Source organism: Oncorhynchus nerka, linkage group LG10 (genome assembly GCF_034236695.1).
Source record: "Oncorhynchus nerka isolate Pitt River linkage group LG10, Oner_Uvic_2.0, whole genome shotgun sequence".
In the NCBI taxonomy this organism is placed as follows: Eukaryota; Metazoa; Chordata; class Actinopteri; order Salmoniformes; family Salmonidae; genus Oncorhynchus; species Oncorhynchus nerka.
Window position 1 is genome coordinate 61,404,572 of NC_088405.1, and position 121,286 is coordinate 61,525,857.

Genomic DNA, 121,286 nt, shown 5'->3' on the forward strand with positions numbered 1-121,286 from the left:
TCACACCTACAAGGTTATGCTATAAGGCCTACACTGTGTTTCTCCCAGCCTGTTGAGTTAATAGTGTGTTAGGAGGTTGGGTACTGTGACAGTAAATATACACATTTTTGTTGTACAAAGGATTAATACAATTTAATTCAAGGTAACTTAAACATAAAATAATATGAATGATGTTGAATAAATGAGTTGTGATGGTTGTTACGATTGATACTGCAACATTCATAAAAGTGGTATGACTGGTATCATAAAGGTGTTATGTACTATATTCCCCCTTCATATAAAGTGTTACCGATTTTATATTTCGTAAAGATTTTGCCTGGAGAGATCTCTTTATGCTGCAGAAAATAGTGTCCTAAATATATGTTGCCCTATTTGGTTTGATGTGAGAATACTTTAGATGCATGATGTATATGGCCACTCCTGGAAGAAAAGGAGGTCGCACTTAATTAATACAAAACATTATATTGAGCTGAACCATAAGTCAACAAGTCATCTGTCCAAGTGTTAAACCAGGATTTGATTTAGGGGTTTAACATATTCTGGTAGCCTACATGCACACAAGAGAAGACTTTTCTGAGATTCCACAGCGTGCTGAGAATTAAACACTTTCTGAAGTTTTGAATACAATTCTTGGTCAACCAAGGACCTCTAGTGTCCCTGCAGGATGTTGCATTCCTTGAAGTATATTGCATCTACACTGAACAAAAATAAAATATAAATTGAACATGTAAAGTGTTGGTCCCATGTTTCATGAGCTGAAATAATAATAATAATAAATGTTCCATAAGCACAAAAAGCTTATTTCTCTCAAATGTTGAGTACAAATTTGTTTTCGTCCTTGTTAGTGAACATTTCTCCTTTGCCAAGATAATCCATCCACCTGACAGGTGTGGCATATCAAGAAGCTGATTAAACCGTATGATCATTACACAGGTGCACCTTGTGCTGGGGGCCACGCTTAAATGTGCAGTTTTGTCACACAAAACAATGCCACAGATGTCTCAAATTTTGAGGAAGCGTGCAAATTGGTATGCTGACTGCAGCAATGTCCACCAGAGCTGTTGCCAGATTATTTAATTTCTCTACCATAAACTGTCTCCAATTTTGTTTTCGAGAATTTGACAGTACATCCAACCAGCCTCACAACTGCAGACCACGTGTATGGTGTTGTGTAGACGAGCGGTTTGCTGATGTCAAAGTTGTGAACAGAGAGCCCCATGGTGGCAGTGGGGTTATGGTATGGCATAAACTACGGACAACGAACACAATTGCATTTTATCAATGACAATTTGAATGCACAAAAATACCGCAATGAGATCCTGAGGCCCATTGTGAGGTCATTTCTTTTAAGGTATCTGTGACCATCAGATACACATCTGTATTCCCAGTCATGTGAAATCCATAGATTAAGGCCTAATTAATTTACTTAAATTGACAGATTTCCTCATATGAACTGTAACTCTACTATATTTTCGTTCAGTTTATTCCAAGGGCATTCTTACATGCAGGCCAAAATGAAAGCAGACAGGAACGGACTGGGACCAGAAATCGGTCCAGACACTTCTAAGGGCATTTTCACACATAGTTTGGAGCTATAATTCAAATCAGAGTTCGATAATATGTTACATTGTATTGGTTTCACATTGCCATTGATTCAACCAAAACCCCAACTCCATGCTACTTAAACACACAGGTAGTAATGCTACTGACACATAACATAGGCAGTACACTATAGTACAGCGTTTATCAACTTTTACTGTACCAGGGACCGGTGAAACATAGTCCTCCTCCTTTTTACATTTTTGACCAGCACCTGTTTTAAGACAAATACAACAGGTACAAACACAGCTGGAGATACAACTCACAACTATAACTGTGTCTCTGTTGCCTCCCTGTAGTGTAGTCTGTCTCTGCATCTTCTCTGCAGTCACTCTGTCTCTATCTGTCTGTGCTTCTCCTTGTGCTCTTCTGTTGTCACTCTTTGACACTGTGTCATACTGTCTGTCTCACTCTGTCTGTCACTCCTAAGTGTTCATTGCTATTACATATAGAGCCAACATTTTAAGGAACTAGCAGTACATCTGTGTCTATGTTTTTTCCTACACTCTTAGAAAAAAAGGGTTTAAAAAAGGTTCTTCAGCTGTCCCCATAGGAGAACTCGTTTTCTGGTTCCAGATAGAACCCCCCATGGAAAGGTTCTACATGGAACCCAAAAGGGTTCTACCTAGAACCAAAAATGGTTCTTCAAAGGGTTATCCTATGGGGACAGCCAAATAACCCTTTTAGGTTCTAGATAGCACCTTGCTTTCTAAGAGTGTGGCCACACTGCACTCATCTCTGAGCTAAGCCTAACATCTTTTCCCACAGAACTGGTGCCAGGAGACCAGGGGCCACAAGGTGTCGAAAGCGTTCCACAGGGATGCTGGTCCGTTTTCACTCCATGTCTCCAGTTGTGTCAAGTTGGCCAGATGTCCATTTGGTGGTGGACTGTTCTTGATATACACGGGAAACTGTTGATCGTGAAAAACCCAGCAACGTTGCAGTTCTTGACACAAACCGGTGGCACCTACTACCATACCAGGTTGAAAGGCACTCAAATCTTTTGTCTTGTCCATTCACTTATTCTTTTACGAGGTACTGCAGGAATGGCTACCAATGGCATGCACATCTTTTTGAGAGAAATTACACTGGTCAATCAAAACATTTATAAAATATAAAAAGCACTCACTTTAGATTAAGGACTGCAAAAATACTTTACTAATCATTAGTAAATGGTTTATTAATGTGGGAGTAATAATTAATAAATGATGAACACACAATTTATAAATGCCTTATGAATGGTTTATAACGTAGCCTTAAAATAAAGTATTACCCATCCTAGTATAAAATATTACCAATCCTAATATAAAGTATTACCCATCCTAGTTGTGAATGAATAAACACATAGAAGAAAGCAGAACATCACTGAAGAAATGACTAATAGATTATTACTTGTCGTGTGTATGTACTGAATGTGTAACTGATAGATGCACACACATACACTACATGTTAATGTTTTTAAATGTATGTAAATTGTAAAGTATTTTGTCTGTATTGTATTTTTCGTTATGTCGGACCCCAGTAAGACTAGCTGTCGCCATTGGCGTCGGCTAATCGGGGTCCTAATAAATAAAAAATATATTAAAATCACAGGCCACTTACAGTGCATTTGGAAAATATTCAGACCCCTTGACTTTTTCCACATTTGTTACGTTACAGTCTTATTCTAAAATGTATCAAATAATTGTTTTCCATCATGAATCTCCACACAGTACAACATAATGACAAAGCGAAAACAGGTTTTTAGAAATGTTGACACATTTATTCAAAATACAAAACAGAAATACCTTATTTACGTAAGTATTCAGACCCTTTGCTATGAGACTCGAAATAGAGATCAGGTGCCTCCTGTTTCCATTGATCATCCTTGAGATGTTTCTACAACTTATTTGCAGTTCACCTGTGGTAAGTGCAATTGATTGGACATGATTTGGAAAGGCACACACCTGTCTATATAAGGCCCCACAGTTGACACTGCATGTCAGAGCAAAAACCAAGTCATGAGGTCAAAGGAATTGTTTGTAGAGCTCCGAGACAGGATTGTGATTGGGAAGAGTACCTACAAAAATATCTGCAACATTGAAGGTCCGCAAGAACACAGTGGCCTCCATCATTCTTAAATGGAAGAAGTTTGGAACCACCAAGACTCTTCCTAGAGCTGGCCGCCGGCCAAACTGAGGAATCGGAGGACAAGGGCCTTAGTCAGGGAGGTGACCAGTAACCCAATGGTCACTTTGACAGAGCTCCGGAGTTCCTCTGAGGAGATGGGAGAGCCTTCCAGAAGGACACCCATTTCTGCAGCACTCCACCTATCAGGCCTTATGCTAGAGTGGCCAAACAGAAGCCACTCCTCAGTAAAAGGCACATGACAGCCCACTTGGAGTTTGCCAAAAGGCACCTAAAGGACTCTCAGACCATGAGAAACAACATTCTCTGGTCTGATGAAACCAAGAATGAACTATTTGACCTGAATGCCAAGCGTCACGTCTGGAGGAAACCTGGCACCATCCCTACGGTGAAGCATGATGGAGGCAGCATCATGCTGTGAGAATGTTTGTCAGTGGCAGGGACTGGGAGACTAGACAGGATCGAGGGAAAGATGAATGGAGGAGCAAAGTACAGAGAGATCCTTGATGAAAACCTGCACCAGGGCGCTCAGGACCTCAGAATGGGGCGAGGGTTCACCTTCCAACAGGACACCGACCCAAAGCACATAGCCAAGACAACACAGGAGAGGCTTTGGGACAAGTCTCTAAATATACTTGAGTGGCCAGCCAGAGCCTGGACTTGAACCCAATCGAACATCTCTGGAGAGACCTGAAAATAACTGTGCAGTGACGCTCCCCATCCAACCTGACAGAGCTTGAGAGGATCTGCAGAGAAAAATGGGAGAAACTCCCCAAATACAGGTGTACCAAGCTTGAAGCGTCATACCCAAGAAGACTCGAGGCTGTAATTGCTGCCAAAGGTGCTTCAACAAAGTACTGAAAAAAGGGTCTGATACTTATGTAAATGTGATATTTCAGTGTTTTATTTTTAATACATTTGCTAAAATTCCTAAAAAGCTGATTTTGCTTTGTCATTATGGAGTATTGTGTGTAGATTGATGAGAGAGAAAAAACGGTTTAATACATTTTAGAATAAGGCTGTAACGTAATAAAATGTGTGAAAATCAAGGAGTCTGAATACTTTCCGAATGCACTGTACTTCCATGGCATAAGGGAATGATGAGCGGATAAGAGGTGTGTAGCCCTTTTGAAATGTACAGCGAAAGAATTCAGAACATGGGCCGTTCTTACAGTATTCTCCATCTACACCAAGTCAGAACCGTAGGATGAATAAAAGAGTCATGTAAGCAGACAATAAAAGCTCTCAATGATTACATTTCTCTGAAACAGGCTATAGACTACATGTGCACCACCAAGTCAGAACAGTAGGCTAAGGTAAGAGGGGGAAAGGGAACAAATGATTAGCACATGGGCTACTAACAGCTTACTACACAACATACACTTAGTATTACTTTCTTAGCTAATGTATACATATCTCCCTGGCATATTACATAATTTATGCAGCAGAATACAATATATTTTTGGACTCACCTTGTTGTGCTGTGCTCACTTGAATAGGAAGGTGGTGCGGCAGTCCTTTGTGCACAAACTTTGTCTTCAAAGTCTAACATTCTCAAGATTTATGGTGCTTTCAAGACAACTGGGAACTATGAAAAAACAAGGTCAAATCATGACGTCAGTGATCTTCAGGTCTGAGTTCTAGAAAGAGGCCCAAGTTCACGACTTGGAATTCTAAGCTGGATGACCGTTCAAAACGTATTTTCCCAGTTGTCTTGAGCTAACTGAAGTCAGAGATTTCGCAGTTCCGAATTTTCAGTTGTTTTGAACGCTGCAGAAGTCATCCTGGATTGACAGCATGCCCAATGTATTCAACCTTTTCTGACCCAAGGCGTTGCATGGGAATGTTAGTTAATCCTTTTAAACTTGGAAAATCAGACTTGGACCACACACCCACTCCACTGAATAGCAGGCTAGTGATTGCTTTGCCCCGCTTGCAGTTAGCCACTGATTCCTTCCAAACCACTCATTGCTGAATTTGCGATTTCCAACTTGTTGTGTAATGTTTATGTCCAACGGCCGATGAGCACTGATACATTGTATCTGTAATTTCACGTCATATGACAAGGATTGAAAAGGATTTGACAGTAGATTGTCAATTTGATTCATGGTAATGACTGCTTGTCTTGCTGGCTAGCTAAGGTTTTGAAAGTATGATGTTGACATGATCAGTCCAATCAAAGCTATGGTAGATGTAACGTGATTTGACATCATTTTATCTGTGGCCAATGACCTTGAGCCTTCTTGTATGGGAATTTCTAATGTAAATCTATGGCAGCAGCCAAGGGAGGTGAATTCTTTACCTATCCCCATAAATGCAGTGTCCCCATGAGTGACAGAACACTGACCTAATCACGGCACAACTAGAAAACATTACCAACCCTTACGCTCCGTATTTTCCACGGACTGCCCCACCACCACAGAAAGCACTGAGCTAGGCTGAAACACCTGCATTTCGGAGCTGCTTTACTCAAGAAAGCAAAAAAGAGACCATGTTTGTATTCGGCTTTATTAACTACTTTTTTTAACATTGTTTGCAAACTGATATGTGAAATGTATGAATGCCAAAATAACATGCAAAACAGGCAAAAAAACTAAACAAAAACAGGCCCTGTCCTGAATGATGGGTTGCCACTGCTTGTATTTAATAAAAAGCAGTTGCACCGTATATAATGTATAAAAGATGGCTATTGGCTTATGTGTTATAAAAGTATATCTAACAACTTTTACGCTATTGCAAATTAGTGTCTGTCATATGTGTTCTCCCAAATCCCCTGTTCCCTAATTAGGCCTACGTGTTAATTAGTATACTATTTCATACAATATACAGCAAAAATATCAACTGGCAGCAGTAGGCTTAATCTGTGTCAGTGTGTGTCTTTCTGTTTTTTCCCTACCTCAACTGCACGGTCTTATGCAGCAGCCGCTGATCTGTCACTGCTAAACCTAACATAATTTCTCAGCACAGAGACAGTCACAGCACTTGGACCAGCAGAATCTTTTGATACGGTAGACCATTCCATTCTTGTGGGCCGGCTAATGAGTATTGGTGCCTCTGAGGGGTCTTTGGCCTGAATTGCTAACAACCTCTCTCAAAGAGTGCAGTGTATAAAGTCAGAACATCTACTGTCTCAGCCACTGCCTGCACCAAGGGAGTACCCGAAGACTCGATCCTAGGCACCACACTCTTCTCAATTTACATCAACAACACAGCTCAGGCAATAGGACGCGCTCTAATCCATTTATATGCAGTTGATACAGTCTTATACTCAGCTGGCCCCTCCCCAGATTTTGTGTTTAACACTCTACAGCAAATCTTTCTTAGTGTCCAACAAGTTTTCTCTGCCCTTAACCTTGTTCTGAACACCTCCAAAACAAAGATCATATGGTTTGGTAAGAAGAATCCCCCTCTCCCCACAAGTGTGATTACTACCTCTGAGGGTTTAGAGCTTGAGGTAGTCACCTCAAGTACTTGGGAATGTGGCTAGATTCTCTCAGCATATATCAAAGCTGCAGGCTAAAGGTTAAATCTAGACTTGGTTTCCTCTATCTTAATCGCTCCTCTTTCACCCCAGCTGCCAAACTAACCCTGATTCAGATGACCATCCTACCCATGTTAGATTACGGAGATGTAATTTATAGATCGGCAGGTAAGGATGCTCTCGAGGGCTAGATGTTCTTTACCATTCTGCCATCAGATTTGCCACCAATGCTCCTTGTAGGACACATCACGGCACTCTACTCCTCTGCAAACTGGTCATACGTGGTCTTACGCCTCTCTTTATGTAGTGTTGTGGTGTCTCTCTTATCGTGAAGCAACCTCGAAAGTTGACATACAAACTATTTTTCTTTTCATCGAGGCCCCAATTATCAACCAAATAATGATACATCTGCACAAAAACACATATTTGGACATTCCCACTTGGCTAAAGATGGACCAGCCCATCAGGCATTTGCCCAAAATTCCTGTTTCTGAGATCATACAAAAAAATAAGGAAAAGGGAAAACATAACACATAAAACGGTAGTTTCTGCTTTTAATGACAGTTGAAATGAAGACTCGCAGCAAATGTCTGCTGAAGACAAAGCACTGCCTTGTACTGTAACATCCTTGTTTTGATTCTGGCTGGTGGCTTCCAGTCATGCATATAATTGAATTGACAAAAGGCTAGCGGGACACTTAAGACATCTGCATACTAGGTTCGGTTTGCTCCTAGCCAAACTAGGTTCGGTTTGCTCCTAGCCAAACTCAGCTAGGCGAAGTGAATGTCTGTGCCTCGCATACTCCCTTATAAGACCTTCGCTTGAAAAATGAATGAGAAAGTAGCGGCAATATGGGCGCGTGGCATGTGGGCACGTTCCTATATGACGTTGAGTCGCAAGCTAGCGCGAGTACGCGCTCTTTGAAATGGGGGAGTAGAGTAACGACCCTGAGGTTATAACGTAATGAAACAGGCAGGGAGCAGGTCTCGAGCGCTCGACCTTCTAGCCCGAAGTCCAGCGCGCTATCGACTGTGCGGCAAAAGCATGCTCAAGCGGCAGAGTCGATATCCGCTCTTGTAAACCCAGGGTCGTTACTACTCTTTGTCCCTCTTGAGGCGCCGTAGCCAGTGTACACATCCTCAAAATAATCTGAATTAATCTAAAATAAGGTGTTAGTGGCGCAATTTTATATCTAAGATGTTTGTTGTAGTATTTCTCAAGTGATTTTTGCATGAAAACGAGTTGTCTCACGCTGACTGACAACAAACACTTGATTGAAGAATCCCTACTGTTGACCAATGATGAAGGCGCATAGACTTCAATTACCGAATTTCAATTTACCTCAAGAAACTACAATTGTGTGCACGAACAGCCAAAAAAAACAACATTACAGAAGACCAAAACGTCATAATATATACACAAACTATTTTGAACTGTTTCGGATGGGAAGCATGCAGACAACTTTACATTTCATAAGACATCCATCTTTTTACACATCATAACCTGTTTTATTGAAAAATCCAAATCACAAAATAAATCCTTCAAGACAGGCCTTAGAATCATATTTCTAAAAATTCCATATAATAAAATACTTAGCAAAGGATTGATATACAAAAACAAACCCCTAATCATGGTAGCTACTAGTGTGCATGGCTATATGTCATAGCAAATACACTTGGTCTATAAAGAGTCATTCATAAGTATGTGTCTCTCTGAAAATGGAAAACGTGGTATTCCAGCGCTTATTTCATATGGACTTAATAAAATCTTATGTAAAAGTAATACTGTTGAGAGTTTCCAAACAAAGATGTCCTTCTCTTAGAAAGACAACAATCTCTTTAAATGCCTAAAATTAGAATATAATAAAAAACTACAATCTAATTACAATCTAATTACAGTTTGATGTTTTCTCTTAATTTGTGGAAAATGCTTACAGTAATAAGTCTACTTCAAAACAAACAAATCTGCTCTGAAATAATGACACCTAAAATGTGGCCAACCATAACGTAATTGCAGCTGTCCTGCATTGTGTTGTTTTGTTAATTTTTAGTTTAAAACAGTGTGAGAGATGAATCACTTAAAAAAACTAAATTATAATCAATAAAAACACCCTCCATCTATAACCCAAATTCAAACGCTGGAAAAATGTATTATCAAATTTTATTCACTTTAAACCATTCTTCTATAAAAAAAATTCCCTGATGCATCCACTTATTTCATAATTCTGAATAACATTACTTGTAATGTGATTTGTGCACCATTATTCATATACATTTTTGCTGTACTTTTGTTTTGCTTTTTGATATGTATTCTGGTCTTGTTTGGGTAAAAGGCACTGTAGCTTGTGTGAGGCAGGTCTGCAGTCTAGAATGAATGGACCAAGTATGGCACCGCTGTGGGGGTTATAGTAGTTGCAAACAAGATACATCACATACATTCAAACTCGTCTATACGCTGCTTGGTGTTGCCCGACCGAATCTGCCGGAGGGTCTTGTACTTGTCCCGTCCAGCTTTCACATTATCCGCATGGATGATGTCATTTGCGGTTTTCTTGGTCTCATCTCGAGCGATGGCCAACTCCGAGCTCAAAGCCTGGTAGAGGAAAGATAACATTACTGCCAAGTCTCACTACGGCTCACACAACAACACAGGCATACCAGGACATGTTTATAGGCCCCATTCTTGTAATCTCTACAATATCATAAAGAGTGATGCAACCCCTATAAACAGCTGTGTCTCTAGTCCTGGAGGTGTTTGATGTGGACAGCAGCCACAGTCGGTCACTCACCAGTAGGTGTTGCTGCACGCGCTCGTTCTTCTCGGCTTCGGTCATACGCTCCTCCTCGCTGCGGTCTTTGTAGGAGATGCCGCCCGTGAACTCGGCACTGGCCTGGTCGCTGGTCTCGTCGTTCTCGTCATGCTCGTTCTCGGCCTGCATAGGCTCCTGTATGTGTGATGCCATGATTTTGCTGTTCAGCTCCTCTTTGGTCTTCTCCAGGTCCTCCTGCACCATGCACGCCTAAGGGGGGCAGCCACTAATGTTAATGACTCATGGTATGAACTGATTCAGGAGAAGGAATATCAATCAATAGGTTATGTGATAAAAACAAACATAGGGGTGAACTTCAGGTGAACTACAGTGTTAGCTAATGGTTTAGCCGAGTCCAGTATAATCTAATATATCAATAAAGGATTTTGTGTCACTACAGCACAGTATTAGCCAATCTTTCACCTGTCTGAATCTGTTCAAATAAAATCAAATGTTATTGGTCAAATACACTTGGTTTGCAGATGTGACTGCGAGTGTAGCGAAATGCTTGTGCTTCTAGTTCCGACAGTGCAGTAATATCTAACAGTATTATAACAATTCCACAACAACTGCCTAATACACACAAATCTAAGTAAAGGGATGGAATAAGAATATATACATATAAATATAAGGATGAGCGATGACCGAGCGGCATAGACAAGATGCAATAGATGGTATAAAATAGATATGTAAACATTATTAAAGTGTCATTATTAAAGTGACTAGTGATCCATTTATTAAAGTCGCCAATGATTTCCAGTCTGTATGTAGGCAGCAGCCTCTCTGTGTTAGTGATGGCTGTTTAACAGTCTGATGGCCTTGAGATAGAAGCTGTTTTTCAGTCTCTCAGTATCAGCTTTGATGCACCTGTACTGACCTCACCTTCTGGATGGTAGCGGGGTGAACAGGCAGTGGCTCGGGTGGTTGTTGTTGATGATCTTTTTAGCCTTCCTGTGACATCGGGTGCTGTGGGTGTTCTGGAGGGCAGGTAGTTTGCCCCCGGTGATGCGTTGCGTAGACCGCACCACCCTCTGGAGAGCCTTGCGTTTGTGGGTGGTGCAGTTGCCGTACCAGGCGGTGATACAGCCCGACAGGATGCTCTCAATTGTGCATCTGTAAAAGTCTGTGAGGGTTTTAGCTGACAAGCCAAATATCTTCAGCCTCCTGAGGTTGAAGAGACGCTGTTGCGCCGCCTTCACCATACTGCCTGTGTGGGTGGACCATTTCAGTTTGTCCGTGATGTATTTGCCGAGGAACTTAAAACTTTCCTCCTTCTCCACTGCTGTTCTGTCGTTGTGGATAGTGGGGTGCTCCCTCTGCTGTTTCCTGAAGTCCACGATCATCTCCTTTGTTTTGTTGACGTTGAGTGAGAGGTTGTTTTCCTGACACCACACTCCAAGTGTGTGTCTCGTCGTTCTTGGTAATCAAGCTCACTACTGATGTGTTGTCTGCAAACTTGATGATTGAGTTGGAGGCGTGCATGGCCACGCAGTCATGGGTGAACAGGGAGTACAGGAGGGGGCTGAGCACGCACCCTTGTGGGGCCCCAGTGTTGAGGATCAGCGAAGTGGAGATGTTGCTTACTACCTTCACCACCTGGGGGTGGCCCGTCAGGAAGTCCAGGACCCAATTGCACACGGCGAGGTTGAGACCCAGGGCCTCAAGCTTAACCTCTTGGAACACTAGGGGCAGTATTTCATTTTTGGATGAAAAAACGTTCCCGTTTTAAACAAGATATTTTGTCACGAAAACATGCTCGACTATGCATATAATGGACAGCTTTGGAAAGAAAACACTCTGACATTTCCAAAACTGCAAAGATATTATCTGTGAGTGCCACAGAACTGATGCTACAGGCGAAACCAAGATGAAACTTCAAACAGGAAATGAGCAAAATTTTTGAGGCGCTGTTTTCCATTGTCTCCTTATATGGCTGTGAATGCGCCCTGAACGAGCCTACACATTCTGCCGTTTCCCCAAGGTGTCTGCAGCATTGTGACGTGTTTGTAGGCATATCATTGGAAGATTGGCCATAAGAGACTACATTTACCAGGTGTCTGCCCGGTGTCCTTTGTCGAAATTGGTGTGTAATCTTCAGCTGCACGCATTCATCCATATGATTCAGAGGAGAGAGGAGACTTCCACGAACGATATATCATCGAAGAGATATGTGAAAAACACATTGAGGCTTGATTCTAAACAACGTTTACCATGTTTCAGTCGATATTATGGAGTTAATTTGGAAAAAAGTTTGGCGTTTTGATGACTGAATTTTCGTTTTTTTTTTGGTAGCCAAACGTGACGAACAAAACGGAGCGATTTCTCCTACACAAAGAATCTTTCAGGAAAAACGGAACATTTGCTATCTAACTGAGAGTCTCCTCATTGAAAACATCCGAAGTTCTTCAAAGGTAAATTATTTTATTTGAATGCTTTTCTTGTTTTTGTGAAAATTTTGCCCGCTGAATGCTAACGCTAAATGCTACGCTAGCTATCAATACTGTTACACAAATGCTTGTTTTGCTATGGTTGAAAAGCATATTTTGAAAATCTGAGATGACAGTGTTGTTAACAAAAGGCTAAGCTTGAGAGCTAATATATTTATTTCATTTCATTTGCGATTTTCATGAATAGTTAACGTTGTGTTATGCTAATGAGCTTGCGGGATAATTACACTCCTGGATACAGGTTTTTTTCGTAGCTAAACGTGATGAACAAAACGGAGCGATTTGTCCTAAACAAATAATATTTTTGGAAAAACTGAACATTTGCTATCTAACTGAGAGTCTCCTCATTGAAAACATCCGAAGTTCTTCAAAGGTAAATTATTTTATTTGAATGCTTTTCTTGTTTTTGTGAAAATGTTGCCCGCTGAATGCTAACGCTAAATGCTAGCTATCAATACTGTTACACAAATGCTTGTTTTGCTATGGTTGAAAAGCATATTTTGAAAATCTGAGACGACAGTGTTGTTAACAAAAGGCTAAGCTTGAGAGCTAGCATATTTATTTCATTTCATTTGCGATTTTCATGAATAGTTAACATTGCGTTATGGTAATGAGCTTGAGGCTGTATTCACGATCCCGGATCCGGGATGGCTAGAATCAAGAGGTTAATGATAAGCTTGGAGGGTACTATGGTGTTGAATAGAGGTCGACCGATTAATGGGAATGGTCGATTAATTAGGGCAGATTTCAAGTTTTCATAACAATCGGAAATCGCTATTTTTGGGCGCCGATTTTTTTATTTTATTATTATTATTTTATACCTTTATTTAACTAGGCAAGTCGGTTAAGAACACATTATTATTTTCAATGACGGCCTAGGAACGGTGAGTTAACTGCCTCGTTTAGGGGCTGAACGACAGATTTTCACCTTGTCGGCTCGGGGGATCCAATCTTGCAACCTTACAGTTAACTCGTCCAGCGCAATAACGACCTGCCTCTCTCTCGTTGCACTCACAAGGAGACTGACTGCCTGTTACGCGAATGCAGTAAGCCAAGGTAAGTTGCTAGCTAGCATTAAACTTATCTTATAAAGAACAATCAATCATAATCACTAGTTAACTACACATGGTTGATGATATTACTAGATATTATCTAGTGTGTCCTGCGTTGCATATAATCTAACTGAGCATACAAGTATCTAAGTATCTGACTAAGCGGTGGTAGGCAGAAGCAGGCGCATATACATTCATTCAAACAGCACTTTCGTTGGTTTTGCCAGCAGCTCTTCGTTGTGCGTCAAGCATTGCGCTGTTTATGACTTCAAGCTTATTAACTCCCGAGATGAGGCTGGTGTAACCAAAGTGAAATGGCTAGCTAGTTAGCGCGCGCTAATAGCTTTTCCAACTTCACTCGCTCTGAGCCTTGGGGTGGTTGTTTCCCTTGCTCTGCATGGGTAACGCTGCTTCAATGGTGGCTGTTGTCGTTGTGTTGCTGGTTCGAGCCCAGGGAGGAGCGAGGAGAGGGACGGAAGCTATACTGTTAAACTGGCAATACTAAAGTGCCTATAAGAACATCCAATAGTCAAAGGTTAATGAAATACAAATGGTATAGAGAGAAATAGTCCTATAATTCCTATAATAACTACAACCTAAAACTTCTTACCTAGGAATATTGAAGACTCATGTTAAAAGGAACCACCAGCTTTCATATGTTCTCATGTTCTGAGCTAGGAACTGAAACGTCAGCTTTCTTACATAGCACATATTGCACTTTTACTTTCTTCTCTAACACTTTGTTTTTGCATTATTTAAACCAAATTGAACATGTTTCATTATTTACTTGAGGCTAAATTGATTTTATTGATGTATTATATTAAGTTAAAATAAGTGTTTATTCAGTATTGTTGTAATTGTCATTATTACAAATATATATATTTTTTAATCGGACGATTTAATCGGTATCAGCATTTTTGGTCCTCCAATAATCGGCATCGGCGCTGAAAAATCATAATCGGTCGACCTCTAGTGTTGAATGCTGAGCTGTAGTCAATGAACAACATTCTTACATAGGTATTCCTCTTGTTCAGATTGGATAGGGCAGCGTTATGTGATGATGGCGATTTCATCTCATGTGGACATATTGGGGCGGTATGCAAATTGTAGTGGGTCTAGGGTGGCAGGTAAGGTGGAGGTGATATGATCCTTGACTAGTCTCTCAAAGCACTTCATGATGGGGGAAGTGAGTGCTACAGCACGATAGTCATTTAGTGCAGTTACCTTTGCCTTCTTTGGTACAGAAACAATGGTGGTCATCTTGAAGCATATGGGGACAGCAGATTGGGATAGGGAGAGATTGAATAAGTCCGTAAACACACCAGCCAGCTGGTCTGCACATGCTCTGAGGACACGGATAGGGATGCCGTCTGGGCCGGAATTCTTGCTAGGTTTAGCACTTTTAAATGTCTTACTCATGTCGCCCATGGAGAAGGAGAGCCCACAGTCCTTGGTAGTGGGCCGCATTGGTGGCACTGTATTATCCTCAAAGCTGGCAAAGGTGTTTAGTTTGTCTAGAAGCAAGACGTCAGTGTCCGTGACGTGGATGGTTTTCTTTTCGTAGTCCGTGACTGCCTGTAGACCCTGCCACATACTTCTCGTGTCTGAGCCGTTGAATTGCAACTCCACTTTGTCCCTATACTGACATTTCACTTGTTTGATTGCCTTTTGGAGGGAATAACTGCACTGTTTGTATTCAGCCATATTCCCGGTCATCTTTCCATGGTTAAATGCGGTGGTTCGCGCTTTCAGATTTGCGAGAATGGTAGGTTTTAATAGTCACTGTGGGTACAACATCTACAATGCTTTACCTTATAAACTCACTCACCGAATCAGTGTATAAATCAATGTTATTCTCTGAGGCTGCCTGGCACATTTCCCAGTCTGTGTGGTCAAAACAATCTTGTAGCGTGGATCCCGATTGGTCAGGCCAGCATTGTCACGGGTACATCCTGTTTGAGTTTCTGCTTATAGGACAGGAGGAGCAAAATGGAGTTGTGGTCAGATTTGCCGAAGGGATGGCGGGGGAGGGCCTTGTATGCGCAGCGGAAGTTAAAGTAGCAGTGATCCAGTGTATTTCCCGCATGAGTGCGAGAATCAATATGCAGGTAGAATTTAGGTAGCCTTGTTCTCAAATTTGCTTTGTTAAAATCCCCAGATACAATAAATGCAGCCTCAGGATGATGGTTTAGAGTCCAGTGAAGTTCCTTGAGGGCCGTCGTGGTATCGGCTTGAGGGGGGATATACACAGCTGTGACAATAACCGACGAGAATTCTCTTGGGAGATAATATGGTCGGCATTTGATTGTGAGGAATTCTAGGTTAGGTGAACAAAAGGACTTGAGTTCATGTATGTTGTTATGATTACACCATGAGTCGTTAATCATGAAGCATACACCCCCACCATTCTTCCCAGAGAGATCTTTATTTCTGTCGGTGCGACACAAAGAATCCCGGTGACTGTGGTGGGTGGAGTGCACACCTCCGAAGTCTGACCAGGAGGCCACTCTGTTTACCTCTTCTGTGGCCATGTTGTTTTGGGTCAGCCTCTGGGATCACATCAAATACCCTGGGTGGTGGTGCGAACAAAGGATCCGCTTCGGGATAGTCATATTCCTGGTCGTAATGTTGGTAAGTTGACGTCGCTTTGATTTCAAATAGTTCTTCGGGGCTGTATGTAATAAAACTTAACATTTTCTGGGCTAACGATGTATGAAATAATACATTAAAAAACAAAATACTGCATAGTTTCGTAAGGACTAGAAGCGAGGCGACCCTCTCTGTTGGTGCCATCTTGCTGTTGCCCCCTGGCAGAAGAAATATGACGTCTACAAGATTCTACAGTCCTAATGGACCCAAAATATACATTTATTCCCTGGGTGACAGGTGCACCAATCAGTGACAGTCTAAGCTCATAAATCCATCGTATGAAAATGGGTTTGTTCTAGACAGCACAATCACAGGACATTTGGGACCTGCCATTTAGATTTGCTTTCTTTCAAATGATAAAATAGGGAAAAAAGCACAATGGGGTGAAAGATATCCTCCCAGGCAAACAGGATTTCCCTAACGTAAAGACAGAGAACCCTCCCCTTACAGCCAGGCCCACACCACAGCATGAGTCACCATGCCCACAGGGAGGAGAGGAGGGGCCCTTCCTATGGAGCAATGCCCTGCACCAGAGGGAGTCTAAGTATGGTATCTTAAAACAAACAGTGCCCAACTGCTATAACTTCAGAACAGCAAATCAGGGCTAAGCTTGAATGCTAGGCTATGGTTCATCCTAATTTTTTAATTTTTTCTAATGGATAAATTACTGTAACATTGACTATAGTTTAATGACACATGGGACTAAACCATTTGAGAAGGTGGGGGAGGTCAGAGTGAATGAAGAGAGCAGTAGCTGAGACCACACCTTCTGTTGCCACTGCGTTGCCTCATCCTCCTTTTTCTGCTTGGCGTCCTCCAGTAGGGAGATCTTTGAGGTCAGCTCAGCCAGTTCCGTGGCCTGTGGAAACAATTTTTCCATGAATTTGGATTTGAAAGTTTCAACAGATGTTTGCTTATTTTCCTTTCCAAACCATGTGAAGACTACCACAGTTAGAAAACTAGAAGTTAAACAATGATTTTCATACATTTCACAATTTCTAGAATAATAATATAAACTATCATGATAATACATGTTCCTATACAATTCAAATAATAATTGATGTGTTATATTCCAATGAATGAACTACAGTAATTCATAATCATCCCTTTACTCAGCTCATCACTCTGTAGCACAATGCTACGTGCTGACACTGCGTGTGCTGTTCATTAATGTGTGTGTAACTCACCAAGTGTTCCTGGTTCTTCATCTGGTTCTCAGACTGCTGGAGCAGGGCGGTCTTGGCCTCCTCAGCCATCCTGCGTTCCTTCTCCAGACGCTCCGCCTCCTCCTGAGCACGCTTCCTCTCCTGCTCCAACTCCAGGGCCCTCCGTGTCTGCTCCTCCAACTCTGCACACACAGTAATGATGATAATAGACAGAATTAATTATGTGTACTGTAGCTTGGGCTTCATTAATCTCTCTTGCAAAATATGTTTTACCTCAACAAGACTAACTTGCATAAATAAAGGATAAATTAGGCCTTACAGTGCTTTACATTGTATGGAGTGAACACACAACTTGTGTATTTAGACAACAATCAATAAAAAGCTATGACCAACCACACTTATAAGACTCCCGGCTTTAAGAGTAAAGAAAATAGTTTGTTTATACTACAGAAATAGGGTGTTTCCAACCTTGCTGAGCTTTTTTTGTCTGTTCCTCAATCTGTTTCAGTCTCTCCATAAGCTCCTCCTTCTCCTTTTCAATCTTTTCCTTTTCTTTTTCAGCAAGTTCTCTCTTCTTCTTTTCGTTCTCCAGCAGTGCCCTGGTGGACAGAGGCCGTAGAGTAAACAGGGATATAGAAGGGAGGGAACATGGATAACTTCCTAACATTGTCAAGCCTTCTTTATCAGACAATAGGCCAACGTAAACATTAGCTAAATAGATCTGTCATTGTTCTGATGGCTACTGAAGTTAGAGGGAATTTCTTAAGAAAAATCCACTCATAACAAAGACCCTCATGTGTGGCCACCAGTTGACACCCACAATAGTGGGTGTCAACTGGAAACTATCAATTGATGCACAGATGCCCTTCATGTTCAGCTTTATTTTTGAGCATTGCTGTTGGGATTGTACAAGGATGACACAGAGGCAGGAGTAACCAAAGGTCTGATGTCTTGAAATAGACTCATGTTAGCAGTAGCTTGAGTGTGTGTGGTGGTGGTGACACTGACCTCTCCATCTTCTTGTGGTTCTTCTCCTCTCTGGCCTGGGCCTTCATCTGCTGTACCTCGATGGTGTCTGGTTTGCGGCGACGCATATACAGCTCATGGTTGCCCATGCAAAGTGCCAGGATGCGCTTGTTGATACGCAGTCGTGGAGCATAGAATACAAAGTCCTAAAAGAGAAAGCATGTTTGACTATCCAACGTGGTCTCAGAGCATTTCGTATTATTTTCTACATAAATCTCAGACACTCCATTTAGTTTGAATTGTTACGTTTCGTATAGTATGTATTAAATTGTGGATGTCCATCATCCATTTTGTATAATATGTAATGAATTGCAATTCGTACAATATGTTACGAATTTCCAAAATGTACAATATGTTACAAATTTGCAAAATGTATATGTTAAGAATTCCAATTTGTTGTGACCAATGTTAGCTAGGTGGCTAATGCTAACATTAGCTAGCTCTAGGGGTAGGAGTTAGGTTAAGGTTAGGGTAAGGTTTAGCTAAAATGGTTAAGATTAGGGGAATGGTTAGCTAACATGCTAAGTAGCTAAAAGGTAGTAGCTAAGTAGCTCAAGTTGTCTTTGATGAGATTCAAACATGCAACCTTTGGGTTGCTAGACATTTGTTTTTGTCTCAAGTAACTTATGTAACCATACCAAATGTAACATACTAATTACAGTGTCCGAGATGTATATTTACTATGTTATGTCTGTGTCCATACCAGTAATCTTTCTAAAAATAATTATGGCAACAATAATGATTTTTTTGTACCTAGGAGATACTGTATAATACTGTATAACCTTATAAACTATGGATGAGTATAGAGAGGGTGGTTACATACTGGTGCTTTCTTGTCAATGGGTTTGATGACAAACTTCTTGTCGTTGAAGGAAATATTCCTGATTTCACTCCATGGGAATCCAATTTTAGGTGTCATCCTGTTGAGGCAAAAATAACATATAAACAGTGATATTTGCACTATTTTGCACATAGTCATAATCAGAAAACAACCATTGTACCTAAGTTTGTACAGCATATGTTTAACATATTTCAGTCCCATACTTGTGAGTACCCCTGTTGTGTATATTTCGACATGAGTCACTCACTTATCATTTTGTTCGTAAATGTTGAGTCCCAGGGCGTCTACTCCTAACCACAACTCTGATCCTTTCTTGTTCTTGATGCTGAAGTAGTTGACACCGTACATCTCCAGGTCCTGGGCGATCTTCAGGTACTCCATCATTGAATCCTCTCTGTGGAAGTATTACAAATTACATTAAATCTTTTTTTCTTTTCTTTCAATGACTGGTGCAATGTTCACAAGTATGTGGTACATTTTCACAACTGTAAGCACAAAAATCAAAACACATGTTTCAAAAACTAAGTACATTTTCAATTGATTGAGTACAAAAAAACAAAGTCAAAGTAATTTGTTCACTGCACCAAATCACTCTTTCAATTTGCATACATATTCAATCTAGGCATCTGCTTTTCAAAATGTAATATTCACATTACTTTTGATATAATTTGCTTGTCATTTGTTAACAATACCTTTAACTATCAGTTAATCAAACTGCTCAAAACGGATAACTACTGAACCAAAATTATGTAGTGCCTAGTTTACGTACATGTATATAGTTTAATAACTGCTGAACACTGTAAAATAAATGTATCAATTTGATATCAATTTATGTTGGAAGGTAAAACCAAATCATATATGTATGTGTCTGTAAATACTACATCATAATTCTCCATCAGCCAGTGTGTTTCCATAGGACAAAGTGGAATGAGTCACTGTATGTGCTACCATTTAGAATTATAGTGTAGTGTACAATGCACTGCTGAACTAAATGGTTGTATATAGCAATATATTCCACTCATCTGAATTTCATTGATGAATCAATTAGAGAGAAAGGCGATACTATATCAGTTGTCAAGTCATGTAGAGAAGGTGATCTTGTATAATGTTGCATGGGGCAGAAATGGCATTCAACACCATGCTACACCAACATACATCTTTAAAATCACTTATTTAATTTTTTTTTACAATCATAATAGGCTAGTTCATATATATACAATTTAGCTTTCACATCAATACATGCGTTCATAATTACATTACATGGTTTACAGATTTAATAGTGTCCATGGAAGTTTCTGTAGGCCAGCTTCTTTTTAGTTTACATTTACATCATTTAGCAGAGGCTCTTATCCAGAGCAATTTACAGGAGCAATTAGGGTTAAGTTCCTTGCTCAACGGGACATCGACAGATGTCGGCTCAGGGATTCAAACCAGCAACTTTACGGTTACTGGCCCAACGCTCTTGACCGCTAGGCTACCTGCAGCCCTAGTTCTGTTATGATTTGTTTAAAAATAGAGTTTGAGGGGACAAAAATGAGTTTTATAGTCAATGCATCTTGTCTTTCAAATCTTATTGTTCACAATACATATTATTGTCCACCATCATTCTTTAGTATTGTCATCTATATGAGTATCGAAGACACCTACATCAAAATCAAAACTTCATCAGATCCCATATTTCTTTAGTTCTGTAGCAGTTGCATAAAAAGTGTTCTAAACGCTCTTCATCAAGGCAATTAGGCATAAGACAAAATGTACTTTTAGCAAAACAGCTCCACTTTACTACAGCACGCACTGGTAGACGTCGTACAGAAATCAACCATGCAGTATCTCTGTCAATTGTGTACTGAGTAGATTTTGAATGCACTCTTCACTTTCTGCAGGGATCAGGGTTTCGGTATGCAGCTTCACCACCATACATTTAATCAGATATCACTTTAAAAATAGTTTTGTTCGTAAGAGTCTATTGATGCACCCGTGTCACGGGACTTGTCTGAAGGTAAACGGTACCAGTTTTTAAAAATGTATGGACGTACAGTGCCTTTGGAAAGTATTCAGACCCCTTGACTTTTCAAAATGTTGTTACATTACAGTCTATTCTACAAAAAAAGTGTTTATCCTCATTAATCTATACACAATACTCCATAATGACAAAGCGAAAACAGGTTTTTAGAAATGTTTGCACATTTATATAAAAAAACAAAACAGAAATACCTTATTTATATACAGTGAGAAGAAAAATAATGTGAACCCTTTGGAATGACCTGAATTTCTCCATAAATTGGTCATCAAATTTGATCTGAAGTTCATTTATTTTTAATTGAACCTTTAACTAGGCAAGCCAGTTAAGAACAAATTCTTATTTACAAACCCGGACGATGCTGGGCCAATTGTGTGCCGCCCTATGGGACTCCCAATCACGACTGGATGTGATGCAGCCTGGATTCAGCACTGTTGCTACTCTCCCTAGGAGTGGCCGTCCTGCAAAGATGACTGCAAGAGCACAGCGCAGAATGCTCAAAGAGGTTAAGAAGAATCCTAGAGTGTTAGCTAAAGACTTACAGAAATCTCTGGAACATGCTAACATCTCTGTTGACGAGTCTACGATATGTAAAACACTAAACAAGAATGGTGTTCATGGGAGGACACCACGGAAGAAGCCACTGCTGTCCCCAAAAACTATTGTTGCACGTCTGAAGTTTGCAAAAGTGCACCTGGATGTTCCACAGCGCTACTGGCAAAACATTCTGTGGACAGACGAAACTACAGTTCAGTTATTTGGAAGGAACACACAACACTATGTGTGGATAAAAAATGTCACAACACACCAAAATCAAAACCTTATCCCAACTGTAAAGTATGATGGAGGGAGCGGCATGGTGTGGGGCTGCTTTGCTGCCTCAAGGCCTGGACAACTTGCTATCATCGACGGAAAAATGAATTCGATAAAGACATGAACACTTATAATTGTTTGTGTGTTGTTAGTTTAAGCAGACTGTGTGTGTCTATTGTTGTGACCTAGATGAAGATCAGATCAAATCTTATGACCAATTTACGCAGAAATCCAGGTATTTCCAAAGGATTCACATACCTTTTTTTGCTTCTGTAGGTATTCAGACCCTTTGCTATGAGACTTGAAATTGAGCTCAGGTGCATCCTGTTTTCATTGATCATCCTTGAAATGTTTCTACAACTTGATTAGAGTCCAACTGTGGTAAATTCAATTGATTGGAAATTATTTGGATAGGCACACACCTGTCTATATGAGGTCTCACAGTTGACAGTGCATGTCAGAACAAAAACCAAGCCATGAGGTCAAAGGAATTATCCGTAGAGCTCTGAGACAGGATTGGGTCTAGGAACAGACCTGGGGAAGAACACAGTGGCAGAGGTTTGGAACAACCAAGACTCTTCCTAAAGCTGGCCACCTGGCCAAACTGAGCAATCGGGGGAGAAGGGCCTTGGTCAGGGAGGTGACCAAGAACCCGATGGTCACTCTGACAGAGCTCAAGAGTTCCTCTGTGGAGATGGCAGAACCTTCCAGAAGGACAACCATCTCTGCAGCACTCCACCAATCAGGCCTTGATAGAAGAATGGCCAGACAGAAGCAACTCCTCAGTAAAAGGCACATGACAGCCCGCTTGGAGTTTGCCAAAAGGCACCTGAAGGATTCTCAGACCATGAGAAACAAGATTATCTGGTCTGATGAAACCAAGAATAAACTCTTTGGCCTGAATGCCAAGCGTCGCATCTGGAGGAAACCTGGCACCATCGCTACGGTGAAGCATGGTGGAGTCAGCATCATGCTGTGGGTATGTTTTTTCAGGGGCAGGGACTGGGAGACTGGGACTGGGACTAGGACTGGGAGGCTTTGGGACAAGTTTCTGAATATAGTTGAGTGGCCCAGCCAGAGCCTGGACTTAAACCAGATCAATCATCTCTGGAGAGATGTGAAAATACCTGTGCAACAACGCTCCCCATCCAACCTTAGAGCTTGAGAGGATCTGCTGTGAAGAATGTGAGAAACACCTAAATACAGTTGTGCCAAGCTTGTATCGTCATACCCAAAAAGACTCAAGGCTGTAATCGTTGACAGAGTAAAGGGTCTGAATAGTTATGTAAATGTAATATTTCCGCTAAAAAAAAAGAATTTAAAAAAATCACTAAAACAGTTTTTCTTTTGTCATTATGGGGTATTGTGTGTAGATTGAGGGGGGAAAATACATTTTAATCAATTTTACAATCAGGCTGTAACCTAACAAAATGTGGAAAAAGTCAAGGGGTCTGAATACTTTCCGAGGGCATTGTATATAGATCCCTAGTAATTTAATTTCATATTTAATTTCTATATGGCTGGGAGGTTTAGAAAGCTCATCAGCCATAGCCAACTACTTAACAATACCCCTAGTAGGATAATGAAACTGTATTTCTCATCATGCTCACAACATGCCATTGGATTAAAATGATAAAAATTCTGGTTTGCAAACAAATAAATGTGCATGTCAAGTTATGGTAAAATGCTCTCACGGTATTTCACAAAAGATTCACGAAAAACCTAGATTTTGCATGAATGACTCAGGGGTGAAAGATGTGCACAACTCCAATGAATACACAATCAAATGTTCTGAACATAACATAGGGGGCATTACAAGTGTTATCAGTTTAGAGTAGTGATTGAATGATTGATACCAGAGCTCCGACGCTCCGATGCAGTTTTCAAAGCACTACTGATTGGACACAATGTAACGATGCTTGTATCAAAGTAACAATACCATGTGATGATGACATTTGAAGCTTGGACGTCACACTACTGATTTATTACTCGTTTTGAAGCATATACCAATGACGGATAGTTTCAAAGTAACATTACCACATGATCAATGGCGTCTGAAGCTTCGGTTGATCACATGCTTTTTCAAAATGGGTGTTGCAAAATGCGAGATCCCACTGATTTCACCGGGGTGCTTTCTTTGATACAAAGTTGCTTTCAAACACCAACCTCTGCTGGACACCTTATTTACCAATTTACTTCATGTTTTTCAGTTTATAGCACCTAAACGGTAGCTCAGCAGGTAGGGATGGAGATTTGGGATAAGACACCAGCATAGGCACAAGATTGAATCTTGGCTATAGTTTAAAAATTTTTTTACTGTGAACCCATCTTCCCACTGGTGTTCAAATAATTTGTTTTATTTAGTGTAGCCTATGATCATCTTTTGTCTTCAGCATCCTAAATAATACCATGGATGCACAGTTTTAGAAAACATAGCGAACCTGGAGGCAAAAAGGGTAAGTAGAATGTGGGATGCAAACCCCATATTCTAACTAAATTTAGTTTACCAACACTCACACCTATCCATTGCACCACAAAGTTCTGATCGATGCAATGGGAAAACAAGTCTAAATAAACATTTTGAAAAATGTTATTATTATTCCTGTTCAGCAGATGTCAATAATGTGTTAAAAGACCAGTGTAATAAAATGTAAAAATGGCACCACAATTTGGTGAAAGCCCCAAAAGGGTTTAGAAAGCCTTGGTTTCCCATCACTAGATTAGAGTTTTTAAAGGTCCAATGCAGAAGTTTTTATCTCAATATCAAATGATTTCCGGGTAACAATTACGTGCCTTACTGTGATTCATTTCAATTAAAATGGTAAAAATAATTTACAAAATCTGACAGTGGTCTAAGTGGGGAGGGAAAAACTGAAATCTAGCTGTTATTGGCAAAGAGATTTGGAACACTCTTTCTTCTTTCTGTTGGTCTATTAACTAATTTACCACCTAGTGATGACACCAGGCAGGAAAAAAAATCCATCCCACCAAAACAGGCTGAAATTTCAGCCGGTCTTGTCAAACAGCTCTTACACTAAAAGGGCATTATCATAACCTCATAGTGTGGAAATAGGCCAGGGACAACAGAGCTAGGAGGGGTGAGTAAGTAATGTGTGTGTGTGATTCAGTACCTGAGCATGCCCTTGTGTTCCTCATGCCACACCTGGATTCTCTCCTCCCACTGCTCCTTGTTGAGCTTGTGCTGGTCCAGGACCCTAAAAACACAAAGACAAAATTATATGACACCATAAAAACATGAGAGTACGAAGGTGCAATCAAAAGGTGTTATGTAGACTCCAAAGATGGTGGAGGCCTCACCTCTGAGGCAGCAGTTTTTCACTGGACAGGTATCCTGGCAAGTGAATCTCCTTGTTGTAATCGGCGTACTTGGCCTGCACGGCGTAGGAGGCCAGCAGCACAGCCGTCTCCGGGGGGCAGTAGATGTCATCGTTGAGGATCCCTTCCTTTACCTGCAGGAAGAACAGCCTCTGGGTGGCCTCCTGGATCAGCTCCTCTGACACATCCTCAGGGAAGAACTTGGCCCGGAACTTGAACAGCAGTGGGCTCTCCTTCCTTACATCCTGGGCTGTCACCTAGTGTCAGGGGTCATAAAGATGAGTGGAGGCGCAAGGAGCAGTTTCTCTTTCTCTTACTTAAGGTGGCATGGAAGCCTTGTTCACTATATCCTTGTTTAAATGGAGGCGCTCACCTTCTTATTGAGCTTGAGCCAGGTCGAGAAACCTTTTGTATCCTGGTACTGCAGACCAAAGAACCACACCTCCCGCAGTCCGATTGTCTTCACAACCTTAGGGCACACAATTAAAAAAAAATGTAACCCAACTCTTAACAGGGGTTAACTGTGTTAAATTGTTTGTAAAAACAGTGTTACATGACATTCTTGTTTCAGGTCAGGTTTTAACTTAGGTAATGGTGCATGATGGTTGAGTCATTCATTTAAAAGAATCTGAAGATTTAATCCTCTCAAGTCTTTCTATACAGTTATATGAAATTATACTGAGGAAATGAATACAGAAACATCTTAGCTTAGTCCTTAGACATTCAACTTATCTTTAAAATGAATACCGTTTTTTTCAGATAAAAAAACCCAGAATCAAATACCCATTTCAAAGCTAAACCTATTGACAATGCTAAAATAGTAAGCTAACTACTTTAATTTTTAAACACACTGAACTCATTCACAAAATTGGATATAAATGAATAAATGCTGGCCTGAGGGATAATGCAGTTGCCAGCCATTTCCTAAGAGTAATTGCTTGGACCTACGTGGTGAACAGCAGTTTAAGCTCAACACAACTCCTCATGTTTCTACCCTAGACATTGGTCATCTTTTTTTGTTATATCAGTAGATCATCTCTCTCTCACACAAACACAAACAAACAGGAGATTTGAATCCATTAGGCTAACTAGTGAAAGACACCCATTGTATGTACTATCAAAACTAGATTGAAATAAGAATTGAGTCACACGTTAAACTTTGTGCTACAGCATTTCTGCCCCTTACAGCCCGCTGACTGATAGACCGAGTAAAAATACAGTGGAAACTCTTATCTAATGGCTGTGGAGGGAGTCATCTAGTCCTCTGCCCAGATTGCCCACTACACCAACTGCCACTTACAGGGAGGGGTCTGTGGGCCGTCCTGACACAGATATGCCAGGACCGCAAAGTCCACACTTCATTTAAAAATCTATAATAATAAATATAAGAGAAACAAAAAAATCTATGTGATTATAATCATGAAGTGAAATAGGGATGACACAACAGCCATAATAACATTGGTGATGGATGCCTTGGGAGTGATTCAAGAGTCTGGCCCTTCTGCTAAAACAATACAGACATTCTCTGAGGCCAGGCTGGCCTGCCATACAGCCATGACATATTTCTGTCTGAGAGAGCCACTGTAAAACTAGTGGGACCAAAACCTCTCCTCTCCTCACACAAACAGGCATGGCAGAAAAGTTTGAGACGGTTAGGGACTGATAACCACTCATGCATTAAATTCCTTGGAGAAAGGAAAGGGGGATACCTAGTCAGTTTTACAACTGAATGCCTTCAAGAAACATCTGCTGTGTTTACATTTGCTGTGTCAACAGCCTGGTAGGGGTGTTTCCCATTAAGAAGACAATGTTTATACACACCACCACTGCCTGCACATCACACCATCACTAAACCTCAGTCAAGGCAGTTTAGAATCACGATGTACAATATATATACTAAAGTATATGGACACCACTTCAAATTATTGGATTTGGCAATTTCAGCCACATCCGTTGCTGGAAGGTTTATAAAATTGAGCACAAAGCCATGCAATCTCCATAGACAACCATTGGCAGAAGAATGGCCTTACTGAAGAGCTTGGTGACTTTCAAGTTACTCCGCCCACTTGGAAAGCAAGTGCCGCAACTGGTCCTTGTTTGGGAACACACACACCAAAGCACACAACAGGCTGACCAATACAAGGGCTGAAAAATTGAGGGCCATCCAGGCAAATTTGAGGCTTTTTGAGCCTGACAACGAGCCATCCTTAGCAAGGTTGGAAAGTGACATTGAACATGAGGCCTCAGAGTCTGGTGTTCAAGAGGTGGACATTGAAGAGGTCCACCTCTTGGGAGAAGACATGAGAGGAAGACAACTAAAGCTTTAGTTTCTAGACTATCATTTAACAGATTTTTTACAATGTTTTTGGGAGATACAATGGATCATTGGGGATCATTCAATATTCTCTTTCTTTTGTTGTTCAGTGAAATCATCCCACGTGAAGAGTCAACTCACTTTCAAGTTTAATTCTTTAGTTTTTAAACATTTATATTGGAAGGATTTCATAATTTGCCATTATGTCTACTTATGATAAGGTAAAAGGTTTATGTTTCTGTCTCCATATGATATGGTAAATATATCCAATGCAAAAAACATCTAAATTTAAATAGTATTGATATTCATTTGCATATATTCCCATATATTCCCGTTACTTCCCATATATTCCCATTAATTCCCACGGAAAGTTCCCACCTCTGAATATTCCCCAAAATGTGCAACCCTAGGCGTGACACTAATTCTCGTGGCTGAATGGAAGCAAGTCCCTGCAGCAATGTTCCAACATCTAGTGGAAAGCCTTCCCAAAAGAGTGGAGGCTGTTACAGCTGCAAAGGGTGTACTGTAATGTAAAATAAGAATTTGTTCTTAACTGACTTGCCAAGTTAAAGGTTAAATAAAAAACACATTAAATAAAATAGGGGACCATATTAATGCCCATGGTTTTGGAATGAGATGTTGGACGAGCAGGTGTCCACATACTTCTGGTCATGTAGTGTATTTCTAATGGTGTAATTTCAATGAGCGAGCACATGTTCACCAGGGGAAATTATTCCGCCCACTTGGAAAGCAAGTGCAAATGAAAAGTTAACAGGACAAAGCGTGCCTTTATTGTCTTGGAAATGGAGGTCCTTTGTGCTGCCAGTGGATTCTATGACTAACATTCTGTCTGCAGCTGAAGAGAGACTAGAGCCTACGCCATAGAGCACAGCTTGACTTAATAAAAGGAACAGTGAGAGATCCTCTTAAAATAGACCCTCCACTCCAGTCCCACAACTGGGCTTCCATTCCCCTGCTTGCAATTTACACTGATTGGCAATGAATGAAAGCACAACAAGAACATGTAATTTGCCTTGTTTCAGTAGAGCAAGCAATTTTCTTACCTGGTCAAAGAGTTGCTTTCCCGTTGTGTTGGCCTGGATGGCAAACTCCAACTCTGCATCCATTGTGGTAACTCGCACACTAATCTGTTGAGGAAACCAAAATAATTGAGTTAGTACGCTATGACTGACAACCAATGAATTCTGTCAAAATAAAAAAAAATTTTTTTTTTTTTTACATGTGATGGTTTAACTGATTTACAACAAATTTGCTTATAAATGTGATGCCTCCGATTGAGAATTTGAGATTGATGAGAATCAATCTACATTATAGAGATTGTTATAGAGTTCCTTACAGTGATTTATGCAAATACAAAAGTAATTTTTTGATTGATCAATGGGGAATGGGCCTTATAGGCATTAGCATGAACCATCATCTGCCTATGACCCCAGGCATTAGGCTTTTCACAGCAGGTCAGGAGTGGACCTACATGACAATACAGGGCCAGGAAAATAAGCACACTAACTTCACAAAAACTATTTTTGATTAAACATTTTGACAGAGTAACATAACATCTCTTGAAGATTTACAGTTATAGCAGGGTGGATACACATCGTTTCAGAATAAATGGTGTCCAAAATATCACAGTGGAACAGATTAATGAGCAGGCAGCTAATGCATCATAGTACATCAGTTAGGTTACAAATACTACTTTGACGGCGGTAACCAAAAGCCATAATACAACCATAATACATAATACAGATATCCCTCTAGTGGTGTGGGGGCTGTGCTTTGGCAAAGTGGGTGGGGTTATATTCTGCCTGTTTTGCCCTGTCCGGGTGTATCGTCGGATGGGGCCACAGTGGGGGGCCACAGTGGCCCTGTTGGTCATCTATGAACATTTGAACATTTTGGCCATGTTCTGTTATAATCTCCACACGGCACAGCCAGAAGAGGACTGGCCACCCCTCATAGCCTGGTTCCTCTCTAGGTTTCTTCCTAGGTTCTGGCCTTTCTAGGGATTTTTTTCTAGCCACCGTGCTTCTACACCTGCATTGCTTGCTGTTTGGGGTTTTAGGCTGGGTTTCTGTACAGCACTTTGAGATATCAGCTGATGTAAGAAGGGCTTTATAAATTGATTTGATTTGATGCAAGGATTTAGGCTGATATTCAACCACAACTTTTATCAAAGCAGTGTGAAACATTTTTGTCTTTAATTCGAGATACTTTTTGCATGTTCATACTATTCCATTAAATACTCTTTGCATGTTAATTTACACTCCCTTACTCACTAGAGAGGGGAGGGTGGGGCAGACAATAACAATGTTTCAAAGGCATGAGAGAGAGGCGATTGCACTTGGGGACTAAAATTATTGATCAGCCTCAAACCCCCCCAAAATGTTATAATAATAATGTCAGGAAACCTACTGAGGGAGGTATTATCAGCTTATTTTAGAAAAAGAGGCACACTGACTCCACAGAAACCAAAGGGAAAATATATCAGTCTTCTCTTAATGATGCATTAAAACTTGTCCACTAACAGAAATTTGATAACAGAACACTGAACAGAATTTATTGGGAGAAGATTTTACACAGAAGATAAAACAATCTCTATATAGCTTCTATACTGGCACTGTGTCAAATGAAAGTTTAGCCACTGAGTATACCTCTCTGAATGAGTAGCTGCAGCAGAAAAACGTTTTTGGTTTTAGCGTACTAAGGGGACATGTTTTCCCCCAGCTCTCTTTCTCTACTAAGCTGCTCCACTACAGGAAGTAACCACATCCTCTGGTAGCTGGGCCTCGCAAGGCGAGGGAGAGCCACCCAACATGCAGCTCACTGAGACTGCATCCTGTAATTCATCACATTTCTGCTTGCCTGCCTGCCTCTCAGAGATCACTTGTGCTCAGTGATCACACCAGCACAATTTCTCTTTTAGATTTTTTAACACCCACACACACGTACATGCATGCAAAGAGGATAGCTCTCTAGCTCACGGTTCTGCCCTCTTTCGACATTTACTGTAGGCTAATATGTGATTATGATAAAACGTTGCTCTAATACCTGTGCAGTAACACAGTAATAATATGATTTTTTTTGTAACAGCAAGCTCTACCATTTTTGTAATTACACAAGTGTTATAAGGAATAGTAGCCTATTTAAAGACTTGGTTTTTACCTCTGGAATGTTGAAACACATGATGAAAGACTATCTACAGATTCATATAAATGAGCAAAGTAACTGCTCATGTACAGAAAAACACTTGCATATACTAGCTTTGGGTTATTCAACACATATACTAGTATTGGGTTATCTTAATCATGATACCAAAACTGGAATTTTAAAAATGAACAAATTGATTGAAGAATGATTCATATAACAGCAGGTATACAAAACCTGATGAGTTAGCCATCAATGATACCTCAGTCCAGACAATTACAGTGCATTTGGAAAGTATGCAGAAATTTGGACTTTTTCAAAATGTTGTTAAAAATATATTTTATATTTGAGGATTTTCAAAGTTGCCACCCTTTGCCTTGATGACAGCTTTGCACACACTTGGCATTCTCTCAACCAACTTTTTTTAAACCTTAATTTATCTAGGCAAGTCAGTTAAATTAAGAACAAATTATTATTTACAATGACGGCCTACCCCGGCCAAACCCAGACGACGCAGGGCCAATTTTGCACCGCCCTACGGGACTCTCAATCACGGCCGGATGTGATACAGCCTGGAATCCAACAAGGGACTATAGTGACGCCTCTTGCACCTCTTGCCTTAGAACACTGCGCCACTCAGGAGTACTGAGGTTCATGAGGTAGTCACCTGGAATGCATTTCAATTAACAGGTGTGGTTTGTTAAAAGTTAATTTGTGGAATTTCTTTCCTTCTTAATGCTTTAGAGCCAATCACTTGTGTTCTGACAAGGTAGGGGTGGTATACAGAAGATAGCCCTATTTGGTAAAAGACCAAGTCAATATTAAGGCAAGAACAGCTCAAATAAGCAAAGAGAAACGACAGTCCATCATTACTTTAAGACATGAATGTCAGTCAATACGGAACATTTCAGGAACTTTGACAGTTTCTTCAAGTGCAGTCGCAAAAACCATCAAGCGCTATGATGAAACTGCCGCTCATGAGGACAGCCACAAGAAAGGAAGACCCAGAGTTACCTCTGCTGCAGAGGACAACATTAGAGCTAACTGCACCTCAGATTGCGAGTAGTGTGGTGTGGTTCCCACGTGAAGCATGGAGGAGGTGTGATGGTGTAGGGTGCCTTGCTGGTGTAGGGTGCCTTGCTGTGATTTATTTAGAATTCAAGGCACACTTAACCAGCATGGCGACCACAGCATTCTGCAGTGATACACCATCCCACCTGGTTTGTGCATAGTGGGACTATCATTTGTTTTTCAACAGGACAATGACCCAAAACACAACTCCAGGCTGTGTAAGGGTTATTTGACCAATAAGGAGAGTGATGGAGTGCTGCATCAGATGACCTGGCCTCCACAATCACCCAACCTAAACTTAATTTAGATGGTTTGGGATGAGTTGGACCGCAGAGTGAAGGAAAAGCAGCCAACAAGTGCTCAGCATATGTGGCAACTCCTTCAAGACTGTTGGAAAATAATTCCTCATGAAGCTGGTTGAGAGAATGCCAAGAGTGTGCAAAGCTGTCATCAAGGGAAAGGGTGGCTACTTTGAAGAATCTCAAAAATAAATATATTTTGATTTGTTACACTTGTGTTGGTTAATAAATGATTCCATTTGTGTTATTTCATAGTTTTGATGTCTTCAATATTATTCTATTGTAGAAAATAGTATGAATAAAGAAAAACCCTTGAATGAGTAGGTGTGTCCAAACTTTTGACTGGTACTGTAAGTATTTCAACCCTTTACTCAGTACTTTGTAGCACCTTTGACAGCGATTACAGCCTCGAGTCTTCTTGGGTATGACACTACAAACTTGGCACACCTGTATTTTTGGAGTTCCTCCCATTATTCTCTGCAGATCCTCTCAAGCTCTGTCAGGTTGGATGGGGAGTGTCGCAGCACAGCTATTTTCAGGTCTCTCCAGAGATTTTCGATCGGGTTCAAGTACATTCACTCAAGTACATTCAGAGACTTGCCCCGAAGCCACTCCTGTCTTGCCACTCCTGTTGTCTTGGATGTGTGCTTAGGGTCATTGTCCTGTTGGAAGGTGAACCTTTGCCACAGTCGGAGGTCCTGAGCGCTCTGGATCAAGTTTTCATCAAGGATCTCTCTGTACTTTGCCCCGTTGATCTTCCCTCGATTCTGACTAGTCTCCCAGTCACTGCCACTGAAAAACATCCCCACAGCATGATGCTGCCACCACCATGCTTCACCGTAGGGATGGTGCCAGGTTCTCTCTAGATGTGACGCTTGGCATTCAGGCCAAAAAGTTAATTCTTGGTTTCATCAGACCAGAGAATATTGTTTCTCATGGTCTGAGAATCCTTTAGGTGCCTTTTGGCAAACTCCAAGCGGGCTGTCATGTGCTTTTTAATGAGGAGTGGCTTCGGTCTGGCCACTCTACCATGAAGGCCTGATTGGTGGAGTGCTGCAGAGATGGTTGTCATTCTGGAAGGTTCTCCCATCTCCTCAGAGGAACTCTGGAGCTCTGTCAGAGTGACCATCAGGTTCTTGGTCACCTCCCTGACCAAGGCCCTTCTCCCCCGATTGCTCAGTTTGGTCGGGCGGCCAGCTCTAGGAAGAGTCTTGGTTGTTCCAAGCTTCTTCAATTTAAGAATGATGGAGACCAGTGTTCTTGGGGACCTTCAATGCTGTAGACATTTATTGATACCCCTTCCCCAAGATCTGTGCCTTGACACAATCCTGTCTCGGAAGCTCTACAGACAATTCCTTCGACCTCATGGCTTGGTTTTTGGTCTGACATGCACTGTCAACTGTGGGACCTTATATAGACAGGTTGGTGCCTTTCCAAGTCATGACCAATCAATTGAATTTACCACAGGTGGACTCCAATCAAGTTGTAGAAACATCTCAATGATGATCAATGGAAACAGGATGCACCGGAGCTCAATTTCGAGTCTCATAGCATAAGACGTTTTTTATTTGTAATACATTATCAAAAATTTCTAAAAACCTGTTTTTGCTTTGACATTATGGGGTACTGTGTGTAAATGTACGAGGATTATTTTGAATCCACTTTAGAATAAGGCTGTAACGTAACAAAAGGTGGAAAAAGTAAAGGGGTCTGAATACTTTCCGAATGCACTGTACATCATGGCACAACACTCACAGCAGACTTATAGCCAGTATGCCCATAAAAGGAATGCAAAAAAAGTGTGTAAGCTGCCTGTCTTATGTCTCTTTTATGGTATACAAGCTTTCTCCTGCTGTGTACCCTAAACGTATTTCCTATGCTGTGAGAGTGATTAATACAGCTATATTGACAAGGCTCCATGTTCTCTTTCCTCTCAAAAATGTAAATGCACAATCAGCCAGCCTGTATTTCAGTGTGTGTGTGTGGTGGGGGGGGGGGGGCAGTACGCCTGAGCTGAGCCACAACAACATGCCTTATTTTCCAGTTGTGTGGCTGATTAGGGCTGCGTTCTTTCCCCTCTGTGTCAGCAGGCCCTGATTTGCTGGTCAGGCCACTTGTCACCCTGCCACTTCCTGTCATCACCGGCGGGCCCGGTGGGATAGAGCAGGGAGCTGGAGAGGGTAAAGCTTTGGCTGGAATGAGGCCTGGCGGCGTCACACAGACAAAAGGGCTGTATAGTAGAGCTGTGACTGGGCCAAGGTCTGTATGAGAAGGAATTAACTAGGACCCAGACACATTCAGCCATCTACAAGTGAATAGCACAAACCCTTGACATGGTTTGTTTTCAGGGATATATTTCACCATGATTAAGATACAAGGCTATTCCATGAGTGATAATTTATATTTATAAACAAGTTAGGGCCTAAAACTATCTATTACCATAGCCATTTCTTTTACGGTATAAACTATGAACTGAGTCACACCACAAATGTGAGTTGAATCTAACTTCAGTGATTCTTTGAACTGTCTTAATTGCCCTACAAGATCCAGTAAAACATTGATGAAAGTAGATTGCATGTAAGGCCTACATTGTGTCTCTGTCACTATGTTAAAAATGGATTTGTATTAATGATATGATGAATCACCTAAATCATACACTATACTGTCTATTTTCCCAGCCAACTAGACAGACTGCTTAACATGACATAGCCTACTGATTAGACATCATTTCATTGTGGAGTTCAGGCCAACAGGTTCTTGGCTGCCAGTCATTGTTAAGAAGTGACTTTTCTGGGTAAAAATAGCTCATCTCTCACATGAAAAAGGAACTAAGAATGTGCAGTTCTGCCCGGTAAGGGTGGGTCTCGTATGGCCAGAGTTCAGAAAACTTCTCACACACTATTATTAGAACAGCAGCAAAACATCATTCATCGTAACAGGACCAAGGATACATGTTAATGTTTCCTTTCTGCCCTTCGGAACATTCAATGCCTTTTCTGTCTTGTAAAGGGAGTTTGATCATACTGAGTAGAAAACAAAGCTATAACAAACCTTAGCTATAGACTGTATTTCAGTAAAGTATGCACACGTTATGACAGCAAATTATTATAAACTGGGACACCAATCACCAGAAGAAAAAACTATATATATTTCCAACATTTCGGAATGCCTCCTCCTTTAACTGTCTCCTCGAGACATCTGTCTTTTTCAATTCGGCAAAGCCAAAAAGCCAAATATTTAATTGATATGATGATTGAAATACAAACAAATTAACTTCAAAGAAGATTTTAAAAATCCTAAATACGTGGAAATCAGGAACTGATGGATAATCCCTATACAATACTATGTGGTTAGATTCTTGGTAACATATACTTTTATCTGTTTGGGGGTGCATTTTAACCATTCACAAAGTAGCAGCTAAAAGCTCACTCTAATTCCACGAAATTCTGAGATTTAGGTTAGCCTCAAACTATTACCTCTCTTCTCCATAGAGCAAACATGTTCTAAACTACCACTAAAGTCAATTTTACAGAATCAATACATTTTCCATTATGTAGATATTTTTCAGGTTGAATGTGTGAGTCTATTAGATTCAAGTTAGTTAAACTCACTGTACTATGACTTATCCTTTTTTCAAAACAGGTTCATGAATCACAGATAATGCCATCTCCTGTGTATTCAAACAACTTAAAAGCAACTACTTCAGCACATATTGATAAGGTCATTATCAGAATCATTATTGTTCACTTACTAAGAAATACTGGAGTGCTTTATGCTAACCGAGGGTGAGATCCTATGTAAAACATGAGGTTTGTTAGAAACAAAACTACATCTAAATCAACAAAAAAACACAAAACAAACAACAAAAGACAACTCACTGGTTGGATTTCTGCAGCCAGGGAGAGACGTTTCAGACCTGCCACACAGTTACTCTCCATTTACGGGCTAAAGCCCCCAAAGGTTTGCATAATTTCTGCCTTTCACACACTCAACCGCCTGTGGCTTAGTTTATTACAAATTGTTAATCTCAACTCTGCTATGTGCATTTACAGAGCTGCTTAATCCCTTTCTTACATAGCACTGGTCTTTCCACTTCATTTGTTTCTGTTGTTTGTTGTTTATGAAGAACTAACACTTTTCAGCTAACACAATTATAATCAAGTCAATATAGTAGTTCACTTCATGGACAGTAAGAAGTAGAAATGGCTGTTGATTAGAATATCATATTTCTGAAGGAAAGCAACCTCATAGAATACCAACACATTTCTTAGTGATGTGTAGAGTTATAGAGTCTAAAGGTACATCAAAAGGAAAGTTAACCAGAGTGCAAGTAACTTTTTATTGATGAAAGGGTCTTGTGAATGTAATAAGATGTTTTATTTAATGTAAAATAGCATATTATAACATATGTACTATAACATTATCTGGGTAATCTGTTAACGAGACAGGAATCAATTTGGTTTCTGACATGGGGTGACCTGTAGAAGTGCTTAAAAACATCAAGGGTCATTCCACATCAAAAAGCACAAGAAAGAGGCTTGACACCAACCATTTCAGATTGTGCTGAAATTGTTTCTGTAGTTAGAGACAAATAAGATTAGCATTTTATTAAAATATAATTTGATCTCTGAGAAATTAAGATAATTGATTTGAACCTAGGGATACACGGTATATCAGTGAACATATCGGAATCGGACGGTATTAGCTAAAAATGCCAACATCGGTATCGGCTGATGTCTAGTTTAACACCCTAATGTGCAAAACAGATGTCATGACGTGCTTACCTATATAACTTAGGTACATGACGTAATGACGCCACGTAAAATGTTGCGCTATACGTGCAACACAGCATTCCTAAACTAGCCCACAATGTCTGCTCAGTGGATCGAGCAGTCATTTGAAAGAGTAACAAAATTTCAGCGAGACAACTCAAAGGCGAAACCCATTAAAGCCAAGATATTGCCCTTGACAATCAACCTTTCTCTGTCGTGGGCGATGTTGGCTTTTGCCGACTGGTCGAGCACCGGTACACACTACCAAGTGCACTATTTTTCAGATGTTGCCCTACCGGAGATACACAGTAATGGCATCACTGCTATTAGCTTCACGACATACACACTACGGAATGCCGTTTGGGTCTTTGTGTGTCAAAAAAGATACTGTAGCACTGTCAAAGCTGTACAAAAAAAGTCTGTAAACAAGCAAATACAGGCCACGATGTGTTTAGAATACCCTGTTGGTAATAAAGAATAGTTTGTTCAACCGCAACTAGCTTGGTACCTAGCTAACACCAATACAACCAGCCTGAAAACAATGACCAGTAGAACCTGCAGTCATTTTCATTATTTTTAGCAACTATTTAGGAATCCTTGTGAGTAAGTATTAGTTAGGTTCCCACTTTTTGTTAGCCTATTGAAATTGAACTTCAGTTCATGAAAATAAATAGCTAGTCAGCAACTTAAGTCTGTTTCCCAAAGCTAACGTTATAAGCAGCCAGTTAGCTTCATCTGGCTAGTGAGGCTCGACTGCACCAGGTTATGTGTTGTGAAGCTAGCCACAGTTAGGATTAGGCACAATAGTGGAATTTGCGGTTTGCCTTCCAAGTAAAAGTGTCATTGACAGTAATGCAAATGAATACAAATAGTAGAATTATGCCATACTTTTATTTTGAAGTCCACTATTGTGTCTAATCCTTATTGTGGCTAGCTTCACAGATGGGTCCGACCACCATTAATCAAATAAGAATTGTCTTATAAACTAGGGTTATTTTAGATGATGTCACCTAGCTAAATAGTTAGCTAGATAACTATAGCCACTGAAACAGATGTTGCGTTATTTGACACGTCAAATTGTGTTATTTGACGTGTATCTTTTTTGACATGCAATGACCCAAATGGCATTCCATAGAAATCCTGGTTGAGAATGAAACAACTGAACAAATGAACAACGAAGTGAAAGAAATAGGTTTTGATTATGTTTTACTGGTAATGGGGACATACGTAAATGCCAACAAAATAACTTTTTGGTCAGTGTGGTGGGTGTGTGTAAACTTTATTTAACTAGGCAAGTCAGTTAAGAACAAATTCTTACTTACAATGACGGCCCGGACAACGCTGGGCCAATTGTGCGCCGCACTATGGGACTCCCAATCACGGCCGGATGTGATACAACCTGGATTCGAACCAGGGACTGTAGTGACGCGTCTTGCACAGAGATGCAGTGCCTTAGGCCGCTGTGTCCATGTGTGTGTGTGTTAACTATTTAACTGTACTAGAATGCTTAAATGGCTGCTAAAATTGTAAATTTCGGTTATCGGCATCATTTTTTTGTCAAGGAAAATATTGGATATCGGCCAAAATTTAAATATCAGTGCACCTCTATTTGCACTCAAATTGTCCTTTTAATTTATAGGATGCTTAAGTAATCTTAAATAAATATAGTACCTAACATCTGATTCTCAACTATGAATAAGACTTGAAGAAGCCAATAAAATGATCAAAAACCAACCCCGGACACACCACACCACATGCCAAACCCACCACAACAACCAGTATACAGTATCAGTTCGCTATGTCTAACAAATAGTATACAGCTGCGTCTTGAAGGATTGGTCTTCATCTTATGTAATGTATTCCCTGTGAATCTGGTGATGGTTTCATGGAGGAACTAAAATGTTTTCATGGAGAACTGGCTTGACTTGTGAGGATGACTACACAATTTATTTGTATCATTAGCAAAAGCTATTTGTTTTCTACCCAAAGTCGCAAAGAAAATGTTGTGTTCCATTTAATAAACACAAAAGACCAGCAACATTGATAAAATGATGTAGCGGTAGCAGGAACAGCGGCACCTAGTGGGCAAAAAACGGGTACTTTCACACTAATGCGAATACAATGGCTAATCTCTCTTAACAGGAGAGAGAAAGAAATCAAACAGATTCAAAGGAAATACATCACATAGGATGAAGTAGCAATACTCCAAGCTGCAGCTCCATACTACTTGTCAGACATAGAGACCTACTATACTGTATACTGGTTGTTGGGGTGGGATAGGAGTGGGTGTGGGGGGTCCACTGGTGGCCATTTTATTGTTTTCCTCGTGTTACTCAATAGCAGGAAGAAGTTTGATCCAAATCGGATGTTGGGTAGTATAATTCTTAAATATTATGGGAATCCTATAAATTAACCCAATGATTCCCACTGTTGTGCGGGTGTGATTTAAGACGTTTAACCACTTTTAAACATTGTGTGTTTGAGCTACAGACTTATTGGTTGTACAATTGGATTCGTCTTTTTCTTCTGTATCCATTGGGGGCTGAGATAGAGAGGTGTTTGTGAGACAAGGGCTGATCCCGAAGGGGCCCGGGGCGGGGTCTTTTTTTACAAAAATGTCTGTTGAGTCTGAGCTAAAAACTATTACGCTATCTATGAAAAGCTGAGACTCTCACGAACACGCACGTGTAACATGTTTGCTCTATGACGCTCACAAGCTACACAATAATTATTACAAGGAAAGGGGTTCTTCTACATAGAACTCCATAGGAAATCTCAGGACAGTGTCATATTACTGTAATAAGCTCACATAGTTGCTGTCAAACTCCACACAGTTGTCACTGACTAGTTGGATATTCATTTCCCACTGAGCAAACAAGTTCTGTACTTACAGCATTCATATTAAGGTATTTTTATCAGGTTTTTGCTTTGGCAGACCATGACCCCAACTGCTAATGTCAAATTGCTTTGCGTTCTACTAGTAACCCAATCTTATCTCAATCTCTTAATTCAAAGACTCAATCATGGACACTCTTACTGACAGTTGTGGCTGCTTTGCGTGATGTATTGTTGTCTCTACCTTCTTGCACTTTGTGCTGTTGTCTGTGCCTAACAATGTTTGTTCCCTGTTTTGTGCTGCTACCATGTTGTGCTGCTGCCATGTTGTGTTGTCATCTTAGGTCTCTCTTTATGTAGTGTTGTGTTGTCTCTTGTCATGATGTGTGTTTTGTCCCATATTTTAATTGTATTTATTTGTATCTTTAATCCCAGCCCCCTTCCCAGCAGGAGGCCTTTCGCATTTTGGTAGGCTGTCATTCTAAATAAAGAATTTGTTCTTAACTGACTTGCCTAGTTAAATAATGGTTAAATAAAATATAAAAATATAAAAAACCTGACTGTCCTATAAAGAAAATGGTAAAACACTTCATTGTGAGGCTAAATATAAGGGCTGCAGATAAATGAAAAGCCTGGGTTTTGCTGGGGTATCGGGACTGATATGGTTAAAAGGGCCAATTCGGGGACAATAAACTACCTTAAAGTTATGGTAAATAATGCAATAAATAATGTTTCAGGAATGCCAATCTTATCAGTTTCTAACTACAGAAGCAATTTCAGAACAATCTGAGATGGTGGGCGTCATGGTTTGCTGAAATTACATGGAACGACTCAAGTGCTGAGGATGATGGCTGAGGAACCATGCAGTTGCAGTTGTGCAGGGCGGAGAAGGGGGAGTCTGTGCTGTGAAACACCAAATAAGGCTTTCAGTGGCAGTCAAGAGACTGCAGGCCAGGAAATAGCAAAAAAGGAACTGACGTAATCTCAGAAACCTTGAGTCACTAGATTACAGTTCCTTGGGAAACTGTAACAATGCCAAAAGAAGCAAAGCCTACACTAATGGTAGGGGGATACATGAATGACTGGTGTGAAAAGACATGTTAATACAAATACAAAGATAAACAATTTATAAAACTATAATCTTCTCATGAGTTAAAAGTCTTAAAAGGTAAATGTCACAACACTGCACTTTATTTTACTGTCATTACCTGAGGTGCATTTGATCGCAGTGATTTAAAAAAAAATCCTGATGTTTTACTTTTCTGTCTTGTGAATCATGTAGTAGGCCTATGCTATGATGCTACACAGAATGGCATATTCAGTGTTCCTAATTTGATGTAAATACTTGGTTAAAGATAATGTAGAAATTATATAAATTACAGATGCAGTGCAATGTAACATCAATAGAACTGATTCAGTGGATTCTACATTGAACTACATTTCCCTGGGCTGGGCTATGTAGGAAAAACCTAATACACAGGCCTGGTAAACTTAACAAAGGTTTGCCATAGATCAAACTTGAAGTACTTTTAGATTCTGTATAGACTACATTTTGATAGAGCAGATTGCATGTGACCTGACCTGCATCATTCAATAGCAATCCTATAGGACAGACTACCATAGGAGTTCACTGTTGAAGAGTGCATCTGTCAGGCTAGATGTTGTACTACTGGGTACCACAAAGACAAACAACGTCAACGAACGGGAACCTCCGGTAAACCCACAGCAAACAAAACCCAAACTAATTGGCCGCGTTGATATGAATAATAACGTACAAAATGTCTAACATAATTGTTTACAAACAGGGATAGAGTTGATATGAATACAAAGAAGCGCCATTCAACTTCTTTTAAAGTTCATTCGGAAGCCAATCACGTTCCATGAAGGGGGGTTGTCGATAGCGCATAGTTTGACACAAAATAACGGTTAATAGAATTGACACAAACATAGGTCAACAAAAAATAACTTTGGGCAACATTATAAGCTATCAATTCATTGAAATCGTTAATAAAAAAAAGTTTTGGAGAATCTGCAGGAAAAATATAGGTAACAGCGATATAGACAATAAACGTTTCATTCATTTGATGCGCGCGAAACCTTTTCGGACCTATAGCCCTAGGCTACTTTAGGATACAAAGTCAGACAAATTCAGTATCCTCACTTAGTTTATTGCGTCGAATAGATGCTTATGAAAACATATAGTGTAGTCAATCCAAACATTTGACCTTGTATCATGGGCTAAATAATCTTTCTCGATTTAACAAGACCGGAATACATTTTGACCAGAGTGGCGTTTTAAATAACGTCTATGTATATGTGAACGTTGGAAATAAACTGTTCACAAACACTAAAAAAAAAATACTCACAGTCTTTGGCATTTTTGCAGTTCTCGGTCTTTAGTCACTGATGTCAGGAATTGGATGATGGCAACAATGGAGTCAACTAAAACGTGTGTCCATTAGATAAGGTGCGCAATCTGAAATAGCGTCAGTCACGTTCAGTTTATCTTTGATTTCAAAATTTTCCCACAACCTAAAGAAGGCTACTCGTATTTGACTATTTCTTTGTTTCGCCTCAAAGTCGTGGTCCAGAGCTTGATTTCCTGCTAATAGCACTGTGACTGAAAAACCACACCCAACGCAATGAAGACATACTAAAAGTAGTTTTCAGCAGACTCCGCCTGTATTCTCATGACCCGTTATGCCTTTGTAAAACTCCAGTTAAACGTAAACAGTTTATCTATACTGAACAAAAATATAAGCGCAACTTGCAACAATTTCAACGATTTTACTGAGTTACAGTTCATATAAGGAAATCGGTCAATTGAAATAAATAAAGTATGGATCTATGGATTACGGATTAAATAAAGGTTCAATAAAATAACAAATATATAATAATATATGGATTTCACATAACTGGCAGTGGTGTAAAGTACTTACGTACTTATTTTTTACAACTTTTACTTTACTACATTCCTAAATGAAATAATGTACTTTTTACTCCATACATTTCCCCTGACACATAAAAGTACTTGTTACATTTTGAATGCTTAGCATTGCAGGAAAATGGTCTAATTCACACACTTCTCAAGAGAACATCCCTGGTCATCTACTGCCTCTGATCTGGCGGACTCACAAAACACACATGCTTTGTAAATTATGTCTGAGTGTTAGCGTGTGCCCCTGGCTATCCGTCAATGCAAAAAAGAAAATGGTGCCATCTGGTTTGCTTAATATCAAAGCAAATCAACGTTTATTTGTCACGTGCCCCGAATACAACAGGTGTAGTAGACCTTACAATGAAATGCTTACTTACAGGCTCTAACCAATGGTGCAAAAAAGGTATGTGTGTGTGAGTGTGTAGGTTGGTAGGTAAAGAAATAAAACAACAGTAAAAGGACATTTGAAGAAAGAGTAGCAAGGCTATATACAGACACCTGTTAGTCAGGCTTATTGAGGTAGTATGTACATGTAGGTATCATTAAATTGACTATGCATATATGATGAACAGAGAGTAGCAGCAGTGTAAAAGAGGGGTGGGGGGGGGGGGGTTCACACAATGCAAATAGTCCGGGTAGCCATTTGGTTACCTGTTCAGGAGTCTTATGGCTTGGGGGTAAAAACTGTTGAGAAGCCTTTTTGTCCTAGACTTGGCACTCCGGAACCGCTTGCCATGCGGTAGTAGAGAGAACAGTCTACCACTGGGGTGGCTGGGGTCTTTGACAATTTTTAGGGCCTTCCTCTGACACCGCCTGGTGTAGAGGTACTGGATGGCAGGCAGCTTTGCCCCAATGATGTACTGGGCCGTACGCACTACCCTCTGAAGTGCCTTGCTGTCGGAGGCCAAGCAATTGCCGTAACAGGCAGTGATGCAACCGGTCAGGATGCTCTCGATGTTGCAGCTGTAGAACCTTTTGAGGATCTCAGGACCCATGCCAAATCTTTTTAGTTTCCTGAGGGGGAATAAGCTTTGTCGTGCCCTCTTCACAACTGTCTTGGTGTGTTTGGACCAATCTAGTTTGTTGTTGATGTTTACACCAAGGAATTTGAAGCTCTCAACTTGTTCCACTACAGCCCCGTCGATGAGAATGGGGACGTGCTCGGTGCCCCTTTTCCTGTAGTCCACAATCATCTCCTTAATCTTGGTTACGTTGAGGGATAGGTTGTTTTTCTGGCACCACCCGGCCAGGTCTCTGACATCCTCCCTATAGGCTGTCTCGTCGATGTCGGTGAGCAGGCCTATAACTGTTGTGTCGTCAGCAAACTTAATGATGGTGTTGGAGTCATGCCTGGCCATGCAGTCGTGGGTGAACAGGGAGTACAGGAGGGGACTGAGCACGCACACCTGGGGAGCTCCAGTGTTGAGGATCAGCGTGGCAGATGTGTTGCTACCTACCCTCACCACCTGGGGGCGGCCTGTCAGGAAGTCCAGGATCCAGTTGCAGAGGGAGGTGTTTAGTCCCAGGATCCTTAGCTTGGTGATGAGCTTTGAGGGTACTATGGTGTTGAATGCTGAGCTGTAGTCAATGAACAGCATTCTCACATAGGTGTTCATTTTGTCCATGTGGGAAAGGACAGTGTGGAGTGCAATAGAGATTGCATCATCTGTGGATCTGTTTGGGCGGTATGCAAATTGGAGTGGGTCTAGGGTTTTGAAATGATTTATACTTTTACTTTTGATACTTAAGTACATTTTATCAATTACATTTACTTTTGAAACTTAAGTATATCTAAAACCAAATACTTTTAGACTTTTACTCGAGTAGTATTTTACAGGGTGATTTTCACTTTTACTTGAGTCATTTTATAATAACATATGTTAACTTTTACTCAAGTATGACAATTGGGTCCTTTTCCCCCCACTGATAACTGGGCAGGAGCACAGAAATACTCCTCAGTTTCATCAGCTGTCCGGGTGGCTGGTCTCAGATGATCGTGAAGGTGAAGAAGCCGGATGTGGAGGTCCTGGGCTGGCGTGGTTACACATGGTCGGTTGTGCGACCGATTGGACATACTGCCAAATTCTCTAAAATGATGTTTGAGGTGGCATATGGTAGAGAAATGAACCTTCAAATATTTTGCAACAATTCTGGTGGACATTGCTGCAGTCAGCATCCCACACACCCTAAAACTAGGCAGCTAGGCTACTAGTAGCCATTTAATTTTACTCCAGTTTATCAAGGTATAATAATGCGATTTTTAAAGTCACCTAAGCGACATTGTTTCTGGGATAGGCACACCCGATAGTTTATTTGATAACTGCCATTGCCTTTTGCCTATTCTTTTCAACAAACACCTAGAGCTCAATTTCTATAATGGTTTGAATATAAAGAACAGTTTTACAAAAATGATTCAACCTCAGAGGAGTTTTGTCTTGTGACACATAGTCAGGCCTGAACATGTGTACCACCCATATGAAAAACAGGCCTATTGAAGTCGACTTTCAAGCAATACAATCATTTAAATTTAATATGAAGTACATTTTTGTGTATGCAAATATCTCATTGCATCCAGCCTCATTCCACTTCCCCTGACCCATGGACAAATATGGACACCTATTGAAATAATTACAGAAATAGGATAGGCCAAGGCCTAATATAAAGGCCTGTAACCACTCATACAAATATGGGCCAGATGTCGATACCAGTAAGATAGACTGTACAAAGCTATAATAATAGTAGCCTACAATATATTTGATTTCCTGTATAGGCCTATAATCCACAACAGCCAGCAGGCATATGAGAATAAATTACACCTCATCACTGTATGATTGAATAGCAGACTAGACATTACATGTTATATTTGCTTAATATTTCTGGGGTTTTATTCAAATTTCAAGAAATATTAGAATTGTGGAATACATAGTGGACTACATTTTGTAGACTTTACCCTTTGCAAAAGTATTTTTTTTAAATGGCGTTTAGTAGGCATTCCCTAATGGAAATATGTAAACGTAAATATATCTGGCCCGCCAGATAGCTAGTTCCTGCCGTCCGGCCGGCCAGACACCTAATTCTGACCAGATAGCTAGGTCCGTCCGGCCGGCTGGCCAGGTAGCTAGGTCCTGCCGGCCGGCATGCCGGAAAGCTAGGTCCGGCTGGCCGGCTAGATAGCTAGGTCTGGCTAGGTAAGGGATACACATATTTGATCTTCAGATAATGTTATCCTGTTGCAAAATGACTATATTTTTAGATTCTAAGTGAATTGCTCTGTTAACTTGTTTCAATATTCAAATGTTACATTATGTCACATGACAGGTTGGCAGCTGTATTGTTTGCAATCATTGTTACAAATAATACTCACACAACAATTTAGGGTGATTGCAGGGCCGGAGGCAGAATGAATCAGCTGAATGGGCATTTGATTTCCATAGGGGGAAAGTTTTTTTCACGGGGCCTCTTATTTGTACACTGCACAATAAAAAATTAAAATAAACTAAAACCGCCCCTTCAAGCTAATTCTAATAGTGTAATTAATACATGTGATATTTGCTAAAGCAAAAGTAACAATTTGGTTGTGTTTATGAAGGTCTTAGGTAACAGTAGAATACGATTTTTTACGCAAATAACACAAAATCATTTTTATTAGTTTACGTTACTGTAAGATATGTAAAAACAAAAACACAAATTCAAGTGTTCAATATATTTTAGTGCCTTTGTTACAACTATCAAACAGAAAGCATATGTGTTGAAACACCAACCACCAAGACGTATGGTCAGCAAGATGCTCGGTCAAATGATGAAAACATCAGTAGCCTAAACATCATTACAGTATAAGCGCCAAGTGTGCTTGATTAACAGTGAAAATCATCACAAATGTAATAATGGCATTAGAATGAATATAAGTGTCAATATGACAAGACAGAAGTTATTGTCAGATTGTGTCTTCACGCAATGGTATCAGTTGGAGCATGTGCATGTCACAAACAACAAAATCTGGTGAGTGCATTGCTGATGTTGCTTTTTTGCTTTATATGTAGGGCCTGCTCTCTCTTTTGAATAAAAGTGTGTGCTAAATGGCGTATATTATCCAGTGATGACATTTTGTGTTTATAATCCTGATAATCCAAACGTTGTCACAGTTTAATTTGTTGGTGTCACAGGCAGTGCGCCTCGGAGGTGTATTGTTTTTAATATTTTAAAAAAAAATGTAACCTTTATTTAACTAGGCAAGTCAATTAAGAAAAATTATTATTTACAATGATGGCCTACCCCGGCCAAATCACGTCCGGATGTGATACAGCCTGGATAGGTTCAGGCTGAGGCTCAGAATCAGAAATATAATCATCAGAAATATGATTATTAAGTATTCAGACCCCTTCCCTTTTTCCACATTTTGTTACGTTACAGCTTTATTCGAAAATTGATTTTTTTTAAATGAATCATCAATCTACACACAATACCCCATAATGACAAAGCGAAAACAGATTTTTTGAATTTTTGCAAATATATTAAAAAACAAAAAAACAGATACCTTATTTACATACTGTAAGTATTGAGACTTGATGGAAACCTGTTCCAGAGCGCTCAGGACCTCAGACTGGGGCAGAGGTTCACCTTCCAACAGGACAATGACCCTAAGTACACATCCAAGACAACGCAGGAGTGGCTTCGGGACAAGTCTCTGAATGTACTTGAGTGGCCCATCCAAAGCTGGACTTGAACCCGATCGAAAATCTCTGGAGAGACCTGAAAATAGCTGTGCTGCGACACTCCCCATCCAACCTGACAGAGCTTGAGAGGATCTGCAGAGAAAAATGGGAGAAACTCCACAAATACATGTGTGCCAAGCTTATAGCGTCATACCCAAGAAGACTCGAGGCTGTAATCGCTGCCAAAGGTGCTTCAGCAAAGTATTGAGTAAAGAGATTGAATACTTAAGTAAATGTGATTTTTTAAAACCTGTTTTTCCTTTGTCGTTATGGGGTATTGTGTGTATACAGTGCCTTGTGAAAGTATTCGGCCCCCTTGAACTTTGCGACCTTTTGCCACATTTCAGGCTTCAAACATAAAGATATAAAACTGTATTTTTTTGTGAAGAATCAACAACAAGTGGGACACAATCATGAAGTGGAACGACATTTATTGGATATTTCAAACTTTTTTAACAAATCAAAAACTGAAAAATTGGGCGTGCAAAATTATTCAGCCCCCTTAAGTTAATACTTTGTAGCGCCACCTTTTGCTGCGATTACAGCTGTAAGTCGCTTGGGGTATGTCTCTATCAGTTTTGCACATCGAGAGACTGACATTTTTTCCCATTCCTCCTTGCAAAACAGCTCGAGCTCAGTGAGGTTGGATGGAGAGCATTTGTGGACAGCAGTTTTCAGTTCTTTCCACAGATTCTCAATTGGATTCAGGTCTGGACTTTGACTTGGCCATTCTAACACCTGGATATGTTTATTTTTGAACCATTCCATTGTAGATTTTGCTTTATGTTTTGGATCATTGTCTTGTTGGAAGACAAATCTCCGTCCCAGTCTCAGGTCTTTTGCAGACTCCATCAGGTTTTCTTCCAGAATGGTCCTGTATTTGGCTCCATCCATCTTCCCATCAATTTTAACCATCTTCCCTGTCCCTGCTGAAGAAAAGCAGGCCCAAACCATGATGCTGCCACCACCATGTTCGACAGTGGGGATGGTGTGTTCAGGGTGATGAGCTGTGTTGCTTTTACGCCAAACATAAGGTTTTGCATTGTTGCCAAAAAGTTCCATTTTGGTTTCATCTGACCAGAGCACCTTCTTCCACATGTTTGGTGTGTCTCCCAGGTGGCTTGTGGCAAACTTTAAACAACACTTTTTATGGATATCTTTAAGAAATGGCTTTCTTCTTGCCACTCTTCCATAAAGGCCAGATTTGTGCAATATATGACTGATTGTTGTCCTATGGACAGAGTCTCCCACCTCAGCTGTAGATCTCTGCAGTTCATCCAGAGTGATCATGGGCCTCTTGGCTGCATCTCTGATCAGTCTTCTCCTTGTATGAGCTGAAAGTTTAGAGGGACGGCCAGTTCTTGGTAGATTTGCAGTGGTCTGATACTCCTTCCATTTCAATATTATCGCTTGCACAGTGCTCCTTGGGATGTTTAAAGCTTGGGAAATATTTTTGTATCCAAATCCGGCTTTAAACTTCTTCACAACAGTATCTCGGACCTGCCTGGTGTGTTCCTTGTTCTTCATGATGCTCTCTGCGCTTTTAACGGACCTCTGAGGCTATCACAGTGCAGGTGCATTTATATGGAGACTTGATTACACACAGGTGGATTGTATTTATCATCATTAGTCATTTAGGTCAAAATTGGATCATTCAGAGATCCTCACTGAACTTCTGGAGAGAGTTTGCTGCACTGAAAGTAAAGGGGCTGAATAATTTTGCACACCCAATTTTTCAGTTTTTGATTTGTTAAAAAGGTTTGAAATATCCAATAAATGTCGTTCCACTTCATGATTGTGTCCCACTTGTTGTTGATTCTTCACAAAAAAATACAGTTTTATATCTTTATGTTTGAAGCCTGAAATGTGGCAAAAGGTCGCAAAGTTCAAGGGGGCCGAATACTTTCGCAAGGCACTGTATCTGTAAGGTCCCTCAATTGAATAGTGTATTTTAAGCACAGATTCAACCACAATGACAAGGAAGGTTTTTGATAGAACATTTAAAAATAAATGCTGAATATCCCTTTGAGCATGGTGAAGTTATTAATTAGTCTTGGTATGGTGTATCAATACACCCAGTTACTAAAAAGGTACAGGCATCCTTCCTAACTCAGTTGTCGGAAAGGAAGGAAACTGCTAAGGGATTTCACCATGAGGTCAGTGGGGATTTTAAAACAGTTACAGAGTTTAATAGTTGCGATATGATAACTGAGGATGGATCAACAACATTGTTGTTACTCCACAATACTAACCTAAATGACAGAGGGGAAAGGAAGCCTTTACAGAATGAAAATATTCCAAAACATGCATCCTGTTTGCAACAAGGCACTTGAGTAATACTGCAAAAAAATGTGGCAAAGAAATTAACTTTTTGTCCTGAATACAAAGCGTTATGTTTGGGGCAAATCCAACACAACACATCACTGAGTACCACTTCATATTTTCAAGCATAGTGGTGGCTACATCATGTTATGGGTAGGCTTGTCATCAGTAAGGACTAGGGAGTTTTTTCGGATAAAAATAAACGGAATACAGCTATAAGCACAGGCAAAATCCTAGAGGAAAACCTGTTTGTCTGCTTTTCAACAGACACAAATTCACCTTTCAGCGGGATAATAACCTAAAACACAAGGCCAAATCTACACTGCAGTTGCTTACCAAGAAGACATTGAATGTTCTAGTTACAGTTTTGACTTAAATCAGCTAGAAAATCTATGACAATTCAGGTGTGCAAAGCTCTTAGAGACTTATCCAAAAAGACACTGATATAATCACCATCAAAGGTGCTTCTACAAAGTATTGCTTCAATGGTGTGAATACTTTTGCAAATTAGATATATCATTTACAATACATTTGCTAACATTTCTAAAAACATGTTTTCACTTTGTCATTATAGGGTATTGTGTGTAGATGGGTGAGAAACAATCTATTTAATCAATTTTAAATTCAGGCTGTACACAGAAAATGTGGAATAAGTCAAGGGGTACGAATACTTTCTGAAGGCACACTATATTTACATTCCATATTCTGACATTTCTCATTCTAATATTTCTGTATTTCTTTATTCCTTTCTTTTTATTTTTGGGATTTGTATGTATTTTTTTAAATATATTTTTTTATTTAACTAAGGCAAGTCAGTTAAGAACAAATTCTTATTTACAATGACGGCCTACCCCAGCTAAACCCGGACGACGCTGGGCCAATTGTGCGCCACCCTATGGGACTCCCAATCACAGCCGGATGTGATTCAGCCTGGTATTACTGTACCGTAGGAGCTAAGAACTTAAGCATTTCACTACACCCATGATAACATCTGCAAAATACGTGTACGTGACCAATAGAATTTCATTCAATTATAACCACATCATAACACTTTTCCTATGATTTGTGAGACTTGTGCAATCAACTCAATATACTATATTAATAGAGGGTCAAGACGTTCTGTCTGTTCTCTAGTCGTCACATCATCTCCTCTACCCCATCTATACACAAGGGCCTCTCAAGAGAGACATTTTGTTATTACTGTAGAGTAATTTTATAGCATATGGTTGTGTACTCATCCCAGCCTTTCACTGTGATGCCATTAAGTTGTGTTGAGGGGTAGGGTGGGTGCAATAAACAGGTGGCATGTGTGTTTTTCGGTTGTGACGCAATAGGGCTCAAAGCAATCAAAGACTATACTTCTCTTTTCAATTCTATGATCTATACATTCGGTCCCAGAACATGAATTGTGAGTTTGGTCATCATTGCTATGTTCTTTTGTTGTGTAGACGTTTGAAGGATTTCGAGAGGAAGACAAACCAAAGAGCTTATGGCCAGCACCCTCTGCAGACATGAGCTGGATCCTTGCCCAGATCAAGCACTTTGCTTGAGTCTGGGTCAGTTAACACATCCATTGGTATTGTAATGGTTATGTCAACTCGACAAACTGCATCAGAATGTATTTAACAAATAGTAATTGTATTGAAATGGAAAAGCTCCAGGCCCTCATTGATCTTTTTCCCACATAGTGAAATACTAATATATGCATTGATGGAGGATGGAGTCATGGTTCCAACCATTGTACAGCTGGAGTCACTTGGTGTTGACCCCTCAGGTAAGACTGGGATTAGGTTGTTTTCCCCCAATAAAGTTCTTAAAATAAATCTGTGTAAATTCTATGATTAATTTATTGATGAATGGATGTTGTAGTAATACTGGGGTCATGTCAAAAATAGTGTAAGCCATACACACTTACCTTACTAAGAGAAGAATGCCTTCGTTTTTTAAGAAAATACCTACCCCACTGCTCCCGGCCTTCCTCGAGTCGTCCTGCATTTCTGGCTGCCCAGCTCTTTATTCACCTCCTCCTGGAGAAACTGTTTGTGGAGCTGCAGCAGCTCTCTGAAGAAGCCCAGAAACACAGACCCTTCTATATTGCTGGGTGGATCTCTGAGGTCATCCTCTGCAACGCCAACTGTACAATCATGTTCTACCCCAATAATAAACTCCATTTAAAGATAAAACAGTGCCAGATTTACCTGATAACATTATGAATCAAAAAGCCAAAGGAATGCCAGACTGGAGGACAAGATCTTCATGAATCGTATCCAGCTGAGGTGGCAGCAACTCCTTGCAGCATGTCTGAACGCTCCGTGTGGCAATGCCTCACCTGCTCCAGCAGCAACTGACTTAATTATGTACACACATCACTTATTGTATTCTCTATTGCTCTGTACCAGCTTATGAAAAATATTTTCTGCCATTATGTTTGAAAATTACTTACTGTTTGAACTTTTGGTATCCTGGTGGACATGGAGCACCGGGTCTGACCCATGCAAGGCCCAGCCAGAAGATGGAGGACGTCCAAGAGTACCTGAGCCCATTTGTCCGGGCCGCGGAACTCAGGGGTTCTCCCTGGCAACTTTGCACAGGTCAGTTCAGTTGTCATGCCAATTTGCAGAACATGAATGTGATTGGATATTCTGATTCCATGTTATTTCATTATATCTAAACAGGATTGTATTGATAAGCAATAATCAACTTACAATGCATTTTGTGTTCTCGCCTCTTTAGACAAAGTCCAGTGAAAGAACACTTGGGAAAGTCCCAGGCGGAGGACTCTTCCTGCCTGATGGTGAATAACCTCTCTACCATGACCGTGTTTGACCATCAGGTGGAGATGGAGATTACCAGTCAGCACGATGCACATGCAGGCTAAGAAACAACAAAACAATATCAGTTACACTCTAAATCATTTGGCTTCCATAGAAATATAACTAGAAATATAGACGGGTTGGTTGTTTAACAACAAAAACATTGCGTGTGCAACCATGGGGCAAAACAGATTAGGTTGGCTCGCTTACATTGTTGACAACATGTTAGCTATATTTCGTCTCCACCGTTTATTGAAAACAAATACATTTGCACAATGACCACTTGTCTCTCAAATACATCGTTACGGTTGTTGGTTCGCTAGCTGGCGAATTTTAACATTGACATGAAGTCCCTCAAAACAAGACATGGTAATAATAAGATGAAACGAGTCACTTACGATTGCACACATTGCCGTTTTTTTTTAATCAATCTGACCAGTCAAATCACAACCAGCCTACCTCTGCCCCATGGAAGCACGCACATCGTTTGTGACGTTTTCAGCCAACCCATCTATGAGTAAGCAATAGATCAATGCAAACATAAGGTTCCCCTCATCGCTTTTATGCCACTAATATGTATCAGAATGACAAATTCTTATGAATTATATTCAGTCAGAATACTTTCAAAAAAAATCCAGTGGCATATAAATCAAAGTTAATTTGTCATAAGCACAGGATACAGAGTAGTGTACACAGTACACTACTTTGCAGACATGAGCTGGATACTTGCAAGCTCTCCTCAGTGACTGTACAATGGTGACTATTTTCAGCAGCCATCCTGCACCCCTCTGCTGGCCCTTGGATGGGGGAGCGCTGTAGAATATCAAAATGCTGTTAAAAAATGTGACATCTGAAATGCTTGACAAGATGAAATGCTTGATAGGGCCAACAAAATAACACCGTATAAACATAGTTTTGCTTTATTTGAGGAAACAAACACACTTGGTCATAGAGACTTACATTATGTTTGAGCCAACAGACCCAAAGAGTTCAGTGTTTTTGTCTTTTTGTAATTGTTTTCTTACTTAAAACAATTTAAAAGCAATGCGTTTCATTCAACATAGAATAGAACAAACTACTGCAGCTCATAACACATGACCTAGTTGTCAACTCACTCTTATAACCCTTTTACATTGCAAAACCACAATACAAGACAGTTCAATTTAGCTTTAGGACATGAGACCTGAACTAATTCACAAATCTGACTTTGTAAGCGCATTTATCATTTATAGTAATAGCACACATCAATAATATTGTTTCTGAAGTAATTTGTAGTAAATCTCATAGTACCTGAGAATTGCTATTGTGGTGTATAAGATAATTTACAATGTCAGGTGAGCTGGTCTATTTAGAACATTGATTCAAGGTTAATCTACACATTGACAATTATTTGTAGCATTTCAACCCTCTATCTGCTGTGTTCAATTCAAACAATAAAATCAACCGCAAGCCTAGTTGCTGAGACCACCAATATGAAGATAAAGAGTGAAATCAGTCATCACAAACATAGGCCTATCTTTTAAATTCAAATGTAATTACAAATGCTCAGGGCTAAAATAACATTTCTCATTTGAAACATATTATAACTAAAAACCAATATAATCTCACATGCTTTAAAATACTTAAGGCTAGATCAAGTGCCATTTGTGAGTGACAAATTTACCAAAGTAAACTATAAATCAATAAAGATATAATCTTGTTACCAAATAAAAGAGGGTTATTCATCAAATCCCTTTCCACACGTTTTACCCTTGTCCAATCAGAGGTAATACAGATTACTTGTCTCAAATACTCACTTAATCATACTGACACACAGTCACTTGACTTTATTGTGTCATTAGACTATGAGTTGAATATATTATTATCTGGGTAAAATCCTTTTTTCTTTATAGAATTTAACAAATAACCCCCGAAGTTTCGTAACCCAAGCAATTATGACTGGCATTTCAATCTATTCAGTTTTCTGTGAAGCAACTAAAATGTTTTTCAATGTCTACATGTCAATACATTTAAATACGGATGGTATCAATGCAGGAAAAAGAGCAGAAAATATTTATTTTTTTATCAAGCTGCTTGGGTTACAACACAGCAAAAAACTTTAATGCAACAAGTTTAAAAGCACATTAAAACGGTACATTGAGTGGTAATTTTCGTATACACAGAGAGAGAGAGGAGCGAGAGAGAGAGAGAGAGAGAGAGGACACTATGCTTACAGCTACACACAGGGTATCTGTGCACTTCTATGTAGCACGTAAGTGTCCCTGTAAATAAACTACTGTGCCCAGTAAGAAATAATACATACCAATGGGCTACTCCCAGTGACACATAGTGTCACAAACATTATGGCATTGTATTTTTTTCTTCTTAAATAAAACAGTTTTTTATAATATACATTTCATAAATATATTTTACAATCAAGAAATAGATACAATTTGTATCAACAAACAAATGTCATTTCTAGACATTTTAGGCTTTGTCGTTTGCGGCACTTCAAAAGGCGAGGGTGGGGGGGCTTTCTGCTATCATCAAAAGTATGAAACATGCACATGCCATGTCAAAATAAACTAAATACTAATGTGCATTGGATATGGCCCAAGACCTTGATTTCAGATCATGATATTTTACTCACTGAGAAAAGAAACATGATTCCGTGACAGATTACATTATAACCAACAAATTTCACATTTCAGTAGTCTATTGCCACTTATATGTCACTTAGTGTAAGTGTGTGTGTGGGGGGGGGGGGGTCTTTATTACTTTACCATTATGAAGCCTTTCAAACTTGAGGGAAAATAGTGAGGGGAAAGATAGGCACGCAAACTGTAAGCCAAATGCCAGAAACAACCCTGACGGCAGCCTCGCTTTCTGAGTGTTTCACAGGAAGAAACATTTAGGCAGTGTGTCACACCTTCTCATGAAGAGACAAGAGGCCCAACATGGCCTGCTCTTAGTTCATGAAAAAACAAACTCAACAAAGCCCGAAAAATATTTTGGGCAAATAACATTCAGAGATGTTTTCATTTTCTTTACATGTGTTCATTTACATGGCTTGTCTCTCAGCATAAATAAGGAAATGGATGCTTTGCTTTAAAGCATTTTGCAGATGAGACTTCACCAGTTCCTTAGTAATTACAAATATAAGTCACGTTAAACACTGGATGTGCCATCAAGTCACATGCCAGGTCCCAAGGTGCAAGACAAGGATATATACATGCCCAAAAATGTTCCCAATCATTTCCATGTAACAGTTACATTAAGGTAACTAATCAACACAGCCAGCCATACAATACATCAACGGTTAAGTCGTACAACACTGATGTGATGTTACACTACTACCCAATCAATTGTCTGCATCAAAACTACGATCGCTTTATAATGACAAGGTTCATTCTCAAAATTTTTGGCATTATTTCAGCAGCTTTGAAATGTCTTTTAAATGGCTTTCATGTGTTTTATATGTGCACAGATGTTTTAAGTATAATCTTTCCCAGTTGTAGTTTGGCTTGCTTATGTACGTGCACTCGCAAGCTCTACCAAAATAGTAGCTTTGTAAAGTGAGATTGAGAAAATATATATAATTCTAAATACTTAGTGCTTAACATTTAAAACGCAAAGGAGACTGAACTCAACTACATTAGGATATTAATTGAAACCCGTTAAACAATGACTGGAGCAGTGAGGTCATTCAGATATAAGGCCATTAAACGTGAAAGTTCATGCTCTGAGGTATGCTTGCACTCACTTCCCTCTGTCTTTTACCCCAAAATAATAATTGCACAATAAACAAAAAAGTCACGTAGTATTTACAGCAATGTCAGATATGCACAATATGATCTACGTATAGTGAAATAATTCTGCTCTGTATTAAAATGGACGACTTCGTTCAAATTCAATATCTTACCATCAGTCAAAGTTGGATGACAATCAAATAATTTACATCAAATGTAGAGTACTAATACTATTCAGACAATTGTAGATTCAAAAATAAAATAAAAATACTCAATGGCAAGACCTCAGCTTCGTGACAATGACGGCAGCGAGTTGTTGTGGGTCCGTCAGATGAGGGTTTTTCTCCATGACAGAGTGCACCACGAAAGATGGGAAGATGTTGCAGAGGTTGCGGTATGTTTGGTACAGGTGCTCTGGGATGACATGGCGCTCCTGGTGCTCGACTTGAGGCGGGTTCTCCCACGGAGACCTCCAAATCTGCTCCATCTTGTCAGGCATGCTGCGGACCATCACCCGCTCACAACACGGCTGCATCAGGCTGTTACTCAAGGGGTACGAATGGTATCCATAGGACTCACTGCCGCAGGGCAGCGGGTCCCAGCTGGCATGCTGCTCGCGGCACAGTGGGGGTCTGCGCTGCCTCATGGGGTTACTCTCGTACAGCCTGGAGTCTGAGATGCTGTCCATACGTGTCATGCCCAGGGAGCGTCCCGGCTGCGAGGACTGTGACGGGAGGACATTCTGAGGTAAGGGGTAGTCCCCTGGGCAGCTGGACCGGGCCCCAACAACAGGGTGCTGGACATGCGGTGCCAGGTGGGATATGGACTGCTTCCTGCATGGACCTTGCTTGGGCTCCTCATGGCCATAGCTCTGCACCCGGGTCAGGGCCTCGTGGTGGAACCCCCCATGGGAGGAGGCCTGGAGTCTGCTCTGTGCTGGAGACTGCTGTCCCTTCATGCTCTCATCCAGGCTACTGTCCACTGAGCTCATGTATAATTCCCCATAAGAGGAAAAGGAGTCACTGTTAGAGTGGTTGAGGCAGGGCTCAGGGCAATGCTGGCTGGGATTTCTCAGATAAACCCCGTGTTCATGCTCCATGCTACAGAAGCTGTCCACGTTGTGCATGCTGCTCATGCTCATGTTAGAAAAATCACTAAGCATAGAGTAGTATCCGTGGTCCGTGCTCACAGAATCGTACTTAGGAAACTGTTCACTGTAAGTGACAGAAGCGCCATGGCTGTTGGTGACTAGGATGGGTGGATGTGGGTACTGTACACTAGACATGTGCTCCAGAGAGCTGTGGGTGAACTGGAGGGAGCCGGGTACTGGGCTGCTGGCTGATCGTGTGTTCAAGGCACCAGCCGCATGGCTCTTTGCAGGCTGCATGGTGGGCACGCTGAGGGCAGACACAAGGGAAGGCACAGAATTTGCCTCAGGCTTACGGACAGCGGACAGTCTCTCCTCTGGCTCGCAGGCGACTGAGCGGATGCTGGGGTCGGACTGGCGCTTCGGTGTCACTCGTTTAGCCTCAGAGCCACTCTCCCCCTTAGCTGTGGCGAGTCCAGTGCAACACTTGGCCAGGGCCCCCTCGCTCATTGTCTTCACAGCAGACAACTTGGCAAATGCCCTCAGTTCATCAGCCACTGACCGTTGGGGCTGGTTTGCACGCTCTGGATGGTAGTACTTGCACTTATGTCCATAAGTGCATTTTTTCCCTGTTTAAGGTGATATAAAAGAGAGCACAAATTAAACAATATATACATCAGCAGTTAAACCACAAAAATAGAATATAATTATTTGTTGAGACAACCTACCATATGGACAGGGTTGCTTTTTGTGCTCTGGAACAACAGGACGCTTGCGGAGAAAATTCTCTAAACTTGGACCGTGTCTTCCCAAAGGGTCATCAGGTGGCATGAATCTAAAACATAAAATGGGAATATACTTAGTTATTGTGTAGTTAATTACACTCATTGCCCAAGTAACTAAGGCCTTTGATGACTTACTTATCATTGACAAACGAGTACATCAGCAGCCGCTCCTCTATGAACTTCTTCCACTCTGGCTTCTCATTCTGTAAGTCCCTGTAGTTGTCATTTGACACAATTATGCCATCAGAGTCACAGGCCAGTTTCACTATAAAGCGATCATCATAGCACACCACTCTCCTCCCTTGGACTCTTCTAGATGGGGTGAACACTAGGACCTTTTCTTTCTCCAGCTTCCGCAAAATGTCTTGGTCTGTGAAATGAAAGTTAAAAACATCAGTCAAGAACAGCAGTGTACAAATTGTTACACAGAACTCTGTAGGCCTATGTACCTGTGGTTTGCGTGATTACACATTGAGATTTTCATATGCATTACATTTGTAAACAAACAAATTAATTGCAGTCCAACATAATCCAAACTCAAATAATTGTTAGATCATCTTAAATTATTTAAAATGGTAACAATAATTTCTCACTGTAGGTGCTTTTTTTGCACTGGAAAATTGAGCTCAATGTTCACACACGTCGATAAAACACACACACCCACCCTCCCCCCAAAACATAGACAAACTTTTTAGAAAATATCTTGGGCTTGTACGTCTAAATGTGGCTAATTGAAGTAGAGTTTTAGTACCTGTAATGGGGGCGTCAGGTCTCGACTGCTCTTTCCTCCAGGCAGGAACAAACACTGTGATGTCTTTGTGCCCTTTCTCCACAAACCAATCAACAGCCAATTGGATACCAAGGCAAGAGAAAACCTCTTTGTTTCCATGGCTACAAAACAAAACAACCACATAGTAAAAAAGTCTGCTTGTAAAGGTAATTCAAGTACAGTCTTTCAAAAACAGATGGCTCAGAACACATTTTGCACGAGGTAAGGTACAAAATGAGACTTACCTCATTGCCACATTCGATCCATCAATGACAATAGGCCTGAGATTATCATAAGGATCCACGGAATCATCTTCAAGTGACACCTCCGGACTGACAGCCTCTTTGACACAGGGGCCTCCACGGGAGACCAACGTGCCTGTGTTACTGCTGGCTTGAACTTCCAGTTCACCTTTATTACCAAGCCTCACAAGCTCAGCCAGAATATCATTGATGAGGGCAGCAGCCCCTAACTTGTTCAGCACTGTCTCCACCTGTTCACCTGAGTATCCCAGCTTCAAGGCAAACTCCATCTTGGTTTGGTACACCTTGTCACTGGCCTGTTTGAGGACTGCGGCGGCCTTGGTGTCGTCAGGGCGGAGCTCTGGTAGAGTACTGCTCTGGGAGAAGCTAGGCCGGTCCAGGCATGGAGAGCGACAGAGCTGACGGTGAGGCTTGGTGGCACTGAAGAGCTCCGTCCTCTTACAGCTGCCGCTGTTCACTTGCAGCTGATGCTCTGACTCACTCTCTGAGCTGTTCCCCTCCTCCGACTCCCCACTGGGCTGCTGGGCCTCAGTCAGCTCAGAGGCCTCTTCCCTGCAAGGGTGTTTCTCCATTTTGATCTTCTCCACCATCGACCATGCCGTCATCACGTTCCTCTCGCCACCGGAGATGTCCACCACATGCTCCCTCACCTCCACCACAGCCTGAGAGTCATACTCGATGACTGGCTTCAGCACAACCAGCTGTTTGTGTTGAGCCAACGTTAGATGCTCTCTCTTTCGGTGAGCTGGCGAAGTTAAGGAAACGATGTAATCCTGGAAAAAAACAAAGGGTGATTGTCGATAAAAACGCCAAACTGGCCAAATGTCATCCCTGCCTACAAGTAAAAAAGTTCAATGCATGTCTAATAGGGCTGGGAATTGCCAGGGACCTCATAATATGATATTATCACTATACTTAGGTGCCGATGCGATATGTATTGCGATTCTATATGCATTGCGATTCCGTCCTGTGATTTGAATTTCAAAACATATTGCTCACTATATGTCTGCTGCAGAGACAAGAGAGAGCAGTATAGTTTATCAGTCATGGAAATAAGTGTTGAAAACATGATGGCTCACCATTTAAAAAGAAGGTCGAGACAAGATATAGAATGACAAATATAATAGTTTTGTCCCAGGTACAGCTGACTAGCGCTAGCTAACATTACCTAGCCAAAATGTGGAGTCAAAGTATCGAAACAATATCATCCAAAATAATATTGTGATATGTAATCGCATTGATTTTTCCCCCATCACTAATGTCTAATGCATGTGTAAATGTTAAGAGCTGGGATGATAAAACGAAAAATTGACATCGCCTTCCTCTTTACCAAAGCATATATTGCGCAGGTAGGTCATTTTCGGTGATTAGGCTACACAACGTTCCTGCAGATTTTTGGGTTCTAAAACCCTTATCTGGTGAACAGTAATGTCTATTATCCTGATTCTTGCAATGAAAGTATCTGCAAAGTAGGGCTACCTGTTTTACTGCCAGCACTCACTCCCTCTCTCCACTGTGAGTTTAGGACTGAACAGAGACACAGGAGAAGTTGTAGAACTGTATACATGTATTAATGAGCATCATTACATGTCCTCCTTTTTGTAAAGACAGATTTAAATCAAGACACTTTTTAGGAACTCGAGATAAAAATGTTTTTACAGGGCAGATACATTGGGCTCCCGAGTGGCGCAGCGGTCTAAGGCATTTCATCTCAGTGCTAGAGGCATCACTACAGACACAGCCTGGATTTTGAACCAGGGTATCACAACCGGCCATGATTGGGAGTCCCATAGGACGGGGCACAATTGGCCCAGAGTCGTCCGGGTTTGGCCGGTGTAGGCCATCATTGTAAATAAGAATGTGTTCTTAACTGACTTGCCTAGTTGAATAAAAGGTTCAATTAAAAAATTAAGGTGCAATATGCAGAAATCACTCCACCATTTCTTGGTTGCTAAAATTCTAATATTTTGACTCATTTCATTTTGTGACAAAACAAGCAAGTACCACTGTGAAATATATTTTCAATAACCAAAAATATTGTATTTTCAACTGTTTGAAGCTGGTGTACAAAACCCAAAGTAAAAGATGCAAAAACTAAACTTAATGGAAGCATAGAAATAGCGCACATAAAACAGATCTACCACTTCTCAAACTCACTTTCAATGAGAATGACATGTGAGTTATAGATATTTCTATGTGAATTTGGTCAGGTCGCCCAAAAAGTTACATATATTGCAGCTTTAACCAATTTATTTTTCCAGGAGCTCTTTTCTTTTCAGAAGCCAGGGTAGACTACCTGAAACTCTGTGGTAGGGGGTTATTCTGGCCCTCGTGTCTCTATAAATTAATCCTCAAAGGAGGTCTTATGATGCAACCAGAACTTGTGGTCGTTTGGTAGGACGCTCTGTGGGATAACATGTAGCTGAGACCTATTTCTTCTCAGGCTGCCTGTTAGCATTGCGATGTTGTAGGATTTTAGAGTCTGCCGAGCTGCTGACCATGCCAATGCTGGGGACGTTCTTGATACAGACTGGTTGGAACAAGGTTTGGTGGTTCCTGCGCTCTCCGTCGTCTGTTGAACCAGGCGGCTTGTTTGTCCTTCATATCCCTATCCTTCCTCTCAAAAGGACTTGAGGTCTGGCCACTCAGGTTTGAGTTGAGATGGGACTGGCAAAAGAGTTCTGATGTTGCGCCACATCAGCAGCTGAGCAGGGGACGCACCATGAGCCAGAGGGGTGGCATGGTACACCATGATCTGACAGCTCATGATCCATTATGCCTACTACCAGTCTGCCTCTGATCATCGCCTCTTGTAGTATCCCCCCATACTGGCAGTGCTCTGCTAGTTTATGAACTGCAGTGATAAATGTCTCAGCTGACACACCTGGCTCGACGCCATGTGTTGAATCTAGCCTCTCATAGATTGTGTTTGCACACAAAATTATTCTCAAAAGCGTCTCTGACTTTCATGAAGATCTTTTTGTCTTTACTAGTTAAGGCTAACGTTGAGAGAACCTTTTTTCAGGTGAACTTTTTCAGTTGCTAGCTTAGCTGTTATTGTCAGCTGCTCCCAGGGGAGAATGACTGCCCCCCTCTCATTGACGCCATTGAAGTTCAAGGCTGGCCGTGTTACTGCAGGCATTGTTTGTAGAAAACAGTATCCCAGTTACAGTGAATAGAAAAATTGCATTATTTGTGGTCAATCTTCATGTCAAAACACATTTTTGAAGACAATCCTGGTACCAATAATTGCTTTAAATACACCAGATGTAGGTCCTTGAACCAATTATATTAAAAATACACAGGGAAAACATTAAGGATAATTTAGTTGCTAATGGCAGTAACCCGGTCAGCCTTCAACTTGAGTTACTCAATGCGAGGGGGCAGCACTGAGCCAGCCTGCAACGTTACTTCCTGGAGTAGCTCAAACTGCGCACGTTAGGTCACCATGAGACGCCATCTTAACCAACTTAATTTGCACTATTGAGTCTTCGCATATTTATATATATGAATGGTACCACATGATCGATGGCTTTGTTAATTAATTCATACATACACACAGTACCAGTCAAACGTTTGGACACCTACTCATTCAAGGATTTATCTAGATTTTTTAAAACTATTTTCTACATTGTAGAATAATAGTAGAGACATCAAAACTATGAAACAACACATATGTAACCATGTACTAACCCCAAAAAACTGTTAAGCAAATCAAAATATATTTTAGATTCTTCAAAGTAGCCACACTTTGCCTTGATGACAGCTTTGCACACTCTTGGCATTCTCTCAACCAGCTTAATCTGGAATGCTTTTCCAACGGTCTTGAAGGAGTTCCCACATACGCTGAGCACTGTTGGCTGCTTTTCCTTCACTCTGTAGTCCAACTCATCCCAAAAATCTCAAATTCAGACTGAAGGACAGACTTCCACCAGTCTAATGGCCATTGCTTGTGTTTCTTGGCCCAAGCAAGTCTTCTTATTGGTGTCCTTTAGTAGTGGTTTCTTTGCAGCAATTCAACCATGAAGGCCTGATTCACACAGTCTCCTCTGAACAGTTCCTGTTGAGATGTGTTTGTTAATTGAACTCTGAAGCATTTATTTGGGCTGCAATTTCTGAGACTGGTAACTCTAATGAATTTATCATCTGTAGCAGAGGTAACCCTGTGGTGGTCCTCATGAGAGCCAGTTTAATCATAGCGCATGATGGTTTTTGCAACGTACTTGAAGAAACTTTAAAAGTTCTTGAAAATGTTTTGCATTGCCTGGCCAAGTCTTAAAGTAATGGACTGTCATTTCTCTTTGCTTATTTGAGCGGTTCTTGACATAAAATTGACCTTTACCAAATAGGGCTATCTTCTGCATACCACAACTGATTGGCTCAAATGCTTTAAGGAAAGAAATATCACAAATTAACTTTTAACAAGGCACACCTGTTAATTGAATCAAATCAAAAACGGTATCTGTCATATGCGCCAAATACAACAGATAGACCTTACAGTGAAATGCTTACTTACATCCCTTAACCAACAATGCAGTTTTAAGAAAAATATGTGTCAAGTAAAAAACAGACAAGTAAAAATGTTTAATTAACAAATAGTTAGAGAGCATAAGTAAAATAACAGTAGCGAGGCTATATACAGGGGGTACTGGTACAGAGTCAATGTGCAGGGGCATAAGTTAGACGAGGTAATATGTACATGTATGTAGAATAAAGTGACTATGCATAGATAATAACCAGAGAATAGCAATGCAAACAGTCCATTTGATTAGCCGTTCAAGCTTGGAGGTAGAAACTGTTAAGAAGTTTTTTGGACCTAGACTTTGCACTCCGGTACCGCTTGCTGTGCGGTAGCAGAAAGAACAGTCTATGACTAGGGTGGCTGGAGTCTTTGACAATTTTTAGGGCCTTCCTCTGACACTGCCTGGTATAGAGGTCCTTGATGGCAGGAAGCTTGGCCCCAGTGATGTACTGGGCCGTACGCCCTACCCTCTGTAGTGCCTTGCGGTCGGAGGCCGAGCAGTTGCCATACCAGGTAATAAATGCATTCCAGGTGACTACCTCATGAAGCTGGTTGAGAGAATGCCAAGAGTGTGCAAAGCTGTCATCAAGGCAAAGGATGGTTACTTTGAAGAATCTCAAATATAATAACATATTTTGATTTGTTTAACACTTATGGTTATTACATGATTACATGTGTTATTTCATAGTTTTGATGTCTTCAATAGTATTCTACAATGTAGAAACTATTAAAAATAAAGACAAACCTGAAAAAACCTGAATGACTAGATGTGCCCAAACTTTTGACTAGTACTGTACGTACATTGATGACGACTTCAAAATGCACATCAGAATGAAAAGGGGCGCCTTCCAAACCCTCTGCAAGGAAACAGCTAGGCAGTCTGGCAGTCTGTTTGCCATTCAATCTAGCAGACAAGCAGCTCATGATCGTGCTGTGGTTACTAGGAAATCAGGACTCATTCAGGTGAATATTGTTGTGCCATTTTAAAATAATCATGAATGTGGCAGAGGCTCCCGAGTGGCGCAGCTGTCTAAGGCACTGCATCTCAGTGCTAAAAGTGTCACTACAGACCCTGGTTCGATCCCGGGCTGTATCACAAGGCGCACAATTGGCCCAGTGTCGTCCAGGTTAGGGGAGGGTTTGGCCAGGGTAGGCAGTCATTGTAAAATAAGAACTTGTTCTTAACTGACTTGCCTAGTTAAATAAAAGGTTCAATATAAAAAGGTACAGAACTTGACAAAGTTGTCAATCTATAGTACCACACCATTGATAAGTAACATCATAACTAGCCAATTCCATCCCAGCTAGTCACTGTAGTCCATACACGTGCACAGACCAACAGACAGAGCTGGTGTAACTGAGTCAGGTTTGTAGGCCTCCTTGCTTGCACACGCTTTTTCAGTTCTGCACACAAATGTTCAATATGATTGAGGTCAGGGCTTTGATGGCCACTCCAATACCTTGACTTTGATGTCCTTAAGCCATTTTGCCACAACTTTGAAAATATGCTTGGGGTCATTATCCATTTGGAAGACCCATTTGCGACCAAGCTTTAACTTCCTGACTGATGTCTTGAGATGTTGCATAATTTTCCTCCCGCATGATACCATCCATTTTGTGAAGTGCACCAGTCCATCCTGCAGCAAAGCATCCTCACAACATGACGCTGCCACCCCCGTGCTTCACGGTTGGGAGGGTGTTCTTCGGCTTGCAAGCATACCCCTTTTTCCTCCAAACATAACGATGATCATTATGGCCAAACAGTTCTATTTTTGTTTAATCAGACCAGAGAACATTTCTCCAAAAAGTACAATTTTTGTCCCCATGTGCAGTTGCAAATCGTAGTCTGGCTTTTTTATGCGGTTTTGGAGCAGTGGCTTCTTCTTTACTGAGCAGCCTTTCAGGGTATGTCGATATAGGACTCATTTTACTGTGGCTATACATACTTTTGTATCCGTTTCCTCCAGCGTCTTCACAAGGTCCTTTGCTGTTGTTCTGGGATTGATTTGCACTTTTCGCACCAAAGTACGTTCATCTCTAGGAGACAGAATACGTCTCCTTCCTGAGCGGAATGACAGCTGCGTGGTACCATGGTATTTATACTTACATACAATTGTTTGTACAGATGAACGTGGTACCTTCAGGCGTTTGGAAATTACTCCCAAGGATGAACCAGAGTTGTGGAGGTCTACAATTTTTTTTCTGAAGTCTTGGCTGATTTATTTTGATTTTCCCATGATGTCAAGCAAAGAGGCACTGAGTTTGAAGGTAGGCCTTGAAATACATCCACAGGTACACCTCCAATTGACTCAAATTATGTAAATTAGCCTATCAGAAGCTTCTAAAGCCATGACATCATTTTCTGGAATTTTCCAAGCTGTTTAAAGGCACAGAAAACTTAGTGTATGTAACCTTCTGACCCACTGGAATTGTGATACAGTGAATTTTTTGTGAACTAATCGGTCTGTAAAAAATTGTTGGAAAAATGACTTGTGTCATGCACAAAGTATATGTCCTAATTGACTTGCCAAAACTATAGTTTGTTAACAAGAAATTTGTGGAGTGGTTGTAAAACGAGTTTTAATGACTCCAACCTAAGTGAATGTAAACTTCCGACTTCAACTGTAGATACTTCAAACACTTTAATAAAGTTGTCATAATGCTCAGACAACAGGTTAACAGGGCCAGACTGTCACTCAATCAAGCGATCTGCAATAAAACTCACCAGAAATTCATCCTGCTAAATGGTCGATTGGTCTTGTTTACATTATATTGACATGACCTTTCAACTGTCATTAAAAGGCACATGGTAGCTCTGACGCCTTGTGGTGGTAATGATGAACTGCATGTTACTTCAGCATCATTTGGATTTGATCTCAAATCATGACTGATAGGCCTAGTTGGCAAGGATTGAATTGTTTCAGCGTTATATTATTATAACAGTTACATCATAATGTATATAATATCATAATATACATTATATTCCTTTGTGCAGGGGAATCGGCATCAGGTTTGATGTCTCTAAATCTACGGTCGAAGCCTGCTTCCAAAGGGTGATCGTAGCTGTATCTCATCTCTCAAGGGCCAGAGCACGAGAAGTCATCAGTGGCATCACAAAGGCAGCTAAGTTCCCTGGAGTGATCTGAGCCATTGAGGAACACACATTGCCATCAAGGCCACCCTAGAATACAGAGACAAACTGCATGTCGACTGAAAGTCGTTCCATTCTATGCACCTCCAGGCTGTATGCGACGACAAAATGCTTTTCACCAGTGTATTTAGTGCCTACCCCAGCACAGTGCATGATGCAAGGGTCTACCGGAACTCAGAACTGCACCAGATGATTACCACCAACCCTCAGTCTGTTGCCCAATGCAACTCTAGAGGAAATCTAAAGCTCCTGAACTCCCCCTGAAAAGTATAAACTGAAATATAAATACTCAAATAAAATTGTCACATGCGCCAAATAAACAGTCAAATAGTTACTTACAAGCCCTTAACCAACAATGCAGTTAAGAAAAATAACTTAAAAAAAATGAAATAAAAGTAACAAAAAAATGCAATATCAGCAGTAAAATAACAATAGCGAGGCTATATAACGGGGGCACTGGTTAGTTGAGGTAATATGCACATGTAAGTAGAGTTATTAAAGTGACTTATGCATAGATAATAACAGAGAGTAGCAGCAGCGTAAAAGAGGGGGGGCAATGCAAATAGTCTGGGTGCGTCTTTCTTTTTCCCAACGCAGTTAAGCCAAAACCACGCCCCGTTATTCAGAGGTGCGTTCTACTACGCTCCCATTGGCTAGCTAGCGTTGTCTCACTCATAGGCGATCAGCACAGAGACAGTGACCTAACAAGGTAAGGATGGAAAGTGTCATTTAACAATTAGCTGCCTACCGTAATGCATCCCTATTATTATCATGTTTGGTAACATTTGCCCATGTATTTATTTTCAGAGTTTCAATGAGTTGTAAAAATGTCTCAGAACTCTTCTGGATCAGTGCAAGCTAATGCATGATGGTGCCCATGTTGTAATTGTATAAAATAAAAGATTGAAATGTATATATATATTTTTTTAACTAGGCAAGTCAGTTAAGAACAAATTCTTATTTACAATGACGGCCTAGGAACAGTGGGTTAACTGCCTTGTTTGTTCAGGGGCAGAACAACAGATTTTTACCTTGTCAGCTCGGGAATTCGATCTTGCAAACTTACGGTTACTAGTCCAACACTCTAACCACTAAGCTACCTGCCTCACCATATAAAAATACGGCCTGCACTGGCCAAACCCTAACCAGGACAATGCTGGGCCAATTGTGTGCGCCCTTTGGGACTCCCTATTACAGCCCGGGATCGAACCAGGGTTTGTTGTGACGCCTCTAGCACTGTGTTGCAGTGCCTCAGACTGCTGCGCCACTCGAAAGCCCCGAAATAAAATAATGAATAGCTCAATCTTATCCATTGTAAATCGACAGAATGTAAAGGATGAAATGCATTTGAGACTACATGTGCATTTAAAAACCTTTATTAATTTGTATCCAAATATGCATACAGATCCAAGTGCTTTAAAAAAAAAATGGACACCAAATGCATGTGCTACTGAAAGCAGTACTTCCCCAGGTCTTGCAGATAGTAGATAGCTACTTCCATTCCTGCTTCAAGAGGCTCAGCCCATGACATGGGTTGCCTAGCAACGCAGCCCTGTCATCAGCTAACTGCTTTTTAGCAGTCACGACTAACAAAACAGAGCCCATCTTTCTCTAGGCAGCCTGGCAAACACGATTAACGTAGCGTGCCTAAAAATATGAGAATTACAATGTTAAACAGGGGTAATAAGTTGCACAAGAAACAAACAATTCAGTTCATAGCTACATCATTCCCCCAGTTTTGTACAGATTGCATCATCCTATTATCAGATTTAACCTCCACATTGTGAATAGGCATTTGATAACCACTTAACAGGAAATTTCCATCTCTAGTAGTCTTTCTACTACGATTTAGTAATATAATGAGCCTTATGCAGCTAATGTCCTAATGAACATGTGCACAACAGCTTAAAACCTTGGATAGCCTAAATAATACTTATTTAGATAGCCTACTTATTTCCCCACCTCTTATTATAGAAAGTGAGTCAGGACACTACACAAAACCTAAGATAATGGAGTAGATCTGGCTTGAGAAAATTGAATGAATGAAACTACTGTACTTCATCCTAAGGACAAAGTAGTTTATTTCCATAAGAATAACTAGGCTATATATATTATATAAAAAGACAACATATTGGGAAGAGGCTAACCCATTCTATTACAAAAGTGGCAGATATTGTATAGGTGTCCTCACAAAGTCAACACAGACATTTATGTATTTGCAGGAAACCCGATAGCTACCTCACAACAATACTGATGTGTTGGAATTTCCTGGAACAAAATGACATAACTGTCGAGGAGCAGAGCAGCATGAAACAACAAAGAAGCCCCATCTTTTTTTTCTCCACCTCCACATCACAGGCTGAGACACAGCAAGGCCACTCAAGCACTGCACATGCACAGGCTTGTGCAGCCCTGTATCATAGCAACAAGTGGAGCATGTGCATTCAGAAGGACTAAGATGCTTGGCCAAGCTGAGGCCCCACAGCGAGGATGCAAAGTACAGATATGCTGCAGTAATGGAGGTACACACCTGAATATTGTTCTGAAGCACAAAACATTAACGGTTCAACACCATGAGTAGCCTAAGTCCTGGAAGTCAAACCCCATAAAAGGTCAAATAAGGAGTATTTTGAAGTAGGTATTAGGTGTACAGAATGTTAGAAGTGTTCATAGTTCAGATTACATAGACACCAACGATTAATAATACAATTAGATAACTACCGTAGCTAACTATCTAGCTAACGTTAGATTCGAATAGTTTATTTTGCATAAGCTATGTTTCAGCAACATTTCTGCAAAAGGTAGCTAGGCTAACGTTAACTCACAATCATAGTTTACCATACAACACAAATCTACCTAGTTAAACAGTACACACGTTAATTATTCCTTCTGGTTACATTGGCTAGTAGCTGAGACATGTAAAGACTAGCTTAGCCAGAAACATTATTTCAGCTATGTAAAAAATGTAATTTATATACATAAAAAAAACTCAAACACGTTAACTTAGCTAGCACTTGTTAGAGCACAAAACAGTTAATATTGCGCCTCATGAAAATGACGTTAGCTAAGAATGTTGTTGGCAGTAACGTTAGTTAAATTACTAGCTAGTTACCTACCAGAAAACAATAACTAACGTTAACGTACATGTAAACATGAAGCTCTAGTCATACATGACCGAATCCACCACACGCGAGATTAACGTTAGTTTAATATTAGCCTAGCGAATATAGTAGGGAGCTAGCTAGTTAACAGCAAACACTAGCCTGCAGTGAAATCTAACTACACCAGTCCAGAGTAGATCAACTAACGTTAGCTAGCAGACTTATCTAGCTAACTAGTTGACCGCTTCTATGCGGCTAACGCGTTACCGGTAGCTAGCTAAAAGACACGAAGCAAACATTAACAGTAGCGTTACAGCAAAGTTATCTTACTTGTGCCTTGGTGCAGTCATCTTCCTTGCCCTCCGCGACACGAACTATTATGATATTGCTGGTGCTGACATTTGCGCTGTCGCAGCTTGACTCCGCGGATCCGTAGCTGACCCTCACCCGGAAAATACGCTCAATGTGCGGGATGGAGCGGTGAAGCAAAGGGCCTGCATTTGCGGGCACTGCCAGCTCCAAAACCATTTATTTATGGTAAATCAACGACCCACAAATATAATGCACTCAGCCGTCAAACGAATTTATTAACCTTAGCTATGATGTCTTGTTCAGAAAGTTCAAAATTGAGCTTGCTATTAAAGTCTATCTACGAACATTATAGCAAATAATAAACACAGCTAGCAAGCTACTATAGCTAAATATCATTCATCAACCCCTCCCTTCATCATTTTTTGTCTGCCTCCCACAGACTGTATCTTAGCAACAAGTCCTACACCAGGGCAGGCCAGTGAAACGGAAAAGAAAGAATGTGGTGCCGTTCCAGGTCGTCTTTTTACTATCCCACTGTGCAGACGATCAGATTTAACAATGCCTCGAGAATTAATTGATCATCACTACCGCCTCATATAGCCAGGTTACTTTGATCAACAGAGACAGTTTCAACTGCATATTCAAGTTGGTTATTTATGTATTTATTTATTTTCAGCTAAATATATATATATTTTTTAAAGTAAGCTATGAGTTGGCTGACTCATGTGTGGCATCAAAGTATATTACAATAACTGAGTTTGGTGGGCATTGTATCTAAAGACTGTTCTCAGTTGAGATGTGCATGCTGAACTGAAATGTTTTTCCATGTCTCACATAACAGAAATAATGTGAAAACTAAATACTACCCCCACCCATTATATAGGCTATACGCCTACTGTATCACAACTACAGTCCTATGTAAAAAGTTTTTTAGTCTCAACAACACTAATGACTGTGCATCCTCTTAGTCCCCAGCTGTGCCCTCTTATGCTATTTACTTATCCCTCACTTCCCCAAACTAATTTTCAAGAGACAAGGCCTACCAATCTATTAGTAGGCTAAGATACTTGCCTAGATAAATAAAGGTTAAATAAAAAAAAAAAAAAAATGTTTTAAAAATCCTCTGTGTGAAGAGATTGTCCTTCCCTCCCACTGTTTTCCCCCCACACACCAGCAAGGACACTATTTAAAAAACTTATAGGATAGTATACATCACAAAATCCTTCTACTCCAAATCTCCTGGCTATCCTGAAGATATAGCTTGTTTGCAGCCCAAAACATTGGAAGGCTATTGTTCTAGCATTCTACCATGACATTCATTTTACAATGCCATGAGTCATTTTGTCAATAAAGGCCTATGGGATGATTGTCACACTATGTATTAGTCACCTTTATTACGGTGGGATTTTAGACAGTTTGGAATCATTATTATAGGATCAGTTAGGACAAAATTGCTGAATTTTTTTTTATTTACACACAAATATGCACTGAAATCAGTGGATAATAAACATGTTACCAAAATGTACTGTATGTACTCTCTCCATAGATAACTCTTAGTTCAACAAGTGGGTACTCACAAATGACTGTACGATGCAAAGTGTCCACCAATATGATCAACTATGTTTGTTTTCCAAATACCATTTTAGTCCTGCTCGTTTCTGTGTCATGTGGCAAAAAAAAAGTATCTATAGAGGTGTAATCGCATCACACCTGTGTACAACTGTTCTGTGTGCATTGGAGACTGCGGGATGGAATGGACCAGTTGGTGTCTGTACATGTAGAGGTTATCTAAGACTGTTGGACCATTAGCATTGTGTGCTCTGGAGGCATCAAATAGTTCACATATGGCTGATAGAATGGACCAGGTGGCTGCGTGAGGCACATAATGGTTAGATTGTGTACATTTTTTATTATTGAATTTAGGCAAATTAGCTGGCTAACTCGTTGAACCTGCTTTGTAGAATACCCCTCTCCATTCAGTGCAAACAAAACTTGTGAGGAGGAGTTTAGGGAGGATGTGTTTAATGCTACAATGTAGACTTTCTTTCTTTCAATCTGCGATTGTTACATCCATTTTGTTACTTTTAAATTAATTATATGTACCCATTGATTCTTGAAGAATACAACTTATTAATGCTTCACGAGCTGAGTTCAACTGTCTTACATCATCAAAACACAAAATATAACCTTGTTTTACTCTGTTCTTGCATCCAGAGATGCAAGAGTGGTTACATTTCTCCAGCTCCATCCCTCAACTGTTTACTAAAAATACTATATTATTCACTGTAGTGTTTTTGCAGAATTCACTTTAGTATTCACTGAAGTGTTTTTAAGGGCTAAAGTCAGCAAAAACACTACAATGAATAGTGTAGTATTTACTGTAGTACTGTAATTAATGTTGTGTTTTTTGCGGATTGCAGTATGCTTTGGTATTTACGGTAGTGCTTTTGGACTGTAGTATACTGTAGTGTTTTGTGGACTGTAGTATACTGTAGTATTTATGAAGAAAATACTATTTACCATAGTGTTTTAGTTGTATTATCATTTACATACAAGTGGAGGCTTTCTACTTGAGGAAACCTACTGGGTAAATACTAAAATATCAAATTTTCATAGCCTATAGGTTGGTAGGACTGGGGTCTAAATGGATGGCTCAGAGCTTTTGCTCTTTTCTATAACCTGTAGGGAACAAAATATATGGTCTATACTTGGCATTTAGGTTTCACACTTATGGGTGGCACAAATTGGCATACGGGGAGGGGAATGGGCAGATAAAAACAATTTAGTGTTTTTGCGGACATAACTGTAGTATTTACTACATTGTTTTTTGCAGATAATACTGTAGTATTAGTATTTTACAGTATACTACAACATTTTATAGTAAGTACTACACATGATCAAGTGATACTACAGTGTGTAGTATAGTATTCTACAGTTTACTACAGAATGCTATATTAAGTACTGTAGTATATTTTTACATTTACATTTACATTTAAGTCATTTAGCAGACGCTCTTATCCAGAGCGACTTACAAATTGGTGCGTTCACCTTAAGACATCCAGTGGAACAGCCACTTTACAATAGTGCATCTAAATCTTTTAAGGGGGGTGAGAAGGATTACTTTATCCTATCCTAGGTATTCCTGAAAGAGGTGGGGTTTCAGGTGTCTCCGGAAGGTGGTGATTGACTCCGCTGTCCTGGCGTCGTGAGGGAGTTTGTTCCACCATTGGGGGCCAGAGCAGCGAACAGTTTTGACTGGGGCGGGAACTGTACTTCCTCAGTGGTAGGGAGGCGAGCAGGCCAGAGGTGGATGAACGCAGTGCCCTTGTTTGGGTGTAGGGCCTGATCAGAGCCTGGAGGTACTGAGGTGCCGTTCCCCTCACAGCTCCGTAGGCAAGCACCATGGTCTTGTAGCGGATGCGAGCTTCAACTGGAAGCCAGTGGAGAGAGCGGAGGAGCGGGGTGACGTGAGAGAACTTGGGAAGGTTGAACACCAGACGGGCTGCGGCGTTCTGGATGAGTTGTAGGGGTTTAATGGCACAGGCAGGGAGCCCAGCCAACAGCGAGTTGCAGTAATCCAGACGGGAGATGACAAGTGCCTGGATTAGGACCTGCGCTGCTTCCTGTGTGAGGCAGGGTCGTACTCTGCGGATGTTGTAGAGCATGAACCTACAAGAACGGGCCACCGCCTTGATGTTAGTTGAGAACGACAGGGTGTTGTCCAGGATCACGCCAAGGTTCTTAGCGCTCTGGGAGGAGGACACAATGGAGTTGTCAACCGTGATGGCGAGATCATGGAACGGGCAGTCCTTCCCCGGGAGGAAGAGCAGCTCCGTCTTGCCGAGGTTCAGCTTGAGGTGGTGATCCGTCATCCACACTGATATGTCTGCCAGACATGCAGAGATGCGATTCGCCACCTGGTCATCAGAAGGGGGAAAGGAGAAGATTAATTGTGTGTCGTCTGCATAGCAATGATAGGAGAGACCATGTGAGGTTATGACAGAGCCAAGTGACTTGGTGTATAGCGAGAATAGGAGAGGGCCTAGAACAGAGCCCTGGGGGACGCCAGTGGTGAGAGCGCGTGGTGAGGAGACAGATTCTCGCCACGCCACCTGGTAGGAGCGACCTGTCAGGTAGGACGCAATCCAAGCGTGGGCCGCGCCGGAGATGCCCAACTCGGAGAGGGTGGAGAGGAGGATCTGATGGTTCACAGTATCGAAGGCAGCCGATAGGTCTAGAAGGATGAGAGCAGAGGAGAGAGAGTTAGCTTTAGCAGTGCGGAGGGCCTCCGTGATACAGAGAAGAGCAGTCTCAGTTGAATGACTAGTCTTGAAACCTGACTGATTTGGATCAAGAAGGTCATTCTGAGAGAGATAGCGGGAGAGCTGGCCAAGGACGGCACGTTCAAGAGTTTTGGAGAGAAAAGAAAGAAGGGATACTGGTCTGTAGTTGTTGACATCGGAGGGATCGAGTGTAGGTTTTTTCAGAAGGGGTGCAACTCTCGCTCTCTTGAAGACAGAAGGGACGTAGCCAGCGGTCAGGGATGAGTTGATGAGCGAGGTGAGGTAAGGGAGAAGGTCTCCGGAAATGGTCTGGAGAAGAGAGGAGGGAATAGGGTCAAGCGGGCAGGTTGTTGGGCGGCCGGCCGTCACAAGACGCGAGATTTCATCTGGAGAGAGAGGGAGAAAGAGGTCAGAGCACAGGGTAGGGCAGTGTGAGCAGAACCAGCGGTGTCGTTTGACTTAGCAAACGAGGATCGGATGTCGTCGACCTTCTTTTCAAAATGGTTGACGAAGTCATCTGCAGAGAGGGAGGAGGGGGGGAGGAGGATTCAGGAGGGAGGAGAAGGTGGCAAAGAGCTTCCTAGGGTTAGAGGCAGATGCTTGGACTTTAGAGTGGTAGAAAGTGGCTTTAGCAGCAGAGACAGAAGAGGAAAATGTAGAGAGGAGGGAGTGAAAGGATGCCAGGTCCGCAGGGAGGCGAGTTTTCCTCCATTTCCGCTCGGCTGCCCGGAGCCCTGTTCTGTGAGCTCGCAATGAGTCGTCGAGCCACGGAGCAGGAGGGGAGGACCGAGCCGGCCTGGAGGATAGGGGACATAGAGAATCAAGGGATGCAGAAAGGGAGGAGAGGAGGGTTGAGGAGGCAGAATCAGGAGATAGGTTGGAGAAGGTTTGAGCAGAGAGATTTTCATGTGGGATGAGCTGAAGGAAAGTGACATTGTTTTGTGTATGCTTTCTATATCATAAACACCTAACTAACCTAATCAAATGTTGTTGCTGTATTGTAATAATAGTGTTTCAGAGAGATTTCTTCTTAATAGCAGTCAAGATACAATATATTTTCTATGCCCTTATAGGATCACTACTATGGAAATAAGAATGATTAGAATGGGCTTGGAACCTCTAACCCTGGTAATTTGACAGTGATGTAATCATTTCTATGGTACAGTAGAAAGTTAATTCAAATTATGCTAACTGATTTGGCTCATGCAATGGAATGTATTTTTTTTAATGTAATTTGAGTTGATTCAACAAATCATAGCACAGATTGATGGTTACACTTCCTGCTTTTACTTCCTGCTTTGCTCTAATGGATACACTCGCAATGACCGCCAGTCCACCCATTATGCCATCATTCACTTAAATGGGGACACCTGTTATATTCATTCTTATTTCTATGATCACTACCCTCTACAAATAGATGTATCATACAGCAGGGAAAAAATAATTCATATTCTATATGCCCCATCTGAGAAATCCATTGCAATGTTAAGGGACATTACTAGCAAGTCAGCCTCAGTAAAAACAAGCTTGCAAATTAGCATCCAAAATCCTCAACTGGCTAGCAGTGTCAGTTGAATACTAATGGTTTGCAATTTAATCTCTTTGTGCTATACCAAATCTCTGCTAATAACATGATGACCAATGTTCCCTATCATTTATTTTGGCACTGAGCAAATTTCAGGTCCGCTGAGCGCAAGCTTGAACGTTGTGAGAATTCTGTGCAACTGCCAGCATGTGTTTACTGTGAACACTGAGGCTGTACCAGCTTTAAGTTACAGTTTTAACAGTGGCCATGTAGTCTACTGTGGCTATTTCATGATAATGTAGGCCTACCAGTGGCCTACCATCAAAAACAATGGAGAAAATGCATCCCATAACATTTTACCATGGAAATAGCTATTCTATCATGCAGCCTACAGTAGCAGCCAATGTGTAGTGTTCAACTTAGGCCTACATTCCATGAGACTTTTGAAACAAACATGGAGGGCTTGACATTAACCTTTTTATCCACTTGTACGTCGCTCTGGATAAGAGCGTCTGCTAAATGACTTAAATGTAAATGTGACTGAAAATGTTATTGTATTGATGCAAGAAAACACTTTACAAAATAAAATACATTATTATTTCAATACCATTATTACATATAATCAGACATATTATGCTACCCTCTGTCTGCACTAGCAAAGTATATGGCTGTCTGGAGTGGTTCTCAATCAGAGGCAGGTGTTTATCGTTGTCTCTGATTGGGAACCATATTTAGGCAGCCATATTCTTTGGTTGTTTTGTGGGTGATTGTCCTTAGTGTCCTTGTTCCTGTCTATGTGTTAGTGAACACAAGTATAGGCTGTTTTCGTTACGTTTATTGTTTTTTGTAGTGTTTGTATTTAGATTCGTGTTACGTTTGTTTATTAAATTATGGATCGCAATCTACACGCTGCATTTTGGTCCGACTCTCCTTCACACCTAGAAAACCGTTACAGAATCACCCACCAAAACAACCAAAGAATATGGCTGCCTAAATATGGTTCCCAATCAGAGACAACGATAAACACCTGCCTCTGATTGAGAACCACTCCAGACAGCCATAGACTTTGCTAGATCACCCCACTAGCTACAATCCCAATACATACCAAAACCCCAAGACAAAACACACCACAATACAAAAACCTCATGCCACACCCTGGCCTGACCCAAACATGAAGATAAACACAAAATACTTTGACCAGGGCGTGACAGAACCTCCCCCCCCCCCTAAGGTGCGGACTCCCGAACGCACCTCAAAACAACAGGGAGGGTCCGGGTGGGCATCTGTCCATGGTGGCGGCTCCGGCGCGGGACGTGGACCCCACTCAGTCAATGTCTTAGTCCCCTCTCCTCGCGTCCCGAACCCTCGCCGCCGACCATGGCCTAGTAGTCCTCACCCAGAACCCCACTGGACTGAGGAGCAGATCGGGACTGAGGGAAAGCTCAGGAGTGAGAGAAAGCTCGGGAGTGAGAGGAAGCTCGGGAGTGAGAGGAAGCTCGGGAGTGAGAGGAAGCTCGGGAGTGAGAGGAAGCTCCGGCAGGTAGATAGATCTACCAGATCCTGGCTGGCTGGTGGTTTCAGCAGATCCTGGCTGACTGGCAGATCCTGGCTGACTGGCGGATCTGGAAGAGTCTGGTTGACTGGCGGATCTGGAAGAGTCTGGTTGACTGGCGGATCTGGAAGAGTCTGGCTGACTGGCGGATCTGGAAGAGTCTGGCTGACTGGCGGATCTGGAAGAGTCTGGCTGACTGGTGGATCTGGAAGAGTCTGGCTGACTGGCAGATCTGGAAGAGTCTGGCTGACTGGCAGATCTGGAAGAGTCTGGTGGATCTGGAAGAGTCTGGTTGACTGGCGGATCTGGAAGAGTCTGGTTGACTGGCGGATCTGGAAGAGTCTGGTTGACTGGCAGATCTGGAAGAGTCTGGTTGACTAGCAGATCTGGAAGAGTCTGGTTGCCTGGCAGATCTGGAAGAGTCTGGTTGACTGGCAGATCTGGAAGAGTCTGGTTGACTGGCAGATCTGGAAGAGTCTGGCTGCTCCATGCAGACTGAAAGATCTGGCTGCTCCATGCTGACTGGCGGCTCTGGCTGCTCCATGTAGGCTGACAGCTCTGGCGGCTTCTTACAGACTAGCAGCTCTGGCGGCTCCGTGCAGACTGGCAGCTCCTTGCAGACTGACAGCTCCTTACAGACTGACAGCTCCTTGCAGACTGGCAGCTCCTTGCAGACTGGCAGCTCCTTGCAGACTGGCAGCTCTGGCTGCTCCATGCAGGCTGGCAGCTCTGGCTGATCCATGCAGGCTGGCAGCTCTGGCTGCTCCATGCAGGCTGGCAGCTCTGGCTGCTCCATGCAGGCTGGCAGCTCTGGCTGCGCTGAACAGACAGGAGACTCCAGCAGTGCTGTAGAGGAAGAAGGCTCTAGCTGCGCTGAACAGGCGGGAGACTCAGGCAGCGCAGGAGAGGAGAAAGGCTCCGACAGCGCTGGAGAGGCGGGAGACTCCGACAGCGCAGGAGAGGCGAGGCGCACTGTAGGCCTGATGCGTGGTGCTGGCACTGGTGGTACTGAACCGAGGACACGCACAGGAAGCCTGGTGCGGGGAGCTGCTACCGGACACGCACTGGAGCTCTTGAGCACCGAGCCTGCCCAACCTTACCTGGTTGAATACTCTCGGTCGCCCTGCCAGTGCGGCGAGGTGGAATAGCCCGCACTGGGCTATGCAGGCGAACCGGAGACACCGAGCACAAGGCTGGTGCCATGTAAGCCGGCCCAAGGAGACGCACTGGGGACCAGATGCGTAGAGCCGGCTTCATGGCATTTGGCTCGACGCTCAATCTAGCCCGGCCGATACGCGGAGCTGGAATATACCGCACCCGGCTATGCACCCGCACTGGGGACACCGTGCGCACCACTGCATAACACGGTGCCTGCCCGGTCTCTCTAGCCCCCCGGTAACCACAGGAAGTTAGCGTAGGTCTCCTACCTAGCGTAGCCCTACTCCCTGTGAGCCCCCCCCCCAAGACATTTTTGGGGCTGACTCTCGGGCTTCCATCCGCTACGCCGTGCTGCCTCCTCATACCTGCGCCTCTCAGCTTTCTCCGCCTCCAGTTCTTCCTTGGGGCGGCGATATTCTCCAGGCTGAGCCCAGGGTCCTTTACCGTCCAGTTCGTCCTCCCATGTCCATTTCTCCAGGTAGTGCAGCCTCTCCCACTGCAGCTGCTGCTGCTGCTCCTGCTGCTGCTGCCTCTGTTGCCTCTCCTGTGGCTCCTGCCTGTTGACACGCTGCTTGGTCCGTTTGTGGTGGATGATTCTGTAACGGTTTTCTAGGTGTGAAGGAGAGTCGGACCAAAATGCAGCGTGTAGATTGCGATCCATAATTTAATAAACAAACGTAACACAAATCTAAATACAAACACTACAAAAAACAATAAACGTAACGAAAACAGCCTATACTTGTGTACACTAACACATAGACAGGAACAAGGACACTAAGGACAATCACCCACAAAACAACCAAAGAATATGGCTGCCTAAATATGGTTCCCAATCAGAGACAACGATAAACACCTGTCTCTGATTGAGAACCACTCCAGACAGCCATAGACTTTGCTAGATCACCCCACTAGCTACAATCCCAATACATACCAAAACCCCAAGACAAAACACACCACAATACAAAAACCCCATGCCACACCCTGGCCTGACCCAAACATGCAGATAAACACAAAATACTTCGACCAGGGCGTGACAATTTTGCTGTAGCTGTATTCGTTGACAGTCTCTCTAGTCATGGTTTTAAACGTTTTGAAATATCACAGTATCAATTTTGTTGTAGCTTTCTCTTACGCCTGCTACATTACTGCAGACACGGTAATCTGAGCAATTCGATTGGCCAGCGGTAGACCTGTAGTGCACTTCATTTGCTCTCTGGGCCCGCCGGGAAGGCAGAGTTTATACCTTCGGACACACGAAATTGTTCAAAATGACAACAGTTTGCCTTCCTGGCACACAGGGCAGTTGAATCAGGTGCATCTACCCCCAACAGCCCAAAACGTTTGGCGATCGACTAGCAATGCATTGGAGAACAACCGGTTGGTGACCACTGCTCTAGAAAGTTGAGTGAAGTTCAATCTCGTGTTTCTCTCTGTGGGCTGATATTTCTGCGTGGCAGTCCCAGTCATCGACTGGCACCAGATTGCTATAATATATGATGTGGTTAGCTGATACAGTAGCCTATCTAAAATATTATATCCAGGCGCTGTAAAATCTGGCATGCATTCAGCAACGCCTGGGCAGAGGAACACGCCCATTATAAATATCCATCTTGACATTCCAGAGCAATAGTAATGGTGTCTTTTTTTAGGGACTAATGGCGGCTAACTCCGCCATGGCTCGTTGGCCAAAGCCGATGGGGAAATTATTGGGCTTTTCGTACTGTTTTGGATAAACGCCGAAAATAAGGTCGGTGGTAAACACAGGTTTAGGAGATATTATACATTTTGTTCTATGAGAGTATCTTAATCTGCAACATCACTTTTTGTGAATGTTTAAGCATTTAATCAAAACAAACACACAAAGGCTTAATAATTCATGAAAGTACATTTAACTGACTGATATTATCTCATAGAACAAAATGTATAAGATCTCCTAAACCTGTGTTAACCTCGGACCATATTTTCAGTGTAAATCCCCATTCACTTCCCCCTTAGGAATGGCCAACTAACCATTTTATATATATAACATGAAAATGGTGGATCAATTTACTTCTACCAGATGCCTTTTCATTAAGTTTTTGCGCTGAAGACCATTGCTCTATGTTTTTGCTTCTTGAAAACCATTCAAAAAGTATACAAAACTACAGGCTACTTGATCCATCACTTGCAAAACATATTTTGCAACGTTTATTTGCTTGCAGAAAACAAGGAGTTCTCATAGACCACCAGGGTAAAAAAATAAAAAAACATTTACATGTTGCTTATGAGTGAATTTCACAATACTTTTAGATTATAATTAGATTTGATGATTTGTATGAATGTCCTAATTAATATACTGTTTGTGTTATCATCGCAAATCAACCGTGTTTTACATTTTATTTTAAATAAACAAGTATAATGGCTCTTTGGCTAGCTTTGCTTCCAGCCTATGTCAATGAGCGTTAGCATTCAAACTACAACTGCTGCATCCAAAATAGTTATTTTGAAAAGATCACAACCAAATATAATCTGAGCAATTTTTTAAGCGATAATCAAAATAACATTGCAAGCGTATTACAACCCCAAAACGTGTTTGTTGTTTATAAATAATAACTACGTAAATATAGGCTATACATAACGGGTACAGATGGTGATGGCTTTCTTTCTGCATCCTAAAGTCCCGTGCTTCTGTGCGTGACGTAGTATGTGTCATGTACTGAAAAGGGGCGTATACAGTGAGTGATATTCTTTGAAAGCATTCATAACCTTTTCTAAACATAATTCATATATTTTTTTAAACAGCATCGAGATTACAACAAAAGCATAAACAAGAGTAGTATGTTCTTATGATTTAATCAAGGGTTGTATTTCATATATTTGAAAGTACCAATTTTGCAGCTGTACAATAATATCTCACATCAGCACAACTTTGGTATTTTACCCTTGCTAAAATCAGAGCAAACGGACAAAAATGTAACAGTGATGAGGGTGTGTTTGAAAAAGCCAATAAGCTGTCTCAGCAAATGCATGTAATTGATGTCCAGAAATGTTGTAAACATACACATGCAGTACAAAGGCACACTACTAAGTCATGCATGTGTCTTGTAGGCATTTCTTTCCTGTGCAAATGGTCCTACTGTAGCACAAATGACACATGGCTACATGAATTTGAAAACTGCTACACTGTCAAATTTGACTAGCTTTGTAACATTTCGCTTGAAACATGAAACTGCTTAAAGTTCCAAATATAGAGGAAGTTCCTTACAAATTAGGCGACCTTGAACGCACCAACATTTTATTGCTAGGCTGGCTTGCGCTAGGTAGGAAGGCAGAATTACAGAATGTGCAAAGTTTCTTCGGGAAATAGCAACCGAAATTTTTTTTAAAGTCGTTTTTAAAAAATGAATCTTGTTTAGACCAGCACCCATTTCTTGGCATTGGACGATGGAGTACATTTTAACGCCAAAGGTAGGTGGCCACTAGCTAACGTTAGCCAGTGATGCTAACTGGCAATAACTAACGTTAGTTAGCTAGCAACTACGCTAACATTACCTGACTTCGTTATCTAGCCTGTTACGTTTCATAGGATAGTTTTAAAACTGAATAATCTGCCAGCGCTCTGATTTAGCTACATAACACTGTTAAATTAGTAATGTTTGATTGTTAGCTAGCTAGCAACTATAGTTGTCATGAGACTGACCGTCACAACAAGTAACAGTAAATACGCTAGCTAGCTAACTAAAGTTACATTCCTGCATGTCAGCACACCTGTGTTGGAACCTCTAGGTCTCCAGGATTTCCTGGTGTTGGTTTTAGTAAGAGTGCTTGGAAATTATTTCTCAGCCATTCATTCACCTGTTGATATTTGTTATTCAGAGAATGGCATGTGGTGACTCAATCTGTCCTAATGTCGTTTTTATTTGACATACAGGTGGAAGAAGTGAAATTGTTGGATCGATACACTGCAAAGAAGCCAGCCATTGGCACTCTCTATCTAACAGCAACCCATCTAATCTTTGTGGAGACCTCCTGTAACACTCGCAAGGAAACCTGGGTATGACACTTGCTCAGAGAGCATGACAAGGGTTGAGCGCCAAAGGGGTGTAATTGCCTGGTATGAAAGCAACCCATGGCCCTTTCCCATACTATGTACACCTTCACTGTTCACATATATGAAGGCACTGGATAGGATGTAGACTAAGTTGGTGTGTAAGCAACTACAGTGGGGCAAAAAAAGTATTTGGTCAGCCACCAATTGTGCAAGTTCTCCCACTTAAAAAGATGAGAGAGGCCTGTAATTTTCATCATAGGTACACTTCAACTATGACAGAAAAATGAGAAGAAAAAAAAATCCAGAAAATCACATTGTAGGATTTTTAATGAATTTATTTGCAAATTATGGTGGAAAATAAATATTTGGTCAATAACAAAAGTTTCTCAATACTTTGTCATTGCCAACAAAGGGTATATAACAGAGGTCAAACATTTTCTGTAAGTCTTCACAAGGTTTTCACACACTGTTGCTGGTATTTTGGCCCACTCCTCCATGCAGATCTCCTCTAGAGCAGTGATGCAGAGCAGGGACTGTTGCTGGGCAACACAGACTTTCAACTCCCTCCAAAGATTTTCTATGGGGTTGAGAACTGGAGACTGGCTAGGCCACGCCAGGACCTTGAAATGCTTCTTACGAAGACATTCCTTCGTTGCCCGGGCGGTGTGTTTGGGATCATTGTCATGCTGAAAGACCCAGCCACGTATCATCTTCACTGCCCTTGCTGATGGAAGGAGGTTTTTACTCAAAATCTCACGATACATGGCCCCATTCATTCTTTCCTTTACACGGATCAGTCGTCCTGGTCCCTTTGCAGAAAAACATCCCCAAAGCATGATTTTTCCACCCCCCCCATGCTTCACAGTAGGTATGGTGTTCTTTGGATGCAACTCCGCATTCTTTGTCCTCCAAACACAACGAGTTGAGTTTTTACCAAAAAGTTATATTTTGGTTTCATCTGACCATATGACATTCTCCCAATCTTATTCTGGATCATCCAAATGCTCTCTAGCAAACTTCAGACGGGCCTGGACATGTACTGGCTTAAGCAGGGAGACACGTCTGGCACTGCAGGATTTGAGTCCCTGGCGGCGTAGTGTGTTACTGATGGTAGGCTTTGTTACTTTGGTCCCAGCTCTCTGCAGGTCATTCACTAGGTCCCCCCGTGTGGTTCTGGGATTTTTGCGTGGAGCCCCAGATCAAGCGAGATTATCAGTGGTCTTGTATGTCTTCCATTTCCTAATAATTGCTCCCACAGTTGATTTCTTCAAACCAAGCTGCTTACCTATTGCATATTCAGTCTTCCCAGCCTGGTGCAGGTCTACAATTTTGTTTCTGGTGTCCTTTGACAGCTCTTTGGTCTTGGCCATAGTGGAGTTTGGAGTGTGACTGTTTGAGGTTGTGGACAGGTGTCTTTTATACTGATAACAAGTTCAAACAGGTGCCATTAATACAGGTAACGAGTGGAGGACAGAGGAGCCTCTTAAAGAAGGTCTGTGAGAGCCAGAAATCTTGCTTGTTTGTAGGTGATCGAATACTTATTTTCCACCATAATTTGCAAATGAATTCATTCAAAATCCTACAATGTGATTTTCTGTTTTTTTCTTTTCTCATTTTGTCTGTCATAGTTGAAGTGTACCTATGATGAAAATTACAGGACTCTCATCTTTTTAAGTGTGAGAACTTGCACAATTGGTGGCTGACTAAATACTTTTTTGTCCCACTGTATATACCCCTTGGTAGCAGGGGTGGTGCCACAAATATTAGGCCTACACCTATCTGGGTTTCTGCCAATATTGAAGTGGTAGGGAACTTAAAAGCCAGGACTCAAGATTAATAGTTTTTGGTTTCACTCTCATCTTCACCAGATGTTACACCATCTCATAGCCACAGTAGAGAAACTCCCTCTTACAGCCATGGGATGCCCACTTCACATTTCCTGCAAGAATTTCCATGTGGCTCACTTTGTCATTTCCAGTGAGAGGGACTGCCAAAATGTTCATCAGTCCCTGGTCAGACTCTCCCAACCAGGTACTTACAGTAGCATTCCAGATCAACCCTCCTCCCTTTCGGGGAAAAACAAAATTATGATCCACTGTGAATATTTATACAATTCGTCCATACAGTAACATTGGACATTTTTTTATAGGGAAAGTGGAAGAGTTGTATGCTTTTCTTTACAACCCAAAACAAGATGAAGATGAGAGAAGAAATGGTTGGGGCTTTATTGACTCAGCCATGGATTTCAAAAGAATGGGATTGCCCAATGAGTTTTGGGAAATGACAGACCTCAACAAGAACTATGAGGTAAATTAAGCAATCATATGCCTTTCAGACTCTTTATTGGATTTGCTTTTTTGTCAAACAAATTCTGTCTTGCCTCTCCCATGCAATTCTTTAGTTTTGCATTAGCTTCTCATCAGGCAAAGGCATTTGCAACTCATGCATGCACACGTTGTTCTGTTCCCTCTGGATTGCTTAGCTTTGCAGCACATATCACTCAGAACTGGGCATTCCTAAAACCGCAAGCAAGGGCACAGTCTTTGGGAGTGCCAAATTCAGGAGCAGGGGGCGCATTCCTACTCTCTCCTACTACCACAAGGAAAGTAATGTAAGTTCAGACTCTCCCTTATTTAATGCAAGGTTCAGTCTCATCTCTGCGCATGCTATACTTACTGTATCTGTTAATCCTCCTGTTGTGTTCGTTTAATGTTAATTAATTCTGTGTTCCCGGTCCAAAATGACCATCCCATTATAGCTGATTATAAATCAATAATAATACATATATTATCACCTAATGTTGTTAAATCTTTTTATCAACTTAAGTTCTTGTGAACATTACACGTTTTGAACTTCTATTTGCTATTTATGGCCTGTAGGCCTCATTGACCTGAGCTCATACAACTAGTTTTTGAGTAAAAAAAAAAAAAAAAAGGGAAAAAAGCATAATGTACGGATTATTTTGACTACAAATACTCAGATGAAACATGTTGTGCACTGGTGAGGACTCTCTTCACCAGTGTCATGATAAAATATATGGTCAAGAGCCTCACATACAGTATATCGTTTGGTCATTGTGCTGCCACAGAATGAATCGTAAGCAAGGTCTCAAAAAAGCTTTATGTACCAGAGCTGCGAGAAAAGTTGTATATATTATTGTGACAATGTTGCAATTGTTTGTAAGAATGCCAACAGGTGTGGTTCTCGTTTGGGGGAAGATTATATTGGAGAAAGGTTCCCGTGGGGGTTGCCATGGAAGCCAAGAAGGGGAGTGAGGTGTTTGTATGTGTGTGCTCAAACACACATGCATGTGGGGGTCTGGGAGAGGAAGTGTGTCCATCTGATGAATGGGCATGTGCCTGAACTCAATTTTATACATTAATTGTAGTCTCACCCATTCATTTCTAAAGACTGGTCATTTTTGATCGGGAATACCACAGGTGTACAAAAGTTAAATAAAACACACAAAATGTCATGAAAATTATCAAAATGTATTTTGTGTGTTCAAATGCCCTGTGTGGACAAAGTCATGGCACCTTATGACAATCAGATTAAATTAACTACATTTTTCAGAGAGAACTTGTAAATCGGTCCAATTCAACCGGAACACAGCAGGAGGGTTAACGATTACAATGGCATTCCAAATGCACTTCATGGTGAAGCTGTTTTGGTTTCCCCCTCATCTACCAGGCTGCCATTTGCCGCTGTAGCCAGCCCCTGTCCGGGTTAAGTGCTCGGTGTGTAGAAGATGAGGAGATGCTACAGGCAATCAGCCGGGCTAATCCCAAAAGCACCTTCATGTATGTGGTGGATACCAGGCCTAAGGTAATAAATACGCTTTCAGATAATTGTATTGCTAATTTCCCCTGTATGTTTCAATTGCCCCATCCTAATCCAAACCATCCTGCTTTTTTCCCCCAGTTGAATGCAATGGCCAATAGAGCAGCAGGGAAGGGATACGAGAATGAGGACAACTACTCAAACATCTGCTTTCAGTTTGTGGGCATTGAGAATATCCATGTCATGAGGAACAGTCTGCAGAAGCTTCTGGAAGGTTACTGTCATTGCTCTCACATTAAAACGAGGAACCATAATCATTGGATGTAATGGGTTATACTTATTAATCATTTACTAAAGTGAAAAGTCATTTTGCAGCAAGGACTAAAGACCAGGCAAAGTTCATGCTCGACAAAGTCAAGTTTATAAGGTGCTTAGTTGTCATCTTCTGTTTTCAGTATGTGCTATGAAGTCTCCAACAATGAGTGACTACTTGACGGGACTGGAGAATTCTGGTTGGCTGCGTCACATCAAGGCTGTGATGGATGCTGGAGTATTTCTGGCTAAGGTAATAGACATCCTGCCATGTAGCGATCTTCTTAGTTCAATATAAACACAGCAACACATTCTTATTTAGTACCTATAACCTTAGAAATGTATGAAAACAAATTATTTTTTTGCTTTGTATCCATCTAGTTTTTTAAACTAGCGTGTATGATGTGGTTCTGAGCTATCCTTTGTCTCTGCTAAGGCTGTGGCTGAGGATAAGGCTAGTGTGCTTGTACACTGCTCAGATGGCTGGGATCGCACCGCTCAGGTGTGTTCTTTGGCAAGCATCCTCTTGGACCCCTTCTATCGTACCATCAAGGGACTCATGGTGAGAACAGAGTGGTTTGCTTACATTATCTTGACACTGAGTATTTGTGTGCTGGACAACACAGTTATTGTCTACAAAATATAATGATTTTAACACTATTTATTTAAACTCCCATTCTGTTTATTTCTTATTTTAGGTTTTGATAGAAAAAGAATGGATATCTATGGGGCATAAATTCACACAAAGGTATTAACATCTAATATATTTGGAACAAGGCTAATCATCTAACCATGTTGGTGTCTGCTAAATTACACAACTTTGAGACGAAAACAAGCTAAAACCCAGATAAGTCTTAACATAAGATTTTCATGGTGTACATAGGACATAAGAAGATAACAGATATAATATTGAGTTGCAGGTGTGGGCATGTGGATGGGGATCCCAAGGAGGTGTCCCCTGTATTCACCCAGTTCATTGAATGTCTTTGGAATCTCATGGAGCAGTACCCCTGTGGCTTTGAGTACAACGAGAAGTACCTTTTGGAAATCCACAACCATGTTTACTCCTGCCAGTTTGGAAATTTCATTGGCAACTGCCAAAGAGAGCGAGAGGAGATGCGGTGAGGAGTCCCTGAAATAAACTGCAGTGCCTATGCAGACATCTGATTTCCTTTTCTGTAGTAGTCATTTCCGATTTGGAGGTTTTAATCTGTTCGTGAACAATTTATCCTTTCATCTTCAGACTTTATGAGAGGACCTTCTCAGTTTGGCCATTTCTCTGGGAGAACCGCCATCAGTACAGAAATCCTCTGCACAAATGCTCATTAGGGAGGGAGGTTCTGAGACCAAGCACATTGCCGTTGAATTTCAAGTAAGTTCTCATTGGTTTCCTGAGTTTTCCACTATGAGCAAATAAATATATTGTCAATGTACATGAGCAATATCTGTACAGAGTATTTTTTTCAAACATTTGAATTTGTGTTTAATTTGATAGAATACCAATTGCATTATTTATTTGACAGGTTTTGGTGTGGCATGTATAACCATTTTGACAAGGGCATGCAGCCAAAGCAGTCCATTCTGGATCACCTGTTAACCATAACACAGAAAAGGGCAGAGGGTGAGAAGAAAATGACAGATCTCCAGATAGTAAGTGGATATAGATTTTTTTTTCTAATGGCACATGTAAAAGCTTTCTTGGGTGGCTTGAATAAATTTCTCCAATATTTTCATTCCTCTGTAGCAGTTGGCAGTCATGGATGGTGTTCTGGCAGATCAGGGCAGTCCAACAGGCACGCCACCTGAACAAACCTCTTTGTCTCCTGTATCGGTTAGCCACACAGCCGAAAATGCTAAACCACTCATGAATGGCGCTGCAGTGGAGGAGGCTGAAATAGAGTTGGTACCTACTGCAGGGAGCGAGAAGATGGAACCAGTAGCTATAGAAAATTGAGTTACTGCCATAAAGGGCACAGTTGTTTCCATGGAGATCAAAGATGTCAGAGGAGGGACAAAGTTCCTCTGAAATAACCACTGAAGCAGTTAAGCTTGTGGCCTGATTATCCAATCTGTTAGTTGACTGAGCAAATTACAGCCTTATTGATGAAACAAATTCTGATCCAATTCTTTAGCAGCCATAGAAGTTGAACATTTATTTAACAATTTATTTTACAACCTTTTTTGGAGGATAAATACAGTGTCTTTGTAAAGTATTCAGACCGCTTGACTTATTCCACAGTTTGTTACGTTACAGCCTTATTAACAATTTTTACATATGTATTACTATGTTATGTTTACTCAGTACTTTGAAATCGCTGCCAAAGGTGCTTCAACAGCCTCGAGCTACACGCTTGGTACACCTGTATTTGGGGAGTTTCTCCCATTATTCTCTGCAGATGATAGAGATGTTCAATCAGGTTCATGTCCGGGCTCTAGCAGGGCCATTCAAGGACATTCAGAGACTTGTCCCAAAGCCACTCCTGCATTGTCTTGGCTCTATGCTTGGTTTCATCAGACCAGAGTATCTTGTTTCTCATGTTCTGAGATTCCTTTAGGTGCCTTTTGGCAAACTCCAAGCGACCTGTCATGTGCCTTTTACTGAGGAGTGGCTTCCGTCTGGCCACTCTACTGTAAAGGCCTGATTGGTTTGGCCGGGCGGTGAGCTCTAGGAAGATTCTTGGTTGTTCCAAACTTCTTCCGTTTAAGAATGATGGAGGCCCTTCAATGCAGCAGATTTTTATTTTGTACCTTCCCCCAGATCTGTGCCTCGACACAATTCTGTCTCGGAGGTCTGCGGACTAATCTTTCAACCTCATGGCTTGGTCTTTGCTCTGAAATGCCCCGTCAACTATGGGACCTTTTTATATTGACAGGTTTGTTCCTTTGCAAATAATTTTCAGTCAATTGAATTTACCACAGGTGGTCTCCAAGTTGTAGAAACATCTCAAGGATGATCAATGAAAACAGGATGCACTCGAGCTCAATTTCGAGTCTCATAGCTGAATACTTATGTAAATAAGGTATTCATATTTATTTTTTATTCATTTGCAAAAATGTCTAGAATCCTGTTTTTTTTTCGCTTTGTCATATTTAGTGTAGATTAGGGGGAATAAAAAAATAATATTAAAAAAATCTATTTTAGAATAAGACTGTAATGTAACAAAATGTGGAGAAAGTCAAGGGGTCTGAATACTTTTGGAATGCCATATATATATATATATATATATAAGTACCAGTCAAAAGTTTGGACACACCTACTCATTCAAGGGTTTTTCTTATTTTTTTTCTACTTTGTAGAATAATACTGAAGACAAACTAATAACACATATGGAATCAGGTAGTAACCAATAGTCTTAAATAAATCAAAGTATATTTTTATATGGGTGGGCAGGTAGCCTAGTGGTTAGAGCATTGGACTAGTAACCGAAAGGTTGCAAAATCAAATCCCCGAGCTGACAAAGTACAAATCTGTCGTTCTGCCCCTGAACAAGGCAGTTAATCCTCTGTTCCTGGGACGTCATTGAAAATAAGAATTTGTTCTTAACTGACTTGTCTAGTTAAATAAAGGTCAAATAAATATTTGAGATTCTTCAAAGTAGCTACCCTTTGCCTTGACAGCTTTGCATGGTCTTGGCATTCTCTCAACCAGCTTCATGAAGTAGTCACTTGGAATGCATTTCAATTAACAGGTGTGCCTTGTTAAAAGTTCATTTGTGGAATTTCTTTCCTTAATGCGTTTGAGCCGATCAGTTGTGTTCTGAGAAGGTAGGGTTGGTATACAGAAGATAGCCCTATTTGGTAAAATACCAAGTCCATATTATGCCAAGAACAGCTCAAACAAACAGAGAAATTAGTCCATCATTTTAAGGCATGAAGGTCAGTCAATGCAGTTTCTTCCAAGTGCAGTTGCAAAAACCAAGTGCTATGATGTAACTGGCTCTCATGAGTAGGACCGCCACAGGAAAGGAAGACCCAGAGTTACCTTCATTAGATTTAACTGCACCTCAGATTGCAGCCCAAATAAATGCTTCACAGAGTTCACTTAACAGACACATCTCAACATCAACTGTTCAGAGGAGACTGCTTGAATCAAGCCTTCATGGTCAAATTGTTGCAAAGAAACCACTACTAAAGGACACCAATAATAAGAAGAGACTTGCTTGGGCCAAGAAACACGAGCAATGGATATTAGACCGGTGGAAATCTGTCCTTTGGTCTGATGAGTCCAAATTTGAGATTTTTGGTTCCAACCGCCGTGTCTTTGTGAGAAGCAGAGTAGGTGAACGGATGATCTCCGCATGTGTGGTTCCCACCGTGAAGCATGGAGGAGGAGAAGTGGGGGTGCTTTGCTGGTGACACTGAATTATTTTCGAATTCAAGGCACATCACAGCATTCTGCAGCGATACACCATCCCATCTTGTTTGCCCTTAGTCCCACTATCATTTGTTTTTCAACAGGACAATTACCCAACACACCTCCAGGTTGTGTAAGGGCTATTTGACAAAGAAGCAGAGTGATTGAGTGCTGAATCAGATGACCTGGCCTCCACAATCACCTGACCTTAACCAAATTGAGATGTTTTGTGATGAGTTGGACTGCAGAGTAAAGGAATAGCAGCCAACAATACTCAGCATATGTGGGAACTCCTTCAAGACTGTTGGAAAAGCATTCCAGGTGAAGCTGGTTGAGAGAATGCCAAGAGTGTGCAAAGCTTTCATCAAGGCAAAGGGATCTCAAATATAAAATATATTTTGATTTGTTTAACACTTTTAGGTTACTACATGATTCCTACATGATGTGTTATTTAATAGTTTTGATGTCTTCACCATTGTTCTACAATGTAGAAAATAGTAAAATAAAGAAAAACCTTTGAATGACTAGGTGTCCTCCTTGCTTGCACACGCTTTTTCAGTTCTGCCCACAAATGTTCAATATGATTGAGGTCAGGGCTTTGTGATGGCCACTCCAATACCTTGACTATGTCCTTAAGCCATTTTGCCACAACTTTGAAACTATGTTAGGGGTCAATGTCCATTTGGAAGACCCATTTGCGACCAAGCTTTAACTTCCTGACTGATGTCTTGAGATGTTGCTTCAATATATCTCAATTTTCCTGCCTCATGAAGCCATCTATTTTGTGAAGTGCACCAGTCCCTCCTGCAGCAAAGCACCCCCACAACATGATGCTGCCACTCCCGTGCTTCACGGTTGGGATGGTGTTCTTCGGCTTGCAAACCTACCCCTTTTTCCTCCAAACATAACGATGATCATTATGGTCAAACAGTTCTATTTTTGTTTCATCGGACCAGAGGACATTTCTCCAAAAAGTACGATCTTTGTTCCCATGTGCAGTTGCAATCCGTAGTTTGGCTTTTTTATGGCGGTTTTGGAGCAATGTCTTCTTCCTTTCTGAGCGCCCCTTCAGGTTATGCCGATATAGGACTTGTTTTACTATGGATATAGATACTTTTGTACCTGTTTCCTCCAGCATCTTCACAAGGTCCTTTGCTGTTGTTCTGGGATTGATTTGCACTTTTCGCACCAAAGTACGTTCATCTCTAGGAGACAGAATACGTCTTCTTCCTTCCTTTTTCTGAGGTCTTGGTTGATTTCTTTTGATTCTCCCATGATGTCAAGCAATGGGGCACTGAGTTTGAAGGTAGGCCTTGAAATACATCCACAGGTACACCTCCAATTGACTCGAATTAGATCAATTAGCCTATCAGAAGCTTCTAAAGCCATTACATAATTTGTTTGAAGTTTCCAAGCTGTTTAAAGGCACAGTCAACTTAGTGCATGTAAACTTCTGACCCACTGGAATTGTGATACAGTGAATTATAAGTGAAATTATCAGTCTGTAAACAATTGTTGGAAAAATTACTTGTGTCATGCACAAAGTAGATGTCCTAACTGACTTGCCAAAACAATAGTTTGTTAGCAAGAAATTTGTGGAGTGGTTAAAAACTAGTTTTAATGACTCCAACCTAAGTGAATGTAAACTTCCGACATCAACTGTATTTAGTATCCCATAGAAACCCACTCTATGGCATAATAAATGTTGAGGCTCTGTATGAATCAAGGATACTGAAATACTCCCCAACAAAGGGAATATGCTGTAAAAGTATAGACCTAAGTTTGGTTTAATTTTGCGATGTAATGATTGTTAAAGGTGCAATATGCTAAAATTCAAATAGTTGTACCTTATATCAGTTTCACAAAACGAGCAGTCATTGTGTAGAGAATCATTTCACCATCTATCCCGCTAGAAAAATATGTTTTCCATAACCAATTATATTGTATTTTCAGCTGTTTGAATCTAGTGTACCAAAACTAAAGTGAAAGACTCAAACAAAACTTAAGAACGGGGAACATAGAAGTAGTGCACATAGAACAGATATACCACTTCTTATACTTGCTTTTAATGAGAATGACAGATCTGTAACTCACTTTTCTATGTGACTTTGGTTGGGTCGCCCAAAAAGTTACATATTGCAGTTTAAATGAGAGAGATTCACTGAAAATAGTTGTTTTTATGTATTTTATAATGCCCTTTTATTGTACTGCAAACATGCTGAATATGCTCCACATGTGTCTTTGTTATTTACAACAACATTTTAATGAATTGATATCTGCCTTTTCTTGTCACTTTCTTGAAATGCCATTTTGTAGAAAAGGACCAAATAAATGCAAAACTGTTTATGTAGAAAGAATAGCACAGCCTGAACAAATTGCAATGCATGGATATTTTTCAAACATGTCAGAGTACAAAAGAGGCTGTACCAGAGATGAGGCATGTGTGAATTTAAAAGCAATGATCAAATGTGTTCTTTATATTTCTTTGCAGGTTTTTCTAGAATATTGAGGCCAGTTATATAAAGTGTTCTTTCTCATCTGTGATTTCAAGGTTGTGATAATGCATAGTTTGTGATCAACTGTAACAAATTTATTTCCAACAAAATGATTGCACTTTTATTTGTTTGAGTTGCCAAACCACATTTTTAAGGCAATATAGTTTATCTGAATGGACTGTGTGTCATTGTAGCATGGAGCAAATTACATTATGTTTACATTCTCCATAATCAAGTGCAACCTGTGAGATGCAGCGAGAAAAAAATACACCAGCCAGAGGGTCATTTCCATTATTTCAGGGGGCTTTGAATGTGAGAAGTTCATTCTAGTGTATAAATGAAATTTGCAAGCAGTTAATTTGATGTAATGGAAATGTGTAGGATGTTAAATGTAAAGGGAATTTAATATACTGCAATGTCACTGTGCAGGAAGAGCAATCAATTTTCAATCAAAAGTTGAGCAATGAACACCACGCTGATGGGAACAATTTTTGTACAATATAAGTTTCTGAATATTCTTAAATGTATACCCAAAATGTGTGTGTGTGATGGTATTTGTTTTGAGCTAGAGGATCATGTGTTGGACTCCTAATTGAATCCCTTTGCTTAATGATGGGCATTTTGTCTTTTCCGTTGACCCTTTTGGAAATTTACATTTACATTTAAGTCATTTAGCAGACGCTCTTATCCAGAGCGACTTACAAATTGGTGCGTTCACCTTAAGACATCCAGTGGAGCAGCCACTTTACAATAGTGCATCTAAATGATCGGAATATAGTGACTTGCAAAAGTATTCATCCCCCTTGGTGTTTTTCCTATTTTGTTGCATTTACAACCTGTTATTTTTATTTGGATTTAATGTAATGGTCTTACACAAATTAGTCCAAATTGATGAAATGAAAAAAAAAGAACTTGTTTCAAAAAAATGAAAAAGTGGTGTGTGCATATGTACTCACCCCCTTTGCTATGAAGCCCCTTAATAAGATTTGGTGCAACCAATTACTGTCAGAAGTCACATCATTTGTTAAAGTGCACCTGTGTGCAATTAAGTGTCACATGGTCTGTCATGTGATCTCGGTGTGTATATATATATATATATATATATATATATATACACACCTGTTCTGAAAGGCCCCAGAGTCTGCAACACCTCTAAGCAAGGGGCACCACCAAGCAAGCGGCACCATGAAGACCAAGGAGCTCGCCAAACAGGTCAGGGACAAAGTTGTGGAGAAGTACAGATCAGGGTTGGCTTATAAAAGAAAATGACCCGAAATGTTGAACATCCCACGGAGCACCATTAAATCCATTATTAAAAAATGGGAAGAATATGGCACCACAACAAACCTGCAGCACAAAGGGCAGCCCGCCAAAATTCACGGACCAGGCAAGGAGGGCATTAATCAGAGAGGCAACAAAGAGACCAAACATACCCCAATCTTCGCTGTGGAGCTTTGCAGCTCTTTCAGGGTTATCTGTTCATAGGACCACTTTAAGCCGTACACTCCACAGAGTTGGGCTTCACGGAAGAGTGGCCAGAAAAAAAGCCATTGCTTAAAGAAAAAAATAAGCAAACACGTTTGGTGTTCTCCAAAAGGCACGTGAGAGACTTCCCACACATATGGAAGAAAGCACTCTGATCAGATGAGACTTTAATTGAGCTTTTTGGCCATCAGGAACCACCTTTCATTACCCCAAGAATACCATCTCCACAGTGAAGCATGGTGGTGGCAGCATGCTGTGGGGATGTTTTTCATTGGCAGGGACTGGGAAAATAGTCAGAATTGAGGGAATGATGGATGGTGCTAAATACAGGGAAATTCTTGAGGGGAAACTTGTTTGTCTTCCAGAGATTTGCGACTGGGATGGAGGTTCTCCTTCCAGCAGGACAATGACCCTAAGCATACTGCTAAAGCAACACTCGAGTGGTTTGAAATGTCTTGGAAAGGCCTAGTCAAAGCCCAGACCTCAATCCAATTGAGAATCTGTGGTATGACTTAAAGATTGCTGTACACCAGCGGAACCCATCCAACTTGAAGGAGCTGGAGCAGTTTTGCCTTGAACAGGCAAAAATCCCAGTGGCTAGATGTACCAAGCTTATAGAGACATACCCCAAGGGACTTGCAGCTGCAAAAGGTGGCTCTACAAAGTATTGACTTTGGGAGGGTGAGTAGTTATGCATGCTCAAGTTTTCTGTCTTTTTTTGTCTTGTTTGTTTCACAATTAAAAATATTTTGAATCTTCAAAGTGGTAGGCATGTTGTGTAAATCAAATGATACAAACCCCCTAAAATCCATTTTAATTCCAGGTTGTAAGGCAACAAAATAGGATAAATGCCAAGGGGGGTGAATACTTTCGCAAGCCACTGTAAATGTTTGATTCCTACAACTAAAATGGTTTGTAGTTGAGATACCAGTTTTAAATGGAATTGTACGTTTCCTGCCGAGTATGCAATATTGTCCAGGGATAATCAATATGCTATGGAGCTTTTGCCATGTTGATAATGTGTAGCCAGTTTAAGTATCCCATATCCCCTCAGTTTACACCATTTACAAATAGGCCTATTGAAAACAAAGTGTGGTGAAAATTAGTACAGTAGCCATCTTATATACTAGACAGGAGTAGAAGTAAATAGTCCATGAGCCAGCGGTGTTGGTCGGGCTCACCTGGGGTGACAACTTCTCTGTGATTTTCTTAAAAGTCTTATGTCCCTAGAGTTGGAAAATGTGTGATAGCAGTGCAGCAATGGGTGATCTCTGTGTTTCTTTCGTCCCTCCATCCCTTTAAAGGAATTCTCCTGTACTTTTTTTTACACATTTAGCCAGTAGTTCTGAAAGTAAATCTCACAAGCCAAAAGTGGTCCCTGAAAATGGCTTACTACTTCTAGGGGTGTAACGGTTCACCCTACCTATGGTTCGGTACGTTTTGCGGTTTTGGGATCATGTTTCGGAACAGTGGAAAATGAAATGCCAACATTTATGGTAGTTAATTTTTGTGTATTTAAGAAAATACGAAGTGTTGGTATTCCTGATTCCATATATGATCATGAGTCATAATGCCTGATAAGAGCACAATCAGAAATACCAACACAGTATTTTCTTAAATGAAAACACAGTTACTCATCAACAACACTAAAATAAAGTGCAATATGTGTGTGAAATCAACATGTAAACATGGCTCACACATTGTTTATGTAACCGATATGAAATGGCTAGCTAGTTAGCGGTGGTGCGCGCTAATAGCGTTTCAATCGGTGACATCACTTGCTCTGGGACCTTGAAGTAGTTGTTCCCCTTGCTCCGCGGCTTTTGTGGAGTGATGGGTAACGATGCTTTGTGGGTGTCAGTTGTCTATGTGTGCAGAGGGTCCCTGGTTCGAGCCTGTGTCGGGGCGAGGGGATGGACAATAGCTATACTGTTACATATAGGCCTATACTAGAATGTTTTCTTGCAGAGAAAAATAAACTGAGTGTACAAAACATTTGTATTTATTAAGGATCCCCATGGCAGCAGCTATTCTTCCTGGGGTCCAGCAACATTAAGGCAGTTATATACAATAAAAAATATGACATTACATTACATTTCATAACACTTTTCACAACACATTAAGTGTTCCCCCAGGCCACTACTCTACTACCACATATCTACAATACAAAATCCATGTGTGTGTGTGTCTCTTCAGTCACCGCTGTTCCATAAAGGTGTATTTTTAAAAAATATTTAAAAAACATTGAAATCTGATTCTACTGCTTCAATTACCTGATGTGGAATAGAGTTCCATTATAATGCACTGCCTGATGTCGCAAGGATCTGTACACAATTTCCGGAATCTGAGCATTTCCCAGTTCTTCCATGGCCTGCATACTCACCAGAATTGTCACCCATTGAGCATGTTTGGGGTGCTCTGGACCGACACACCAATGTACAGCAACTTTGCACAGCCATTGAAAAGGCCACAATCAACAGCCTGATCAAATCCATACGAAATAAATGTGTTTCACTGCATGAGGCAAATGGTGGTCACACCAGATACTGACTGGTTTTCTGATCCACTCCACTACTTTTTTTGTTTTGTTAAGGTATCTATGACCAACAGACGCATATCTGTATTCCCAGTCATGTGAAATCCATAGATTAGGGCCTAATGAATTTATTTAGATTGACTGATTTCCTTATGTGAACTGTAACTCAGTAAAATCTTTGAAATTGTTGCATTTTAATATTTTTATTCTGTATAAATCAACTGAGGTGAATAAAGCCATAGCAACCAATGTGCTCTTCTCCAAGTAGCTTTTTAGAGTTTTTAAATTGTATAGAAGCGCAGTAGATGAGCTTCAACGTTCTTAACATTTCCAAGAGGATAGCCCAAGGGTGTGTGATTCAACTGAGTGAGTATGCCTGAATAGAGACATCCAGAGAGGATGGGTAAGATAGCTAGAAACACAAGAAATCCTATGGTTATTAATTATACTGCACTGATGGAACATAAATCCCAGAAAATAGATGCGGTAGTGGCAGCAGCAGATACATTTTTGGGTGTAGAAGATTTTAGTGCAGATGATCTACAGGGGCGTTAAGAGAATTGGTTCCATCCTCCCAGGCTGTTGGCCTGGACTAGGACATGGTAGGGATAGTTTTTGTTTGGTATAGTGTTGATATGTGTAGGGTTAGATGGTGGTAGAGGTCTTCACGGGTCCACCAGACCCAAATTTCTGAGATCTGACCTGGTATCCGAGCAGGTCCAGGTCCTAAATTCTGAATTTTGTCTTGGATAAGGGTCTGATATAATTGCCACGGGTCTCGGGTATGTTCAATTAAAACTGATTTACCGACTGGACCAGTCCTTTTGTTCATTTAATGTAGGAGGACTCATGAGAACTGTGTGAGGTTGTTATGTGTCACACAATTGCAACTCAACAAAACATATAGCTTATGAACGAGTATAGTGAAAAGAAACCGACGAGGAGAATGTCCTCCGGACAGGTTTTAATATTGTAGTGGACAAAGATGAGAAGAGTAGCGAGGCCAAATGGACTATGTGCAACTCTTTTCAGGTTTGTTCAATTTTCTGACTTAAAATAATGTATTTATGTATATTTATTAGGGGGGTTAGAATACATTTTTGCTGTATCGGTCTGCTAATAGAAGACTAACAAATGCCCAGTGCACTAGTTTTTTGAAGGGGGGGGGGGTTATTATTTTATGTTTTTATTCCTAATTTTCCAGGCGGTGCTGCATCACCCTCAGCACCCCTACTTCCTGCGGCTCTGCTGCCCAGGACCCTGCCCTGAACTTTAGTCACTGTTGCTAGCTGACCACCCTGTACTCAATCATGCACTCTATATCATCTACTGCATCTTTATGTAATACATGTATCACTAGCCACTTTAAACTATGCCACTTTGTTTACATACTCATCTCATATGTATATACTGTACTCGATACCATCTACTGCATCTTGCCTATGCCGCTCTGTACCATCACTCATTCATATATCTTTATGTACATATTCTTTATCCCTTTACACTTGTGTGTATAAGGTAGTAGTTTTGGAATTGTTAGCTAGATGCTTCGTTGGTTATTACTGCATTGTCGGAACTAGAAGCACAAGCATTTCGCTACACTCGCATTAACATCTGCTAACCATGTGTATGTGACAAATCAAATTTGATTTAGAAACTGTTGCCCTGTGTATATTACATAGTCATTGAACACTGGTCACTTTAATAATGTTTACATACTGTTTAACCCATTTCATATGTATATACTGTATTCTTGTCAAGGCCTATCCTTTATAACTACGGCGGTACGCATCTTTTTTTTATACATATACTGCCCATAATGTCTATACACACCATCATATAGATAAATATATATATATTCCGGACTCTGACATTGTTCGTTCTTATATTTCTTAATTCCATTATTCTTTTTAGATTTGCATGTATTGTCAGGTATTACTGCACTGTTGGAGCTTGGAACATAAACATTTAGGTCCACCCGAAATAAAAATTTACTAAATATGTGTACGCGACGCGTCCAATAAAATTTGCTTTGATTTGAATGCGCGCGCTCACTGCTGGCTCCGCGACACGGCCCAGAACTACATCGACTGTTGTTCATCTGTCAAGGTAACAAATGTTTGCCCGTTAGATAGTCATGTTACTGTTTGAAAATTGTCTCGTCTTGCAAGTATTGACAAAGACAATATGAGTTTATCTGTGTTGTTGACTTGTCCCTAGCTAGCTAGATAACACAGCCGCATCGATTAGCATAGGCATGTACTAGTTAGCTAGCTAACTTAGCCAATTTAGCTAGTAAGCTAGCAAAGCTTGGTGATGAACGGTTTTGACTGGTCTCTTCTTAAAATGTGATTTTAAACCTAATCTTATGCCTTACCTTAAATTAATAAAATAAAATATTTTTTGTTGTTGTTTTTCATGAATTTTAACGATGTAGACCATTTTGACTTTGTGGCTGTGGTAACTAGTGAACACCGTTCTGACTAGGTAGAAGACGGCTACGACCGGAAGTTACTTTTTCGTAGTAGGTTAGAAGAATTTACGCAGCAGGTTAGGAAAAGGGGTCGTGTTTGGCTTAAAATGATCTGTGCTCACATAAATAATCGGATATGGATTGTTAGTCAGGAAGTCAACTAACTAACGTTAGCTTCTTCACCAGTTCGTGTTTATAGTTATTTGCTAGCAAACATACTATTCTTTAGTTATTGTCAAATGATTCCATATATTGTACATATATTGTACATAACGTTAACTAGCTAGATTCCCTTTGGTGCAAATGTCTGCAGTATCCTTCGTCATAGAAAAATAGCTAGCTAGGTAATGTTAGCTAACTATCAACAGCCTTTTAACAACACCAAGAAAATGGTACCAGTATAACTAGTTGATGCTCATCATTTTGTATAATCAACAGTGTGTGTATTATGGATATTATTGCTTTTATGATGGTGTTTTTCTTTCTTATTTTGAAACAGATTTCTATGATCCAGTTTAAAGAAGTTCTAGAAGAAAAAGACAACGGTGAAGGTCAACTGCTCCATCAGGCAGTGTCCAACAATGATGACAGACTCCTTGATGAACTGCTCTCTCAAGAAAAGTACAGAAAGTTCATCAACTGTAGGAGCGGCTGGGGTATCCCAAGAACACCTTTACGAATGGCTGCATCTAAAGGTCATCTCAGGTGTCTGCAGGTTCTGCTGGCCCATGGAGCAGAGGTGGACTGTCTAGACGTGAAGGCTCAGACCCCACTTTTCACAGCTGTCTGTGGGAAATACTTCAACTGTGTTTTAGCCCTCCTCAGGGCAGGTGCTAACCCCAATGGCAGCTTGTATAACAACTGCTCTCCGGTCCTGACTGCAGCCAGGGAAGGGGATGTTGAGATTTTGAAGCAACTTCTTAAACATGGTGCTGAGGTCAACTCCAGATCTAAAGTCTTGCTGTTTACTTCAAGTGCCAGTGTTTCTAGTGGTCCCCTCTATCTGTCTGCTGTGTATGGACACTTAGACTGCTTTAAAGTATTGCTTCTCTATGGGGCTGATCCAAATTACAACTGCACAGATGCAAAACTACTGAGTAAAATCAAGCAGCCTAAGACCGTGCTTGAAATGTGCCTCAGACATGGCTGTGGGGTGGAGTACATCCAACTTTTGATTGACTTTGGTGCAAATGTCTACCTCCCCACTCTCATCATAGAAAAGTCCACAAAGCAGAATGAGGCGGTGGAGCTGCTGCTGCAAGAAAGAGGTAATGCAGGAGTTATGCTGTTGATGACTTTGGTATTCTCCTATTGATTTCTGGTAATGTTTTTATTGACATTAAACAAGCATCTGTTTTTTATTTATTTTTATTTTTTAAATAAAATGGAATTGCTACTTGTCAATACAGTACTGAACTGCTTTGCTGACAGAGCAGCATTTTACTATTTGAATAGGCTATTGAATCTGTGTATGTGTAATAACCAGTAAAAAAAATATTTAAAAAACTCTTAACTCAAATTCAATTGTTATTTTTGCTAGGTTTTCCCAAGTCCCTTGTATCACAGTGCCGACTTGCCATCCGAGGATACCTCAGGACGATCAACAGAATCCAGTCCATTGACCATTTGGAAATGCCATCAAGCATGATAAACTTCTTGCAATACAAATCAGTCCCAACAATTGCTATGCATCTCTGAGAAAGCATATATTGTCCCTATGCTTTTGCTACATAATGCTTACTTTTTTCAAAACATTTCATAGTGATGTTGAAATGGTACACATTTGTTGTCCTGCATTTGAGAATAGTTGTGTAATGTTTATTCTCAATGTTTTCAATCAATTATGCAATCATGTTTTCATTTTCTTGTTTTATCCCTCTTCCATAATATATGTGGGAATTTTTTTGTAATAGTGCAATGTCAGCGTAAAATAGAATGTACAGTAGAAATGACAACCATTAAAATGTCTTAAACTAATTTTGCATCAGAAAATATGTATTTTATTTTTAAACATTGTGTGTACACTATGTATGATAAAGTATTATATAATTATGTGCAAGGTGCTTTACATATAAATATCTGTGTACAAACTGTTAGGAACACCTTCCTAATATTGAGTTGCACCCCCTTTTTTTCCTCAAAACAGCCTCAATTTGTCAGGGCATGGACTATACAAGGTGTCAAGCTTCCACAGGGATGCTGGCCCATGTTGACTCCAATGCTTCCCACAGTTGTGTCAAGTTGACGGTGTCCTTTGGGTGGTGGACCATTCTTGATATACACGGGAAACTGTTGTTTGACAACCCTAGCAGCGCTGCAGTTCTTCACACTCAAACCAGTGCTCCTGGCATCTACTACCATACTCTGTTCAAAGGCACTTACGCCTTTTGTCTTGACCCTTCACACTCTGAATGGCAGACATACACAATTGTATACATTTGGCAGACGCTTTTCTCCAGTGCGACTTACAGGAGCAATTAGGGATAAGTGCCTTGCTCAAGGGTACATCGACAGATTTTTCATCTAGTTAGCTCGGGGTTTCAAAACAGCGACTTTTCGGTTACTGTCCCAATGTGCTTAACCACTAGGCTACCTGCAGCCCTTAGGAACAATCCATGTCTCAATTGTCTCGGGCTAAAAATCCTTTAACCAGTCTCCTCCCCTTCATCTACACTGATTTGAAGTGAATTTAACAGGTGCCATCGGTAAGGGATCATAGCTGTAAAGATGGTGGATGCGGATGATGAAGTGGATTCTGAATCTAATGGCCTAGAATCAAGGAGAATTGGAATATTGTCCAAAAGAAAGGAAAACGGAGCAAAGTAGAGTATAGTGAGAATGTCACTTCATATATTGTAGTAGTACTGTTTGTAAATGAGGAGCAGCTGATCGAATTGCCAAGCTTGAATCCATTTAAGATATCCAAACTGGTGGAGAGAGTGGGTAGAGTTAAGGCTGTGAGGATCAAGAGACTGGTTTTGATTTGTTTGTGTTTCTGAGGATCAGAAGAAACGTGTGTTGCCGTCTCACCCAATTTGATAAGTTTGAAGTGTTGTGTGTGTCTCTTAGGAACGGCACCCCTCAAGGGGATTATGTCCGGTGTCTTGTGGGAAGTATATTTTGAACAGAAATATTCCTGGTGTGATTGATGTACGTCGGATGAATTGTGTGGTGAATAAAGAAAAAGTTAAACCTATCTGTTCTTTTGTTTTTTTGATATGGAGTCTCCCTACTCAAGTGCAGTTAGGGTATATTAACTACAGAGTTCAAGCATTTATCCCAAGACCAATGCAGTGTGATCATTTTAATGCTTTTGGTCATGTGTCAAGTGTTTGCAGAAGGGAGAAGCCGAGATGTCCAAGTTGTGGAAAAGATCATATGTGTTATAAAAGTGATGAAAATGTGACTTTGCAATTGTGGTGGGAACCATGAAGCCACATCTTTCAAGTGCCCCACAAGGGTGAAAGAGAATGAAGTGGCCAAAGTCAGGGCTGTCCAGAGCATATCATATGCAGCTGCTGTTAAAAGGTTTTGAGGGTGTGAATGGTGCACTTGAAGAGTCCATGGTGGTGTATAAGCCTTCACTGCCGGCTGCAGGGGTTGACTTTCACCAGAAGGATGCTGACTTTTTAAAGGTTAAGAAGGTGAACTTTGTGGTCTTTATGGCTATGGTGATAAATGGTCCTGCCAAGGTGGAGAGAAGGTCCAGGAAGATAGAAATCATTGTGGAAGAGCTAGAGCGGTTCCTGGGGCTGAAAGATTTCATGGAATATTGTCACAAGCCGTACTCTAGAACCTGAGAAGGGAGATATGGGGAATTGAAATAAGGATGAAATGGGAGTTTTGTTTTGTCAATGTACATTTTATTTGGTTGGATTAAGTTAGTTTCCATATCACGTATCGGTTTTCTTTTTTACCTTGTTTTGATTTCAACCGTCCAGTTGGTGGCAGCAATACATGTTTTTGGTTTGTAGTCTGCCATAAAACCCACAGAAGAAGAAGGGATCATAGTGTTCACCTGGTCAGTCTGTAATGGAAAAAGCACGTGTTCCTAATGTTTTGTGGACTCGGTGTGGGTGTATGTATGTATGTATATGTATATATTATTGACTGAGGGTGTAACTGAAGCTATATAGAGCATGACATATTCCAGTACTAACAATTCAATTGAGCTATATTAGCCATGTAGTCTGACAATGTCAAAGGAAAGACATTGTCAGTCAGGAAACTATTTACTAAATGTTTTGTTGACAAAATTATTCTAGATTGAGCATCCTCTTTGAATGAATTTGGGGGGTATAAATGGTCTTTGGCAATCTAGAACTACCGGTAAAAGATCAATCAGAAAGGAAGAGGCAAAGCCGCTCAATATATACTCTAGAACCTCTTTGGACCCCAGGACACACCCGCTCTCACTACAACTACCATAATTCAATGCGTACATTAACAAGAGGCTCAAGACTGTTTGTGTTGCACGACTGAATAACGTGATTCGGATGTATTCTTTGTTATTCTGGCGTGTAGAAGCCCAACAAGGTCAGTTCATGTATATATCCCCCCACCCCATAAACCCTTATTGGAAATATAGCAATTTTTCCCTTCAATGTAATGCTTGTAGACAATGCTTGTCTCCTAGGCTAGTCAAAGTGTATTTTCCAGCCATGCATTGCCATTGTTGCTAGCGAGCTAAGGGTGTAAAATGTTATTTAATTGAAGAAGCTAGCTAGCTAGCAAACTAGGTTAACACAACCAACTCCGTTTTCTAAATATTGCTAGCTAGGTCGATAACTTGCTGGTAGCTAGCCTAGGCAGCCGATAGTGCTACATCCTTTTAGATTTGCGGTCCAGGCACAAGGTAACGTTAGTTAGCTGCCACTGCTAGCGACACATTACTTTGTGGCCCCAACCTGACGACTTCTTGGTAAACGTCACGCATCTCTGTTTTCTCGTGTAGTGTATTGCATAAACAATTAGTCTACATAATGATGTTGCTTCAAAAACAGGTGATTCATTGAAAGCTATCTCAAGCGAAAACAATTTAGGATATGTCCTGCTGTCTGTTTATTTCGCTGTTCCTGTTGCACGTATATCAATGGTCAGCTTTACACTTTCTATGCAGATAGCATAACACTTGTTCTGAACGCTTTGCCAGGTAGATAGATAATTACATATACGTGTGTTATTTCATCTAATGTAAAGAAAACCACCATAAATAAGCCCAAATTGAATAATGTAGGCCCATCACTGTATAGCACAGAATCTAATCATTCTATGCCTAATCCTTTGTCCTACATTTCAGAAAAATGGAAGCAAATGGTTTTGGAAGATTGATTGCCAGCAGTCTTTGCACCTGATGGTGATACCATCATGCTCATATCTGTTCACTTCACCTTCCTGTAGATTGTTGCCATGGAGCACTGTGACGGAAATGAGCCAGCAAGTGATACAAAGCATTTGTCTGCTGGCTGTGAGCAGACGGCCATGGGTGACCAGGATTTACAGACTGAGGTGAAGCCTCCATCTGACATTTCTGATGCTGTACCCCTTGAGCATCAGCCATCAGGGAAACTGAGGAGGACTGCCTTAAGATTCTTTGGAGGACACAAAAGCATCTGTGTTTTACCAAACTTCTTTGGGGGAAGGAACAAAAATCTAAACAAGTGGTCCTCTAAGAAGGGAGTCAGCAAGAGTAAAACTCATGATGGACTTAGCAAGGCAGACTGGGAGGACAGTCTGGGAATTGGATATGTCCCAGCAGGATATTTTGAGTACCACAGCCAGAAAGATACTGCTGGAAAGGCTTGTAGGGAATTTGGTCACCCTACTGGTGATCAGAAGTCATTCTCTCTTCCCGGCAGAAAAAGGGTTTGCGAGAACTTTTTAACAGCATCAGGCATCGTAGAAAGAATAGAAATTGTGATTTTGAAAAAAATGAAATGGTTGCGAATTCTCATGTCTGCAACAAAGAGGTGCCTATTGCCCAGAATATCATTGACCAAAATGACATGGAGTGCCTGGGCAGTTTGTCTGAATCCAATGTACCTGTTTTGGCAAACGTTGACGATTGTTTGACAATTGCTCCTGAATGTGTTGATGTCATAGTGTCTGAGAAAGACCTGGTGAAACAAGGGAGTCTTGATTCTCTGATAGGGGAACTGAAGAAAGGTGAGGATATTGTAGAGACACTCCATATAAACACAGAACCAGATTCTTTCCCGAAGACTAACCTAGAGTCTACTGTGAACGTCCAGCTGCCTACTGGCTCATCTCAGATGAGCTTGCTGTTTGGTGATGTGGCCTCTCTAAAGAGTTTTGACTCGCTCACTGGCTGTGGTGACATAATAGCTGATCAAGACGATGACAGTATTGCAGATTCTCAGGGCACAGTCTCAGCGGAAAGGAGTCGAAATGCAGGCAAACGGAGTTCCTGTTATGTTACGTACCAGGGTGGAGGAGAAGAAATGGCCACCCCTGTTAAGGTGGACAGGGATTATCTCCACGACCTCTGGGAAAATGAGGTTGCAGAGGACGCTTGCTATACCCACACCCACGAAGAAGACTTTCTAGAGCACAGTGAAAGTCCTAGGATGACACCTGAAGAGCCATCTAGCTCCTATACCATGGACATCAGCAGCAACAGTAATGGTGCTCTTGGAGTTACAGAGACCACCCTTACATCTTCGGATGTCATGACCCCACAGAGCGAAAATCAAGTGTCAGTTCCTAACAGCGATGAGGGTTACTATGACTCTACCACCCCAGGACAAGATGAAGACGGACGTGACAAAGTTGACAGGATCAGGACCGATAGACTACCAAGGGACAGTTATAGTGGCGATGCATTGTATGAGCTTTTTGAGCCTGATGACAGTCTTATCAGTCCACCTTTTGAAAAAGCTAAGCTGCCCGTCTCTGATCCACTTGAGTTTTTAGACATGTCAGCTCAGTGTGGTGGTGAAGATGTAAATGCTCTGTTCGCTCCTGAAACGGGTCTAATTGAAGAGGACAGGCTAACTGGGAATAGGGAGAAAATGCTTGGCAACCCTAAATTGTCAGATGCTGTTTTTGGCACCTTTACCTCAACATGTCAATCACAAGAAATTGACTCTGAGCAAAACAAGCCACAGTCCCCACGGTTAAGAGGAAATCATGATCTATCTAAAACAAAGAATGACTTGGAAGATGACCAGACAGTTTGCTTCTCCCAAGCCCTAGTGGACTTCACAAAACAATCACATGTTTATAGTAATTCAACTGAAAGCATGGGAGGCTCTGAGTCAAACTCTCCCTTTGCCCAAAACATGCAAGCCCTCCCAGCCATTGTCACATTTGATGTCGTGGACATGGATAACGAGGGGGAATATGACCAGCAGATGGATATGGTAATGGAGGAGGAATACATCACGTCGCCTTATGAAGTGTTTGAAGAAAGCTACCTGCAAAAGGATGCGTTTGCTGAATGTGACTTACGTATGTTTGACCTCCTTGAACAGAGTCTCAGTAATACTTGGGGAATCGCCAGCCTGCCACGTCACCTTAGCCTTACACAAGTCAATCGGTCGAGTCCACTGGCTCCTCTGCTGAGTCCTTTGGCCTTAAATAGGAGGAGTAGATCCCTGGACACGGAGAGCTTGGAGTTAGAGATGACTGACATGTATTTAGGGAGTGGGGCAGCACTAGCATCTTGCCCTAGAACTGAAAGGGACTCGAAGAGAGTGTCCTCGCTTCACCGCAAAAATAATGGATACATTTCCACTTCAGAAAACCGGGATAATAGACAGATTATGTTTCCGTCATGGCAGCCAGAGACTGAGGGGACTGTAACGCACCCACGAGCAGATGGGAAAAGAACAGAGCAGACGTACAGTCTCTATCAAACTCAAAACAGACGAATGATATCATTCAGTCAGCCTGTCAGTCGAGTCCCAAACTGTAAATCTCAACAGATCTCAGCTAGCAAAATGACTGACAGAGTATCCTGTAATTATATCTCTCAGATTACAGGACCGTTACATAGGCCATCTCATCTTCCTTTGCAATCAGAATCCTGTCGGCCCCATGCCCCCTATGGGAGATCAGTTAAGGCATCAGATGGTGGTGGTGAGGCCCTTTTTTACACATCGACCGTTAGCTCTCATCCTTAAAATCAACATAATAACATGCCTCAACCTTGGTTGTGAGTCTGGCAGTTCTGTAAGCAGGGCTCTAAACTGTAAGCAGGGCTCTAAACTAACTTTAAAAATGTAGGAACACCAGAAATGTGATTTTTAAAATTGGTTAAGATACAGTATAGCCAAGCTACTGCTAAAGCACATGTTGTGCCCTAGAAATGAATATGAAACCCTGTAAACACTTTTTTTTATTATAAAAAGCAAAAGTGTTGACATTAAATACCTCATTAAAATTAAGTCATTTATGGAATATTAGGTCTCCACATAATGTAAATTCACTAACATTTAATGTTGTACACCGTCTCTTTAAGAGCATCAAGTTTGTGATGACATGCAAGACGTCATTCGTTCATTGTTATGATCATGGATCTCCTGAAGAAGCTATCCCTTTTCCTTTCTGTGCCCCCAAATGTTTTCAGGTTGTTAGCTAGCTAATGAGGTATCAAACATGACTGAACAAGGTGTAAAACAAATGCAGTCCGCAAGTAGTTTTAGAACGTCCCGCGACATGGTTTATGAATGTAAAATGTGGCCTCCCAACCTGTGACAAAAAACAACAACAAACGTTGCACTGATAATATGGGTTAGCTCTTCTGAACTGTTTGGGCTAGAATCAAGCAGTTTTTGCTGTATTAATGGTGCAAGCATGATGCTAACAAATCTGGACTCTGGGAAACGAGAAGCCTTATTACAAAAATTATACAAATAAAGTTATTTATTTTGTTGCACTGGTGCTCCCAAATTAAAACTCCAGGTTGAGGTCGCACAGCAAAATATTTAGTCCCAAATGTGCACTTTAAAGCCCTGCCTGTAAGGCCAGTGGACTATGAGCAGCAGGCAGACTTCACCATTAAAGGAAGAAAAACTGGATATGGTACACCCTGTTGAATGTAACAAACACGGTGCCTTCGGAAAGTAATCAGCCTCCTTGACTTTTTCCACATTTTAATACGCTACAGCCTTATTCTAAAATTGATTGAATCGTTTTTTCCCCCCATTATCAATCTACACACAATACCCCATAATGACAAAGCAAAAACTTTTTTTTAGACATTTTTGCAAATTTATGAAAATAAATGGAAATATCACATTTATAAAAGTATTCAGACCCTTTACTCAGTACTTCGTTGAAGCACCTTTGGCAGCGATTATAGCCTCTAGTCTTGGGTATGACGCTACAAGCTTGGCACACCTGTATCTGGGGAGTTTCTCCCATTCTGCTCTGCAGATGCTCTCAAGCTTTGTCAGGTTGGATGGGGAGCGTCGCTGCACAGCTCTTTTCATGTGTCTTCAGGGATGTTTGATCGGGTTCAAGTCCAGGCTATGGCTGGGCCACTCAAGGACATTCAGACTTGTCCCAAAGCCACTCCTGTGGTGTTTTGGCTGTGTTCTTAGTCGTTGTCCTGTTGGAAGGTGTATGTTCGCCCCAGCCTGAGGTCCTGAGAATTCTGGATCAGGTTTTCATCAAGAATCTCTGTACTTTGCTCCGTTCATCTTTTCCTCGATCCTGACTAGTCTCCCAGTCCCTGTTCCTGAAGACATCTCCACAGCATGATGCTGCCACCACCATGCTTCACCGTTGGGATGGTGTCCGGTTTCCTCCAGACTTGACGCTTGGCATTCACGCCAAAGAGTTCCATCTTAGTTTCATCAGACCAGAGAATCTTGTTTCTCATGGTCTGAGAGTCTTTAGGTGCTTTTTGGCAAACTCCAAGCGGGCTGTCATGTGCCTTTTACTGAGGAGTGGTTTCTGTCTGGCCACTCTACCATAAAGGCCTGATTGGTGGAGTGCTGCAGAGATGGTTGTCCTTCTGGAAGGTTTTCCCATCCAAAGAGGAGCTCTGTCAAAGTGACCATCGGATTCTTGGTCACCTCCATGATCAAGGCCCTTCTCCCCCTATTGCTCAGTTTTGCCGGGAGGCCAGTTCTAGGATGAGTTTTGGTGGTTCCAAACATCTTCCATTTAAGAATAATGAAGGCCACTGTGTTCTTGGGGACCTTCAATACTGCAGACATTTTTTGGTACCTTTCCCCAGATCTGTGCCCGACACAATCCTGTCTTGGAGCTCTACGGACAATTCCTTCGACCTGGTTTTTGCTCTGACATGCACTGTCAACTGGGACCTTTTAATATAGACGGGTGTGAATTTCAAAATCACATACAATCAATTGAATTTAGCAAAGGTGGACTACAATAAAGTTGTAGAAACATCTCAAGGATGATCAATGGAACAGGATGCACCTGAGCTTTATTTAGTCTCATTTACATGATTACTTATGTAAATAAGGTATTTAAAATAAACTGTTTTCGTTTTGTCATTGTAGGATATTTTTTGTAGATTGAGTAAAACATTGAATTTAATCAATTGTAGAATAAGGCTGTAACGGAACAACATGTGGAAAAATCAAGGGGTCTGAATACTTTCCTAAGCAAATTCCCAGAAATGTAATGAAACCTCTTCTACACTTAGTATTGAAATGTGGTATACATGTTATGTACCACCAAAGACACCATCTAGTATGTTTGCATAACTGAAAATAGAATGATTGTCTGTTACTGCAAGTATTTCACTCTGTTGTATAATCCTTATTTGTGTTGCTGTTCTATCATACTGTGTTGTCTTGTGAACAGTCATAATAGAGGCTCTCCCATGCAGTCTTTCATTAAAATGTTCAGGCCTGAGTATGCCTTGCATTTGTAAAGCCCAGAGTTAGGCCACACACAACACGTATTACACATATTGGTAGGTACTGTGAATGGGTAATTACTGTAAACTACGTGGTCATTTTAAAATCAAATTAAATTTGTCACATGCACAGAATACCTCTTGTGTAGACTTTACTGTGAAAGGCTTCCTTAAGAGCCCTTCCCAACGATGCAGAGTTTAAAAATAAAATGTCACTGACTAAAGTTGTATCTAGCCTTTAAAGTATTTTTTATGACTTTCTTTACAGAAAGTTGTTGACTACAGTCTAGGACGGTGCTTGTAAACTCTTAGGATGGTATTATATTGTAATTTCGATGTAATTATAAGATGCCGCCTCGACATGCAGATTTGGATCGCAGGTCAATTAACCTTTTGAGATACCAAATGTATAGAGAACAGCATTGATAATGTCTTACATTTTTGTAAAGACATGGTAATCTATTAACTATTACAATATACTGTATGTGTTTTAGGCTACATTTTAGAATGTATTTCATCATGCATCAGTTAACCATTGTATTTTTTGTGGTTAGGGCATTTGTTAGCTGTCTTTCTTTTGTGGGGGTTGACAGAAGTTGATGTGAAAGTAATTCTTTCTTCAATAGATTTGTATTCTGTAGTACCTCTGCAAGTATTCAAAAAAGTGAGGTTGAATTTGTATTCACAACCAATCCATCTGCTGAGAACAGATATACAGCAACAGTCAAAAGTTTGGACACCTACTTATTCAATGGTTTTTCTTTATTTTTACTATTTTCTACATTGTAGAATGATAGTGAAGCCATCAAAACTATGAAATAACACATATGGAATCATGTGTAACCAAAAAAAGTGTTACATCAAATCAAAATATATTTTACATTATTCAAAGTAGCCACCCTTTGCCTTGATGACAGCTTTGCACACTCTTGGCATTCTCTCAACCAGCTTCACCTGGAATGCTTTTCCGACGGTCTTGAAGAAGTTCCCACATATGCTGAGCACTGCTTTTCCTTCCCTCTGCTGTCCAACTCATCCTAAACTGTTTCAATAGGGTTGAGGTCAGTTGATTTTGGAGGCCAGGTCATCTGATGCAGCACTCCATCACTCTCCATCTTGGTCAAATAGCCCTTACACAACCTAGAGGTGTGTTAGGTCATTGTCCTGTTGAAAAACAAATGATAGTCCCACTAAGCGCAAACCAGATGGGATGGCGTATCATTACATTTACATTTACATTTAAGTCATTTAGCAGACGCTCTTATCCAGAGCGACTTACAAATTGGTGCGTTCACCTTAAGACATCCAGTGGAACAGCCACTTTACAATAGTGCATCTAAATCTTTTAGGGGGGTGAGAAGGATTACTTTATCCTATCCTAGGTATTCCTGAAAGAGGTGGGGTTTCAGGTGTCTCCGGAAGGTGGTGATTGACTCCGCTGTCCTGGCGTCGTGAGGGAGTTTGTTCCACCATTGGGGGGCCAGAGCAGCGAACAGTTTTGACTGGGCTGCGCGGGAACTGTACTTCCTCAGTGGTAGGGAGGCGAGCAGGCCAGAGGTGGATGAACGCAGTGCCCTTGTTTGGGTGTAGGGCCTGATCAGAGCCTGGAGGTACTGAGGTGCCGTTCCCCTCACAGCTCCGTAGGCAAGCACCATGGTCTTGTAGCGGATGCGAGCTTCAACTGGAAGCCAGTGGAGAGAGCGGAGGAGCGGGGTGACGTGAGAGAACTTGGGAAGGTTGAACACCAGACGGGCTGCGGCGTTCTGGATGAGTTGTAGGGGTTTAATGGCACAGGCAGGGAGCCCAGCCAACAGCGAGTTGCAGTAATCCAGACGGGAGATGACAAGTGCCTGGATTAGGACCTGCGCTGCTTCCTGTGTGAGGCAGGGTCGTACTCTGCGGATGTTGTAGAGCATGAACCTACAAGAACGGGTACCGCCTTGATGTTAGTTGAGAACGACAGGGTGTTGTCCAGGATCACGCCAAGGTTCTTAGCGCTCTGGGAGGAGGACACAATGGAGTTGTCAACCGTGATGGCGAGATCATGGAACGGGCAGTCCTTCCCCGGGAGGAAGAGCAGCTCCGTCTTGCCGAGGTTCAGCTTGAGGTGGTGATCCGTCATCCACACTGATATGTCTGCCAGACATGCAGTATCGCTACAGAATGCTGTTGTAGCCATGCTGGGCCTTGAATTCTAAATAAATCACAGTGTCACCAGCAAAGCACCATCACACCACCTCCATGCTTTACACAGTGGGAACTACACATGCGGAGATCATCTGTTCACCTACTCTGCGTCTCACAGACATGGAGGTTGCAACCAAAAATTGCACATTTGGACTCATCAGACCAAAGGACAGATTTCCACCGGTCTAATGTCCATTGCGTGTGTTTCTTCTTATTGGTGTCCTTTAGTAGTGGTTTCTTTGCAGAAATTTCGACCATGCAGGCCTGATTCATGCAATCTTCCCTGAACAGTTGATATTGAGATGTCTGTTACTTGAACTCTGTGAAGCATTTATTTTGGCTGCAATTTTTGAGGCTGTTAACTAATGAAATTATCTTCTGCAGCAGAGGTAAGTCTGGGTCTTCCTTTCCCGTGGCGGTCTTCATGAGAGCCAGTTTAATCATAGTGCCTGATGGATTTTGCGACTGCACTTGAAGAAACTTTAAAAGTTATTGAAATGTTCTGGATTGACTGACCTTCATGTCTTAAAGTAATGATGGATTGTCATTTCTCTTGCTTATTTGAGCTGTACTTGCCATAATATAGACTTGGTCTTTTACCAAATAGGGCTATCTTCTGTATACCACCCCTACCTTATCAGAACACAACTGATAGGCTCAAATGCATTAAGAAGGAAGGAAATTCCACAAATCAACTTTTAACAAGGCGCAGCTGTTAATTGAAATACATTCCAGGTGACTACCTCATGAAGATGGTTGAGAGAATGCCAAGAGTGTGTAAAGCTGTCATCAAGGCAAAGGGTGGCTACTTGGAAGAATCATATTTTGATTTGTTGAACTTTTTTTGGTTACTACATGATTCCAAATGTGTTATTTCATAGTTTTGATGTCTTTACTATTATTCTACAATGTAGAAAATAGTCCAAATAAAGAAAAAACTCTTGAATGAGTAGGTGTGTCCAAAGTTTTGATTGGTACTGGATACTGAAAAATATAAATGCAACATGTAAAGGGTTGATCCCATGTTTCATGAGGTGAAATAAAAGATCCCAGAAATGTTCTATACACACGAAAAGCTTATTTCTCTCAAATTTTGAGCACTAATTTGTTTACGGCCCTGTTAGTGATCAGTTCTCCTTTGCCAAGATAATCCATCCACCTGACAAGTGTGGCATATCAAGAAACGGATTAAACAGTATGATCATTACACAGATGCACCTTGTGCTGGGGACAATAAAATGTGCCGTTTTGTCACACCTTCTCAATGCCACAGATGTCTGCCGTTTTGAGGGAGTGTTCAATTAGCATGCTGACTGTAGGAATGTCCACCAGAGCTTTTCCCAGAGAATTTAGTGTTCTTTTCTCTAAATCAAGCCGCCACCAACGTCATTTTAGAGAATTTTGCAGTACGTCCAACCGGCCTCACAATCGCAGACCATGTGTAACCACTGCAGCCCAGGACCTCCACATCATCTGAGACCAGCCACCCAGACAGCTGATGAAACTGGGTTTGCACAACTGAAGAATTTCTGCACAAACTGTCAGAAACCGCCTCAGGGAAGCTCATCTGCATTCTCGTCGTCCTCACCAGGGTCTTGACCTGACTGCAGTTTGACGTTGTAAACGACTTCAGTGGCTAAATGCTCACCTTCAATGGTCACTGGCACGCTGGAGGAGTGTGCTCTTCACGGATGAATCCGGTTTCAACACTACCGGGTAGATGACAGACCGTGTGTGGGCGAGCAGTTTGCTGATGTCAGCGTTGTGAACAGAGTACCCCATGGTGGATGTGGGGTTATGGAATGGGCAGGCATAAGCTACGGTCAACAAACACAATTGCATTTTATCGATGACAATTTGAATGCACAGAGATACTGTGACGAGATCTTGAGGCCCATTGTCGTGCCATTCATCCGCCACCATCACCTCATGTTTCAGCATGATAATGCACGGGCCCATGTGGCAAGGATCTGTACACAATTCCTGGAAGCTGAAAATGTTCCAGTTCTTCCATGGCCTGCATACTCATCAGACATGTCCCCCATTGAGCACGTTTGAGATGCTCTGGATCGACGTGTACGACCACAATTCCCAGTTCCCACCAATATCCAACAACTTCACACAGCCATTGAAGGGGAGTGGGACAACATTACACAGGCCACAATCAACAGCTATCAACTGGTCACACGAGATATGGACTGGTTTTCTGATCCACGCCCCTACCTTTTTTTTTAGAGGTATCTGTGACCAACAGATACCTTAGTTTCTGTAGTCCCAGTCATGTGAAACTCATAAATTAGGGCCTCATTTATTTCAATTGACTGATTTCTATGAACTGTAACTCAGTAAAATCTTTGAAATTGTTACATGTTGCATTTATATTTTTGTTCAGTGGAGATAGGTTCTAATTAGATAATCTGTCTGGAAAAGTTTGTGAAAATGTATTTTATGTTAATGTCAATATGCTGCTTGGCATTTTGAGATATTTCCCCGGGCACCATTTTTTCTAGCACTGTGAAGAATAGAATGCTGCCTTGCACTTAAATCATCTATACATTTGTTTTGTTTGTAGATAAAGATTTTTAAAAACATTGGGAGACTTTTTATATTATTTCTGGTCTGTTTTATAGATTCCTCATAAATTTTCCTTATTTCTGGAATTATATTACTATTGTAAAACCTTTCCCATATTTTACACTCAGTGGTCACATCTGTAGTTTGTTTAACTCAGTTTTTCAATAATAAGGAATATAAATGTATATTGGTGACAATATACTTGTCACATACATTTAAGGAGACACTCTGAGCAACTTTCCAACTGGACCCCCACGAAAATCAAACCCACAGCCCTGCTGTTGCAAGTGCCGTGCTCTACCAACTGAGCCACACGGGACCATATACACATCAAAGTGGTGTCAAAGTTCATATACATTAAATAAAATAATAAAAACAGAAAATTCTGTCATGTTGTTATGCCTACATGTACTGTATACTGAACTAAAATAGAAATGCAATCAAAGATTTTACTGAGTTACAGTTCATATGAGGAAATCAGTCAACTGAAATAAATTCATTAGGCCCTAATCTATGGATTTCACATGACTGGGAATATTGATGGGTCTCACAATGGGCCTCAGGATCTCATGGTATTTCTGTGCTTTCAAATTGCATCAATAAAAAGCAATTGTGTTCGTTGTCCGTATAATAACCCCACCGCCACCATGGGGCACTCTGTTCACAACATTGACATCCGCAAACCACTCGCCCACACGACGCCATACGTGTGTTTGTGGTTGTGAGCCGGTTGGACGTACTGCCAAATTCTCTGAAACGACTTTGGAGGTGGCTTATGGCAGAGAAATTAACATTAAATTATCTGGCAACAGCTCTGGTGGAATGTCCATTAGTCAGCATGCAAATTATATGGTTCCTCAAAACTGAATACATCTGTGTCATTGTGTTGTGTGACAAAACTGCACATTTTAGAGTGACCTTTTCTTATTCCCAGCACAAGGGGCACCTGTGTAATGATCATGCTATTTAATCAGCTTCTTGATATGCCACACCTGTTAGGTGGATGGATTATCTTGGCAAATGAGAAATGCTCACTGACAGTGATGTAAACAAATTGGTGCAAACATTTTGAGAGAAATACACTTCTTGTGCGTATGGATTTAAAAAAATATATTTGATTTCAGCACATGAAACATGGGGATGTTGCATTTATATTTGTGTTAGTGTAGTATATACAGTGCCCATTAGATTTCTTCACATTTTAATGTGTTACAAAGTGGGATTAAAATTGATTTAATTGTCATTTTCTGTCAACACTACACAAAATACTCTAATGTCAAAGTGGAAGAAAATATACATAAATTAATAACTAAAATATAGTCATTGCATAAGCATGAAGTTCAGAAGTAAAAATTTGTCTGAATAAATCAAATATGAATTTACATGGAAATAAGGATTGACATGATTTTTGAATGACTGTCCCAATTGGCTACCCCAATTTCGTGGTATCCAATTGTTTTTTTAGTAGCTACTATCTTGTCTTGTCGCTACAACTCCCGTACGGGCTCGGGAGAGACGAAGGTTGAAAGTCATGCGTCCTCCGACCCAACCAAGCTGCACTGCTTCTTAACACAACTCCCGCGCCCGGCCCGCCACAGGAGTTGCTGGTGCGCGATGAGACAAGGACATCCCTACCGGCCAAGCCCTGACGACGCTAGGGCCAATTGTGCGTCATCCCACGGACCTCCCGGTCGTGGCGCTGCAGTATAGCGCCCTTAACCACTGCGCCACCCGGGAGGCCCCACGTATTGCATTTCAAGCACAGATTCAACTACAAAGACCAGGGAGATTTTTTAAAAGCCTCATAAAGAAGGGCAGTGATTGGTAAATGGGTAACAATAACCAAATCAGACATTGAATATCTCTTTAACAATGATCAAGTTAATTTTGCTGTGGATTATGCATTAAACCTCCCAGACACATCAGTCATCTTTCTGAACTGAGCTGCAGGACAGGAATGAAACTACTCCGGTATGTTACAATGAATCCACTGGTGATTTTAAAACAGCTAAAGTACATTCGCTGTGATGGGAGAAAACTGAGGATGGATCAACTACATTCTAGTAACTCCACAATAATGACCTAAATGATAATGGGGAAAGAAATATACAAAACATCCATCTTAAATGCAACAAGGCACTAAAGTAATACACGTTTGGCATAAATGCAATGCCTTATGAGTAACTGCCTCTTTATTTTCAAGCATGGTGGTGGTTTGCATCATGGTATGATTATGCTTGACATTGGCAAATAGTGGGGAGTTTTTCAGGATAAAAAGAAACGGGGTGAAGCTAAGCACAGGCATAATCTTATAGGAAAACCTGCTTCAGTCTGCTTTACACTAGACTGGGAGAAGAATTCACCTTTTGTCAGGACAATAACCTACAAGGCTAAATCTACACTGGAGTTGCTTACCAAGAACACAGTGAATGTGGCAAAGTTACAGTTTTGACTTAAAACTGCTTGAAAATCTATGGCAAGTCTTGAAAATTGCTGTCTGACTATGATCCCCAATGTCTTGACAGAGCTTGAAGAATTTTGAACTAATACCACAGTAGCTGATCTATTGTCAATGACGAAAGCAACAAAATGAAAGTTTGGCATTTACTGTTATTTTTTTATCAATTAGTTTGGTGAACAGCAGGGTTGAGGTCAATTCCATTTCAATTCAGGAAGTACACTGCAATTCAAATCCTCTTCAATGCTTTTCTATGAGGAAAATGTCGAATTGGAATTTTGTTTGCTTTCTGAATTGACTGGAATTGAAATGGAATTGACGCCAACCCTGTTGAACAGTGATGCATAGAGAGAAGGTTGCACATTGTGTATGTTCCCTCATGTAGGCCTATAGCAGTGGAGGCTGCTGAGGGGAGGACAGCTCATAATAATTTCTGGAATTTAGTATAATGGTTGGAATGGAGTGAATGGAATGTTATCAAGCACAAGAAAATCATATGTTTGATTCCATTCCATTCACTCCATTCCCGCCATTATTATGAGCCTTCCTCCCTTCAGCAGCCACCACTGGCCTATAGTATCTACATTATATGGATTGCCTATGTTCTCCTAGCCTCGCAAGCCAGTCTGATCTCATGAGCTTACACAGATGTTCAAATACGTTCTCTATTTATTTATTTTATTTTTTAGAACAAGAGACACTACTGAACAAATAACTTTACAATTGTAAATGAGACAACAATCCAGCAGCATACAATCCTGGACTCTTTCATGGTATTTTTGGGTTGGAGATGGCCACTGCTGAAATAGAAGACCATCAAGGTCAGTTTGCAGTCTCATCTGTTGTAAGCAAGCCTCCAAATTCCTCCCCATTTGCTGTACAACCATGTAGGCTATTGTGCTCAATGGATTTACAGTGGCACGTGGTAGCAAAGTGAGACGGAGGAGCAGATTTAATAATATGGCATAATGAGGATTGTTTGAAGCATACTCCACGAATAGTATGTCAGAGTGGTTGTTGACAAAACACCTGGAGCTACAAGATAAGGCATCAAATCTGTTGCCACTGGAAAAATGCTCAGAAATTCATCAAGTGAAATGTCACACCCTGACCACAATTTAGTAGGGTATGTCATAAAGCTTGAGTATGATTACATTACAGGTATTCATCTGAGCATATTTATCTGAAACTGTCTTTTGTGTCCAGACCATGAGAGCAGAGCTATTTTCCTGAGTTATGTAATTCCTTGTGTTACCTGAACTGTAAACACATTAAAATGAGGGGAAATGCTACTCTTAAGGTTGCCTGGCCATCATCCAAGACCTTTTGTGGCCAACTACTGTGCTCAACTTCGCAGTCTCCAGAGGAGTTGGGACACAGCAAACAGGAACTATTCTTGTTGTTCTCCGGATTTAGATAAGTGTGTATAGGCCTATGTGGATATCAAATCAAATGTTATTTGTCACATGCTCTGGGTACAACAGGTGTAGGTAGACCTTACAGTGAAATGCTTACATTTAACATTTACATTTAAGTCATTTAGCAGACGCTCTTATCCAGAGCGACTTACAAATTGGTGCGTTCACCTTAAGACATCCAGTGGAACAGCCACTTTACAATAGTGCATCTAAATCTTTTAAGGGGGGCGAGAAGGATTACTTTATCCTATCCTAGGTATTCCTGAAAGAGGTGGGGTTTCAGGTGTCTCCGGAAGGTGGTGATTGACTCCGCTGTCCTGGCGTCGTGAGGGAGTTTGTTCCACCATTGGGGGGCCAGAGCAGCGAACAGTTTTGACTGGGCTGCGCGGGAACTGTACTTCCTCAGTGGTAGGGAGGCGAGCAGGCCAGAGGTGGATGAACGCAGTGCCCTTGTTTGGGTGTAGGGCCTGATCAGAGCCTGGAGGTACTGAGGTGCCGTTCCCCTCACAGCTCCGTAGGCAAGCACCATGGTCTTGTAGCGGATGCGAGCTTCAACTGGAAGCCAGTGGAGAGAGCGGAGGAGCGGGGTGACGTGAGAGAACTTGGGAAGGTTGAACACCAGACGGGCTGCGGCGTTCTGGATGAGTTGTAGGGGTTTAATGGCACAGGCAGGGAGCCCAGCCAACAGCGAGTTGCAGTAATCCAGACGGGAGATGACAAGTGCCTGGATTAGGACCTGCGCTGCTTCCTGTGTGAGGCAGGGTCGTACTCTGCGGATGTTGTAGAGCATGAACCTACAAGAACGGGCCACCGCCTTGATGTTAGTTGAGAACGACAGGGTGTTGTCCAGGATCACGCCAAGGTTCTTAGCGCTCTGGGAGGAGGACACAATGGAGTTGTCAACCGTGATGGCGAGATCATGGAACGGGCAGTCCTTCCCCGGGAGGAAGAGCAGCTCCGTCTTGCCGAGGTTCAGCTTGAGGTGGTGATCCGTCATCCACACTGATATGTCTGCCAGACATGCAGAGATGCGATTCGCCACCTGGTCATCAGAAGGGGAAAGGAGAAGATTAATTGTGTGTCGTCTGCATAGCAATGATAGGAGAGACCATGTGAGGTTATGACAGAGCCAAGTGACTTGGTGTATAGCGAGAATAGGAGAGAGCCTAGAACAGAGCCCTGGGGGACGCCAGTGGTGAGAGCGCGTGGTGAGGAGACAGATTCTCGCCACGCCACCTGGTAGGAGCGACCTGTCAGGTAGGACGCAATCCAAGCGTGGGCCGCGCCGGAGATGCCCAACTCGGAGAGGGTGGAGAGGAGGATCTGATGGTTCACAGTATCGAAGGCAGCCGATAGGTCTAGAAGGATGAGAGCAGAGGAGAGAGAGTTAGCTTTAGCAGTGCGGAGGGCCTCCGTGATACAGAGAAGAGCAGTCTCAGTTGAATGACTAGTCTTGAAACCTGACTGATTTGGATCAAGAAGGTCA

The 121,286-nt window shown here is 41.2% G+C and overlaps 5 protein-coding genes across 7 annotated transcripts; 3 read left to right on the top strand and 2 right to left on the bottom strand.

The window, feature by feature from the left end:
• Window positions 1–7,744: 7,744 nt before the first annotated feature.
• On the bottom strand, window positions 7,745–42,459 carry LOC115135748 (moesin). The gene is made up of 13 exons (XM_029670801.2): window positions 42,186–42,459; window positions 28,745–28,828; window positions 25,740–25,835; window positions 25,349–25,623; window positions 25,162–25,245; window positions 19,445–19,591; window positions 19,180–19,276; window positions 18,339–18,502; window positions 17,799–17,929; window positions 17,352–17,512; window positions 16,931–17,023; window positions 9,996–10,226; window positions 7,745–9,799 (listed from the first exon to the last, which is right to left on the bottom strand). Exons 1-13 carry the CDS (start codon window positions 42,195–42,197, stop codon window positions 9,635–9,637), a joined length of 1,740 nt encoding a protein of 579 aa, XP_029526661.1. The 5' UTR covers window positions 42,198–42,459; the 3' UTR covers window positions 7,745–9,634.
• An 11,049-nt stretch (window positions 42,460–53,508) lies between these two features.
• On the bottom strand, window positions 53,509–70,751 carry LOC115135749 (probable ribonuclease ZC3H12B). The gene is made up of 6 exons (XM_029670803.2): window positions 70,341–70,751; window positions 59,219–60,009; window positions 58,956–59,095; window positions 58,340–58,574; window positions 58,148–58,254; window positions 53,509–58,048 (listed from the first exon to the last, which is right to left on the bottom strand). Exons 1-6 carry the CDS (start codon window positions 70,536–70,538, stop codon window positions 56,604–56,606), a joined length of 2,916 nt encoding a protein of 971 aa, XP_029526663.1. The 5' UTR covers window positions 70,539–70,751; the 3' UTR covers window positions 53,509–56,603.
• An 11,220-nt stretch (window positions 70,752–81,971) lies between these two features.
• Window positions 81,972–94,347, top strand: mtmr8 (myotubularin related protein 8). 2 transcript variants are annotated; one of them, XM_029672025.2, is made up of 14 exons: window positions 81,977–82,287; window positions 82,751–82,873; window positions 84,739–84,901; window positions 85,020–85,177; window positions 85,353–85,481; window positions 86,561–86,695; window positions 86,792–86,924; window positions 87,106–87,215; window positions 87,399–87,524; window positions 87,661–87,710; window positions 87,883–88,083; window positions 88,206–88,334; window positions 88,486–88,612; window positions 88,707–94,347. In XM_029672025.2, the coding sequence occupies exons 1-14, from the start codon at window positions 82,264–82,266 to the stop codon at window positions 88,914–88,916; spliced, it is 1,818 nt and encodes a 605-aa protein (XP_029527885.1). In that variant the 5' UTR covers window positions 81,977–82,263; the 3' UTR covers window positions 88,917–94,347. The 2 variants fall into 2 exon arrangements, with proteins under 2 accessions (XP_064879719.1, XP_029527885.1); XM_065023647.1 differs by having other exon boundaries at window positions 81,972–82,287; window positions 86,561–86,924.
• Window positions 94,348–99,864: 5,517 nt separating this feature from the next.
• On the top strand, window positions 99,865–102,282 carry asb12a (ankyrin repeat and SOCS box-containing 12a). 2 transcript variants are annotated; one of them, XM_029672027.2, is made up of 3 exons: window positions 99,865–99,941; window positions 100,805–101,573; window positions 101,846–102,282. In XM_029672027.2, the coding sequence occupies exons 2-3, from the start codon at window positions 100,811–100,813 to the stop codon at window positions 102,001–102,003; spliced, it is 921 nt and encodes a 306-aa protein (XP_029527887.1). In that variant the 5' UTR covers window positions 99,865–99,941; window positions 100,805–100,810; the 3' UTR covers window positions 102,004–102,282. The 2 variants fall into 2 exon arrangements, with proteins under 2 accessions (XP_029527887.1, XP_029527886.1); XM_029672026.2 differs by lacking the exon at window positions 99,865–99,941 and adding an exon at window positions 100,311–100,697.
• A 2,171-nt stretch (window positions 102,283–104,453) lies between these two features.
• LOC115135750 (APC membrane recruitment protein 1-like) lies at window positions 104,454–111,391 on the top strand. Its single transcript, XM_029670804.2, is given in 3 exon segments — window positions 104,454–104,841; window positions 105,605–106,156; window positions 106,159–111,391. Coding segments are annotated over 2 exon segments (2,733 nt in total). The 5' UTR covers window positions 104,454–104,841; window positions 105,605–105,714; the 3' UTR covers window positions 108,450–111,391.
• Window positions 111,392–121,286: the final 9,895 nt, after the last annotated feature.

Bases quoted from the DNA above. Each gene is read 5' to 3' on its own strand.
- LOC115135749 (XM_029670803.2), bottom strand. From the start codon at position 70,538: ATGGTTTTGGAGCTGGCAGTGCCCGCAAATGCAGGCCCTTTGCTTCAC. The intron at 60,010-70,340 runs GTAAGATAACTT...GTTTTTTTCCAG, and splicing joins ATGACTGCACCAAGGCACAA to GATTACATCGTTTCCTTAAC. The intron at 58,049-58,147 runs GTAGGTTGTCTC...CACCTTAAACAG, and splicing joins AAAGCAACCCTGTCCATATG to GGAAAAAATGCACTTATGGA.
- mtmr8 (XM_065023647.1), top strand. From the start codon at position 82,264: ATGGAGTACATTTTAACGCCAAAG. The intron at 82,288-82,750 runs GTAGGTGGCCAC...TTTGACATACAG, and splicing joins AGTACATTTTAACGCCAAAG to GTGGAAGAAGTGAAATTGTT. The intron at 82,874-84,738 runs GTATGACACTTG...CATCTTCACCAG, and splicing joins ACACTCGCAAGGAAACCTGG to ATGTTACACCATCTCATAGC.
- LOC115135748 (XM_029670801.2), bottom strand. The intron at 19,592-25,161 runs GTACTGAATCAC...ATACTTCCACAG, and splicing joins GAACACAAGGGCATGCTCAG to AGAGGATTCAATGATGGAGT. The intron at 9,800-9,995 runs GTGAGTGACCGA...TTCCTCTACCAG, and splicing joins GCGTGCAGCAACACCTACTG to GCTTTGAGCTCGGAGTTGGC.
- asb12a (XM_029672026.2), top strand. From the start codon at position 100,653: ATGTTAGCTAACTATCAACAGCCTTTTAACAACACCAAGAAAATG. The intron at 100,698-100,804 runs GTACCAGTATAA...ATTTTGAAACAG, and splicing joins TTAACAACACCAAGAAAATG to ATTTCTATGATCCAGTTTAA. The intron at 101,574-101,845 runs GTAATGCAGGAG...TATTTTTGCTAG, and splicing joins GCTGCTGCTGCAAGAAAGAG to GTTTTCCCAAGTCCCTTGTA.